Here is a 144,179-nt window from a genome sequence, read left to right as displayed (position 1 = left end):
CCACATGACCTTGCCCATGCCACCCACAATACCAGTTCCGTCCATCACAATGGTGTGCACTGTACATGCCTGGACCATCCAGCATAGTTCCACACTTTGCCCACTTGCTTAGACCTCCCTCCAATCACAGGTACTTCCCTGGCAAAGTGACAGGCCCTCCATCCTGTACAGCCCAAGAAGTAAAAGCCATCAGACATTGGTGACCTTCATGCAAATGCCCACATATAACTGTAAGATCCTTTGTGATCCATCTGCTTGCAATCCTGAAAACCATCCGTGGAAGCATAGGTCCTAAGACGTTGATGTCCCTAGACCAAGAACCCAGAGCTTTTTGCAGCACACTGAGCCAGGTTCCACATCCTGGGTCCAAATCCAGACCGATCAGCAAGTTCATTATCTAAAAATAACCCAACTTCTCTTTGCTTCATCAAAAGATGGGATTATAGTGTGTGCCACCTTACTGCCAGAATAAATGTTTTCATTCCCAGACAGCTGAAGACAATGGATTCATTACATAATCTGTCACGTACTGTGTAGCCAGGAGTATTGTTTCCTTGCCCTGAGAGTTTTCCAGAACTTTCTCCATTGTGAAGGTTCAGCAGACTTTGCAGCATGGAACAAAACCAGAATACAGTGTGAGGTTTTCTGCAGGCCTTTGTGTTGCTCAGCCAGAAGCACGAGGCTGCATTCAGAGCAGAGTCCCCAGGCCTCTGCCATTGGCACAGTCATCCCTGTCCTTCTCAGGCCCACCCTCCCAGGACTCGCAAGAGCATGTGTACTAGGGATCACCAAGTTCTTGTTGGGGCTTCACTGCTTTGCTCCACTGATGGAGCCATGGCCCATGGGGCACAATGCCACCTCAGCTCTGCCCTTCCCCTGAGGTCAAGAGCACAGTGTGGTTTCATGTTCCCCACACTCAGGTCCCCTGTATGCTCTTCTGGTTTGGCCAATGCCATCTATTAGCTCAGTTGTCCAGGGTCACCTAAAACACTCCTGTCATACGGGAAACTTTGGGAGTTTAGATGTCACTTCCTAGGAGCTGGGTCAGAGGCCAGGTCTTTCTGTGGCCTGGAGCCATGTTCTTTCTGGGCAATTAAAAGGAATTAAAATACAATTCCTATAGCATAAAAGTATCCTTAACACAGGGTTCTTACATTCAGTATGTTGTGCCTCTGTCAACACTGATTTCAAAGCATTCCACAGAGAGAAACACTGTACCTATTCGCAGTCTGTTTTGAGGCTAAGTTCTTTATTTTGCAGCAAAATGTAAACATCCACTGTCCAACGGGCTCAAATACCCCAAGGAAGAAGTCCCATCTGTGGCTGCAATGGTTTACATGCCCCCCTCAGAGCCTCATGGCCAAGACCTGGGGGGATGACTGGGCAGGTAGAACGCTTGATGTGCAAGCAGGAAGGCCTGAGTGTGGATTCCCAGAGGCCACACAAAAATCCAGGCATAGTAGCACGTGCTTGTAATCCCTCACTGGGGAGGCAGACCCCAGTGGATCCCTGGCCCTTTCCGGCCAGCCGTATTAGTAAGCCCAGAGTCAGTGAGAGACTCTGTCTCCAAAACTAAGGTGGAATGCAATCGGAGAAGACGCCCAGAGTTGATGTCTGACTTCCACGTGCATGTGCACACACGTGCACACACACAGGAACACATACCACACGTCTATGCAAAACAAACTAATAACCATGGAGAGAGCACTGATCAAGCTGTGGGGCCTCCTTTCACGGAGGGGTCAGTGCCAGGCCCACAGGGCAGCGGTTATACAAGTGTTCTGTCTTCGTTACCTTTTGCTGTCCGTTTGGCACAACCTACAGTCATCTGAGGACGTCTCCGTCGAGAGACTGCCCAGACCAGAGTGGCCTGAAGCTCTGTCTGTGAGGGACTGTCTTGACTGACTGTTGATGCAGGACAGCCCAGCTCACTGCACTTGACAACATTGCTAGGTGCGTGGGCGCGGTCTGTGTAAGAAAGCTAGCAGAGTGTGAGCCTGTAAGCCAGTCAGTGAGTGAGTCAGTGAGAGGCGTTCCTCCACGGTTTCTGCTTCAGTTCCTACCCTGTCTCCCCTTAAGGATGGACTGTGGCCTGGAAGTATAAGCCAAATACCCCCCAGCCCAAGTTACCCTTGGTCAAGGTGTTTATCACAGCAACAGACAAGTAATGGGGACATGTGCTCTCCTCTGGACACCCCTTCACCAGATACTGGAAGCCCTAGCCTCCAGAACTGCAAGAAATAAATATTTTATTGCATGTGCATGGGTGTTTTGTATATCACATACATGGTTGGTATGTGCCGAGGCCAGAAGAGGGCATCAGATTCCCTGGAGCTAGACTTACAGATGGTTGTGAGCCACCATGTGGGTGCTGGGAAGTGAACTCAGATAATCTGGAAGAGCAGCCAGTGCTTTTAACCATTGTGCCATATCTACAGCCCAAGAAACAAATTTCTTCACAAATCACTGATTATAATTTTTATAATTATAATTTTTCTAGTACAGAACACAGACACAGGTCACCAGGATTACAGGAAGATGAACAGTTAATTTTTATGATACTGTTTTCTGGAGTCTCTCTGTATTTCCTATATATATATATATATATTAGGAATATATATATTCTGTCTGATGGAATAGATACTTAAGAAACCATGTAGCTCTTTAACAAGCATATTTTACCCAATTTTGATGTTGAGGCTTCCCCCCAACAAAGATGAGTTCAAATTATCCTTTCCACAAGGGTAGGAGAAATAAATGTGAGAGTATGCTCCCCACACAGAAGGGCCATGAACAACGCCCACCCCCAGGTACCACCTGAGAAAGTCACCTCATCGGCCTAAGCACTGTGAGCAGGGCAGGATTCACACCTGCCCTTCAGATGATGAGACGTGGCTAGTCTGAGCTGAGAAGGTCCCCAGTGTAAAACACACACTGAGATCCCAGAAAGAACGGCATAGCATGCCGTTAGTCAGCAGTGGAGCTGACCTCACATTTGGCTGATGATATTTAGAAATAGTGGGCTAAACAGGATACACACAGTCTCCCCTGGTTTGTCTTAGGGTGTGGCCACTAGGCCACCGTTGCCGGCTCACAAGTATGCCCCACCCCCGGGTTCTCTTGCCTGTTACCAGAGTGGCAGACCCATACAAGGCCCCTCCTCTGGGCAGAGCCCCTCGGTTTCCTTGCCTGAGTTTAACCCCTGGCTGAGAGGACCCAAAAACTGCTCATCAGCTCTGCCCAGGAAGCCTGGAGAGCAGGTACTTGTGGGAAGGACCAAGGGGACTCTCAGTGGGACCCAGCAAAGCAGTTACTCACGGGGCTTGCCCATCCTGGTGAACCTGGACACGGGACTCTAAGGTGCCACCCTTGCAAGGACAGGGAAGGGATGTGTCCTCAAGGCCCTCCCACCCCATACACAGTAGCCGCACAACATGGCACCCTCTCGGGCATGTTCTATTGGTAAATTGTCGTGTGCTGTTTGGATTCACTGAAAAGACACAGCTCTGGAAGCAGGGTTGCAATCCTTCACCCCCCCCCCCATTTCAAATCCAAGCGTGTTTGTTTCAGTGTCTTCCAAGGCCCTGGGTCCAAGGATGCTCCAGCCCCAGACTCTGACAGGGAAGGGAGAGAACAGTAAACCAGCCCAAGTGAAAACACTGTGTCCTTGAAAAGAGCTAGAAGGTGAACCACCGCCAACCAAGGTTATCATGTTCATCTTACACGTGTCTACAGCGGGAAAGGGGAAGAAGAAATGCAGCCAGGGAGAGAAAGGTCAGTCGGGAGCTCAGCTAGCCATCTTATCATCCCTGCTGGTTTCTGCTCCGTGCTGAGAGTGTCCAATCTGACGGCATCAGCTCCGTCTGTTGCTATTTGTTCTTCTACCTGGAAGTGTCACTCAAGGAGACCTCTGCTCTGCCCAGGATGGCCCGGAACCCCAGCTGGTTGTCTCAACAGTCTCCCCCAGTTGATTTCAAGCACCTGATTTGATGGTGTTTGCTGTTTGTCTGTCTGTCTGTCCATCGCTATCTTTATTTTGGCTTGCCAAAACGCACTTATTCAAAACCAAAAGAACAGCTATTGTAGATCAGTCTCTGGACTGTACAGAACACACCCAGAGCACACATATATGGCACACAACCCACAACCTGTACCCGTGCTTGCCAGTGCCCATGGACAGGCACTCTAGTTTATTGCACAGTGATTATGAACACGGCAGAAACAGTTCAATGTCAGCCTGGCCCGCTTGTGGGGCAGGGCTAACAGTACCTGTAAAATTCCTAAATCTTTACAAGGGGTTCCCCATGGGTCCGCTTATTTTCAGGGATCTGAGTTCCCTGGAAATCATTTTGGAAACAGGTCAAATAAGGAACTACTGGGCTCATTAGCAAATGTCCCTAAAGATGAAGAGGAATGACTTCACTGGGGATCCAGCCGAGAGGAAAAGTCATGTGGTGTGGTATGCACGTGGTAGGCATGTTGGGAGGCAGGGGGTGAGGGTGGGGTGGGCATGGAGTCGGGCATGGGGTTGGATATGGAGTGGGGATGAGGTGGGAAGTGAGATATGTATAGGGTAGGAAAGAGGTCCAAAGCATCCCAGAGTCTGTCACTTGAATCATAAACCTGATGAAAGCAGCTCAACCCAGTAGGGACCCAAGTGTTGAGCCATCAGCACGGAGACAAGGCAGAAGGAAGTAAAGTGAGGTTGGAAAAGGAGATAAGATTCTGCAGCCCCTAGGGAAGCTTTGGATGCCTTCTGCATTCATGAGCACACAGAGGAGAAAGGCCACAGCACAAAGGAGTTTTGCATGGGAGGCCTCTAGTCTTTGATACAAGACTTAAATTTTTCTATTTTTATCAGCTTCATCAATATGAAAAGATAGCATGAATGTAATTGGTGCAATAGTTGTAAATGTGCAAAGCTCTTTTTGTTCAAAATTGGATCACCCTGAAAAGAAAACACAAAAGGAAAGATGCAGGCTAATTAAGGAGCCTGAACTACTGAGGAGCCCAGTGTCTTCCTGAAGATCTCAGTGTTGATTAAAGAAAATAAAGGGTCATGTGGGCAGATCAAAAACACACCACCACTCCGGGAACACAAAAGGCATGTGCCAGTTGTCGTGTGTGTCTGTAAGACTTCCCAGGACAGAACTGAAGGACAACCCACACTGGTCACAGCAGAACAGAGCACAACAGTGTGCCTCAGACTGTCCACATAGGAACCTGTGCTTTTTGCCTGCTCTGGACTGATAACACACACACACACACACACACACACACACACACACACACACACACCCCTTTGTGAGCTCTAAATCTAGGCTTGGCCTGCTTTTTAGAGAGGCATATATATATTATATATATATATATATATATAATATATATATATATATTATATATATATACACACACATATATATATACATATATATCAGAAGCCTTCTTTTGGGAGTGTTGGAGAGATTGCTCAGTAGGTAAAGCACTTACCCTGGAAGCATTAGTTCAGATGCCTGAAACTCACATTAAAAAGCTGGGCACGGTGGCATGTAGCACGAATTTTAAAGAGTCTTAATAACAAAATCAAACCTGGAGCCAGGTATTGGGGTGAACGCTGGAAGATCAGAGAAACAGAACAAGCCACAGCTACCTCACCTTGCCAGTTCCTCAGCTGATCCTGTTTCCTCAGACTGAATGTCTCTCAGCTGAACTGTGCTGCTGCAAAGTCTAAAAGCTTAACCAGCTCTAGTTCCTGGTCCTCACGCCTTATATACCTTTCTACTTTCTGCCATCGCTTCCTGGGATTAAAGGCATGAGTCACCATGCTTGGCTGTTTCCAGTGTGGCCTTGAACTCACAGAGATTCAGAGGATTTCTGCCTCTGGAATGCTAGGATTAAAGGCATGAGTGCCACCATTTTCTAGCCTCTGTATCTAGTGGCTGTTCTGTTTTCTGACCCCAGATAAGTTTATTAGGGTGCACAATATTTTGGGGAACACAATATCACCACAGTGGCACATGCCTAAGAGTCCCAGTGGCAAGACAGAAGAAAACATGGATTCTTGGGCTCTCTGTGGTCAGTGAACACCCAAGCCAATAAGAGATCATGTTTCAAACAAAAGGTGCAAGGCCCTAAGATTGTTGTCCTCTCTCTCTCTTTATCCCTGTGTGTGTGTGTGTGTGTGTGTGTGTGTGTGTGTGTGTGTGTGTGTGTATCTCTCTCTCTCACACACACACACACACTCATACACACACAGGCACACACACACTCATACACATACACACATACATGGCCATGGGCATGTACACATGCACACACATGACAGCCCACAGGAAACTTCAGAGAAGGGCAGAAAGTCCCTGTTCCTTCACCTCACCTGACTCTAGAAGTTGACCTTGTCTGTTTGGGAAGTTCTAGGCCTGCCATAGTCATGTGACCTACACTGAGCTACACCATCCTAGGTCTGCCCTGAGTGTGTGCCCCTTGGAGGTCACAATGCTCTGCCTCCCCACACCAGCACTGAGGTATAAATCTTGGTCTTGGTGGCCCAAAGGAAGTCAGAAGAGGGTAGCTGAGTGCTGCAGGCCATTTGGCACCATTACAGTGAACTGTAGGGACACATATAGAGGACTTGTGTGGTGATGTTTTATTTGTGCTCTAACAAATAAAACTTATCTGGGGATCAGAGGGCAGAGCCAGCCACTAGATTAGACACAGAGGCCAGACAATTCTATCACTCTGGAGGCAGAGATCCATCTGAATCTCTGTGAGTTCAAGGCCACACTGGGAACAGAACCAGGTGTGGTGGCACACACCTTTAATCCCAGCACTTGAGATCTCATGTCTTTGTTTGGGAAAGACTCACACCTTTAATCCCAGGAAGTGATGGCAGGAAGCAGAAAGGTATATAAGGTGTGAGGACCAGAAACTAGAGGCTTTTAAGCAGTTCGATTTGGATCCACTGAGATCCATTTGGGTTAGGATTCAGAGGCTTTCAGTCTGAGGAAACAAGACCAGCTGAGGAGTTGGTGAGGTGAGTTTGGCTGTGGCTTGTTCTGTCTCTCTGATCTTTCAGCTTTCACCGCAATATCTGGCTCTGGGAGTTTTTTATTAATGAGACCTTTTAAAATTCATGCTACAGACTTGACCTTAAAAGGCTGTAGAGCAGTTGGTTGCAAAATCTTCACAGAGGGATGCCCCTCAGGCTGCTCAGCATGGCTAGGGTGTTCTAGTCTCTCTGCAGGAAGTCTCAGACCACTGTGACAGACACCAGAACATCAAAGCCCCTGACTCCCTACGAGAGGAAATCATTGAACAAAATCATTGAATGGCACAAAATGTGTGCCCCAAACCTTTGTTTTCCCAGAGGCAAATGCCACCAGGTATCAGTGCTCATGCACCAAAGAAAGGACGAGGAATGTGGGTTCTCAGGGTTGCTCAGCCTCAAACACAAGTGTCTTGAAAGTCCACTGTAAGAGTGGAGACTTGCCACGGGCCAGTGACAGTCTCGGGTCTATGTTTATCTCCCACTAGATTACTCATCTCCTGGGTGAGTACTCCCAGCAGTCCTGAACTCATGAGCTGGAGCAGCTGCAGTAGAAAAGGCCACTGAAAGGCTGGCAACAGCCTTGCCCCAGCACCCCGTGCCCTGGAAAGATGCATAGGCCATGGGGACTGCGACATATTCCTTTCCTACTGACCTCCCAGTAAGCCACGGGCACAGGGTCACAGAGGTGGGGAGGGGGGGCAGGCCATCCTGGCACACACTAGGTAGCAGCAGCTGTTGCCAACCAGCATAGTTCCCTGGAGCCCCTTTGGCAGGTCTGATGAGCCATCCTCACAGTACAAGACAAGTCACACCTGCCACCTTGCCTGAGGTCTGCCCTCGAAGAATGGAAGCCATATTGCCCCAAAGGGCCTCTAATGCCCAGTCCCCCATTCCCAGGTGACCTACAACCAATGGCAACATGAGAAAATGCAGAGTCTGGCCCCTCCCCCCAGACAACATTCACAGGTCAGAAAAACAGAACCAGGAGGCTATATCCCATCTGCAGAGCCATGGTGATGGAAGCTAAGCATTCCCTGGGTCAGCTGTGGTCAGATGGGAACTTGGAGTCCTGAAGGTTGAATTCCAATCAAGTCTTAAAGGTCTCATACCCAGGACAGCCTGTTTAGGGTCCAGTAAAACCCAAGTCCAATGCCACAAGCCCAGAGACAAGCAGGTAAGAAATCCTCACCCAGCCTTGCATTCTGCTCAGACTTTTAGCTGCCCGAATGGACCCACTTACCCACATCTGCTTTGCTCCACCTGAAATAGCAAAGATTTGAATCCTTCCTCACCCCAAGGAGGCTGCATCAACCCAGCAGACTCAGGGTGATGGTTACTGCAGAGAAGACCCCTGACCTGGTCCATGGCTGCAGTGTACACCATCTGCCCTCCAAGGGGTCAAACAGTTCCTACGTGGGTTACTGCTTACCTTGTTACTAAGACCAAACACCCTAGAAAAACAGCTTAAGGACAGAAGGGTTGCCTCTGGCTCATGGTGTGAGGGCAGAGGCCAAATTGCTCCTTTCTATTCAGTCATGACTGTCCCCAGCCCATGGAATGATGATGCCCACATTCAGGGTGGGTCTTCTTGCTTTCGTTGACCTCATCTAGAGACTTCTTCACAGATGCACCCAGGGGCTTAACTCTTCAGTGATTCCAGACCCCATCAAATTAACAGTATTAGCTATCACACCCCGAGAGTTGGCAGTGAGAACCGGGTGCCCTGATTCCTGCCCAGGGCCTCAGCCATCTCAGTAGTTCTAATTGACTCTTACTGTGGCCTCCCCCATCTGCCTTGGGTGGAGGCCACACCTGCTACACGCCTTCCAGACACTCTGGAGAAGGTGGAGTTCACCCCTTCCCACTGGCATTCACACGTGCACTCAAGGAAAAGTCATTCATCAGACCACAGCAGGCCATCCTTCACAGGGCCACCTTGACCACCTTCCAACGGGTGCCAAGTTAGGTACTCCCCCTCACCAGGGTCCCCAGAAAGACTGCTCCCTGGACCCTCAGCCCCAACCCTCCATCCTCCGTACACTAGTCCCCAGAGTACTATGGTAGGGGCAGTGGGTCTTCTGGGACCTAACATGGGAAATCTCTTTTCTACATTCAACACATAACAGAGACCCTTCCCAGGTGCTGGGGCCCCAGATGATTGACAGGCGCATCTTTGAACGGTGTCCACTCATTTGTGCAGGTCAGATCCGTGATGACTCCAACTAAGAACTACACAGGTGACATGGGCACAGGTGGTACTCTAGCAGAGAGGGATTACCCCAAAGGGTACTTGTGATTGGTACCTCATGAATATGGGGCAGCCCCTAAAAAAAATTACGTAGGTATACCCTAAGCCAAAGCTTGAGGTTCCAAGTGTCACTTCTGTGGAAACAACACAGAAAGAGTTGGAAACTTCTTCCAAAAAGGACTGTCCCAGGGAGGGTGCCACCCTACTGCCATACTGTTCCTTAGTCAAAGGAGACCTCAGCTTCCCACATCACAAGCCTCCAAATGCATGCTAATATTGAGGCAAGGCCTGCAGCTTCCACTGAAGTCCAACCTGTCACCTACATTCCTGACAGAGTCACTGGATCTTGACACATCCTTGTTCATGCTCATCCTTGTGCCCACAGCAGTCTGGGATGACTGGGACCTTGCAATAGGCAAGGCCTGGAATATGTGTCCCTTTCTAAGAGACAAGACCAACCAGGTACCAGTGAGAACTGGAGGGCCAGCAGAAATCCCTCTGCTTCAGCCCCCACAGAAGCCTCTATGGAAGGGAGTCAGCGTCCACACCCACAGCCAAGAGACACCCGAGGGCCTCCAGGGATTTTTCATCCTGACTTTTCATCAAAGTGACCCTGTGGGAACCTTGAATCTGGGCTGCCAGCCCTGTGTGCATCTCTTCAAAGCCCACAGCCCTAGCTTCACAGATGCTGCTCATTTCCAAAGGGAAGATCCCACTGCCCAAGATGAAGGGCTTCCCAGCCAGGCACCCTATAAAAGCATTCAATGGGTGTGCTGAGCCTCCCATCTGGGCCCCTGCCTGATGAAGCCCGTGGAAGCTCTCACCACAGAGAGTGTGTGCATCAGAGAAGGTTGGGTGCCTTTGGGTGGAATGGTTATAGATGGCTGATGCATCAGTGAGAAGACTGTCTCCTCCCCTGAAGAGATCCTCTGATCCATGGAAAGCTTCACTGGGTGTCACGGACTCCCTGAATCTGCGTGGCCCTACCCTGTCTTCTGCAAAGGGGACCAGGCGGCCCATCTGTGCTAGCACACTGTCCTTGTCCAGTGGTCTCAGTGTTAGTGACAGGAAGAGCTGTGGAAACCAAACTCTAGCTCCTGCCTGTACCCACAGGCATGCTCTTTCTCCTAAGACGAAGCATGGCCAGGAACGGGGCAGCAGAGAGAAAGAAGTAATGTTCAAAATACCTTTATTTTTTTTTTCTCGCAGGTGGTCACTCCGTCACACACACTAAAGGTGTCCACTGAGGCACATCGCTGACGTCCTCACAGCACCGCCTCCTTGGGCATTTTATTCTTCCGTTTCCTCGGCTTCTGAGAGTGTCACTGTGGCTGGATTACAGGGGGTGGGTATCTGAGTGTTTCTTTGATGGGACATTCAGCACCCTTAGGAGATTTTATCAAGGGCTTGGAGTAAACATATGGCAGGCATTTTCCCAGAGGCCAGTGGTGAGTGGCCTGTACTGCCCTTGTTTCCCAAGACATCATGGGGACTGAAGCCTTAGTAGGTCTTCATAGCCCCTGTCTCAACATAGAAGGCACCAAGGAAAAGATGAACCTGTGTCCTGCGGTCAGTCTCAGGTACACAGACTAGCAGCGAGGCCCTCTGGTCCCACCTTCCCTGGGGACTTCCATGAAGCCAAGTCCATGAGGCTGAATGTCAGGCGAGACAGACCTTTCCGTCCCACACCCCCCTATCAAGATGCCGTGTTTTGGACTTCCTTTTCTCTAATCCGGTCCAGGAAAAGCAACAAGAGGTCTGCGCGGCCTCCCGAGAGTCACCAACAAGCACGTGACTCTGCTTCCCATGAACCAGGGCAGGCAGTGAACTGCCTTCCGGCCACTGTCTCACCAGCAGCAGCCACACTCACCGAGCAGTGGCCCCCGGGGAGGACCTTGACACACCTAGGGCACGCACTGACCCGCGCCGACCATGGTGAGGAAGGGAAGAGGGACCCTGGCCCCCCATAGTTGGGTCCATTGGAACCCTGCCCAGCCTCAAACAGTGTTTGCCATTGTTGCTGAGGGCCATCAAAGACACTGAGCATATGCAAACAGAAGACCACAAGGGCAGAGACAGACAGTTCACGGGAGCCTACCATCCACTTGGCTTATAGTCCTTTTAGGGCTATCAGTGGAGGTAGGCTTGGGCGACGAGGAGTCTTGAGTGGTAGCTTTCTCAGGCGCCTCACTGATCTTGGCTGACGACGCGGCCTCCACAGCGATCTCCATCTCTCTCTTAATCTCCTGTATCACCCTGGGGAAGAAAGCCTGGGTCACAGCCTAGCAGCTAGAGCTAGAAGCTCCACCCACCCTGTACCCGGGCTCTGTGATGAGGTCCACACACTTTGCTCCACTGTCTCAGTTCAGTCTCTCTAAGGCAAAACCCGGGAAAGAAAATGCACAATGTGCGGCCAGACAGGCTGTGTTGGCCACACGAAAGGCTGGAGCAGCTGCTAGGTGAGGTATGTAAATCCTCTCCACGGCTTTGTGCCAATCACAGGACAGAGCCTCAATAGCAGCAGGCACACCAGAGGTGGATGCTGAATTGAACACCAGCCCTGTCCTGCAGACAGAAACCAGTTGTGTGGTCAAAAGTGTCACAGTCTCCAGGACGATGGCACACCCAAACACAGACATCCCACACAGTACACAGACTTATCGGCCCAGGATTTAGAGCATTGTGTGGGGCTTGTGGCGGTTAATAATATCAACTTGACTGGATCTAGACTCACTAAGAAGACAGTGACAGGACCTGATAGAACTTCCAGATTCGATTCATCAGGGTGGTAAAAAACCAACTTAACTGTCGGCAGCACCGTCCCTCAAGCTGTAAGCAAAAACAAACCCTCCCTCCTTAGGGCTTAAGGACAATGGAGAGCCTCGTCAGTCCTGAGCCTGAGCCAGGGGACCTCCTGGGTGCTGTCTGAGTATTCCAGCAGAAGATGGTCCCAGGACCCTGTGGCTGCAGAAACCAACAAAGCCTGTGAGCTCAGTACTGCTCAGTCCTGGGGTCTCAAACACCCACTGCAAGTTGGGGAGTCACTTTTCTCCCTAAGAGGAGCTGCACCCAGAGTGGAAGCAGGTGGGTGAGGGGAGCAGGGTGAGAGAGGGAACCAGTGCCCGCCCCAGGCCATGCCTCCCACACAGAAGAACGAAGAGGACCCACCTGAACACCATGGTGATGATGAAGAACCCCATGATGAGCACGATCAGGACGGAGAACACGTGCACATAAACTGTGAGAAAAGCCCCTGGCTTAGTATCCGGACCCGGGGGTCGTCAGGAGGGTCCCACCCAGAGTGTACAACGGCCCCGTGTGGTCACCCCACCAGCCCGTTAGACCGCTGGCTCGGGATGCTGCAGCCGAGAGGACGTAGTCCCTGGGCTCTCCTGCCTGGCGTGTCTCCTCAGGGGGCATCAATGCCATGACGTCTCACAGGCAGGAAGAGCCCCTCTAGCTCCCACACCATACCCCCCCTCTTCGTGGGGTCATGTGAGGGCAAAGTTCTCAGCACGTGTGGGGCGCAGAAGTCCCACTACTGCTGAGGCTTTATTGCATCCTTCTCCCTATTCCATTTCCCATCCACTCGAGGGAAAGAAACAGTCTTGCTGGCCACACCCAAAGCAAGGGATAAGACTTGTTTCAAGCCTCTACCTTTGCCTCCCTCTAAATGACTTTTAGGTGTCCCTAATCAGCCAGAAAGAACTCTGCTAGATGTGATGCCCTTCAAAAGACATACTCACTTCTGCAGGAGGGATCTTAGGCGAGCGAATGTTTCTTGCTACACAGGTCTGGAGTCACACATAAAAATGAAGGCATCACCATGCCTGATCCTCACTAAAGGCTCCGGGAGCCCACAGCCCACTTCATTGTGGCTTCTAATGGTTTCTGGAGAGCTCTGGCCCCTCTGTGTTTCTCTGTCGCCATTCTTGGGAGGACATCGGATGTTGGATTAGGGGTCATCTTGCTCTAATGTGACAGCCTCTTTACTAACCACACCCACAAAGACTCCTGTCCTAGTCAGCAACTTGGCAACTAGCAAGCTATCAACTTGAAACAGCCTAGAACCACCTCAAGAATCTCAACTTAGTAATTGTCTTTATCAAGGTGGTTGGTCTGTGGGCATGTCTGGGAGGGAGTTTCTTGCTTGATGGCATAGGAGGATCCAGGCAACCATGGGTGGTTCTATTTACTGGGCAAGTGGTCCTGGACTGTGTAAGGAAGCTAACTGTGTGTAAGCCTGAGTGAGCCAACAAAGCAGTATTCCCCCACAGTTCCAGCCTCTACATTCCTGCCTCGACTTCCCCCAAATGATGAATTGTGGTGTGGAAGCAGAAGTCAAATTAACCCTCATCTTCTCTCAGTTGCTTCTGAAAAATATGTTTTATCATGTGACCTGAAAGGACACTAGACCAGAAAGTGGTACCAGGACTTAAGTGGTATGTTGCTGTGACGAATCTGACCGTGCAGCTTCTTTATGCCTTTGGACTATTTTTTTTTTTTTTTTTTTGGAGGAATTTGGAAGGTCTTGGAACTTTAGGCGACAAAATCCAATGATTATTCAAAGGTTAATGAGCTGTTGCTGTGGGAGCTTGGAAAATAATGCTGAGAGTAACACGGACTGTGGCGGCCTGGCTTGTGTGGAGGCCTGGCTTGTGTGGAGGCCTGGCTTGTGTGGAGGCCTGGCTTGTGAGGTTTCAAATGCTCTGCAGGCACCACTTGTGTGAAATTCTGAATTGACAATATCTGTGGTGACCAGTCAGGCTAATGATGGAAAATCAGCTGTGATTAATAAGAGGTCAGCATCATTGAGGTGGTATTCCTTGGGGCTGTGGAAAGCATTTCCTCCAAATCGACACAAAGAAATTAATACCTAAGAAGGCCAAGGCTGCATCTCAAGCTGGAAGTGGAACTGGACAACGTGCAAAATTCACCCACCCGGTACTGTTTTGAAGGCATGAAGGATGCAAGATTAAGAGAGTGATAGAACACAGCTGAGGTCTGGTACCATGACAGGGTCAGAGTCCCTGGCGAGAAACCAAGAGAGGCCATTGCGGAAGGTGCCACAGTTGCAGTAGAGATCCCAGGATACTGGAGATGCCAGGACCGTTTGATGTGCACCCAGAACAGTGCGACTGTGGCGTGTAGTTGGCCTAAACACGCACAAGAAGTCGTGTGTTCTGAAGATGGCAGAGCTGGGGAGGTGTGGCTGTCCAAAGCGTTTGGTGCCAAAAGATCATGAGTGATATTTTGGTAGATGCCAAACATTGAACTATAAAATCTTGATCTTGGTTCTGCTTAAGTCTGAGTGTTCCTATGCCATGGTTCTTTTGGGATAAGAAGTATTTAACTTGGTTTTTATTTTACAGGTGGCCATAGTTAAGAGACTTGAGACTTAAGAAATCTTGGATGCTTTTTAGATTTTTTTATATAAGTGCTTTGCCTATATATATATATATATAATATATATATATATATATATATATATATATGAATATATATGAATATATGCCAAGTGCCCACTGAGATCAGAAGAAGGTATTGGGTCCCCTAGAACTGGAGTTACAGATGGTCATGAGCCACCTTGTGGGTGCTGGGTACTGATCCTGGGTCCTCTGCAAGAGTAACAAGTGCTCTTAAACATTGAGCCATCTCTCCAGCCCCAAAGCCTTGTTAAGCCTTGAAATGTTTAAAGACCATGGGACTTTTTAAGTTTGACTGTGTTTAATATTATAACATTAACATAAGATCTTTGGGACATAAAATAAAAGTTATTAAAGTGATATATATGTATGTTGATTGAGAAGAGAAGGGTTGTCCCAGTTAACTGTCAATCTGACAGACTAGAATCACCAAAAAAGTCAACTGAATACTTATCATTATCAATTGGTCTATGAGCATGTCTGTGATTTTCTTGATTGTTAATTGATATAGAGGGCCCAGCCCACTGTGGGTGGTACGATTCCCTAGGCAAGTAGTCCTGGGCTGTATAAAAAAGCTAGCTGAGTATGAGCCTGAGTGATCCAGCAAGCAATATTCTCCCATGATTCCTGCTTCTGGGTTCCTGTCTTGACTTCCCAGGGTGATGGATTATGACCTGGAAGTAGAAGCCAGATAAATATTTTCTTCCCCCAAGTTGCTTTTGGTCAGTATGTTTTATCACAACAACAGAAAGGACTCTAAAGCAGCTCTCTGAACACGACAGACCACATTCACCAACTCCCAAAACCATGTTTTGAGCAGACATATAGTTCAATTCCCAGCACAGCTAGAAAGCAAGTTGCCCCGTAGGCAATGAGCAGGATTCCAACAGGATCCATGAACCCCAGACCGCTCTGAGGTTCCCTAGAAGGGGAAAGAACTACCTGGACCCCACACACACACACGAGGGAAGAAGGGGTTGAAAGCTGAGAGAGGGTTGAGTCGAGCTGCTCACAGTGTCAGTCCAGGTCCCCCCACTCTCTTGCTGATGTGAGCCCTGTAAGCAATGGCTAGCATTTCTCCTGGGAGGAGCTGGAGGGAAGGAATGCGCCCTGCAATCCTGTGGCTGTGGATGACAGGTTTGTGCCAACAGCAAAGTGCTTCCTGAGGATCCCTTCCCCTCCCAGTTGGCTTATTTCTTTAAGATGGCTCTGGACTGAGAACTCACACACCAGGAGGAGGAAATTCTTTCCTTCAAATCCCCAGACTTGCACAGCAACGCTAGGATGTCCTGCTGTGTGGTCGCTTGCTGGTGTCTCCAGCCCAGAGAAGCAGTCCCACGTGAGTATGGCTGACCTGTGACTAAAGGAGGTATGGCAGAGTGGAAACCAGGGCTAGGCCAAAATGACTCTGTGGTGTCTACCCTGTCTTTTCCAGTGCATTGCGAGAATACTCAAGCAGCCCTTGTGACTGGGAGAAGTGGTTTCTCATGGCAGACACCAAAAACTGGCTCTGCCAGTCTTACCAGAAGCCAAGACTCCAAACCGGCCAACCAAGACTATGGCAACATAGTCATGGGTGCTGTGTGGGCTGTATCTACCCGATCCCCGTCCTAGCAAAGTGTGTGAACTACTGTTTGAACCACTCAGCTTTTGGGGGCAACTGGCTACAGCATAACAGAATCACAGTACAAAGCATGTCACGGGCTCCACAGGGAAGTGCCCTCTTCATGATGCTGAGCCCCCAGAACCAAATGGAAGGAAAGGTGTTTATGAGTGAGTTCAGGGCCTTAAGGTAAAACCCCACCAATTCTTGAATCCCAGAGTCTTTGAACGTGATAAATTCAGAACCATGTGTGAGCATGGCACACGTAACGTTTTCTTCGTGTTTTATCATCAGCACCTCCCACGTGCGGGAACAGTCTCCTGTCCGTGCTGTCAAGCGAACACAAGTAAGAGATGGGACTCTGTGCGTCCCTCTGCACAGCAGCTGGCTGTGAGAAGCCACACATGCGGCTTGTCAGGAGCCCGATACCGGGACTGCTCTCCCCAGACAACAGGAGCAGAAGAAAGGGTTATCTGCCCGAGGGAGCCACTTAGTCACGTCCCCCCAGTACAAGTAACAAAAGTTTTGAAATCCTCTCAGCAAGTCCCATGAAGAAACAGAGGTCAACTACTTAGAAGAAATGACACAGTAAATAATGTGCCCTAAATCAAGACTGGAGAGTGACGGCAAGTCTTCCCTCCTCACTCCCTGTTCTTTTTGAAAGATCTAATGCTAATTCCCCAAGTTTATATTCTTAATAATACAGATTCTGCCATAACACAGTGTGCACTTCAAACCAGCCTATTTCAGAAGCTGGTGAAAGGTTTTCATAACATGGAATTATATGCACAAAGAACTCATAATACCCTGTCACCGAATCCTACAACTTACACAGCACAAAGGTTCATTTGCTGCCTCGAATGAGAGAGATGTCAAAGGAACGAAAAATCATTTGAGGGCACAGTGAGAACCGAAATGTCGGGCTCACTGCCCAGAATCTTCCTACAGATGGCCCCACCTCTCAACTTGGAAGATGTCAGAAGTTGAGAAAAAAGCAGCACCCACACACTCCTCTACTAATATGGAAAAGATGGACAGAGGGTCCTTATCTGCTGCCACGAGATAATGTGGTGGCCCCTTGACCAACACAAGCTCCTGAGACCCTGTGCTGTTTTCGGGGTTTCTGAAGGAGACCCACAACTAAGACATTACAGAGACCATGGCTTGTCCTCACGTGAGTGACAGGTGACGGCTCTAGCTTAGCCAATGGGTGGCGCACACAACCTTCACAGAACCGCCAGGATCTTCATAAAAATCTGCTGGGAAACTGTCCAGAGGATACAGCAGGTTGAAAAGCAGCGCTGGTCTGGGTACATCTCTAGAGAGGAGATCTACCTTGGAGGATTGGCCCCACTCTTGGGTCTCCATTTCACTGGGGTATGTAGCAACTGAGATAATTGCTCCAGCTCTTGGCTCGGACTAGAAACTGAGTGTGCCCCACATGTTTGTATGGAAACAACTGAAAGCGTGTCTTAAATGTCAACTAGACGCTCATTTCTCTGGCTTTTGAGGAGCTCTGAATGTAGAATTTTCCAGACACGCTTATTTGCAGAAGTGCTCTCAGGCGCTTTCCTGTTGCTGGGATAACCCTGACCAAAGCAACTTCAGTAGGAAACGATTTATTTCAGCTCACAGCTCAAGGGTACAGTCCGTCACGGTGCCAAGTCAAGAAGGCAGAGGCTGGCCATGCTGCATCCACATCCAGGAAGCAGAAAGTCACAAATGCTTGTGCTCAGCTCACCTTTACCTCTTTACACAATCCAGGATCCCACCCCAGGGAACAGTGCCACCCACAGTGGCCAGGTCTTCCCATCGTCACTAACACAATCAAGATGATCCCCATAGGCATACCCCAATGCCATCTTCCGGATGATTGGAGAGCTCACCTAGTTAGTTGACAGTTGAGACCCATCATCACAATTCCACTTGTTAACTTGATACCCAGACACATCACTTAAATCATAGCCTTCCACTTCCTCTCCCCAAAGTCTCAGGTTCATCTCAGAACGCAAAATACAATCCAACATCAAAAGGCCCCACGGTCTAACAACTGCAACAGCTTGAAGTCAAAAGTCCACATCTTATTTGAGACTCAAGGCATTCTCTTCACTGTGAGCTCCTATAAAATAAAAACCAAGTTACATATTTCCAGCATACAACAGCATAGAATAAATATGTCCATTCCAAAATGGAAGGATCTGGGTACCAAGAGATGACTAGACCCAACTAAGATGAAATTCCAGCAGGGCAAACAGCAAATCCTCCAACTCTGTGTGCAACATCTGGGCCTCACAATGAAATTGTTGGGTTCTAAGGAACACAGCCTTACCCTCCAGCTACGCCACCCAAAACACCATAGCCTCTCTCTCAGGTTGGCTCTACTGCATGCCTGCAGCGTTCCTCGGCCTGTGTCCCACAGCCGTGCATCTCCAATATCCTAGAGTGTCCACTGTAACTTAGGCTTTGCCTTCACAGTCTCGCACAATGGCCTCGCAGGAACTCCTTGCATGGATTCCAACCCTGCCACATGTTGCCTGGCCTCATCTGCTCTCTGAAACCAAGGAGCAAGATTCCATGACCCCCTCAGTCTTTTATTTTCTATGCCTGCAAAACCAATACCACATGGACGATGCTGCCAAGTTCTTGGACAGCTCAAGCTGTAACACAGCCAGCTTGTACCATAGCTGCACTGGCTTGCATGTGCTGACTCTGGGGAAGCACTGCCCTGGACTGTTGCCTTGGAGGAACAACACCACCATCTTACACTTGCTTCCTCCAGATGAATTTGGATCCTCATGCTACGGTGGCTCTGGTGGGTGGTGTTTTAACTCTCCCACTGTCCCAGTGCGGCACAGGTTTCTCTTCAGTGGTGCTAATCTTTTCAACAGGTGGAATGGCTTTCTCAGCACTGAACCCAGTGCCCTCCTATCTTGAAATTTCCTCTGACAAACAAATTAGTCCATTTCTTTAGATGCAACTTTTCTCAGGTTCTTGGAATACAACAAAAAGAAACCAGATTCTTGCCCCAAATATTACCCCAAGAGACCCATCTCAGTTCCTGATTGAATTTTTACTCCTATCTGAAATATCAGCAGCCAGGTTTCCACTGCCTACATCTCTTTCAGCATTCTGGTCTTTCAATATCCCACCAGTGACCCATTAGGATCTGCTTACGGTATTTGGAGGATTTTTCTAGCCCATAATTCCAAATTCTTCCATATTCTTCCCACAAGCCAGTCTAAAGGCTTAACAGGGTCAGGTCTATCACAGCAAGAGCCCCACTCCCGGTACCAGTGTCTGCCCTGGTTATTGTCTGTTGCTGAGATAAAACTCGGGCAAAAGCAACTTGAGGACAAGATGGGTGGTGTGGGCCTCGGTTTAAGTGTACAGTCCGTCAGAGCAGGGAGGTGAATGGGGCAGGAGCTGGTCCCATTAGGTCCACAGTCGGAAGGGAGAGGATGTTGACTGCTTACGCTCAGCTCACAATCTCCTTTTCCGACAATCTGGGATTCCAGCCCAGGGAACGCTGACACTCACAGCAGGCAGGTCTCCCACCTCAATTAACCCGCTCAAGATAGTCCCCTAGAGGCATGCCCAGAGCCCGTCTCACAGTTGAGATTAAGCATCGTAAGTGCCTAAGAGACTGGCATCCTCTGAGAAGGGCACCTCCATGACAGACGTGAAGAGCTGCTGGGTTCTACAAATGTTTCTCCACCTGCTGTGATGTGAGCACGGAGTCGTCAATTCCACAAACAACAGGAACAGCAAGTATGAGCAGCAGCAGATTATGGGTACAGTATCACCAGGCTCCAGGCCAACCCCAGGAGAACTGCTATGTACTGTTACATGTCCTCTTTCCTGAGGAGCTGGTGTGGGGCAGCATACCTGGCAGGTCCCATTGGTCACTATTCCCTGACTTCCCAGGTCTTGTACCCAGGGAAGGGGACACAGTCCTGTCTCAAGGGACTCAGTCTACCTGTAGTAGGAGAAGAAAGAACAGAAGGGGGACCTGACAGTGTGCAGCACTGTGCACAGGGAACGGGCAGGCGGCCAGCACGTCAAGGTTCCCAACAGTTCCTGCTGCATGGCCAGTGTGGTCTTCTGGACTCAGAGATTCCACCCCTCTTCTCTGATAGAAATGAAGAATGGATGCATAGCACACAGCTCCCATGATTACCCTTCTGAAAGCTATCAACAGAGGAAGGAAATACATAAGCCTCCCAGTGGAATTTAATCAAGGTTTGGAGACATTACTTCAGAAAATTCTCCAAGTTCAGAAGGCTAAAGTCCTGACATGTGAGAATCTATCCAAGGGCAGAATGGACACAGCTTTTCTCCATTGCCACCTGGTTCTCTAGGATTCCACTGTTCCTTCCTGCTCCCACTTTAGGAGGGACACACTGAGAAAGAAGCCTGCCCTACAGCACAATGGACAGCCCAAGACTAATCTCAGGACCGTATTATGTTCCAGTGCAGTGTTAATGTGACCTCTGGAGAAACCCAGCCACAGAGCATTTCTCAGATGTCCCCCACAGTCCTTGGCCAGACACCACAGCCTTGCCTGATGAGACTCTCAGCTGGCTGCGGCCAACGTCACCCTTGGTCCCACAGCTGTCTTGGTAGGGACAGTCTCACATGCAGCATTTGCAAGCCCACCCTCTTCCAGGAAAGGGAGTATGAGAAGCCCCCTCACACTCAACACAGAGCAGAGGTACACGGGGTTGTGAGCGGTCAGCGGTCAGTGAATTTCCAGCCCGCTGGATGGTGGCAGATGGGACATGAACACCACTGACAATGACCAGGACCGGGTCAGGTGCGCGGTGGTCTCTGTACTCACTGGGAACAGCTTTCTTATAGCAGACGCCCCTGTAGAAACAGCACCCGAGCTCTTTGCACTGGTCCCTGGTGATGTTGTAGTCACAGATCTCATAGAGAGGGATGTCGCACACTGCAAGACACAGACACAGCACTGACTTGGCAGGAAACGAGGCCGGGTAGGCGGGGGTGAGGTGGGGTGGGAGTCTGACGGACTGGATGGAGATTTTGTTACTCCCCTTGTTCATCATGCAAATCTCGATTTGAAACTAGGATGTGAATTAAATTTCTGAACAAAATAATATAAAGTTAATTACCTCCCCCCCCCCCCCCCCCCCGCGGGCTCCGATGATTGAGCTGGTAAGACACCTCAGCAGAGCCAGGCCAGGCACCAGCTAACACAAGACCCCTGGGGTGGCCAGGCTGCCATGTGCCATATGCACACGGAGCCCCAGCATGAGGACTGCTACTGGATTTAGAGGCTGAATCTAAAGGACCACACGTTGGGGGCTGAAGAGGTCCCTCAGAGGTTAAAGGTGTGTACCACTCTCACTGGGACCCAAGCGAGGTTCCCAACACTCAGGTGGGCCAGCTCATAACCGCCTCTAAGTCCAGTTCCAGAGGATCTGACACCTCTGGCCTCTGTGGAGCCTCCCCTCACAGAGCCACACATATATACAGACACACAAGTAAAACTAAACTAAACCTTAAAGAAAACAACAAAAGACCAAAAGCTGAATATGAATTCCAGCCCCTCTGGCCCTGAAAGGGAAAACAGTACCCCATACTGTAAAGGACAGTAAAGGAGAGGCTAGTCCGTCGCAAACTGATTTTGACTTAGGCAACGTGGTGCCTCCGTGGCGGAGGCAGCTAACTGGACCCGATGGTAAACAAGCCACATGGAGGACTCTGCACAGACCGAGGGCAGGGGGGCCAACCCCACCCTACCCCTGCATCAGGGGGTCCTCCTGACCCGGGGGCCCACGAGCCAGCGAGTCTAGCTGAGCCGGTGAGACCCAGGCACGGGTTGTCTCACAGTGTCTGTGCACACACGTGTCCACGTGGGCATCCGTGAACGCAAACAAAAACGCTATCACCTTGGTATCTCCTTAGTGAGAAGTTACAGACACAGGTGCCAGAGTCTACTTCCTGTATGGGGCTCAGAGGGCCCAGAGCGGAGCCGCAGGGCCTAGCTGAACCCTCAGGGGACTGGGGACATGGAAGGTCATTGTGTCCTGTGTGTGGACACTGAGTCGCTGGGTTCACTCTGGAAGTGACAGCCTACGTCAGTGGGGTCCACTAGACTCGCCATAGAAACACAGATGGCGCAGACACTGTGCTTTGCCATTTACGGAAACAATTCCGTTGTCGTGGAAACACTGAAAGAAGCAACGTTAATTGAATATGCAGATCAACTCCCAGGCAATAGGAGGTTAGCCTTAACAGGTAGACAAAGGCTAACCCTGAGCGAGGATGCACATCCTGCAGCCTTGCCTCTGGCCAGGGCTCAAGGCCTCCTCCTCTCCCCACATGACTAGGAGCGCTGGAGGCAGCCTCTGCCTGGCCTGTCTCAGGGAAGCTGACCTCTGTTCTCCCATTCTCCCTATTTTGGACAACCATGCACAAAGCCTACAGAACCTTGTTGGACAGTATAGGACCCTGCCACCAAAGCGTACAGAGAGCCTGGAGTAGGGGGTAACCACAAGGTTTACGACGTCAGGGGATGGCTGAGAAGGTGCCTGTGGGCTGCCTGTCACCGAGGATAGAATATCTGTGTGCCTGGGGAAGGAAGGGGAGGGACTCACACCCAACAGGGCAGCAGGAAGGTACACAGAGCCCCCAGAGGTGAGGGTGTGTTAATCAATTTCTGGTCTGCTCTAAGTTACTTTATATTGTATAAAACTGTTTTCTCGAACTACCTTGCCCAGAGAGACTCCATTTTACAGGCGACTTCTGACTCCATTTTGAGACTGGAAGATGGCGATGGCCCTGGGCAGAAACATGAACACCGCCATCTGTCTGGCACCACCCATGCGGCACAGCCTGACTGCTAAAGGACTTAGTCCTCAGAATAGAGAGTGCCACTTCAAAAACCCGCCAGGGTGAATTTGAGGCTGTATAGGGGCACGTGGACAGATTAAAATCTTATCATGGAAACTAGGCCCAATAACTTATGGGACACACCAGACCTAGGAAAGGTGTGCCTTCCTCCCCCATAATGAAGTGGACACCCCACTGACCTGTCAACTGACGTCAGTGTGTGAGTTGGGGACTGACAGGCGGAGAAACAGACTCTAGTCACATTTCCATCAGCCACTCCAGAAGCTTCTGGAAACTATGCTACAGCCTCTTTAACCCCTAATGCCCATTAGGTAACCCACATGTATACAATATGGAGAGATACAGTGACGTATTCACTGAGAGATGTGTGGTATGAAGAATATCATAACACAGGTTCACTTAGCCGGTGGCTCAGGGAAGCTGGTATCTGGTAAAGGGCTGCCATTGCAGCTACCACATACCTTGTAGACGTACTGTCAATCAATTAATCTGACATTGTGGAAAGACACCAACATGTGTGTCTGGTTCAGACCTGACACGTGCTGCTCACAGCAGGGTGGTAAAGAGCTGGCCAACCTGAGCACACTTGGCCTAGGAGCCATTTGACATCCCTGGACCCCTCTCAGGAAGCTTTCTGGGAGGCCAGGCAGTGGCGAGGGTCTGAAAGAATGCTAACAAGGCCAGCTGAACTAGCTGGGGACTAGCCCTGCCAGGGGTCCTACCATAGCCTCTCTGCCTTCCCCAGTGTTGAGATCAGGCCCTGTCCTGCTCTGGGTTACTCCATTATGTAAAGCACCGGTTCTTCACGCTTTGCCTTGCCCTGAGAGACTCCATGTTGAGGATGAAGACGGACTCTGCACCTGGATGTACAGATGACCAGCACCATCTGTGGGACAGACTGACCTATCCCTGGGAGTAGAAAGGGCACCATCCTATAAATTTTTCAAAATAAACAACATGAGGCCAGGTGTGTCCAGACTATGGGAAGAAATCAGGATGAAAGGGGCACATGGGTGCATTAAAATCATACCAGGAAATCCACGCATGACCAAGAACCTCTTGGGCACACGAAAGGAAAGGGTACAACTCCCTTACCCGGACCACTCAAGACGACCTCACACTGTGGAGACAACAGAACCCTGGTGTCGTCTGACCACCCAGTGTGTGCATCTGGACAGCAGAGAGTTCCCATCTGCCCCAGGGGCTTCAGCTCCACCGGGCCTGCTGATGTCGCCACCTACTGAATTGTCAGTTCACGGTTCAGTCTTCACTGCTCCAGCCTCCATCATACCTTGGTCCTGCAGCTCAACTCTGACCCTGTAGCTTGACTATACCGCAGCACTAGACACATTCCAACCCCCAAGACTCTCTGTATCTCTGTCAGTATCCCCGATTCTGCGCTCATCCCTCTTTGAAACTCCCTGAACTCTCCCGAGCCCTTTTTAGCCCTTTGTTGTCATTCTGTGATAGACATATGCAGAAATATATTTACTCTGTTATGTGTGATCTGAAAGAATGATACCAGTAATTATGACTGTAAGAAATACAAGAACCACGGCCGGGCAGTGGTGGCGCACGCCTTTAATCCCAGAACTCAGGAGGCAGGGCCAGGCGGATCTCTGTGAGTTCGAGGCCAGCCTGGTCTACAGAGCGAGATCCAGGACAGGCTCCAAAGCTACACAGAGAAACTCTGGCTCAAAAAAACCAAAAAGGAAAAAAGAAGAAGAAGAAATACAAGAACCTGTGTTCAAATGAACAGGAAAGTGATAGTGCTGGTCAAAGTCTACCAACAAAACTGTTGAACTTTGTGAATTTATTATTATTTTAAAAATCCTGATATTGTGGAAACACAACCTAACTTTGTCACTTTATAGTTTCTCAACAAGCCTTTGAGGCAGTCCTGCCCACCACCTGAAAGGGATAATAGGAATCAACATTGTCCTATTCATTTATCATGGTCCAAGCTAGAATACCAGCACTCAGGCAAAGCATAGGCTCACAGCTTGGAAATACCAGGCAAGCAAGACACCAAGTGGAGATCATTTCCTGCCCTCAGAATGCAGCTCAACAGTTTACAGATATACCCGCCCTAAGACAGCCTCCTCGCCAGGACACAGCTTCCCTGTCTCCTGAGATCACCTCTCATCTGACCCAACACACCTGGAGTGGGCTGTCCCAGCCCCGAGCTTATGTATTCAGGACCAACATCCAACAGCTACCAGGAACCCCTTGAAGAAGTGGGTGGGCACTGATGCCCACCCCATTCAGATAGCCCCCGAGGCTCGTGACTATAAGCAAAGACCGAAAGGGGGGCTGCTCACGAGGCTCTGAAGGACAGGTCCTTTGTTCTAGCTACTGTTTTACCCCTGGGAGACTGGGGGGCGGGAGGGGGGGCGGGAGGGGGGCGGGACTCAATCCTGCGGCCCTAGTCTGCCTACATCACCTCATCTTGCTTGTTCTGAATCAGAAATCGCAAACAGTCTTCTTAGGAGGCTTCTGCCTGTGGAGGTGCCTGGCCCCCGCCGTGTGACAGAGTACCTCCCCGACCCCACGGTGGCCGAGCCTCCCCTCACTCCAGGCCTACAAGGTTAGCTTGTAGAAGTTGGCTTCCCTTCGGAGAACCCCACAGAAAAACTCCCTGCCTTCCAAGGGAGGCAAACAAAAGATGATCACTTTTCTTCTCTGCTTCCCTCCATGTCATTTAGCATAATGGCAGTGCATGCTCAATTGAGGAAAAGAGTTTCCAACAGAGACATGGGCAGGGAAGGTGACAGTTCCTTCTCACCTGTCCCCAGTGGTCATCTGATGTTCTTCCTGGGAAGCATGCAATTCTAGAAGCTTCTCCTTCTGATTTAAAGTAAATGAAATTATACCATGTATACTCAGTGTGCCTTCAAGAAAATCACATTTTGCACAGCTTCCATACCCACGGGTCAAGAGTCTAATGCCAGCTTACAGACCTGGTAGGGGGCAAGGTGTGCTTCCTTGTTGAAAAACAGGTTTGATTACATAAAAAGCCACTTCTGAGATAAGAATTTTAAAATAATCGAAGAGTAGAACTGACAGAAAGCCCTCTAATTCCCTGCTGCTCCTTAAACTGGTGTGAGAGACCCCAAGTGAGCTGCTCTGTAATGAAACTGAAGACCTAGAGACTTGGAGGTGACTCCTTGGGTCATTTAGAATTCCCTGTGCCCCTTGAACCAGGCAAGCTAGGTCAAATCCTCCATAAAAACAGCCCCAACAGCCTCTTCCATGTTACCTGCGAACTTCTTCAGGATGTGTGATGGGGACGTCTTGATCTCTGGGGAGTATCTCACAGTATCAGATGACAGGGACGTAGGAATCAACCATGCCTGGAAGACAGCACACCTCAGCACATGGGGGTCCCAAAGCATCCACACCTGGAAGACGGGATACCCCAGAACAGAGGGCCCCAGAGTGTCCACATCTGGAAGACGGGATACCCCAGAACAGAGGGCCCCAGAGCATCCACACCTGGAAGACGGGATACCCCAGAACAGAGGGCCCCAGAGCGTCCACACCTGGAAGACGGGATACCCCAGAACAGAGGGCCCCAGAGCGTCCACACCTGGAAGACGGGATACCCCAGAACAGAGGGCCCCAGAGCGTCCACATCTGGAAGACGGGATACCCCAGAACAGAGGGCCCCAGAGCGTCCACATCTGGAAGACGGGATACCCCAGAACAGAGGGCCCCAGAGCGTCCACACCTGGAAGACGGGATACCCCAGAACAGAGGGCCCCAGAACATCCACACCTGGAAGACGAGACACATCAGCACAGGGGACCCAGAGCGTCCACACCTGAAAGACAGGACACCTCAGCACAAGGAGTACAGGACATGTACAGCTGGAAGACAGGACACCTCACCCCAGGGTGGCTCTGTAGCCGTCTTCTGGGCACATTGTATGGTACCAGAGAATGAACGGGTCAAGCTTTGAGGGCTCTTCCTGGCCTCCCCCAAAAAGCAGGTGTGGCCACCAACCTGTCCATCATTTCCAGAGCTGAGTCCTCCGCACTGCTCCTCTGATACCTTCAAAGTAGGAACAACGTTTCGGTTGAACCAGGAACTGGCTACCTCTCTCTCTCTCTTGCTCGCAGCCAGGTTGGGGGAGGGGTGGACAGAAGAAAGCCAGTACCCTGCCTGTTGTGACATCATCTGGAAGCTTGAGGTCATAAAGTGTCACAGCACTTCATTCTATGGAATGGATGTGTAGAGAGAGGGTCATGCATACGAACAGGATGGGGAAGGATGCGGGGTGCAAGGTACTGCTAGTTCCTCCTTCCTGCAGGCTGCCCATGCAGCATCCTGACCTCGGCTGCGACATCCGACGCCTAAATCTTGCCGTGTGATCCTCTGTGGGAACATCTGTTTGCGTAGACACCGTGAGGGTGCAATGTGAACAAAACCAAGATCCCATCTGTCCGTGGAAGGAGAGGGAACAAGGCGCTGTGAGTCTACACCTGCACCCCCAGAGTGGGTCGCTTCTGCTTGACACCAGCCAAGTGTGTCCTCAGAAGGAACTACAACCGTGGACAGCCTTCCTTCTGCCTCTCTGCTGGAAAGTGCCAGATGCTTCGGTATTTTCCAGGTGTTGTGTGAATTCCAACAGTGTCTGGGCTAGATGCTGGACATGGTCCCCCCTCCGAGTGCAGTGTTCTCCAAGGACCTGCTCTGTAGCACATGATTGGAGGCTAACACAGGGATCTATCTGCCTGTAGAAGCCATGCTGCTCTTATCGCTTGCTAACGTAGATGCAGTATTTAATTAACTTGGTTTTATTTGTAAACAAATGTGGTTGGCATTTAATAACCAAGAGGATGTGTAGCTCTTTCAAATATGGGCAACTTTACAAAATTAAAAGCCGCTGGTGGCACAATATGAGGGAAGTTAATTATCCTGGGAGCTACTGCTCCCTGGGGTGAAGTTGGTGATCAGCTGTCACTTAAGAAGCAAGTGCAGCCAGGTGCCACGGAACTGGCTGGCTGTCTTGAGTGTGGAGGGTGGGGAAGCAGGGATTGCCCGTCAGGGTTCCCTTCTTTCAGTTTCTCAAATTCACCAAGAGCAGAACCCTGCTACAGGCAGAGCTGGGGCTGCAGGAGCATCTGGGCTCTGTAGAGTGGGGACCCAAGTCCAAGACAGCCAGGGCTTATGCCCCTGGCCTGGTGAGCTCAGGGGGGAGGTGTATGCATGTTCCCAGCAGCCCACGGTGCCACCGGCAGAGCAGACACTGGCCCATGGGGCACCTTTGAGTCATTACACAGACCAGGTTTTGTGTGGTCCCCCAATGTCTGCCCCTTCATTGGGTGGTACTCTACCAGTATGAACCAGTCTTCCTGATGTGCTCATCTTCATAGGTTCTAACCCATCCTTGGTCATTTCCATTCCCTCAAAATCTGCAGAACGTTTTCTCTGAGGTGCAGGGCTCTGGAGGCATGGCGCGACACCAGCGAGGCAGGCAGAAGAGCTGCCACCTTTAGAGTGTTGAGTCTCTAAGCCTTTACTACAGGCGTCTGCTTCGAATGCCGACGCCTTGGATAGCCTTTGGTTTTCAGGTTTTTCATCTTTCACTTTACTTCTATTTAATTTTTTTGTTATTAATAAAAATTGAGCCGGGCGGTGGTGGCGCACGCCTTTAATCCCAGCACTCGGGAGGCAGAGGCAGGCGGATCTCTGTGAGTTTGAGGCCAGCCTGGTCTCCAAAGCGAGTTCCAGGAAAGGCGCAAAGCTACACAGAGAAACCCTGTCTCGAAAAACCAAAAAAAAAAAAAAAAAAAAAAAAAATGAATATTTTGTTCCTGACCTATGGGAAAGTGATTTCTAGACAAAGGTTGCATCTTGAAATACGACTTCTAACATAGATACTTTTGCTTTTTTTTTTTTACACAAGCGGTATATCACTGACAGTGGTGGGTGTTTTCTAAGGTCTGTGGATACCCTGTACCTTCACATGCCAAGCAGGTACTATGACAGTGGATGAATGTGGCTTTATTTCTCACCAGAGAAGCTTGCCTTTCCATTGTCACTAATGTGGTGACAGTAAGTCCAAATCCCCAGAAGTCAATCAGTCTCTCTCTCTCTCTCTCTCTCTCTCTCTCTCTCTCTCTCTCTCTCTCTCACACACACACACACACACACACACACACACACACACACACACACACACACACACACACATTACTGAATCTGCAAAGCCAAGGGGCTGATTGGAGCTATGAAGAGTTAGAATGTTACCGATCTACATCCAAACACCCCAGGGCTGTGGTGAGTCCTGGGACAGCCATTCGATGCTCCATTCCTGGATGTTAAGCCTAACATCCTCATGACCAGCAGGTAAAACCTTCTAGCAATGTATCAATGTACCGCCAGCATCCGCACACCCAAAGAGCTAAGGACGTCACTCGGTAGCATCTGAGACCTCTCATAAAGACCCCTGCTTCACTGTTGCCCTCTACACCATGTTTCCATGAGTGTATCACTAACGGCACTGAACTGTGATTGTCTTTTGACTTATGTACGGCTGTGGAAGTTCGTGTAATTGCTCCTGGCCGCTCTTGTTTCTTGAGGTGGGGGCAATGCTGTGCTTTGCATTGACAGGTTTTGTTAAAGCTCTCATTTGCTCCATCTCTGAGACACCAAAGAATAGTGATTTCCACCAGTGGCATTCTCAAAACCCAGTCCAACTGAGTAAGGCTTTGCCTTCTGTAAATCTCATGCCTAACTTTTTTTACCTCAGAGCCAGAGTTGGATCTTGAAATGAACACAGCTGGGTTAGCACACACGGACCCAATACTTCCTTTAGCATTTTCTGGATCTTGTTATTCATGCACTGCACTGTTACTGTCAAGGTCAAGCTGGTGTGGGAACATAAGTGTGCCAAGTGCTGGCTCCTTTCTGTCCTCTGGATTTGTCTTGAACGTCACACTTGCCCTTGCTCATACCCAGGAAGGGCACGTGTGGAGAGATTTGTGGAGAAGAATCCGTGTCTTGCTATCACCCCATCACTGGACCCACGGGCTTCAGAGATGCTGTGGTTGCGCCGGACAGCAGCTCTCCTGTCTCCAGTGATCCACTCACCATCCATGACCTGACAGGAGGCCGAGCACAGGGAAGGACGGACCCTGCAGACCATGGGCACACCAAATGACCCTCACTGGGCTTCCAGTCTGTTCACCTTATGCACAGCCTTCTCCTGGGGCTCTGACTTCGCTACTATGGTCTTTTAACAACAGATTCCTGCAAACCACACCAGAGGCTGGCCCCAGGGCTGGCAGACAGCAGCCTGCCTACCCTCCCTCAAGAAACATCCGTGGGCTGGAGAGGCTGTGCAAGGACCGAGTGCAAGGGACTTTGTCCCCTACAGAGCCAAGAGTGAGGCCACTGGGAGACCAATCTGTGAGAACTGTCTGGGGCTAGGGGACAGCCAGGGACAAAGTACAGCTCCTGGTGTAGCCCATGGCACGGCAGTCCAGGGCACAGCTTCGAGTACTTGGAAAGGAGAAAATACTCCAGATGGCATCTACATCTCTATTCCCGATGACCACAGAGGCTTACATCTGTAATTCCAGCACTCGGGAGGCAGAGGCGGGGGAAATGCCTCAAGCCTGAGGCCAGCCTGGGGTACAGAGGGCAGCACCTGTCTCATAAACAAACCCAAGAGACAAAAGAGCCACACATACTGAGAGGCTCATACTAACCCCAGCCCTTGGGGACAGAAGCCGGACAGCTGTATGTCCAGGGCCAGCTGGGGTGACATAGTTAAGACCGTGCTTCAAAAAAACAACCCTCTGGATGCACACAACCCAAGCAACAGGGCTGTAACACTGCCAAGGGCTTAGCGCAGACACCTAGGAGAGCGGCGAGATCCGGCACTTTCCTCCTCAGTACCTCCGAGAGCCACGGCTAATTGCTGGCACACCCTCACAACAGCCACCGCCCCCACCCTCCCTCAGGGGAGTTGGCGAGCTATCAAGACAATGTCATCTTATTTGGGGAAAGATGGCCCACAGGCACACCCCAGCCTTTGCCCGGTGTGAACGGTCCGTGTTCATCCCACTGTAGACACAGGCACTTGTGACTTGGGTTCCGGCACGCTGCTTACATTTCCTCCACAAGTAGGGATTTCTAGAATCCCTCAAAGAGACAAAGGTTTAATCTGCCTCAACCCAGGCCAGTTCAAACTTATAAGTGTCCAGGGCGCTCAGCCAAATACAACACAAATCTCTAGTCATTTATGCCTGAAATAACTGAAACCCCTGAGATTTTAGATCCTGGGTTTTCTCATCTGAATGGTGGCTAGCCAGGTATTTAACATGGCTACCTTAGTAACTGACAGTACTGTCCATCTGGGTCCTGCAGTGACATACCCTCATCTAGACATATCATCACCATGTCCCACTGGGGTACCCTCACTTGAGGAATTGCATCCCCCCAACCCAGCTACCGCTCCTACTACCGATTGGGCTGGGACTGAAGCCTGTCTCAACCCCACATATGGGGTGGATGTCTGGCCTACATCTGTACCCACTGCCTGCAGGCTTGCCTTCTGGATGACCAATGAGCAGTTTGGTGGAGGATGCTGACAACCATAAAGCACTGAGGAACAAGACAGGAGTCACACCCAGGAAGACCTGCCGCTGTGTCTCTCTGAAACCTGGTACAAAATTCCCAACAGTTAAGTCTCCTGACCAAATCCCTCAGTCCGAGTCCCAGGGATGACCAGGTGTGGTGGTGTGAGTAAGAACCACGCCCCACAGGCTCACAGGTTGGAATATGTAGCTCCCCAGTTGGTGGAAGTGTTTTGGGGGGATTAGGTGGTGTGTCCCTGGAGGAGGTGCCGCTGGGGGTGTGCTTTGAGGTTTCCAAAGACCGGCAGTTTCTAGGCTGCTCTCTGCCTCCTGCCTGTGGTTAGACGTGAGCTCCCAGAAAGGAAGGTGATCCACCGCAACAGCTTGGATCCTGAGCGCCAAAGACCCTGGTGCTGAAGACTCGGTCCCAGAGTGGTAATATTGGGAGACGGGTGAACCATCAAAGTTAGGCCACACACATGTGTCCTTGAAGGGGACTAATGGCCCCTGGCTTCTTTAACATCATAAACCACACAAAGCTACCACAGACACTGTGCCGCCATAGGCCCGGTGCGACAGAGCTAAGCCACCAGGGTAAATAAACACCTCTGAAACCATGAGTCAACAGACCTGCTGTCCCCTTGGCTGTGTACCTCAGGGTCTTGTCACAGAAATATAAAGGCAGCACATCCCAGGTTCACCCATGCTGCGCCTAGCTTTGTAATTCTAACTGGCAGCTCCCCCTCCCCACAGCCCCCACCACCTTTGATGGTATCTCCCTCTGGACTGGAGAGAGAGACACCTTCACCAGGGACACTCTCAGTATCCTCCAGGAGTCAGCCAGGGCTCTGACAGAATGCAACACAGTCATTTCCTTTTGTCCTATGGCAATTCTTGCAGAGGCCCTTCTGCCTTCTGTTCAAATCCACCCAATGGCCCCCATGTTAACACCAGCTGTTTTTCCAGGGTGCATTTCTTGGGTGGAGGGTCGACCACTTCAACTTCGTCTCCTAAAACTGCCTTCTTCCTACTCCTACCATCCTCCAACGCTCCCAACGTGACTTCAGAGGCTCACACGAATTTTCCTGCTTCAAACAAAACACATCAAGATGTTTAAACCTAAAAAGCCAAGACACAGGCACACACAGACATGCACGCACGCAGACACAGAGAACAGCTTAAAGAAGATAAAGTGACACGTTTTATGAGATAAGAAAAATAAGGAGTTTAATAATTCCAAGGGTATAGCACACACACTGCAGTGGTCAACACCGGGTGCTGTCTGCCAACACACCGGGTTCCTGTAGTGTCTGGATGCCCTGGGCATCCCAGGGAAGTAGGGGGATTGGCATGAAGTGCACACGGGCGCGCGGACAGCAGATGGGAGAGTACAATGGAGCTTCAGAGGCTGCTACATGGCAACATGGTTCAGAACGGAAAGTGCTTCACATCTACAGGAGAGGAAATGGCTTAATCCCCCTCATCCCTTGAGAAACGGAGGGGTAACAGTTGGTGAATGGTGCCCTGGGTTGTTGGTACCAAAGCCCCACCCGGAGAGACTCGAGGAGAGAGAAACGGGTGTGTACAACAGGGTCAGTTTTTAAAAAGAACTGCTCTTGGATGCAGATTCTCGCTCTCTGGAGAGCCTGGAAGACGCTGGATCCACAGAAAGAAAAGGCAGCGTGTCTAGACGCAGCCTCCAGCCACCCTGTCAGGGTAGGGATGTTAGGAACATGAATACTCATGGAATACTCCAAGCGAATCATTAAGGCAGGTCTGTAAGAAATTGTCCTGGGGCATGGACGGCGACCTCAGCGGTGGTGAGGCCTGTGGCAAATGTGGTCTTCGCTTACTCTTGGCGGAGGAGCTGCGCAGCAGCCCCAGGCACCTGTCACCAGCAGTGGAGAGATGCAAGGAGTGTTGTTCCTGAGTTAAGATCTCCTGTGACAGCAACACACTGTCGTCTTTTGGGTCAGCAAAGTGCTTGGGAAACGAGGCTTTCCAAAAAGGAGGAGGACCCCTCCTCACCTTTTCTCACCCAGCACAGACTGGTAGAATGCTAACAGGAGTGGGCGGGAGGCTCTGGTGAGAAGTCTAAGTGAGGCTGGGGGTCCTGACAGACGCAAACCACAGGCACTGCACCCCGTCAGTGTGGAGGAAGAAGAGAACACAAAGGGCCTCTTAGGGCCAGAACTGCCACACAGGACGGGGGAGGTCCCGGTCCACACGGGACAGGAGTGCTGGCCTGGGTCACATCCCAGGGAGAGGCAGTGCTGAAGCACTGCAGCCACACCATCACTCAACACCTTTCTACGGAGGCATTCCTCTGGCTTCCAAACAACCTCTCTGGAGGAAGGAAGCAGACAGCTGAGGTCACTGTCACTTATTGCCAAACCAGAGGCAAGCCCTGGCCAAACAGAAAACAGGGCTTCTAGTCCAGGCCACCTGCCTTCCAGGGCCTGCCTGGGCCTAGGGAGGCAGCAGCAGAGCAGGGAGGGCATGGGCACAGTAGGGCACAGTCCTGTGGGGCTTCCACTGTAGCTCAACTGCGGCTATGTATTGCTTTAGTCTTGCTCAGAGGGGCAGGAGGGCTGTCAGTGGCCTGGACAGATCAGAGCTCCTGGCTGACAGCAGCCTGCAGTCCAGCTCTGCCCGGCAGCACCGGCTGGAGAATATGGAATAAATAACACATCTATATACAGGGTCCAGTTCTCTCGGCGCGAGGGCCACGCTGCACAAGGCTGACCCACTTCTCTACACTGTGACACATTCCTGGGACCCAGGGCCCAGCCAGGACAGGGCAGCAGGAGGAGTATCACAGGTAGAGAGCAACATCACCTTCCTAGACTCCATGATTCCCGGGCACAGCCACAGGCCTGAGACTGGAATACTGCAGTTAAGAGGGCGGTGACACACAAGGTCACTGTGCCCAAGCTGGGGCTCCTGACGGCACCACAGAGCCTGCGCCTTGTGGGGCAAGTCGGCCGCCCAGGCATCTGTCTCTTCACCCTTCTGCTCCCAACACTTCGAGAATACAACTTCAAATCCTTGTGGCCAGAAAGGCGGAGAAGGAAATCCTAGCAAGAGGGTTAGCCTGGTCACATCGAGGGTATGCGTTCAGAGGTCAGTATTTACAAGTACACAGATATGCTATTTATAGAGTCAGTTAAGTCCAAAAGCCAGAGGCCTCTGGTCAGTCACTGCATGGAGAAGTCGGCAGACATGCTCAGCCCAGGCCTCAGTGTCTGTAACTCACATGTAGCTTTGTCAGCACCAGCCTGATGAAGACCACCTGCCTTAGTCCTGAATGTCACTGTGCTTGGGCCTTGACTGGGAGCTGGTCTTTGGCTGGTCTTCGGCCTATAGATTGGTCTCATCCCAAGCAGGGTCGTTCATGTTCTTTAGAACCTTCCTCACCAGCTTCTCCAGGTCCTTGCGGGCCCTCTGCTCCTCCTCTAAGGACTTCTTCATCTTCTTGTTATCCTGCGAAGCAAGCATGACAGAGGTCACGCTAAGCATCCTTCCTCTTAGGTAGCCCAGGTTGGGAGCGGCTGGCCAACAGAGCTGAGTCACATACACTGAGGTACACTGGGCAGTCTCCCACTTCCACTCATGAAAAGACAACTTGATAAAACGTGCCAGAAGGAAGGGGCTGGAGACAGTGACAAGGCCAATGTCCACAGACCTACTGTCAGCATTTCTAATTCCCTTGTCCCATCAAATGCAGAAAGGAAGCAGCAGCAACTGAGGGAATGTGTCAGGAAGGAAGGAAAGCGTGCTGCCCCGAACCCAGCGGGGAGGAGACAGGCAGCTGTGTCCAGTCGCCTCACCCTCAGGACACTCCAGCCCTCCCTCCCTCCAAAGTCTCTGCACTGCACGCCAGCCTTCCAACCTGCCCACCAGCTGTTGAGCATGCACACCACACACCAGCTCAGCAGTGCAAGCCGGACAGTGTTGGATTCCCAGAACCTGCACACAGACGGAAGCAGAGAACCAACGGCACGTACAAAGCCGTTCTCTGACCTGCACACAGACGTGACGGCACGTGCCCTACCCAACATGACACCAAATAAAATAATAAAGTACAACTTGAAGGTTTAACAAAACCACACTGTCACACATACAGCTGGCTAGACACCAATGTCCTGCTGTTCTGGGTTTTTGAAGCCAAGTAGCCAGAGGCAACCAGCAGGGTACTCTAACGGGCAGTACCCCAGATTACTCCAGCAAACCCTGAGGTGGCTCACATCTACACAGCAGTGCCAAAGAAACAAGTATTTCCTGGCCTGTCACTCCTGTATTTTTAAATGATGATTTAGAGAATTATTTCAGCTTTTAGATTTGTTTTGCTTTACATGTATGGGTGTTTTTTCCTGCACATATGTGTGTATAATGTGCATGCAGTACCCAAAGAGGCCAGAAGAAGGCATCAGATAACTCAGGACTGGAGTTAATAGATGGTTGTGAGCTGCCTTGTGGATTCTGGAAAATGAACTTGACATACTCATGCTCTGAACTGCTGAGCCATCTCTGGCCCTTGCCTGTCACTCTTAAGTAAGGCTGGTGGCTTTGTGATTTCTTTTTAATCCACAATGAGCTCCATGTTTAAAACAGTGTTTCCCTTTTTCTCCCATTTAAAAAAAAAATGATTAAAACTAAAAACTGGTTGGCGTACCTGTCTTAACTCTTGGACTTCATCCTTTAATGCGTACACCGTGTCCACGAGGCTCCTGGAACAGGAAAGCGTAAGCACGTGAAGGTGGTGGAATACCAAGGATGCAGGCTGGCAGGGCCTCCAGGGCTGCTGACTAAGTCTTCTTATCGAAATTCCTAACTTCAGAGCAGCCGGACTGGCTGCCTCAGGCTAACCTCCAGTCTAGGCCATCACCATCAGCGACACTGCACCCAGCCTCCAGCAGCCTCCAGCAGTTTTAGTTAAGACTACCCCACCAACGGGCAGGGGAGGGGAGCCAGCCCCACAGAAAAGAAAACGCCTTACTTTTCCTCTATCACGGTCTGCCCATTGCTTCTGGTTTCTTCAACTATGATTTTTTCTTCTTCTGGAAGCAGCACTTGTGGAGCAGATTCCTTACGTGAACCTGGTCGTTAAAAAGAAAAGTCCCACGTGAGTGCCGCGGCAGGACCAAGGGAGGTAACTACTGTGCTACACATCCCTTAGACACCCAAGGCCAGTGACTACACATTCAAACCTTTGACCAGGTTTCTCCAGCTGTCTGCTGGTGTGGCCAACCAAAGCATTACAGAGGAAAGAAAACAGCAACAGAAAAAAACGTAAAAATAGCCTCTTTTACATCTTATTAAACTCTTTTAACTACAGAAATCTCTAACAGCAAGTACATTAGAGGTCTGACCACACCGCACTCAATACACAACCAAAATTTAAACCATTAGATCATTCCAGAATTGCTGGAGAGACCAGACCAGGAAAGAACGCATAATTCTTGTGCTTATAATTGAAAAGCTCTTAGAAATTACAAAAAAGTTGAAGGTCTGGAGAGGCAGCTCAGTGTTAAGGGCTAAAATTAACAACGGAAACATCAAGGAAAGACTGTGTTCAGTTACGTCTATAACATTGTAACGCATCATTTTAAAAAGTGAAATTTATAGTCTGATCACTGTGAATTCTCTCACCCCCTTGAACACACACAGCTTTGAATGGGAAGGAAACACACTACCCACAGCATCAGAGGCACATGGTCCTGGCACAGATGCTGACCGGTGACCACCTCATGGGACATGCACTGTGCAACAGACCCTGGCCTTGAAAGGGTAGGTACCAGGAAGGATCACACAATGTGATTATGAGCATTTGCTTCTGAGCACCACCACCAGGTGCAAACAGGAGGAAGGATGGGTTCTGCCGCACAACAGGTTCACCTGCTCACGGCTGTGCTTGTCTGCACACTCTTCTGAGAAAAGCATATGGCATAAGGTGGCTGACTGGGGAAATGGCGCTAATTCGCTTTTGTGTTTCCGGGGTGCCCTTTGTATGATTTCCTGAAAGCACATCAGATTTTAAGGAGCACTTCTTGTGCACCCCTGTTGGCATGGAAACCCTAGAACAGTGTTTGAGAGACGGCACTGTGGAGAGCAGCTTTGCGGGCACTTGAACCCAAGCCTGTGCGTCTCTGAACAAACGGAGGTGAGTCACTGCTGTCTAAGCTGGCAGCATGGGTTTGTGAAATGTCCCTGGCATGCGGAGCTAGCCATCCACCAGGGCAAGCATGGGGCCTGGGGACTAGCCTCAGGTACACCTCCCCAGGCCACCTTCTGTGTATCTGCCAAGTCTGTTGCACTGGAAGGTGCTGGATCAAGCCCATGAGGAGAGGGACTGGAAATACCCTGGGGAGCTCAGAACCGGCCATCCAGCCGTGTCTGTGTCACACGGCACAGTTCTGCCCATGAAAGAAGTAGGCAGAGGGAGGCAGCCCAGCCTTGAATCCCATGTGAGCAGCTGAAACGCTGTCAACACCCCAGTGTGCTCTGAGTACACTCACATGTTACTTTGTGAAAGACTATCTCAAAGATGGCCATCCTACTCTTAGAGGGGGTTTACATCAACAGGCTCTGGTGAGGCCACACCATTTATCTTTCCCTCAGTGCCCCAGTCCTGGAGATGCAGGGCTCTAAGATGCAGTCCTAGAGAGGAATGTGTTTTTAAAAAACACCAGCAGGCCGACGGTGTCAGCCCCACCCCACCCCATGCAGGGTCCAGCAGGCAGACGTCCCTTCTGGACAGCCTCCTTGACACAGCAGGAGCCCACTCAGGCTCTTTCCTGTTGAGCACTGACAGACATCTGGATCACTCGGGGACACAAGAGAAAGCACCGCGCATGAGGGCAGGTGACAAGTGTCTTTTAGAAGAGGTTAGTGCATGCTCACTGTGCCCGGAAAAGTGAGGGTCCAATGAGTCAGCTGTGTGAGCAGCTGGACCCACGCTCCATGGTGAAGAGCGCAGCCAGGAACAGCACTTGGGTTAGCTCCGCAGGTTCCCCACGGGTATCCAGTGGCCAAGGATACTGCTTGGGCCGACAGCTGGGGGCTGAGTTGGCGCCAAATTAAAAAGTCTTGATGACTACTCTGTCAAATTAAACTCAACAGAGGCTTGAAAGGAGCAGCAGGTGAGAACGGAGACTTCAGAACTGCACCCAGCACAGACGACACACTTCCTTTCAGTTCTTTAGTCTTTTCTCACGGGACAATTTGTTTCTAGCATTAAAGTGTCCAGAGTGCGTAAGTGACACGCAGGTGTCTCTGCAAAGCAAGGAGGAACCCTGACACCCACATCAGACTGAGGACACTTCCCTGGGGGTTAACCCTGCAGCTAATCTTCGGGGCTCCATGTACTACTTGGAGTTCTCTACAGAGAGAGCTGTTCTTAGAGGCACACAGTCTCACAGCCAGCTCTGACCAACAAAGTCGGTCGTAAGTACAGCCCTTGAGGTCCACTAAGTGACACAATGGATTTAAGGAACTAAAATTCCATGACCTCAGTCATCAGTTGAAAACACGTGGCAGGGCCTTGGGGTACCAGGCACCCAAGAATTCCAAGTCTAAGGATGGGACCGTGTTCCTGGTAGAAGGGACTAGCCGCTCCAGCTTTGACAGAAGCAGGGGAATAGTCGCTGGAGGTCCTGACAGCAAGTCATGGGCCTGCAATGGAGTCTGTTAATCTGTAGACAGACGTTGCTAGCTCACCATGTAGCCTTTCAACGAAACAAGGGAGCATAGCACAGCCAGGTTCATAAGTTGGTAGACTGTTTTAAGAATTTTAAATTTTCTCAAAGACATTTCTTAACACATTGTATCTGAAATATTCTTAGTGGCATCATAGCACACTTTTCTTGAATACCTAACTCAGAAAAATCATATAACCTCAGAACTTAAAATCCCATCACAGGAACGTAGATCCACTAGCAAACTGAGAGCCGTGTTTTGCAAGCTGTGGTCTCTGGGGAGATGGAGTCAGGATCTGCGGTGGCTGCATGCAGCCTTCCTGGAGGTTCCCAGCACACTGCTAGAACACTGCGGGTTTGGCAAAGGCCAGACTTTGATTCAGTCCACCCAAAGCTGCTCATCTAAGCGACGGACGGACTTCTGTGGGGTTTATGGCTAACAGTGTGAGAAGTGCCAGGTGGTCCCACAGCCCCTTAACAAAACTATCACCCTGCCCTCACTGTTATGATTTCCATGTGCAAGTGGAGTAGAAACAACACAGGGGGACAGAGAACAGGTCACAATCGGCCCCAGCCTAGACTTCTTGGCTGGAAGCTCCCCAACAAACCGGCAGGCAGGTGTGTCTTGCCAACCTCAAGTCCTCTGTCTAACACACTTACAAGGTCATTCTTTGAGAACACGGGCATGCTGGGGATGCCAGCAGGCTCTAGGTCCTATGGAACACACACTCACAGATATGATTCAAGACTGGGAACATGTTCGAAGCAACAGGAACACAAGAGTCAAACACTAGTAGTCTCAGAATCCTGTCCTGCACTGTCAAAGACCACCAGGCTATGGGTCTCAGTTGAGAAACAGATCTAACCAAGGAATCCAATTCAGAGCAGACTGTGCCTAGGCTGCCATAGCCAAGGATCACTCCAGGGCACTCCCTCATGCCAGGGACCATGGGTGGCATACAGCTGTGAGACTCAGCAATAACCACGTCAGTTGTGAACGCATACCCCGTGTGAGGTATGTTAAGTATGTGGGCATGCACATATGTACCTGCACCCAAAGCAATGACTATCTAAGTCTGTCTCCATCTGGCCAGTGCCTGAAACACTTGTGACATGCTCCTACAATTTACTAAACTCAACTGACACTACTTTCAGGATGAAACCAAGCATTACCCTTAGAGATCTCTTCAGCAGCACTCAAATCACACGGCTGCACTGTCTATGGGTCTGAGATCTGGATTAGCTTTTTCCATAGAGGAATGGCTTTCTCTTCTCAACTAGGCATGCACTTCACAGAACAAGAGGGAAACACTGGTCCAAATGAAGGGCTTAAAGGCGGAATTCTTTTCACCTGTGACAGGGGAATGCTGTTTCTGAGGACAAGCTTTGCAAGAACAGGGAAACAGGAAGAAAACAGCTGGGCCTGGAGGGGCATGCCTTGGATCCTCCCTTCTAGGGAGGAAGACGTGGGCAGAGCTCTGTGAGTTCAAGGCCAGCCAGGGCTACATAGGAAGCCCCTGCCTTGTACTATTTAGAATACATCTCACCTAAGAAAGCACCAGTCCTCTCTCACAGCAGCCAGAAGGCATGCCCGTGGAAGATGCCAGCTTGAGAGAACGGCCACGGCACACTCAGCTTCCAACTATGCTATTCCCCTCCCCATGTAACAAATATAAAAGCCAAGGGCTAGCAAATGCAAAATTTATTTCAACTGTACAGAACAGATGTCTTTTTAAATATAAAACAGACACTTCATTGCCATATGCAACCACAGACAGTGAGCATACTGTACAATACAATGCAACATTCAGATATACATCCAAGTGAGTTTTCAAATGGGGGTCTGGTACTAAAATGGCTTTTCCCATTCACAGATAAAGAGCACAATATATAGATTTCCCCAAGATCTTATACCACTATGTACACATTATTGTGTTTTGGCAATTTTATGCCGAACACAGGATTAACGTAGCTTAGTAAAGACTTGTGGCGAGGACCAGTTAGACAGGAACACTGCTGAGCCACCTGCAGACGGCCCGGGATGGCTTGGACCTACCTTCTTGCTCAGTCTGTATTCTTCCGTATCACACTCACTGTACACGGCTTACAGAGCTGCAGAAATGTTAGATACTATCAGCATGACTACAGTTCCACAAATGTAGAAAGGATGGCCCCTCCAGTGCTGTGTTCCCTCTGCCACACAAGGACCATCTCCTGTGCCTGTGGCACTAACACACTTCTAACCAGGTCACAAAACCAATGTCAGACATTCAAAACAAATGCAAAGAAAAGTTTGGGCTGCTGTTCCACAGCATTGGCCTCAGCAAAAAAACAAAAAAAACCCGCCATCCAAGGGCTCTGACTGGTACGAAAGGATCCAGGGCAAACCATGAGGACTGTGCTTCACAATACCGACAGCGACTGTCACTTCTCTTGTGTGAAAACCTAAAGTACAGCTGTGCCTCCCTGTTGTACCACACCACTTAGGACAGGCAACCCGTGCTAAGGTAAGGCAGGGCAAGCAGCCTGGGGCCGTAGAGACAACCGCGGAGTGGGATATGACAGCAGAGCCGTTTCTGTCACTCTATGAAATCAAATCAACACAGACATTGCATGTTTTGTTTTTCAAAACTCCCATTTGCTATTTGGCAGAATCTACACAAACTTCATTTCCACTGGAAATTAATACTGGGTGCCAGTTTGAAAAGCTTGCTCCTTGACTTTCTTATAGAAGTCCAAACTCTTCAGGGGGCACGAGCAGCTCTGCAGCCACGAGGAACAGACAGACCTGGTGTGGGTAGCTGTGCTGCCCAGCGGCCCCAGGCCATGCCGCCCGCCCGCCATGCACACGCCACTCTACTGGCAGCAGCAGGACCCAGCTCCCAGGGGAGGAGCAAAGGGGACACAATACTGGATATGCAGGCTTGGCAAGGAGGGCTGGGGTCAGAGGTCATGGCCACTAGAGCTCATCCCCTGAAGGATGGAAAGAGCACCCTCTCCACTTGCTGTGGCACCATCTCTGAAGCAGATGTCAAGGACCACCCTGTAGACAGCGCTGCCAATCAAGCAACGGCCAGGCGGGGTCTGCTGCTGCAACTGAATCAAGTCACACTCAGCTCTTTCTCAGTGCAGTGGAAACTCCTCACCACAACCCCGGGGGGCTAGGGGCTGTCTCCCAGGCCAGCGCGTGGGGACCTACTCAGCCTTTGAGACTGCATTGGAATGAAGTACCGGGGTGAACTACAGGATTGCTGGAAACAGTTTCACTGCAGCTGGTGTTCAAAGCTACAAGGTGTGCGTGGCTCTCACAGACAGCCAAGTATGGATGTGGGGCAGCCAGGCTGCAGCCAAGCCAAGCACTCAGCCAAGCACCTCTCTGAACGCAGCTGAGCTGCACGGGCAGCGACCAAGGCTGCTGCCTCCGAGTGCAGACTCGACGGTGCCTCACACTAGCCATACTGCAGCTCAGGGAAGTGTGGTGTAATAGTGGATGTCTCAGCCGTGATAGGGAACTCACCTTTAGAAGGGGAGCTCTCACCTCACAGCCATGGCGCACACATGAGAAGGCACAGAGCAGTGGGTGGAGACAGATTCCAGACTCTGCTCTCAACACCCAATGGTACCAGCCCTGGTGTGCATCTGCCAGGCACGGAGTCCATGTAGCATTCTGCACCATCACCAAAGCAGCTGTCAGCCGACTCGGGGCTTCGGTTACAGACACTCCTCTCAGCCTCTCCACAGCTACTTGGTCAAGTGCATTATACATTTAAAAATAAAAAAAAACAAAAAACCTAGATCCCTATGTGTAAGGCTAGAGTCTCCTCCGTTGTGGCACTTGGACGCAAACCTATGCGGTTGCATAAACTAGAAAAGTGTCCATACGGCTGTATCCAAAAGGAAGTGAAACAGTTGCTACATGGAGAATTAAAAAACCGAACCTTCTGGGGCTTGTATAAAACACTCCCTAATGGGAAAAGCCCCTCAGGTACAGACTCATTGGACCCACCACCTCCCTCCAACAGGCAGCAGTTGAATGCGTTCTCAGATTGGCAATTGAGCCTCCACTAGGTACAATGGGAAATATCAAGACACTCTCCAGAGTTGTTAAAATATCACATAAGAGAGACAAGGAACAGCAAGAAACGTCTAAGAAAAGCAGGCTGCGATACAAGCATTGTTAAGAAAGGCTCAGTGCGTTAGTTCTGGTGAGAGATATATGAGCAGCAGCTCTTACGGGATGCAGAACCCATTCTGTAACTATGGGCTGTCCATATACTGTCATACTCAGAGTCTTCCGAGAGGTCTGAGGGCTCCAAACGAGAAAGGCTACTGCGACGACCCAAGGAGTCTAGACTTGATTGGTCGTCATCAGCCAAGACGTGATTATGCATCAGGTCAGTGCCTTGCCATGCTAAGACGGGATGGAGTGACAGGTGCGACAGGCAGAGGGGTGAGGAGGACGGACAGGAAGAGCCACAACCAAACATGGAACAAAAGCAAAAGGTGATGGGAAGAGAAGGGAAAGAGAAAATATTGTTACAAAACGGCAACACGTTTGTTTCTCCTTATTAACTGCTGGGTTTCTACAATGAACTCAGCACAACCCTCAGAACAAACCCAACCAATCACTTCAGTAAGCCCGTCACAGTCCTACTTCGAAGGACTCACTATATCTCAGCTAAAAACTATACAGTGCACTCATGTCCAAAACATGGTTCTGTAACACTTGGCAATTAGCCAATTCTATCAACACTCTTATTTAGGACATAAGTTATAAAACGGTACTAACCGTGTGGTGAACTAAGCATTAGTCCCTATTCTGAAAATGATACACTAAATACAAAATCCCCTCACCAGGTTCTGTCGCTTCCTAGTGATCCCTTGCCAAGGCATCAGGCATCAGCAGTGGGAGCCTGAACTTACCGTGTCAACCTGCCCCAGCACCAGAGTCTGAATGCGGAGCGAAGGACAGAGTGGGTCCCTGTCACCTCCCTGATGTGGTTCTTTACCATCAGGGAGACGAATACAAACTGGCAATGCCACCATGGAAAAGGGAGGTGACAGGAGGCAGTGGCAAGGGAAAGGGGCAGAACTCCATGCACGGTTAGCAGTGTGAGCGTGAGCTGGTCAGCAGCTAGGTGGGCATGCAAGGCTGAATAGGGCTCCTGCAGGGAGAAGCCGCAGGTAAGCCTCGGCAGCCAAAACAGGCTGCGTTCCAAGTCCTGAAGGCCATTCCTTCTGAGACAGAAAACAATGCCAACTGTGCTCGGTTTGCAACATCCCCTTGGCATCCAGACACAGACTGAACAGAGCGGAGCTTTGGGGAACAACAGATCAGCCTTCTCAAAACGTTTGCGAGGCACTTACTGTGGAAGTGTGTTCACTATGAACCCATTTCCAATGCCCTCATCAGCCACATCACCTGTCCAGCACAGACTGTCCCCTGTCCTGTGCCGCAGCATCTGGGTGGCAGCCATGCATGATTGCACCTCTGAGGCTCTGGGATGCAGGCTGGGACGCAGCATGTCAACGAGAGCAAACTCAGCACAGTGGGCAGAGCTTTCCCTGCCTGCAAAGGACAGAAGTACAGAGCAGGCCAGGCGGGAGAGGGGCTCTGCACCAACTACAGGCTGCCCTACTCAGGCCGCCCAGGCAGGAGCCACAGCTCACCTCAGGGCACTGCCTTTTGCCCAGAGGGAATGTGGCCTGTGCCACACTCAGGAGTTCACAGATCTGCCATGTTCATCTGAGATTACAGGCTGGGGAATTCCTGTTTCAGTTTAAGCACTTGAAAGGGGGGTGACTGATCTAAAACCACAAATCCGAATCTATCAAACTGTTGGCTATGGTTACAGCCTATCACAACACAATCATTGTCAATTATGGAGATGGAACACTTTAATTATATTTGTGAGTTAACAGTCAACCATCCCAATACATATCACATGTATACATGTCACATGGCTCGCTGGGGGACCAAGCCTCCCTATGGCTCTCCCACTCTACTCATCAGTTACAACAGGTTCTTGCCCAGAGATGGCAGGGACAAAAAGGGACCTCGCTGACCCCTAACAAGACCTTAACGCCATAAGCAGCCAACAGTGCGGTGCCACAAAAACCCTCCAAGTGGAGGAAGGACCGTCCAGTCACCGGCAGAGGCCCCTGGGGCCTAGCCTGCTGCACGAGCTGGCAGAGCAGCAGGCGACTTGACAAGAGTGGAGGTGGCTGAAGAGGCCCTTCCCCACCTTCTGTCTTTCCAAGGCTGGCCAGACACAGATCTGAGCCACCCTGCAGGTGCTAAAGAAGAGGTGGAAAGGTGTCTCTCCAAAAACTGGCATGGAGAAGGGGCAAGACAGGAGATCCACAGCAAGTGGTTTCTATGCCAAACAGCCAGTTCCAAAACAGCCAGGAAAGAGAACTGCTAGGCTCCACCTGCCCATCAAAGGGCAGTGGCCTCTCAGGCAGGCAGTACTCCTGGATGCTGCCACACTGTAGACCCCACCTGTGGGGAGTTAAGAGCAACAACCACCTGGACTCTGCCAAAGAAATTACCATTGTTTATTTAAAAATATTAAAAACAAAGTAAAAATTTTAAAGACGATAGAAATATGGCTCTAGACTTGAATTTTAGATAATTTTTAAAAGCTTAAAAAAAAGTCCCAGGAACACCATCAAAGAGCAAAAGTAAACAAAGGGACCCCCACTGCCTTCTGCATGCCGCTGGACAATTGAAGCTTCACAGACGATGCAGGCCCCCCCCCCCCCCACAGTGGACGCTATCTAGAACACAGCCCTGGGGCACACTGTCATGCCACTTGCTACGCTCCTGAACCCTCCCTCCAAAGAGCAGCTAGGTCCGGGGAGCAGCTGCTTGTAGACTGCGCCCCCCGCCACGCCCCCCACCCCCCGGGGTGAAGAGGGACACTCACTTGAGTTCAGTGTCTGCCGTGTCTTTGCACTGGTGCAGTAAGCCTCGATGACCTTCAGGATCTGCGCATCTTCTTCCAGAGCAGCTGTGCCTGTTCGGAGACATGGGAGCCCATCACCACTCCAAACACATCCCAGAACTATGCCGGCAGTTAGGATGCCAGCCTTCGCTTTCCCATTGGCTAATTTTTAAAGAAGTTATAAATAGGAATATTAAAGAGCTTTTAAGGTTTTGAAACTAACACACTACAAAGGGTTAGCAGCATGACTCTGTAGAGTTCTAAACCCCTCAGAAAAGAAGGTCCCCCACGACACACCAGAAACAGCAGGAGACTGGAATACGCAGCCCACGGAGACACGTAATCCATGGAGACACGTAACCCACGGAGACAAGAGCAGCAAAAAGACACCAAGTCTCGTGAAGAGAGGAAGTAAGACTCAGCCAAGCAGCCCGGTTTCACAGACTGGGCCTCCACACAGTGTGGACAGGAAAGCTGTGCAGAGTACAGACAGGAAACTTCTAGAAAGACAGATCATAGGCCTTCAAAGAGACATTCCCTCTGACCTAGGAATTCCCACTCAGACACTAATGTAGGAAATTTACCATGCCAACCAAGCACAGAGGCGCCTCAAAGCCCTGCCTTCAGTGTGCCCCTGGGTGCCAGCTTCCTGTCCAGGCAGAGGCCAGAAGAACATGTGAGGCAGTGGGACCAGACACAGCCCCTCAGCATCACTGTGCTCAGAGAGGGGTGACCCGTGGAAGAAAACCACTTGTCTTCTGTATTCTTCTCTTCCGGTTCTCTCCCAGGTTACTTGGCTATGTTGTTTTTTTTAGGTTCACCTATTCTAATAAAAACACAGAAGACTACAAGGCTGATATTCTCATAGCTGTAAATAATTGTGCCTCAGTAACTTTTATGTATGTATTTCTTTGAGACAAGGTCTCACTATGTAGCCTTGACCAGTCTAGAACTTGCTACGTAAGCCAAGCTGACCTCTGAACTTACAGAGATGTGTCCGCCTCAGTGTCTTGAGTGCTGGGATTAGAGGTGTGCACCACCACGTCCAGTTCTCAGCAACGTTTTAAGGAAGTAAATTGTATATAAGGCAAACCGAATCTTTACTTCAAGACAGTGGACTGCAGTCCCAAAAGCTGAAAGTCCTAAACCTGGAACATGTCATTAGGCAGGTTCCCACAGTGGCTACCTCAGAGAACCCGGGAGGCTGCAGCAAAGGCTTCCGTTCCCTCTGGGCAGCAGGAACCACCTTCAGTCAGGTGTGCTCTAGCTGGCTGCTGTAACCAGCTGCTCTTTCCACACTTGGGTGAGCACATGAACACCGCACCAGGGCAGAGAGAGCCATCAAAGGCAGAAGCAGAGGGCAGGCTCGCTGTGTCCACAGCCATGCCAGTCAGTCTCCCCCCGCAGCAGAGGTTCTGCTGCTGCCATTCCTTCAGTGTGGACTACCGCACAGACTGTGTATCCTCCTGGCCTTCAAGTTAACACAACTCAGCCAGTCAACAGAAGCTGTAGGGGAGTAAGGTTTGCTGGGCACCAGTCAGGCCCAGGTCCTTGGTCTGGCACACCATCCCTAACCTGATGGGACTTCTGGGTAAGGACACAGGCACTAAACTGCCTCTCCTCCAACCTCCGAGCACATCCAGCTTTCAGCTAGCCCAGACCTCTCTCATCATCAGAACCACAGGCCCACTAGCCACTCAGTCCTGCCTCCAGGCTTGTGTCTCCCCAACGTAAGTCCACCCTGCCAACTGTCCTCTACCTATGCACCCGTCAGCCGGCTGTGGCCCCTCAGGCTCCCCACCCCCACCAGGAGGAGTGTTGCATCTAGAAGCTGGGCACCGCTATCTGTGTCAACTCTTGAGCAGGCTGCAGGCTGCTCCACAGCTGCCTCCGTCTCCACCAACAGAGCCAACAACACAGGCAGCTGGCTGTGACAAGTGAACTGTTTTTAGCACTGATCCACATCTCCTGGGGCAAATCTACCCACCTGAGGACCAGTGCTGTGGACTTGGCCTTCACAGCCTGTCTCACAGCTGGATACAAAGCAGCATTCAATGTCTGCTAGTGACTGCAAGTCTGACCAACATCCCTGTCCCAGCACCCCACGGTGCCAGTCACATGGAAGACACACGGCAGATACTTGTTCAGTAAGGGCCACCAGGCCCACCTGAGCCCAGCCACACCTTCCTGACAGACAAGGCACAGGTGTGTGAACAGATTACAGGTCTGCGGGGTGGAGAAAAGGTGGCAGGGAACCACAGCCCCTCAGAGATGGGGACTGGACACTGCCTGGGCCTGGAGTGGGGCTGCAAGAGCCGGTGGCGCGGCGGAACCAGAATGAAGGGTGTGAACACAACAGTCTTACAAAGGAGAGGGAGGCCGGTGAGGCCTGCTGCACCCTGCCACCTACTTGTCAAGGTGCAGCCCAGCTCGCCCCCGTCCTGTACTATCACTAGGGAAGGTCATCTCTTCCACGGCATGGCCGAGACCCACGAGGTGGCCACGCTCCCACAGGTGGATACTCACTCTTGCGCACAGCAAACTCCTCGTCTGAAGGCTTCCGCTCGGGCTTGCGCTTTGGCAGCAGCTTTTTCATGGTCTTGGGGCTCTTACTAAGATCCTGGGGAAACACCAACGACAAAACATGCTGACAGACGGTAGGAAACCGGCCGGACACCACCAAGCACTTCCCACCCCCATCACCAGCTCTTCTGTTTATCTCTGCCAGTGCCAACACGGACCCAAACCCAGAGCCAAGGCGACGACGTTTCGCCACCCCTCTGTAACACTCCTCAGCTCTGACGAAAACCCTGTTAACAGGACTGGACCCCACGTATCCCACAAGAGTAAGGCCTCTGCTGAGAAAGAGAAAGGACAGGTGGCCCACACGCACACTCCCCACAGCCAGGGCAGGGCTGTCCACTCTGGGGTGTAAGTGAAGGAAAATAGGTTATTTAAAAAGAACAGAAAGCAAAGATACCTTCAGGAAAATATACAAAATCCCAAAGTTAAAGGCAAAGGAAGCAGGCAGGGAACCAATGGCTAAGCACGGACTAGTGGAGACAGGACTCGCTGGCCTCTCTGAGGTTGCCTGTGTCTCAGCTCTGAACAAAGTAGAGAGAATGTCCAACAGCATCTTAGCATCTTTCCTTTAAGGTAAAGGGGAGTGTGCGCACAGCACGCTGGATGAGGGTTCGACAGGGGCACATGAGGTGGCACAGACCTCCGCCTCCACGGCGGCCACTCCAGTGCAGGTGACCCACTCCCAGGGCAGAGCAGACTTTTACAGCTACCTCCTCCGTCTTCCTTTGTGGTCGCTGCTGCTTTGAGACGGACGGTCTACGGAGTCCTAGCTGGCCTGGAACTCACTACAGAAACCAGGCTGGCCTCCAACTCAGAGACCCTCCTGTCTGCATCTGGGGTGCTGGAATTAAAGGCATGTGCGATCACACCCTGCTTGACTTCGTCTTTGAAACCTCTCTCCTTGTGGCCCATGCTGGCCTCAAACTTCCTACGTAATAGAGAATGACCTTAGACAGAAATCAGTTCCGAAAGAACCCTACTGTGGACTCAAGAGAGCACCCCTTGAAATACAGGAGCACCTACCAAAAAGACCCTGTGCACGCTCCATTCCCTCGTTCTCGTACAAGCCACCATGTCTAGGCTCGCACCGACTCACACTCACCAGAGCTGAGCCTCTCGGGTGGAAGCAGGGTTAGGTGGAGCGCATGAAACTGCAGACACTTAGTGAAGACGCAAGTGTGCTGGGGCTACACTCGGCATGCGGGAGAGCGCGGGCGTGGGCTGAGGAGGGCGCTGCAACCCCTCCCAGGCCAGGGAGGCACTGCCTCAGGGCTGCACCATTTTCACCTCCTCTTGACCTCCAACAGCCTCAGGACTCTAGAACGGCATGCAGCAGGGGGAGGCCCTAGCAGCCTCCATGTTCACGAGCACCTCCGGCTCGGTGCCTCCGGGGCACCACCCCTCAAGTACAGGCCCAGGATATCCCAGTCTGAGGGTGGTGCTGCCCATCCTATCACATGTAAAGGTGCCGCCTTCTGGCCCTCGCAGCAGAAGGGGATGACAGAGAGCAAGGCAAACCCTCTTCTCAGTTCTGAAGGACTCACTGGGGTCCTCATGCCATAAACGGAAACACAAGACTTTCCTTTCTGAACTCACTGAAGTGACAAATGGAGCTGAGTGCGACCCTCCCACACCCAGATGTCAAGAACGCTCACTGCAGCTGGCAGTCTGAGTGGCTGCAGGACCTCACCTCCTTGTAGCAGAGAGCAGCGGAGGGCCGGAGGGGAGGTGCAGGCCGCAGGCAGCTCAGGCTCCAAGGCTTGGGGGTCTTCGGAGGCTCCAGGGGTCCCCAGCTGATGGTGGTGTGTGGGGTGCCATGGTGAGAGGGGTGGGGGAGTGTGTGGTACGCAGGCGTCAGTGCCACAGGCTTGCTGTCCGCGTGCTTGCTGGATGGAGTGATAGGATGGGAGGGAAGCTGCCAGGCACAAAAGCAAGAGCAGAGAGAGCATGAGATGGGTGAGGCCACTGGAGAAGCCCTAACCACACGGCTCTAACCCCTCGCTCTACCATGCTGCCGAGGGTTCTGGGCAGGACACGGAGCTGAGAGATCCACACTCTACACAGGTTACAGCTGTGATGTCAGTGTGTAAGAAAACTAGTGTGAGCATCACAACTTCCAAACGAATGAATGGAGCATGATGGCTGACAGTGGGGTGTCCTCCCGGAAATACACTATCACCTGCTAACACAGGAAGAGGGCAAAACCAAGGGGGCGGGGGGAGAAGGAGAGAGCAATTTTCTTAGGTACAGCAGTCAGGCCCATCCTATCTACGGCTCTTTCCTGTTTGGGCAAACCCAATTGCCACAGAACTGTGTGAAGACAGAAATACAGACCATTTGGCCTACACAGAAGGATGTTAATCTCTAAAATAAAGGTATTTTTCTCTTAAAAATCCCAGCTTGTTTGAATAAAAACAGTAATATGAAATCTGACCCTTCAGTGGGGTATGTTAATAAGGTTTATAGTCTTAGAAAACCCCAAAACCAACCACACTGACAATGAAATGAAAATGTTAATAAAATAAGTGTGACTCAAATGCGCCCCTGGATCTCACGCAGCTGATGCAGTTAATGCACAACCACCAGGATCTGGCTGCATAACTCTGGGAATTGAATGCTGGTGAGATACAATCCTAAGCCTGTGAAGGTTGTGGCACCCAAAGCACCAGGTCACCCACTAGTTGCTGGCTCATGGCACATTACAGACACTAGACCCCTTCAAAACAAGCTTTCTCAAAACAAGCAACCCACAGAGGAGAAAGCTGTATCCCATGCCCCTTGTAGCAGTAAAGTGGTAGTAATTAAACACTGGCTTGGTTCTCCTTACTTGGAAAAGAAGAGTGACGCCTGATGCTAGAAGGAGAGAATAATTGATGCTGGACAGAACTGGATCCCAGGCAGAAAACACATAGGCCACCAACTGCAGGGGAACATCAGTGCTTCTACACTAGCACATGAGGCAGGCACCTTGTCCTAGCAGGACTCCACAGCTGCCCATGGCAGGCTATTTTCTGGCTTCCACTACATGCCATCAAATGCTGGGACACCAAGTGCCCGGACACGGCAGTCTATGTGACAGGTGTGAGGAGCCTGACTTCACCCTGCTGCTCTGTACACACTCATTCAGGCAACCCATGTCCCTGGGATAAACTTACCACTCAAAAGCTAAGTGGTTTTTACTTTTTTATTATTTTGATGGCACTGGGAATTGATTCCAGCACCTTGCAATGTCAGGCAAATGCTCTACCACTGAGCTACACCCCCAATTTCCAGCCTTCTCTTCAGGACCTTTTATTTTGTTTAGTTTTTTGCTTTTTTAAGACAGGGTTTCTCTGTGTAGCCTTGGCTGTCCTGGAACTCCAGGCTGGCCTCGAACTCATGGAAATCCTTCTGCGTCTGCTTCCTGAATGCTGGGATCAAAGGTGTGCACCACCACCGGGCTCTATAGGACCTTTTGAAGTAAGGAGAAATTATGGAGTGCAGCCCAACAGACTCAAGTCCTAGCTAAGACAGTAAGGCACTGAAGCTCCAACTACTGAGACAAGACAGCGGATCCGAACACTGGAGCCTGGTGTGAGACCAGGAGTGGAAAGAGAACCACATGGTAGAGCTGTGCTCTTAGGTGCCATGATGACCCGCTGCATGAAGGTGTTGATGGGAAAAAAAATGAACTACACAGCAGAAACTATCACAAGAGGCACACAAAGAAGGGAGAAAAATCTATAATCATACACTGTGTCAGCAAAGGTCATTTTTGAAAGCCTTGCTCAATTTTTCAACAAAAACAGTTAAGTGCTGTGGGATGGTCTGTTTGTCAAGTGTGTTGCTAATTAGTCAATAAATAAAACACTGATTGGCCATTGGCTAGGCAGGAAGTGTAGGCGGGACAAGGAGGAGAATAAAGCTGGGAAGTGGAAGGCTGAGTCAGAGAGACACTGCCAGCTGCCACAATGACAAACAGCATGTGAAGATGCCGGTAAGCCACGAGCCATGTGGCAAGGTATAGATTAATGGAAATGGATTAATTTAAGCTGTAAGAACAGTTAGCAAGAAGCCTGCCACGGCCATACAGTTTGTAACCAATATAAGTCTCTGTGTTTACTTGGTCGGGTCTGAGTGGCTGTGGGACTGGCAGGTGAGAGAGATTTGTCCTGACTGTGGGCCAGGCAGGAAAACTCTAGCTACAGTTAAGTTTTAAGATAACGCCAACTTCTCAAACAAAAATGTTCACACCAAAGTTTAAACACCAATGTTGATGTGTTTTGAAATCTGTATCTCTAAAAAACCCTAACTGCTACTGAGTTTTCATTAAGTGAAAAATAAATGATTTGGGGGGGAGTTGTTGTTTTTAGTTTTGTTTTGTCTCTGTTTGGAGTCAGGGTCTCAAGTAACCCAGGATGGCCTTAACATACAGTCAAGGACAACCCTGAACTTCAGATCCTCCTGCCCCGACCTCCCAAGTGCTGGGAAGACAGTCATGTGCCACCAAACCCAGCTTATGCAGCAGGCACCAGGAATCCAACTTTGCGCTAAGGAAGAGCTCCACCACCTGAGCCCAGGTCCAACGCTATCATTCTTAAAGTCAGTCAGGAGCTCTGTCTGATGCCTTTGTAACACCACTATTACTTCTCTTTGGGTTTTTTGTTTTTGAATACCATATATAAAGTTTTAAATTCTCAGAAAAATCCCCTACCGGCCAGTGGCTCCCAGGGTGCAGTGAGAGCCCTCTGAGGTAGCTCTGAGCATCACTGAGCTAGAGAGCATACCCGGAAGTGTCTGTGAGGCGGTCTGCTCTGTGATGACAGCCCAGCCTGGGACACCACTGTGAGGGCCGAGAAAGGAAGGTGGTGGCTCTTACTGTGTGTGACGGCACCGAGTGGGGCTTGACGGTGGGGTTGCTGACAGACGTAACCTTCGTCTGCTTCTGTAGGTGGTCCACCCACTCATGCAGGTCCTGCTGGTTGTTGCAAGACACCAGAATCCGCTCGATCATGCTCCCTAGAGGAGAAAGGTGGAATGACAAGTGAACACACACAAGCACATACAGACACCCAGAAGCTGAGGCCACCGTAACACTCGAGGACCGGCTGCCCTCCTCACTCAGACACAGCGTCTGCACAAGCCTGGGCACATTACCTGATATCTCAAACGCATTCCTGTGGTTCTCACTGTCCTCAAGTTTTGTGATTGTCATTCCTGTCGTTGGCAGCTTTCCCTAAAAGAGATCCCCCAAACAATGAATGCTTTTCTAATAAAGAAGGTGACATGAAACATTAAATGACTTTACACATGGCAGCAGAACCATGTGTACGAAAGAGCTACCACCTTAAATAATGATCAAACCACGGTGAAGAACCCAAACCGGCAAAATGGCAGAGTATGACTCAAAGCAGGACTTTCATCCAGTTGGCCAGTCAGTGGGCAGAAGACAGAAGCCAGTCCTGCTTCAAGGGCCACACTGCAGCAGAGCGCACACCGCCTCACAAGAAAGAGGAGTTCTGAGTTTGAGGCCCAACTGACGAGACAGAGACAAGAACACACACTGACAGACTGCGCTCTCCTCTGTCCAACAGAAAACACAGGAGCTCCCACAGGGGCCATAGGGTGCACAAGCGGCAGTCAAGCTGTCTGCAAAAATGGGACTGGGGCTCACAACAAAGCAGGAAATGTCAGCTGCAAACCGGAAGGGAACAAAGCTCAGCACCCAACAGCTTTCTTCAAACCACACGAACTGTGACACCTGGTGGCCAAAGACCACATCTTGACACAGTCTATGGGTTCGGGGCCCAGGAAACTGTTAGCCAAGACAGGACTTTACCAGCAGGCAGGACAGTACTCATGCTAATAGGTTTTTGTCAACTAGCTACAAGCTAGGGACACCTGGGAAGCAGAAACCCCAGGAGAAACTGCCAACCTCCCAGTAGTCCATAGGCAAGCCTGTGAGGCATCTTCCTTGATTGGTGACTGATGCAGCAGGCCCAGCCCACGATGGGAAGAACTACCCTTGGGCAGCAAGCCGCACTGCTCCGTAGTCCCCACCTCTGCCCCCGCTTTCCGGCCTTGACTTTCTCGAGTGACAGACTATGATCTGGACAGGTAAGCCAAACACCCCTTAACTCTCAGGTTTCTTTTGGTTACGGTGTAAACAGCAGTCCAAAGTAAGCTAGGACATCTGCTGACCTGGGCTCAGGGAACATGGAGCAGTGTCAGAACCTGACAGGAACCCCTGCTATGTGGCAGTGGAGGCTGGAGAGGCTGCCAATGTCCAGCACTGCACAGGACAATTTCCCCACCTTGTGCCCTACTCCAGGTTAAAACACAACACCCACTCCAAACAGCCAAGGGCGAGCCCGGTAGACGGCTGCACTTTGCCTCCAGGTACTGGGGTTGCATGCATGCCCGTGGGCAAGCAGTCAGTGCTCCACCTGCAAAGATGAGCACTGGAGGTGATGACCATCACCAGGGCTGATTAGCACAAACTCAGGAACTGTCTGGAGTACAAAGACAGCATCCTGCTGCTGAGGTACCATCTCCAAGGCATGCCACAGCAACAGATGATCCCGGCACAAGTACCAGCTGAGGCTGAGGCTCTGGGGCATGAACGGGAACCAGGAAGAGGCACCTCTCAAGGGGACTTGCCACTCTGGCACCTCAGCCACCCGGCCTCTCCTCAGGGGGCCTTCCATTCTGAGTCTTCTCACACCTATCTGCTCTGCCATCTAGGAAGGCTCCTTGGGAACAGCAGTAGTGACAACCCTCCGGGACAGACCATGCCACACCTTCCCCTCAGGACTCTACACTCCTTGCCACTTGAAGGCGAAGCAGTGACTGGCATTAGAGCCGTATGCGAGGTTGGACTCTAGGAGCACCTCCTGGACCTACCTAACGGCCCCACCACCAGTTCCTGTGGCAACAAAAAGAGCCCCGCAAGCTTTCTCCTACAATCAGCTCTCAAAATTTTCTCCAGGAAATGATTAAAAGCTAATACATTAAATGATGAGTTACAAAAGGTTAGATGACCAGGTGACACACCCAGTGTATTCGTCTGGCGTGTTCTATCCCTTACAACAAACAGTCTTTCTGAGCCCGCAGCACCTAGCTGAACCTGGGCTGTGCACAACAGAACATGAAAGCCCAGAGAAGCAACGTGCTTTGCAGGGACAACGCAGTCGGTGAGAGAGACCGGCACGGACTGCTCACAAATGTACACTTCTCTCCAGACACACGGAAAGACGCAACAGAAGTGAACTCACAGCCAAGAACACAGTCGTGACGTTATAGTGCCACATACTGTGCATTTACAGGCACGTCCAGTATGAATCCACAAATTCAAAAGCATCCTGAAAACAATTCTGACATCCACCACAAACAACGAAGCATCAATGTAAGTGTCCTCACCTGGTAGATGAAACCACTCATCCTGGGACTGGCAGACAACATGAGCAGAAGGCTTGGGAAGAGCAGGAGGTAGCGCTCATTCTTCTCCTGCATCAGAAAGAGCTATTCACAATGTGTCTGGAGCTTCAGCCCAGACCCGTGGACCATACACTGTATTTCCTAACTGAGATTTCTACCAAATTATATGAGCAGTGTTAAATGCTGACAAAGTATAAGCAAGTCTACATTACCCTTCGCACAGCCAGAGAACTATAGTCAGTACAGAATAAGCACACACCATGACATTTTCAAAGCAGGAAGTGACTGACTATGTGACTCAAGAACCCTGAGCTTGCAAGCTCCTGTGAGATGCCTTTGTCCTCTTTTTCTTTTTTTAAGGTTTATTTAGTCAGGTGTGGTGGCCCACGCCTTTAATCCCAGCACTCCTGAGGCAGAGGCAGGCGGATCTCTGTGTTCCAAGTCAGTCGGTTCTATATACTGAGTTCTAGGACAGTCAGAGCTATGTAACTAAGAGATCTTGTCTAAAAAAAAAAAAATTAAAGGCTTACTTATTTGTATTGTTTATGTGTATGAATGTCTTTCTGCATTGCATGTATGTCTGTGTACCACATGAGTACAGCACCCAAAGAGGCCACAAGAAGGTGTTGGATCCCCTGGAACTAGAGTTACAGATAGTTGTGAGCTGCCATGTGTGTGCTGGGAATCAAACCCAGGTCCTTGGGAAGAGCATCGAGTGTTCTTAACCACTGAGCCATCTCTCCAGCCCTGTGTGGAGTACCTTTGAATAACTTGGTAACTTCCTGTTCATGTCACAAAGAAAAAGAACTTAGAAAATTTTAAGGAGAGATGGGGACAGGTGGATTCTTCAGGCTAAACGAGAACTAGGACAAAATGTGAAGTAAACGTTGCTCTCATCCGTTTGATTTCTGGTTTACATGGAAAACTTAAAACACTCCTATGCATTAAATATCATTTGCTCCAAGGTAACAAAAGTCATAGAGAACACACATATCTAAGAGACAAAAGTCCTGAGAATCTGAAAGTCAAAGAAATAGGCATGAGTCCTCCAGCATTTGAGCCACTGCCTTTCAATGTGGGTAAGTACAGTAAACAGCTTTCCCAAGCACGTTCTTCACAATGTCACACCCATTCAAAGGGTGGCAGGAATGGGGGGGGGGGGGGTCTGTACCCTAAAGAAGTTGCTGAAACGACCTGTTGACCTGTTATGTTCTCTTGGAGGCGCACAGGCTGGGGAGTACCAGCAGAAGACCTCTTGCCTAGAGGGCACGACGGCTCTGACTCTTTTTCAAGTAATACCCACCACTGTTAGGGAGACTTAGCACTTTGGGAAATGTTGCATAGTTACCTAAAACAAACCTTAAAAATCACATAGTTAAGGGGCTGGAGATGGCTCTGTGGTTTAAGAAGACTGGATGCTCTTTCAGTGGACCGAGGTTTAATTCCCAGCACCCACAAGGCAGCTCACAACTGTCTGTAACTCCAGTTCCCGGGGATTAGACACCCTCTTCTGGCCTACACTGCACAACCCTGTACAAAAACATGCATGTGGGCAAAACACCCACACACATAAAATCATTTGATTAAGGAACAAATTTTTGAAAGATCTAAGTGTTTCAGGCCAGTGTGGTAAAAGAAGAAAGTGACAATTTCTTACAGTATCTACACTGGAATGTGGTGGCAACACTCAGGGAAAGTTCTGCTTCTTCTCTGTCCAAGTGGCTGTGTATGTGGACGGTGAAGCTCGAGTTTGCCCCACCATCAAATGGACTACCTCCCCCAATGACCACCCATTCACACCAACTGCCACTGGGGAGGGATGTCACTTAACACGCCAGCATCAAAGCTAGGACTCCCATAAGTAGACACTTGAGTACACACAAGCCAGTGCCATAAAACACCAGGCTCCCGAAAGTGTGCTCTACCAAGAAGGCTGAGCCAGGCCACGCAAATGTCTCTAGAGGACACCTGTACAGATGAGACACATGCTGGTCTCTTCCAGTCTTGGGTGGACGCCCTCTCAGCTCACAGGGCTCTGGACCAAGCTGATCCCAGGTGGATATATGAACCGGCAACAAGCCCATCTGCTGTGAGCTTTCCACACACATCGAAGCTCTCCACGTCAGGGATAAAAAGTGGGCCACAAGTGTGAGTCTCCATGTACATCAGCAGCACCTGCCATTACTCTAGACCCGAAATACAGAACCTTAGGAGTGGGACAGGCATGGTGGTAGAGGTGGACCCCGGTACCTCGCTTCCTGCGCACTGAATCGTGACTTGGGACATGTACGTAACACTGCCCAGCGTCTTTATGTCATCCCCCTCCCAGCTCCGGATGGGCTCCGTCAGAATCTGCAGCTCCAGCTCTTTCCTTTTTCGTACTTCTTGACACTGGGCCTGTGGGACACAGCACACAACCGTTTACAGACAGAAGCTTCCAGAACCTTGTTCCCATCACACTGCTTTTGCTTTTACAGTGACTGTTCTGTACCAGCCGAATGACGATTGGCGTGACTGTAAGGAGTGGTGGAATCAAGCCAAGGAAACAAAACACACACGTGCTCTGGCCTTAGACTTTACAGGCAGTTCTGTCCGTTTCAGGAAGCCATGTACAGTGGACCAGAAGAACATTTCCTTCTGGCTTCATCAGCGTCTGCCAGCAGACAAGCCCAAGAGGAGGAAGTAACATGTGCTATACACGGGAACATGTCTCTAAGTCACAGCTGGACAATATGACAAGTGAGGACCTGTGTCCTGAATGTCACTGAAGAGCCCTGGATTTGAAGGCGGAGGAGTTAAAGGACTTCAGCATGTACAGCAAACGCTATGCTGTGTCCTCTTTGAACTTCGATCATGCCAGTTCTGGCTGTGGTGTCTCAGTGCACTCAAGAAGGAGACCTGACTGGCCATGGACGGTTGCTATGTGCATCCTTTACCTCATCCCAATAAACACTGCATTCAACTCACAAATCACTTGTTTACTGTGTGTCTTTTCCAGTGGGTGTTAATTCAACATGCACTTGTCCTGATACTGTCTGAGAGAAAGTATAGTAACTGTAATCACTTACTGAAAGGTTTTTGAAGGCAGTCATGGACTTCTGAATATCTTGTCTATCAGGATGATAATCCTGTGGGGGGGAAAAAAAAGACATGATTAACTTTCACACTGAAAGCATCCTGGAGACTAGCCTAAAACCTTTTGATACTGTTCAGCCCTTAGCCTCTCAGTGTTTTAGGGCTGCTTATCTTTTAAGGGATCATGGTGCCAACAAACCCGAGGAAAATTAATTTGGAACAAAACTGTCAAGAGGGGTCAGTAAGCAATGCTGTTCGGTAAACAAAGCTTCATGAGAGCATGGCCACACGCCTGTTTATAGCCATCTCTGACTATCCTGCCATCTAAGGGCAGAGCTGAGCCGAACAGCTATGAAGAAGGTCCACAGACACACCCAAGCCTAGGAATAAGCAGGACAGGATCCCTGTCAGCTCTCCAAGCTGCTATCCCAGACTATAATAAACATTCCCATTATCACCTTGCAACTCAGGCTCCTACTGCTTGTAGCTAAATGCTGACAGGACACTCAACACTACTTGACAACCATGCTTTGCAGCTTTGGTGCACCTGGTGGGCAGACGGGGGCATGAGAAGTAAGAAGATGCTACTTTCTTCTAGGGCTGGATGAGGAGGAGACCTCTGAAAAGCACTAAGTTACAAACTCTGGACAAGCTCTGGGGTAGTCTCACAGACAGGAGGTCTGACGAGGCTCAGGGCCTCAAGCCAGGGAGCAGAGGCACCTCCATGTGTCTCTCCAGCTCCTTCAGCAGCGTTGGGTACTTGTCCAGGCGCATGAAGGGCTTGCTGAGGCCAGTGGTCAGCACCAGGATCCCAGGACTGCTGGCACCTTTCGATTCCATGAACTCACCCAGGTCCTCACTGAGCAGCAGGGGCAAGGGAGGGAGAGAGAAGAGGCTCCAGTTAGCGACATGGGGCCAGAGCTCTGTGTCATAGTTGGTTTCTTCTAAGACAAAATGGCCTACGTTGGTGGTTACCGTGCAATGTGGTAAGTACCCGAAAGCACTCTCTCCTCAAGTGCACAGATCTTACCCAGTCCCATTGACAAAGGGGCCCTAGACATGTTGGCTTCATGGGACCCTTTACAAGCTCTCAGAGGTCTCCAGAGAGTAAACTGGTAAGAGCTTCCACAGCCGTCTCTGTACCTCAGAGACTTACATGAAGGGCCACACCCTAACGTGAGGTGTGCACCCAAGTCCTGGTGAAAGACCACATTCTCTAGAAGCAGCACAGACGGACAGGGCCAGGTACAGGTTCTGGCACGAGGGAGATGTCACAGCATCACCCCCTCTCATGCCCACAGAATATGCAGAAAGCAGGTGGAGGCAAACGGCACTCCCACAATTCCGAGAGCACGAAAACAAGTCTTAAACACTCTGCTCCCTCCCACAGCCATCTCACCACTCAGCATGTTTCCTACAACAAATTTCAAACGTCAGCACTGCCAGGGGCTTCGGTTTCTGCTGGGCCCTCAGCTGAGGACAGCTTTCTCACAGCTCACCTGGTGGGTTTGTTCTAGGCTCAAAGTCCTGCCAAGCATACTGTCTCCATCCTCACTCGCTCTCCCTAAAGCACGATGGTGAGCAGCTTTCTCTGAAAGAAGCAGCTGATGAAGCAGAGCCCCATCAAACTGCCTTTCTAATTCAGAGCCTCCCGCTTTCAAGGGAACCACAGCCTTTTCCACCAAGGGAGACAGCCCAGTCATTAAGGTAGTCAGTCCAGGGTTTAGTAAGACGTCATCACAGTCACAGTTGGAATCACAGCACCACTGCCCAGAATTCCTAAGAACAAAGTCAATTTAAACAAGCCACAGTAACTGCATGGGATCTGCATTCAGCATTCTGCTGCTGCCAGGAAAGATATCCACAGCAAAGAAAGGAAACAGAACGGCACAAAACCTCCTAGGCAGTTTCATTCATCCTGGAGCTTCGCGTTAGCATAGTAATTAAAGGAAACGATTCATTACAGCTCCTTTGACAGAACGATGTAACAAACTGGTGGAAAATGTGTTCTGACAGAACAACTTCTAAAACCCATTTAGGACATGTGGCCCCAGGACCGTGTGTCTACTATCAGCACAACAAAGGAAAGGTACCCATGGGTGGAAACCGACCGAGCTGAAGATGGCATTCACATCAGGAGATCCACACACAGGGCTAGGGCTAGGCTACAACGCTTGCTGAGGACCAAGTCCCACACCTAAGAATGCAGAACAAACCTAAACCCAGGGTATGCATGTTCTGGGCAAGCCTTCCCACCAGTGAACTACGCCCCAGCTCACAAAAGCAAAGCTTTCAGACTTGAGTAACGACCTTACTTAGACACTCGAAGACTAGGCTCAGGCATCAAAACAATCGAGAGGCCAGTGTGGCAGCGGGAGGGCCACCAGAGCTACGAGAAAGCAGAAGCTAGCCCAGCAACTCAGCAGACAGCCGTGCTGAAAGAAGCGATCGGACGGGACAGCGTATGGCTCAAAGCACTGACTTACGCCTCAGGAGCGTGCTGGGGTCTGTGGCAGCCTGCGGGGGAGCCCTCACAGCTCAAGAACCTCAGAAGAGCACACAAACACCACATCCTGCTCTGTCTGCTGGCTCAGGATTCTCCTCCTTACGGCTCAGGACTCACACCCAGTTGGTTGTTCCAGGCTGTTCAGAGCAGACCCGAAGGTCCCCACTCCACATTCAGCATGCCACGTTGAACAGGCAGCAGGGACACTCCCCAGGCAACACCCCGTCTGTGTCCTTCCCCTGTTATTTTGAGATGTCATGCTTGCCTTACAGACAGGACCCGAAGAGTCACCGGGGTAATAGCAGAGTGAGGTGAGCAGACTGCCCCCCCCCCCCCCCCACACACACACACACCTCCTCACTCCACTGCTTTGACCACCTCCCTCCCACAAGTCAGTCAGTCAGACTCTGCCCAGGGCTGTCCACCGCCATTTCTGTTCTCACACCCCACCCTGACTCTCTCCAGAACGTGTCAGGGAGTGGGACAATAACATCTCACTTGCTCCCTACCTCCTGTTTCACTACATCAAGAATTCCTACAGAGTATTTAGAGACACAAACTTAAAACCTGGGCTTTGTTGTTGTGAAATTTCATAACTTCTAAGCTCAAGGAGTCAATGTAACCTGTAACTGAACATAAGCTTTATGCTAAAGAGAACAAGAGGCTGACCCAGCCCCATCCCAGAGCAGAAGGAGGAGAACACAGGGGGCCAATGTGCAGGCTTCTGCTTTCCCTCTGACTGTGCAGCACTCCAGCCCTTCCCTTCCACTCAGAACTGCAGGTGTTAAACAGACAGGAGTCAGCTACACTGTGTTCCTTGCACACCTGAGCACACCAAGGAGCAGAAAAGGTCCGGGTCACTCACTTTTCTTACACAGGTCAGACAACAAAATTGAGCCCTTACTGCATGTGCTCCGCCATGAGTGGACCATGCATGGTCCACTAACGCTCATCTCACCCTAGGAACAAGGGCTCCGCCACTCTGGCCTCTGCTGCATCTCTAGGGAGGCAGGTGAGGCCAGTTCACCCAAGGTATTTACTTGTTGTGCTTCTTAATTTTAAATCAAAATGTCCCATTAAGAAATAAAAAGCACATGTAACTGGATGCTGATGAATACTTTTCCATTAGTATCCTTGAATATACAGAACTCTATTTATGAAAGAAACCACCAATAACAATAAAGTTGCTGTGATAACAGAATAGAAATGCTGTGCCTCTTTTAGCATCAGAAGACGATCCTGAGCTCACTAGACATTTGCTCTGTCACCTGGCATGATACCAGCACTCACCACAACAAGACTACCCCAAAACACCTCCAACACCCAGCAATCTCTCCTCCCAACTCAAAGGAGACGGCTGGTACCACAGAAAGCAAGTGAGATCCTGCACATCAATTTTCTATCAGACTGAACAGCTCAAGCAAGAGGTCTGCAGCTGAGTGACTTGCCTACAAAAGTCCTCACCTGAAACAGCTGCTCCTCTCACAACTGCCCCAACCCAACCCAGTCTCCAGCTCTCCCACTGCCCCGAGAAAGCTGATTTCTGAAGCCTCAACATGGCTTGCAGCAACTTCCTAAGCACTTACCAGCTCCCCTCCAGGATCTCCTCCAAAGAAAAGGTCTCAGACTAAAGGAGACTTCAGAAGGACCCTCTTGTTTTCCTGTTGGTTGCTTGGCTGGGGGAGGGGTGTACATACATATGTCTACAGGTGTGCACATCTGCAGGCACACACGAGCAGGCCAGGAAGGACGCTGGGTGTCCTGCTCTCTTACTCTCCACCATAATCCTGCGACACTACCTGTCTCCTTTAACCTAAAGCCAGTCTAGCAGCCAGCAAACTCTACCAATCCTCCTGTCTCTGCCACCCACAGCAATGGGGTTCCAGGAGCTACACATGTGGCCCTGTTCAACATTTGTAACATGGGTGCTGGAGCCCACATCCAAGCCCTCATGAAAAGGTCCATAGACACAGAGGGAGTGGCATTATTGGAGGTATATTCTTGTTGGGGTAGGAGTGGTCTTGTTGGAAGAAGTGTGCACGTGTGCGTGCGTGCGTGTGCGTGTGTGTGTGTGTGTGTTGAGGGGGGTGTTGGGCTCATTTAGTATGAACATCGTTGTATTCAGTATCTAGAGGTTCAGAGCTGCCCACCTCCCTTCTGGCCCAGATGTCTCAGTCAACAAACCTATGTTCTGTGAGGACGCTCACAGCAGATGGGTGGTTGGCACAGTAAGTGAGGTACAGGGTCCTCATCTGCGGCATCAGGCTCAGGAAACAACCACCAACTCTCTGTTGGGCCTCAGGAGACCTGTGGTGTGATACAGAGAGAGATACCATCAGACAGGAAGAAACTGGCAAGCGGCAGATGCACCAGGCTCTTCTCCTCTGCCCAGTCCCACTCTTACAGACTGAGGGGCTAACCTCCCAGTGTCCAGAAGGCCAGGTCTGACATGCCACATGACTGACCAACCTTGCCAAATCTATGTTCTCTGTGTGGTGAGAAAAATGTATGTTCTGAAGCTTCAAAGACTGTACACAAAGAAGTTTCCAAACACGGCTGCCTAACTGCAAGTTTCTGACCCATGTAGTAATGCAGGTGGCACAAGAATAAGTCCTAAAGACACCTCCACTGCAGGCCACAGGGCTAGAGAATAAGTCCTAAAGACACCTCCACTGCAGGCCACAGGGCTAGAGATGAGTCACTTCCACCCACCTCTAGGCAACGGTAATGGGTCAAGAACAAAAGGAACAGCCGGCTGGAACCCACTGTGGGGATGGAGAGTGGAGTGCTTTGCCTGTCTCCCCAGAATGTAGGCCTAGGACAGGACATCAGCCACAAACAGGGAGCCTGAGAGGACACCCCCAGTAGTCCACATCCACCAGATTCTTAGCACACTGATAGGAAAGAGGACTTCCTGCTCCCGGGGGACTATGACCCAGAGGAAATAGGACCAAAGCTAATTAATACCAGAACTCCTCAACAAAGCTAAATCAGTGAGTCGTGACCCACAGTCAGTGCTGCCAAAGCATTTTTTTGTGTGCTGGTCTCAAGTGTAAGCAGCTGTGCTGGCCAGCTTCATGTCAACTTAACCCAAGCTGGAAACATGTGAGAGAAGAGAACTCCTCCGTGGCCGCCGCATCAGCTCCTCCTCCAGGTTCCTGCTCAGTTTGAGTTCCTGCCCTGGCTTCCCTCGGCGGACCGTGATTCAGGACATGTAAGGCAAATAAACTCTTTCTTCCCCAACATGCTTCTGGGCAACGTTTCATCACAGCGATGGAAACCCTAACTAAGACAGCAGGCAAAGAGGACAAAGACTTCTGCCAAAGCAAAGAAACAAAACAAGAGATAAAAAGCTAACAAGACGACAGGCCTAATAGGAGGCAGAATGAACCATGTTCAGCAAGCAGAAGCACAGAAACGTCTGACCTGGGGTCTAATTGCTCTTGAGGAAAGCTGTGTCCACAGCTACCGCATCTAAGAAGACAGACAAGGGACAACCCCCATCCATCGACGTTTGTAGACGGGGCTGGGTACATGCCGGCCATGGGCAGAGCACGCATTCGGCACACTTAAGGCTCTGACCCCAAGCCCCTGCAGTGCAGATCAACAAAAAACAACACAAAGCAATGACAGGAAAAATGAAGAAGCTAGCAAGAGAAGGAAGTTCTAAAACCCCCAGAACAGAAAGCAGTTTAAACGACCGAGGTATACTGCCCGGCACCAGCTCAAAGTTCCAAAATGGAAGAGACAAGTGCAGGCAAATCAAAGAAACTACCATAAAACTGGGCAGAATGCCGGAGCAAGACGCCAGTGTCCACACAGAAAGCGGCTCCCATGTTTCAGGGGTAAGCACTAACCCAGACAGACAGCACAGCATCTCAAGTCAGATCCTAGCAAGAGCCACCGGGAGCTGAAACCAGCTTCCCAGAGGACTGAGCAGTTCCGAGCTCTCTCAGCAACAGGACAGCAGGCACAACTCCATCCCCTGCAGCCCAAACCCGTGCTGACTCCCCGTGCAGAGAACACACGCCTTTAGAAACAGAATCAAACAAACCAAGAGAAAACAACAGGCTCCCAAAGGAGGCATGTGGCCCTAGGACGGAGGCTGGGGCTGCACCAGTGACGGTGTCCTCTCTGCTCCACCTTCCCTCATGAACCAAACCCCAGGCCCTATAAGAGCAACAAGTGCTCTCAGCTGCTGAGCCGTTTCTCCAGCCCCAGGTTTTATTTTTTGGTGTGGATATCTTGACTATCTTTCCTGTAAACAGCAGGAGGGGACAGTGTATTTGTGACCACCCTTCTGCTCTCAGACCACCCGTGGCTCTATCTGGATGGTGGAAAGCAGCAGGCACATTTTTAATCTTACTTTCGTTAGATAGCTTCTATCTTCAGAAATATTAATTCTAAAATTATGTTAAGCTTGATGATTTCGATAGCAACTAAACCCATATAAACTCATAAGCTTTTGGCAGTTCACTTACTTGGTACATTCTTCTAAGGACTGTACGAGCACTTGCTGGAAGGAAGAGATTTCCTCTAGATTTCCCATTAAATAGGAAGTGTTTGCTGAACTCAACCTAAGGCCAAGAAAAACAAAGGCAGAAGTCTGTCAGTGGTCTAACTTGCATCCTGATTTCCTACCATGAAGCCTTACTGGGGGCTGTAACCTAATGAACACAATGTTGTGCCCAAGGCAAGCTGGCACTCTGACCTCCACCCTCTCTCCTCTGCAAACACAAGCACAGATTGAGAAGACTAGCTGGCACTCAAGAGCACTCTCTAGCCAACTTACTTCTCGCTGGTCTGCAGTGGCCGCAGATAGGTTGAAAGCATAGACTGCAGCTCCTTAGAATATTCATGCTCTGTTTCTAGGATATTCTGTAGCACCTGCAATAAATAATAAACCACCATCATTCATACTGCAAGAGTTACTTGCCATAATTTATAAATTTTAGCAAGTTCATCACCATTGTTCAAGTCACATTTTGTTGCCTGCATATAATACTAATGCATTTACTCCTTTGTGGTTATTAAGTACTAATCCTATGTACTGAATTATTAAGGCCAGAGGTCTGACTTCATCGTACTGACAAGAGGTATGCCTAGGCAGAGTGAGAGTACATTCCATCCCTGGACAAGGAAGGCAAGGTCTACTCAAATGACAAAGGACAGACTGTCGATGGGCTGATGTGTTTCTAAAATGCTGTGACAGGACTCGGGCTGTGGGGACGACCAGGAGATAAGTGTGCTGGTGACAGACCAGCTCTGTATTCCAACTTGGGTGTGCGGTTACACAGGTCAACACACTTGTCGAAGCTCACTGAACTAGATAAAACCTGTTCTTTCGTGTATGCAGCTGAGCATCCCTAAGCAAAGCAGCCCAAATCCAAAGTGATCAGGAATCTTAAGCTTTCTGAGTTCTATTCGGAGACTCCGAGTTTTAGGCTTTGGACCATTTCAGAGTTTGGGTTTAAGAATGTTCAACCAGTAAAGTCTATGTAAATATTCCCAAACCCCCAAACTCCAAAATTCCGGTTCCAAGCACTTAGGCAATGGACACAACCTGTGTGTAAAACAATCTTAAATACATGGACTTTACTAATGGTTCTCAACCTGTAGGTTGTGACCCACTGGGGTCAAACTACCCTTTCATGGGGGTTGCATATCAGAAATCCTATATCAGATATTTATATTACGAGTCATAACAGTAGCAAAATTACAGTTAGGAAGTAGCAACGAAAATAATTTTATGGTTCAGGGTCACCTTAACATGAGGAACTGTAAAGGGTCACAGTGTTAGGAAGGTTGAGAACCACTGCTTTAGACTGAGTCTAAATAAACTTGTGGGAAATAGGGACTTTCGTTAGACAATGGGGTGTCTTAGATCACCCTACACACAACATATATTGAAGATGAAAGGCCTATCAAAGTAAAGAATCTTTAAATAGACATTTCCTAAAGATAGCAGAGTAATTATAAACTAAAGATAAAATAAAATCTTTCCAAATAGCTATACTAAATAACAAATTTAGTTATACTAAATAACAAATTTAGTTATACTAAATAACAAATTTAGCAAAAACTAGTGAACTCCTAAAACTTCCAGACGAACACAAAATACCAAACAGACAAACTTAAACAAATGCTTCCCAGCGGCAGCCACCAACACCACAGCCACGTGACCAAGCAAGATAGGTGTGGACTTCCCAAGGCCAGGGCCAGAAGTACCAACACTAACACACACCTGTCACCTGTCCTTGCACCTAGCAGCTACTCAGGGTTGTAATCCCTGCAAAGACAAGTCCTTTATCTAAGCCTCATGTGCAGACCTGTCACTCAGCCACTCAGGAGGCCAAGGCCGGATAATCACAAATTCAAGATCTGCTTGGCCTATGGGGCAAGTTCAAGGACAGCATGAGCAACATGCACAGACTGTTTCCACATAAGAAAGGAGGAGGGAATGGCCTGAGAACATAGTCCCTGGCAGCTCAAGTCCCTGGGGTCAAGACCTAGGACACCTCCCTGCCCCCATACATACACATAAAGTTTCCTTTGCAGAGCAGTTAGCTTCTTCCATATTGGGCACCTGGTAAACTGCAGAACCAAACAGTAACAGTGGGCCCTTTTGTCACCAGCCGCATAGGGCAGCTCCAGGTCCAAAGGGAGAAATCAGAGCTCCACAGGGCCCCCATGAGAGAGGGAAGTCCTTCCCAGCCCTTTCTATCCCACCCTTTAGACAGCCGGGGCTGTTTTAAGTAGGTCACACAGTGTGGGCTTTCTGAGCACTTCCTGAATGCTATGTCCTACCTGCCTCACAAAGCCCACACCCGCCTACTAACTCATCACACAGACTGAAAGAGGAGGGAGGCCCAGACAGCAGCACTTTTGGGTTTCTGACCATGATTTCTGATCATCTAAACACAAGTTAAAACACTTCAGCCTTCACATGCACCATCTGACTGCTCTTCAGTTCAGCACCGGCTCTGTGAGCTCAAAGGAGCCCCAAGTAGATGGAGTGTCATGAGCAGCTCACACACTCAACCCCAAGAAGAAACACCACAGGCTCTGTCTCCGCTGATGCCCAACTCTGGCTTCATCATGAACGGACTTATTCATGGGGACAGCTGGGAGACAGCCAGGAAGGGGAGGGGCCATGCAGGGAGTTCATTCCTTTGTGGGGAAATCTGGATGCTGCACCCACAGTGACAATGTCCTCCTAACACACTCAGTGAACCCAAGTGTCAAAGGCCTGGTGACAGAGCACACTGTGACTCCAGAGACTGCCCCAGAGACAGGCATTTAAACCAGACACCGTCCTCAAAAAGCAGCAGCAGAAGAGGGCGGTCACCACCACCCTTGGGTCCAAGGAGAAAAGGATGGTTCCGGGGTAAGAGGCGGAGCTCTAAGGTAACGCTGCAGCACAGCGAGAAGAGACAGCACCTCGGAAACCTAGCACACTCCTACGGTGATGGGCGAAGAAGGAAAAGTGCGCTCAGCGTGTCCGTCATGGTGCAGAGACCTAGGACACACCAGCCTTCCTCAGCCACAGCCCTGAGAACAGACAGACACATGCCAAGGCTTCCCAAAACAATGCCACAAAGCGCCCCACAGAAGCCACGTTCACTAAACTGCTCCACTCCATCTACTGACTAGTACACATACTGCTTTCAGACCATTCTGCAATGCTCTCCAGAAAACCAAGTAAGATCCATCGGTGTCTGCAGAAGCACATACCCAGCACACACTTACACCTGTTTACACTAGGACCACCAACCCCTCCTGGCCTGAGTCTGCCAGTCATCAGCCTCACCTCTCCTCCTCTTTGTGCCTCAAGCACACGGTGGCTGCTGCAGGACCCCATGGATCTCACCCCAGCTGCCACAGCTCCATCACACCATGACTGGGAACCCAGAATATAGCAGTGTTCAGGGAGAGGCAGACTTTGTGACCCACAGTGCTAAAGAAGGCCAAAGGGAAAAATCCAGGCAGCATGGCTGGCTCTGAGTCACAAGACATAGAACTGTCCAGTCAGACAACAGTGCCACACAGGGGGGCGGGCACCCTCCGCAGCCACACAGATGTTCCTAAGACTTTCTGCCTTGAAACAAACCAATTCAAGAAGGACTAACTCCCATACTGTGCATCACACTCACGCTCAGCCTCTCTGATTTGAGCTGTCCTGTGTATTCCTTAAAAATAACTAATCTACAGGGCTAGAGGTGGTACTCAATGGCTGAGTGCCTGCCCAGCATGTGTGGGGGCCTGGGCTCCACCCTAAGCACTGCAAAGGTCAAACGTCTATAAAAGACTTACATATAAGAACCATAAAATAGTACATCTTTTTTTTCAGATTCCTCCAAAGCTCACCATAAACTAAACCCTAATATCTGCAATACAATCCTAGTTTATGCACACAGGAAAAGTGACCTGGCATAACTCCTCAAGTCTTCCACTCGGCCAACCACGCCTACCAGATACCACCATGAAGTTTAGTCTTTTTGTTTGTATGGGTACGCATGTGTGTATGTGTGTATGAGACAGATGTGCATGTATGCATTGGTGTGCACAGGTGTGCATGTGTATACAGGTGTGCATGTGTGTCCATGTGGACTCAGGAAGTCAACACTTGGAAGTCTTCCTCAACTCCTCCCCATTTTAGGATTTTGAGATGGGGAACCTGGAACTTGCTAATTCACTTAGTGAGCTCTAGGGATCGGATCGCCTGTCTCCACTTCACGGGCACTCGCCTGGCTTCTATGTGGATGCTGGGGATTCAAACCCAGTCCTCACGCTTCCACGCAGGCACTTGGACTGAGACATGTCCCACTCTAGTCCAGTCTATCTACATTTCCAGAATGTGAACTGTGAAGTTGGACTCCAATCATAGCGCAGCATCTGTCAAGCAGCCCGAGTGTTCTGTGAGCACAAGAGTGGCGGTGAAGAAGTGTAACTCTCCCACTGGTCCCACAACTCTGCAGGTCACAAGGACACAGCAGGACCCACCCGTTATCACTGACTCAACAGTGTGATGGCTAATCTCAACTGTCATCTTGACCGAATCTGGAGTCACTTTGGAGATAAGCTTCTGGGCATGCCTATGGGAATTATCTTGGTTGGGTTAAGAAGGGGGAAGACCTGCCCACTGTGGGTGGCACCATCCCTTGAGCTAGGATACTGGGCTGTGAGTGAGGACACACGACTAGCTGCTTCTACCTCCTGCCTTCTGACTTCCCGCCACAGTGGACTGTGACCCGACAATGAGCGCCAAAAGAAGCCCTTCTGAAGTTGCTCTGTGGGTCTTTTACCACAGGAACAGGAAAAGAAACTAAAGACAGTGTCTTGGTTTACACTTGCCTTTAATAACCTCTTGACATCTAGAACCTACTGAACTGGCAGACAAGTGTGCTTATTATCTACCTTTTAAAACAAATAGTTTTACTATAGAATATTCCTAACTCGATATATTCTTACTAGGTTTGAGAGAGACATTTCTTCTAAACGTTAAAGATTTACCAGATAAGGGGCTGGAGAGATGGCTCAGAGGTTAAGAGCACTGGCTGCTCTTCCAGATGACCTGGGTTCAATTCCCAGCACCTACATGGCAGATCATAATTGTCTGTAGTTCTAGTTCCAGGGGATCCAACACCGTCACACAGACATACATGCAGGCAAAACACCATGCACACAAAATAAAAATAAATTATTGAGGAATATTCCTTTACATGGTGTGAATATATGTGGCTATGATTGAATTAATAAACCAGCTGACTGGCCAATAGTGGAACAGGATAAGGTTAGGCAGGAGAGCCAAATTGAGAATGCTGGGAGGAAGAAGGGTGGAGTTAGGGGTCTCGAACAGGCATAGAAAGAAGCAAGATGGGCATGTTGTACTGTGAAAAGGTACGAAGCCACATGGCAAAGCACAGAAAATACAGGTTAACTGAAAATGTAAGAGTTAGCTAGTAACAAGCCTGAGCTATTGGCCGAGCATTTATAATTAATATTAAGATTCTGAGTGGTTATTCAAGAGCGGCTGCCAGCACAGGAAAACTCCGCCTACAAATTATTTTTAAAAAGGAAAATAACGTTTTAAAAAATTTACCAGACAAAAGTGGGCGCAAACAATTCACGTCAAAACAGCAGTCTGTAGGGACTCACACACCCACACCCCTCTGCACTGTGCAGACTCACTAGGTATGTAGACCCAGGCACACCTGAAACCCAGCCATCCACTTCCACCTTTTATAAAAAGGAATCTTCCTGAGTTATGACAATTCTGACTTAGGAAGCAAGAAATGCTACCTACCCACCTAACACTGTCCCCAGCCTACCAGGACTGCCACGCAGAGCCTCTCTCTGAGGGACCTTCTAGGTCAGGAGGTCTTCAGAATCCCCAGGGGTTAGGTAACTCACCACTCACTCACCAGGCACTCAGTTCCTCACTGTCCTGAGCTCCAGCTGTCACCTCACACTACAGCCTGTGTCATCTTGGCCCACATAAAACAAGCAGTTCCATAAGAACAAAAGGGAGGAAATCCGTTGAGGAGCTGGCCGGTGCCCCACTTCCACAGAAACTGTGGATAGGACACAGGAAGTGGGGCCCTCCCAGGAGAGCCAGGGACTCATACTGGAGGTCTCCCCAAGCTCACTTGTCAGACTCTCAAGGTCACAGGATGAGAATGCCCTTCATTGGCTTATGTTTGAATGCTTAGTCCCCAGTGGGTGGAACTGTTTGGGAAGGATTAAGGGGTGTGGCCTTGTTGGAGGAGGTATCACTAGGGGTTGGGTTCTGAGGTTTCAAAAGCCTATGCCATCCTCAGTCTGTCTCTCTCCTCTCTCACCCCCCACCCCCCTGCTCTGGGATCAGATATAAGCTCTGAGCTTTTGCTCTAGTACCACACCTGCCTGGCTGCCTGCCACCATGCTCCCTACCATGAAAATCAGTCTCTAGCCCTCTGCAACTGTGAGCCCCAGTAAATGTTTTCTTTCATAAATCATTTTGGTCATAGTGTCTCTTCACAGAAATAGAAAACTATCTAAGACATGGGATATAAAAGAAATCTTGATCAAAGTAAAAGACCAAAGATTGGATGAAGCAAATCCTGGGCTCACAGTGCCTGCCACTCTCTCTTCTTTGGCCCAACACCAAAGAGGCTGCAGGGAGCAGAGGACAAGCCCAGTGCCACACAGGAGCAGAGGAGAAAGCACAGGGGTGTCTAGCAGCTTCCCAAGATGCATGTCTGCTGTGGACACGTGTAGATTATAACTTGTGACTGTTACCTATCACTCACAGTTTGTGTAAGCATGTCAAGGAAAAAGCTACCCTGCATTCCTGTGATACTAAGCATGAGCAGAGTTACTTTCTTTAACAACACAATGTGCTGAGAAGAAGGGAAAGCCTGTTAAGTGAGCAGCCCTTCAGGGATGAATGAAGACATACACAAGACTGTTAGTGCCTCAGAGTAGGGCATCCAAGTCCTTACTGGACCCTGGTGGGAAAGATGTCTGCCATCATGCTGTGAGTGGAAGCAGCAGCTTCACCGTCAGGATCCATCCAGTTCAGACAGTCATTCCTGTCACAGGTATGTCTCTTATACCTTCATAATCAGGTCACTGGACTAACATCTCATGGGCATCCTCTAAAGCAACCAGGAGACCTGCTTGCAAACAGAATGGCACGGTGGCCTCAGCCATGCATTTTGTTTCCAAAATTTCTAAGTGTGCTTCCCAGTGCCCTTGAAACCTCTATGGCACTTTACCAGCACCCAAAGGCTAATCGCAAATTCTCTTCACATTACAAGGCCAATGCTAGCAATACCAACCTCATATTGCAGGTCAAGTCACTACTCAGGCAGCCAGCAGCTCATCTCAAAACCACTCCATGGCTAAGCAGCAAGGACAGTTAGAGCTGGGACATGTACCCCTTCCCTGCACCACACCATCAGAATCTCAGCAAGGCTGCCGACATCGGGGACCCAGTGGAGAGCTGAATGCACACCAAGGAGGCCAACCTCAGGTGCAGGCCACAAAGTGCCTCCTCCACAGGGGCACTCCAACAGCACTATCACAAGTCAGAGTCCACCACGCAGCTGAAGCCGGGCAGAGAGAACGGGGGAGTCAAGGGTGCCACACTGTAACACCTGTCTTACTGTTTGGAGTCTAGGCCAGCAGTTCTCAACCTGTGGGTCACAACCCCTTTACGAGCTGAACAGCCCTTTCACAGGGGTCACCTAAGACCATCGGAAAACACAGATACTTACATTACGAGTCTAACAGTAGCAAAATGACAGTCATGAAGTAGCAACAAAAATAATTTTATGGTTGGTGTCACCACAACAACATGAGGAACTGTATTGAAGGGTCACAGCATTAAGAAGTCCAAGAACCACTGACCAAGGCCCTGCCTCTAACTCTCAAGAAAGAAAGAGCAATAGACAAAATAAACCAGAACCTATAAAGCTAGAGGACCTCTAATGCACTCCAACCAGTCCTACTGGCACCTGAAGCATGGAAGGATTCTAAGTCATACATTCACAGTCACAGCACCTTCACAGTGACAAGGAGTGGGCAGTCCCCACACACCAGATCTCCCTCTAGGACACCAGTAGAGCATCCACGACGGCTGCCTTCAGAGTCTGCAGACCCTTGAGGGGCTGTCCTGCGGTTACTCACCACATTGTAATAGCTCTTGTTGATGGCAGTCGTATCGAACCCTTTGGGGGGGCTCTTCAAGGTTCCTGATTTGGGTGACACGGGCTTCTCTGGAATAAAAAAAAAAACAGAAGGAAGCTTTATTGCTGAAAGCCATGTGACAGAAGGCACAGCCCTCTCACAGCAGACCTCCACCCCAAAGCCTCCCCTGCACTAGCCGAGAAGGTCTCAGGGACGAGCTGTGGTAGAGGGTCTGCCTATTGTTGGCTGTGGGGGACTAGGTGGTAGGTGTCATCTAACATTGGCTTTAATGGTTCTCTGGGGCAGGATGTCAATTAAGGCTCATGGGAATAAACAGAGAGAGACACATTTCCATATTTTCACCCCATACACTCTGATGAGCGCTTTCCAGGGAGTTCAGGTCACACATCCTCCATATCCCTTGCCTCCCCATAATAATCCTGCTGTATGACTTCTGGTCCCTGAGTGGGGGCTCTCTCCCCCTGTGTGTGAGGTGACACCTGCCCAGTCTCTATGGCTCTGCTCTTCTCTGTCTGCACTCCCTCCAACCACCATGGCACAGCACCAGGGCTCTGTCCCAGGCTACAGGTCCCCAAACCCACTGCCTGTCTGGCACCCCTAGTATCTTCTCAACCACCACAGGAGTCCAAAACGCCCGAACAGACCTTGGGTCCCCCACCAGGGGTTGCTTGCCTAAATCTTCATGTACTGCCTCCCTGTCTAATTTTCCATGTTAAAGAACAGGAGGTGTTCCTTCTTGTTGAAAGAACTCTGCCTGCAGGATGGAAAACAGCCCCACAGAAAACAAGCCATTTCCTAAGCATAAGTAAACAAATAGCGAGCCTAATGCTTCTGGCTGAGACCAGTTCCTTCCACATTCAGACCTAGACTGAGAATCCGGCTGCAGAAGAGTCAACTGTGAGACACTCTGTATCAGTGGAAGCAGTGATTTACACCTAGAGAACCTGAAAGCTGGGTGAAGATACAAAATTGTAAAGTGTGATCACTGAAAGTCATCAGATGCTGAACCACCTGTGAAAAAAGTGCACACATGTGAGCTCATGGACCAGCATAGGACTGTCCCCAAAATAGCACCAAAGCAATGCATTTATAAATTCTCCTCTTGTATTTACACCTCCAAGTCATCGCCTAGTCAATAAAACTCGGTATTTACTATGAGAACTAGAAAAGGTTTTCATAAAGCAGTTTCAAGCTGTAGTTTCACAAACAAGAGGCAGAAAGAAGAAACAGCAAGCAGAGTAAGTCCATATTCTCTTCTCCTCTGTGAACTGCTACAGAGCGCAGGGTGCACCCTGCAAGTCTGTGACCACGTGTCTGTCCCAGCACATCTTACTGTCAGCTCTCAACAGAGGCCTGAGCTCTCACGGCCGGTGAGACTGCAGTCAACCTCACAGGACCTCTGCTAAGAGCACCCATATCAAGAGAGCCCAAGGGCAGCTGCTCGCTGCAAACACAGAATCAACACAGATGTACGTGTGAAAGGAGGAGGAGGGAGCGTCCCAAAGGGTACAGAGCTCACAGCACCCCAGGGGATGAGAAGCAGACTCACCTTGGCCCAGCACAATAACCAAAACAGGACCTTTTAGTGAGAAGTGATGCTGAAAAGCAGCCTTGATGCTCCTACCCACTGGCCCAGAAACTGCAAGAAGGCCACTGAGCACACACAGCAGCATGGGGAGGTTCCACTTCAAAGCAACGTGGCAAGCATGCGACTCTAAGAAAACTGGACGTGGAAGCAGTCCAACAGCGACTTCTGTTAGAGCAGTCCAGGTCAGCCCCGGGGACGGTCATCTGTGGCCACTAGCAGTCATGTTGACCACACATGGCTGGGGCCTCCACAGTCATTCAGTAACAGTAAACTCAGCCCCACTAGCCCCAGCACCTCCTGCTGACCTGAAGGAGTTCCCCGTTAGGTGTCTGTGCGTGTTCAATCACACATATGGTGCACAGGAAATAAACGCCCCGTAACACCTCTGCACCTTCTGCAGCATAGCATACATACCAGGAACTGCAGACAATATGGTATGCACGCAAATAAAATACCTATTAAAGATTCTTCCACAGACTCCTGGAAGGTATTTCTGTTAGTCAGGTGTTTTTTGTTTTTGTTGTTTTGTCAACTTGACACAAGCTAAGGTCATCTGGGAAGAAGGAATCTTGTTAAAGAAACTGCCTCCCCATCAACAGGACAAAACGACAGCCTACAGAATGGGAAAAGATCTTCACCAACCCCACATCTGACAGAGGGCTGATCTCCAAAGTATATAAAGAACTCAAGAAACTAGACATCAACAAACCAAATAATTCAATTAAAAAATAGGGTACAGATCTAAACAGAGAATTCTCAACAGAAGAATCTCAAATCGCCAAAAAAAAAAAAAAAAAAAAAAAAAAAAAAACACTTAAAGAATTGTTCAACTTCCTTAGCCATCAGGGAAATGCAAATCAAAACAACTCTGAGATTCCATCTTACACCTGCCAGAATGGCTAGGATCAAAAACACAAGGAACAGCTCATGCTGGAGAGGATGTGGAGCAAGGGGAACACTTCTTCATTGTTGGTGGGAGTGCAAACTTGTACTTTGGAAGTCAGTGTGGTGGTTTCTCAGAAAACTGGGAATCAACCTACCACAAGACCCAGCTATACCACTCTTGGACATATACCCAAGGGATGCTCAATCATACCACAAGGACACATGCTCAACTATGTTCATAGCAGCTTTATTTGTAATAGTCAGAAACTGGACACAACATAGACATTCCTCAACCAAAAAATAGATAAAGAAAATGTGGTATATTTTCTCAGCTGTTAAAACAAGGACACCAGGAAATTTGAAGGAAAATGGATGGAATTAGGAAAAAAACATCCTGAGTGAGGTAATCCAGACTGATAAAGACAAACATGGTATGTACTCACTCATAAGTGGATTTAGCTGTAAAATAAAGAGTAACTATGCTACAATCCACAGACCCAAAGACTAGTTAACAAGAGAGTTCATGGGGGGACACTCAGGTCTCCCTGGGAAGAGGAACTAGAAGAGATTTCCTGAGTGGACTGAGGGCAGGTAGGGACAGGAACATGAGCGATTGGGGGGGGGTCCCCATAAAGAGGGAGAGTGCTGAGAGAGACTGCTAGGAGGTGGGCATTTAGGGGTCAGGGAGAAGCCAGGTGCAGGGGAATCTCCCAGGAGTCTATGAGGAGGACCCCAGCTTAGACTCCTAGCAATAGTGGATAAGTAGCCTGAACTGGCTGTCTCCTGTGACCAGATTGGTGCCTGGCCCAATTGTCATGAGAGGCGCCATCCAGCCAATGATGGAGGCAGATGCAGAGACCCACAGCCGAACTTCAGGTGGAGTTCAGGAATCCTGTGGAGGAGGAAGAGGAGGAGGAGGAGGAGGAGGAGAAGAGTGTAGAGCCAGAGGGGTCAAGGACACACAGGAAGGCTCACACAATCAACAACCTGAGCTCATAGGAGCTCGCAGAGACTGAGCTGACAACCAGGGAGCCTGCCTGGGGCTGACCTAGGCCCTGTAAATGTAGGTGACGGTTGTGTAGCCTGGTCCTCCTGTGGGACTCCTAACAGCAGGAACAGGGGCTGAATCTGACTCTCTTACTGGCCTTTGGGACTCTACTTCTCACACTGGGTCGTCTTGCCCAGTCTTAATACATGGGGAGGTGCTTAGTCTTACTGCAACTTGAAATGCCATGTTCTGTTGAGACCTCATGGTCTCATGGGAGACCTGTACTTTCCCGGATGCAGACGGAAAAGGAGGGAATGGGAGGGGGAGAAGGACTGGGAGGGGAAGATGAGAGGGGAGGCTGCAGTCGGGATGTAAAATAGATGAATTAAAAAAAATAAATGAAACTGCCTCCCACCCAGTGAGTAAGGAGCATCCTCCATGGTCGCTGTTCAGTTCCTGTCTCCAGGTCCCTGTCCTGTTTGAAATCCTTGGAGTTTCCTCGATGATGGACTGTGATTGGGACAGTCACAACTGTATGAGCTCAAGAGCCCTCTACCTCCTTTTGGTCTTGGTCTTTATCACAGCAACAGAAGGCAAACTAGGCCAGGGTCTGTCTTCAGTGAGGAGCTGTTCAAAACAAGCTGTACCGAGGCCAAAAGCATCAACACCAAATGTGCAAGAACATCTCCAAGTCACACCACAAGAGGGAGACAGTCAGTGGCTACTATCCCTTCCCAGAGACTCAAAAGGGGTGAAGGAGAGAAACTTCTTCTCAGAAGCAGTCTTTGGCTTTTTTGTTTGCACATAAGCTGTAAATCAAACCAGAATGGAATGCAGAAGAAGGTTCAGCCAAGGGGATGGACTCCAGCTTTTGTTCAGTGAGGATGGCCCTCATGGGATTCCAGTCAGAGGAGCTTTCAAACAGACAGTTTTGTTCTCAGAAAACTAAGCACCAACTATGCTATAAATTACAAAAAGGAATCCCACCCCACATTTAGAATACCACATAAACTACTAGAAAATACAGTGCCAAAATCTAACTGTCATCCTAGTACTTTATCCTGCATTGCTGGCTACAAAGAAGCTGGGTTTCTTTCTAAATGTTTCCACACATTACGCCCGACCAACATTTAGAATTAGACTGGCTCCCTTTTCTCACAGTCAGCTCATATTAAGAAAATATTGTAGGGAGGCACTATTCCCAGGAGGCTACTCCCGTCTCACTGCCAAAGAGAGGACATTCAGCCTAACACCAATGTGCACAACTGTGGTATTTCTTATATTTAAAAAAATTTGAAAATTTTCCAAACAAAGCAAGTTAGGTCTCAATTTGGCACAAACACTATGAATTCAACTTGTCGCCTTGCAAAAACTGCTCTTGAAGAGGGTGTGCTGTGGAGTCAACTCAGGGCTCACACATGTTTGGTAAATGCTCCAGCACTGAGCCATGTCCCCATCCCAAATACACATCTGATGCCGATGAAGCCTGGTACAACTTTAAACTGGCAGAGACACATACTCAGAAATCAAACGCAAACCTAGGAACTGAGGGTGGAGGGGCAGTTGGCACTGACACCAACAATGCTGGCCCTTCCTTATGAGAGCTTCCTCTGCCTAGCTCACACTCCACGCCCAAGGTGCAACAGCAACCCCACATGCAAGGCATACTCTAGACAGCATGCTGTCAAGAGACAACATTAAGAACACTTGCATCTATTTGAAAGTATATGCCAGAGGACGCGTCAGGAGGGCTCTGAGACACCCCCCCAAGCCCCCTAGTGGTACTTCTTATGCTGGGTGAACCGAAAACTACCTGAGAAGTAAAAACGTCATGGGCACTCCTCCTCCATCTGTTCAAAGTAGAGGAGAGATAGCTATGGGACTCAAAAACCAGGCCTAACAACTACCTCTCCCAGAGCCAGTCTACCCCCAAGGGACCTTGCTTACAGCATGAGGCACCCTCCCCCAACAGCCCTGCCTATGACATCGTTTTACTTCTTTTACATTTCACAAGAACATCTTAACCAAGTTCAACAGGAAAGCAAGATCAAACCCACACACACGCACAAAACCTGCTCTAAGTCCCTTGAAAATGAGCAGCACTCTTGGTGAAGCCGCTTCCTGACACAAGCGGTGACATGCTGCAGGAGCATGACCAAGCAGTGCCTGTGTCAGGAAGGACAGCACTGAGCCCATCAGCAAAGAGCACCTCTGCTGAGTCCCACGTCCCTGACTACAGGACTTCCACAGCCTTGACCTGCATGGCTCAAACCATTCCAAGACACAAACCACGGCAAAGCACCATGAAATGGGCTGAAGGCTGCTGCGTGTTAATCACAGGAAACACAGGAAAATCAACACATTTTCATAGAACACATGGCAGAAATTGCCTGCCTGTGCCTAACTGGTAATAAATAAATAAGTCCACAGTAGTTAAAAAAAAAAATACAACCTAGCCCAGGCCATAAAAAAACATAAATTAAAATACCAAGTGAACAGATGGCTACGGGGCGCAGACCTGCAGACCTGGCTACTCAGAAGGGTGAGGCAGGGGGATTACTGGAGCTCAGGGGTCCCAAGATTGCCTGGGCAACATGTCCAGACTTTGTCTCAAAAAGCAAGAGGTAACAATCAACAGACCTTAGAAGTTCTTCTGAGGGGCTGGAGAGATGGCTCAGAGGTTAAGAGCACTGGCAGCTCTTCCAGAGGTCCTGAGTTCAATTCCCAGCAACCACATGGTGGCTCACAACCATCTGTTATGAGATCTGGTGCCCTCTTCTGGGGTATAGTAATATATGCAGGCAGAACATTGTACACATAATAAATAAATAAATCTTTAAAAAAAAAAAAAAAAAAAAAAAAAAAAGAAGTTTTCCTCAGGAAAATATCTGGAAATATCATGGTGTAATGCAAAGCCAGTTTATAATGATAGGGGCCTTTACCCAGCATCCCAATGTGCAGGAAAGAATAAAAGTTCATTCCACTGGCCTAAAGATGCCATCCAAGACCAGGATCTTCCCTGCGCTCAGTGGAGAGCAGGCACTCAGCACCCTAGAACACGCACACCTCTGGTTCCTCCCCCCACGGTCCAGTTTGGCACTCACCACTGGGCTTAACCTCGCGCACGTAGTTGCTGGGGAACCAGCCGGTCCTGCCGCTGTGCGTGCCCTCCCACCAGCCCCCTTCCTCCACGCGCGTGACATGGATGACGTCGCCCTTCGTGAAAGAGAGCTCATCTTCGTTGGTCTGCTGGAAATTAAACTTGGCTCGTACTACCAGTTGGCTGTTGCTGTTATCAGTCATGTCCTAGAAGACAGGTGGGGAGGAGTGGGTTATCAGTCATGTCCTAGAAGACAGGTGGGGAGGAGTGGGTTATCAGTCATGTCCTAGAAGACAGGTGGGGAGGAGTGGGAGAGATTGCCATGAAGTTCAGTCTACTTTCTTATAAGACAGTTACACTTCACTGTCACAACAACAGCCAAAACAGTATTATAAATGCTCCAAACATTCAAACAGCAGCAAAGCACCAGGCATGGTGGCACAAGCCTTTCATCCCAGCACAGAGGCAGAGGCAAGGGAGCAGAGGCAGGTGGACCTCTGCTGGTCTACACAGTGAATTCCAGGCCAGCCAATGCTACGAAGACAGACCCTGTCTCAAAAATAAACAAACACAGCAGTGAAGTGTCATAAATATAGAAACCTAAAGCTTCCCATCTCCCTGTGCACCTTGACCACTGTCGGATCACAGCCCAGGAAGGCACTCTCTATACTACCTCTCCTACAGGGGCGCTCCGTTCACGCTCTCTCTCTCCCTCTCTCCCTCTCTCCCTCTCTCCCTCTCTCCCTCTCTCCCTCTCTTCCTCCCTCCCTCCCTCCCTCCCTCCCCTCTCTCCTTCTTTCTCTCTCTCCCCCTCCCTCCCCCTCTCACACTCGCGCGCACACACTCACACACACACAAACACACTCACACACACACAAACACACTCACACATCTGGATAAAATCAGTGTACCTGTCTCTACCTTGAAAACTAATCTCTATACTGTGGACATGTTTCCAACCACATAATGACACACTGTGCACTTGTGCCGCTAATTTTTAGGTTATTCCCAATGTTCGTCTATGTGTTGCATGCAATGTTTCTCTTATCTTGCAAAGGCTCCACTGAAAAAATGGTCCCGAGATATGTGTAACACATTTAAACTTTAATAGATATTTCTAAACTGATCTCCAAAAAAGCTCGACACACTTACACCAAGCAACATGTCCATCAGTATTTAAGAACCCTTATTTGTGAGTAAGCTGTAGTGTGAGTAAGCTGTGGCATAATTTCCAACAGCACAGTCTGTCAACTCGGGGACTGGTACCAAAGCAGTATCAGGAGAGCACCAGAGAAGTCTGGGGTCCCTGGCTCCAAGAAAGGAGGAAATGTCCTAACAATCTAGTCATTCCTCGCAGAGATGAGGGATGCCAGGAGCAATGCTTACACTAACTCTGACCCCAACCCTGAGAGCCACACTGAGAACTAGAGCCATACTTAACTATCAGTGGATGGACACTCAGACCCAGACATTCTAAAGGCATCAGTAGAGCTCAAAAGACAGAATGTGACAGCACATCTCACACCCAAAGCCCACAGCACATGCGCATCCCCACATTCCTGATTTAACTTGCTGCTGCTCCTCTGCTGAGAGGTGCCTCACAAAGCAGTATTTAAATGAGCTTTTTAAAACATGAGAGGGCCAGGTGATGGTGGCACACACCTTTAATCCCAGCACTCTGTAGGCAAAGGCAGGTGGATATCTGTGAGTTTGAGGACAGCCTAGTTTACAGACTGAGTTCCAGGACAGCCAGGGCTACACAGAGAAACTCTGTCTTGAAATATCTGATCGATAGATAGGTAGATGATAGATAGGTAGATGATAGATAGATAGGTAGATGAGAGAGAGAGAGAGAGAGAGAGAGAGAGAGAGAGAGAAAGAAAGAGAGAGAGAGACAGACAGACAGACAGACAAGAGGAATGTGTTAGAAATCCACACTTAAGACTTCGAGTAAAGAAATGCCTGCTGTCCCCTTCCATATAGCAATTTTGGTTTTTCTGAGAAGTTCTACATCTCCTCTAGGGGAATCAGGACTGCCACCCCCCACCAGCAGGGACACTGGGGCAGAAGGGCAGCAGCTACCCAGACAGCCCGCTGTCACCCTCTCCTGATGTCCTGTTCCTTCTCATTACCCCACTCCAGCCTTTATTCACAGGTGGTGGTTTTCCGAGGAAGGCTGTCCTACCCTCAGGTCCTGGGCTGCCAGAGTCAAGGTTCCAGCTCTGTGAAGCACCTGACTGAGGAGGGCTTGGAAAGCAGGCTTCAGGCAGGGAAGAGCTGCCGTTGGTCTTCCACTCTAAGGGAGCTGCACCTGCGCACATGTGCCCACCACCCCCTCTCCCAAGCTGGTGGGATGGCAGTAGACCCCCAGGAGAGGCGAGGATGGACGTGCTCCTGAGTGAGTCAAATGAGCAGGTCCTTACGGAGATGGACAGGAAGGAACACGGTTTCCACGTGCTCTAATTCAACAAGGAAGCTGGAAGGTTTGCTAAAGTGAGTCTCAAGAAGGAGCTGATTGGATTGAGTTGTGTTTCATCAAGAGAACTAAGTTTGAGTAGCTTCACAGAAATGCTAAAAGCAGAAAGACATGGAAGGATACAGCTGACCACACTCATGAGCACTTCTGAGTGATGTGTACCCTCAGTGCGTTGCCTGTTCCACCACTTGGGTCCCACTCTGCAGCTCCTGGCAGCAGGCTCCTGCACCATCCCCGTCTAGCAGCTAGGTTTATGCACATATGTACTGTTTATTCTCATACTCATGTACACAACGAGCAATTACCCTAGGATGTGTCAAAGCATGTGCTTCTTTCTCTAGATGAGCAGTTGCAGCCTTCAACATAAACCCGAATAAAACAAGCTTCCAAAAGCACTCATCTCGGTATCTGGGAGAATCTAGTGAGAAGCAAATGCCACCACACACAGCAGGAACCACCCAGGAAGGCCAGGAGCCCACAATGGTCCACATTCCATCTGCATGGGCACACGCATCCCCCAGGGGACATCTGCAGCCTCTCATGTCCAAAATGCCTTTGAATCAAACTAAAACATCTTACTTACCAAGCTTCGGTACTGGCTCTGAAGCAATTTTGAAGTCCTACTGTGTGAAGACTGGGATCCCAGAGAATCAAAAGACTTTATCCGATGTGAAGAGGGCCGCGCACACACAGAGTCACTTCCGAGTCCGATGTCTGAAAAGGTTGTGTACACAGAAAGAAGTGCTGCAGACGCCTGACACCATGGACCCTCAACACACACTGGCTCTGAAACTGGGCCAGCATGGAGGGACACACCAAAAGCCCACAACAAAGCAGGCCATTTACACAGTAACAAAGGGCAGACTCTCTGCCCCATAAGTGGTGCATTCATTCCCCAATCACCTCTCCAGGAACGATCTGGGGAGGACTAACTCAGCAGCTCTTCTCTAGTGCAAGTCTCAAGTTTGCAAACCATTTTACAGGTGTTTGTAAAACGCTCCCTTCAACTAGAAGAACAGTGTTAACTGCTCAGCAAGGCACTGCTTGGCACGTAAGTCTCCAACACAGCACATGTGCCCTTCTCTGAGGCCACATGCCATACATCAGCAAGGATGCAGAGTGACATTCATGACCAGCTAGCACTTTCTGAAGACGGTACTAAGAATGTGTCAGGTGCAACGTCTCACACACACAACGACTGGCAGAGCCTTTACTGTTCAGCTGGACTACACAGTGCATGCCATCACAGCACAGCCCACTAGTGACCAAACATCATCTGCAAGGCCTTACTACACAAGGGGCGTGGACACCAACATTGTGAGTCTATCACACCCTCTCAACCTTCACCACGCACCAGTGAAGACACACCCCTGTGCTCTGAAGCAGCAGACCCACCCCTGCTGTAAAGCCAGGGCTCAGGGAAGGGCAGGCTGCACACCACAACCACAGCACGTATGTGGTTGTATGGGGAGGGGCTCGGGACAGCCCCGTGCTGAAGGCTCCCAGCCTCCCAGAACACCCGCAGCAGAAGGACCAACTAGATGTTCAAAGACGCTTCTTTCCCAGCACAGGATGGTCACTTTACTTGCTGACAGGAACAGACATGAGCCTGTACTCTCACCCTGAAGACACTCAATCAGTCTTACCTGCTGTCACTTTATTCAGTGTCACCAAGGAGCTGAGGACCTTGTTAAAGTTCTGCCCCTGATATAAATCATTTGCATCAAAAGTCTGAAAGAAGAAAATGAAACAAACCATTAGTGCCATGTTATATGCTGGCACAGGATAAATGAAACTCTGCCAATGACATGTGGCCGCACACAGTCAGCACACTTGATTGAAACACTCGAGAGGCAGCACAACTTCCGAGTGGGTCCCTGGGAAAGGAGTCCATTGGAATTCCCTCGTGAGGCATTTCCACACAGGCAGCAAGCCCTGGGAGGGGGACCAGACCCAGCTCTGTGCCCTTCTCCATCCAGGTCAGGCAGAAGCCAGGGTGTGAGCCGGGTCCACCAGTAAAGGTACTCAGTAATGGCTCATGGTGGGCTGTAATCCTCTCTCCTTAGATTGTGCAGAGTCCGCAGGACAAGACATGCCAAAGATGTTCTCTTCTGGTACATAAGGGAGGTAAACGAAAGGCACCCCATCCAAGGCAACAGCATACAAGGTACATGAGACACAGGAAAGCACAGATGACAGGGAACAGATGGAAGATAAAGCAGATCCCAGGAGAGAGACAGGGTAGGGGCCTCTGGGCAGAGAGCTCTGAAGAACCTGGACTGTAGGCAACCCACTCTGATCCAGGGCCACCTACCCACTCTGACTCTGACTCAAGTCACACCCCAAGACTGAGCCAGGAGAGAAGACATATGAGCTGGCCTGGGTTCAGACAGCTGGGCTCCAAATGCGTGTATGTGTACCTGTGAGTGTGCATTTGTGTGTTGTACGATGTACCGCCCACCTACATCTAGGAGAGAATGTGCAGAAAATCACCTGGTTAAACACATCTGGCTTTTGTTTGGAGGAGTGTGTGCACACATGTACCTACTTACAGATATGCTAAAACATGCACAACTCTTTCCAAATAATCTCTAAAGACTATGTGTCACGTTTGATCACTAAATAACCTCTTCTACAAATAATTTTGATAATCCAATCATCCAGTATTATATTCTAGAAAAAGTGAGACAAATCTAATTGGTACAAATTATAGAAAGAAAAGCTTAATGCCAAATGCCAAAAGCTAGATGCCAAAATGCACACAAAATTAGCATCCTTTCTCTCCTTAAAGCAAAACAGAACAATCTTGATCCTCTGCCCTGGATAAGCACCTGAGGGCTGGCCACCCTCCTCCTCCTGCTGCAGCCTCTCAGCCAGTGCCAGGAACTCCCCCCTCCACCCTTCCTGCCTTCCCACACCCCACCTCCTTCCTGCTGAGTCTCACTCATCTTACTTCCTGAAGCCCTGCCTGAGCCTTGCTGAGCTCCCAGAAATCCCAAGTACATTTATCCTCAGAAAAAACTCATGGCCGGCGGCGTAGATGTGTGTACTCCATCCTAGGGCCTAAAGTCTGAAGAGGCCGATTACACATCTCCCACTGCCCAGCCAATGTACACTGGACCAGGACTGAGTGGATTTGTGGGTCACCCATCCAGAGAGTCAGATGTACCTTAAGAAAGAGGCCGAGGGTCCAAACAGTTCAAAGAGGACATTGCTGAAAGCTCCTAAGCACCAAGCCAAAGCACATAACCCCAAAAGCCAAAAGTGACTGTCAATCAAAACTCCACTGGTCTTGGTGGGCCAGTCTTTCTCCAACCCCTTCCGGCAGAGCCCTCAGAACTTTCATGGGGTGCAATCCGATTCCTGTAACTTACAGAAAGCCAGCCCAAACAGGAGCTCTTTCTAGGCTCACATCCCTGTTGAGATTTTTAAGGATCACAATAGGTTAGGTTGCACCTTTTTAAAGAATAAAAGGTACTGTCCTGCCTAAGCCTTAGCTTCCTCGTGCAAACTGTGAAGTTCCCTTGATTATAAAATGTTGTAAGGGTGATCTGACCTTCAGCTCTAAGGTCTGGAAAATTCAAGCTAAGGTATTTCACAAGAAACACACAGACAAATGTCCACTAACCTTCATTATGGAGAAGCAGCAAGTCATAAACCCCAGAACAACAGGATGTGAAATATGGGAAGCTTCCTGTTATTCCAAGACTATATAGCGTTCCTACCCAGACACCACGGAGCATCTGACTGGCTGCAGCGGCTGCCTGCCAATGAGCTTCGGCGTGAACTCAGAACTTACTCAGAGCTTACTGCTGCCTTCCTCCACAGGAAACCCAACAATGAGCAGGACAGATGCTTCCCCAAACCGCAATCTAGCCAGCAAAAAGCCTTAATTCAGAGACCATTCGCACTAAAGGAACCAGAGAAGAGGTCTGGAACCTTCCCTGGAACACCTCCCAGCTAAGGCCATCAGTGACACACAGGATTGCTCCCCAGAACCACAAGGAATCTAGGACAGACCGCACAGCCTGGCCTCACCGGGCTTTGCCAAGCAGGTAACACTACAGGCTGGCAGGGAGGCAGGCTTTCACAGCACACAGGAATAAGAGGTCACCGCCACATAGACCAGAGGTACACGTGTGCTTCAGAAGGTCTGCCTGCCCCTCTCCTGCCCTGACGTTCATCTATGCAGGCACAGAAGCCTGTGACCCTGCTGACCACATTCCCAGATAGGCTAATTCTGATCTTCCAAGACTGCAATCTGGTCTAGATGCCATCTTCTGCCATACTTCCTCCACACCTCTAAAAGTGCTCTACTTGCACATAGTCCCTATTTTATGGCAATTGGTAATAGCCAAATGCAAGGTCAGGCTTAGCTCTTGTATGAACGCCTGAAACAGGAAGAACATGGTACTCAACTGTCCACAGTGTCTGCCTGGCAAGCTGACATCATCACAGTGATCCTGTGAGCAGGCATGGACACGCCTGGTCACCAGTGTCCCCAAATATAGTACTTCTGACCAAACTGTAACACAGTCTCAATCAAAAGGCCAGCAGCAGGACAAACAGAAGCCTACAGAGCACAGCTGCTGGAAGCTGATCGACCCAGAACTTTCCTATCAGGACACAACTTTCTGACCTCCTTTATTTCTCTAACCTAGGCGTACTGCAGCGAGACTTTCCTCACTGCAGTTCCCTGGAGAAGTCTGCATCCTGCAGGCATATATAACTGGTGGCCCTACTGTCGGGCTGTGGCCCATCACATGGAGCTTAAGTTCCAGGAACCTTAGGGAGTGTCAACAAGCCTCTGACCAGTTTCTTCAAATGGGAAGGGCCAGGCCCAAGTGGAGCTACTGTCAAGAGTGACACCTGCCTGCAGCTGGCAGAACTGGTCAGGGAAGCCTCTGGTTGAGGCACAGGGGTGGGGAAGTGATACATAAACAAGGTCCCTCAGCAAGGTGCCATCTTCCACCTCCAAACACAAACAAGACTTCAGGAGCCCAGGCCACCCAGATCAAGAGCTTTAACACCGCAGCTCCTCCTCTGAGAACACTGTGACTCAAACTAAAGGTGATGCTGAGCAAGCACTGTCACACTTCCTAGCAAACAAGGATCCCCGTGCACCCCAAATCCAAAACTCGGTAAGTATAAACTGCTGGAAGCAGGCTTCCCAGAAACCTCAAGAGAAAGGAAAGAAGACACCTAAATGTACGCAAACTGGTGGTGAGAGAGCATGCGTATCCCTTCCCAGAGGGCCCCACTGTGCCCTCAGGAGGTGACAGAATCAGGCAGAAGAGGACAATCAACACCCCAGGTGACTGACTCTTCTACTCAGCCTGGACGCCTCTACACTGTGTCGTCTCCGGACACCTGAGCAAGCACACATTTCTATACTATTCTCTAAACTCAGGAACTTGAACAGCAAACATCTGCAGTGTTCTATCTATGTTCAGAAGCAGCTTGCTGCATGGATGTGGTTCCCAGCTGCTAGGTGGGAAGCCCTCAAGATGCTGGCTGGAGTTGCAGGCATTTGGCAGCCTGAAGGCCTCAATGGGCTGGAAATCCTGATAACAAGAAAACACCACTGTAAGGCTGTTGGGAGGAGACCTGGATTCCCTGTGTCCTCACTCCAAAGACAAAGTCCCTAATGCAAGCAAAAGGAAGCCATGGCCTACAATTTCAGAAATTGTACTCTTGCAAGCCATGTGTACTACGTATTTATTAGGAGTTATCAGTGTAGCTCACAGCAGCAGGCAGTAGAGCACCTCTCCTTGTTCAAGGAGAAAAGTGTGTTAAGACTCCCAAGACACAAGCCCAGCCAGTGGCCACTGAGACAGAGGAAGGAGAGCCATGCCAGGAGCCAATCACCTGGACAGCATGTAATTTAGAACTCAGGAGATTCAGCACCAGCACTAAACACAAACAGAGCCCACCCAGACATTTCACTTGCTGATACCCAGTTCCACCAACTGCTCCCACACCCAGTGCCCAACTGTCTCCTCAGACCGAAGCAGCCTGGCCGCACAAGCAGAAGCTCACTGGCTACCATAACTGACATGATCCACCTTGCAATACTGACCTAGAAGCAAAGCAGAGTGACTCACACGCACATGACATGCCTAGGCGGCTACACCCACAAAGTGCCTGGGAAAGGTGTCCCCCTCCCCATCTCACCTCCATCTCACCAGGAATGAAACACTGGTGCCGGACGGAGACTGACCCCAGGCTTCAACTCCCCAACACCTTGACATCACTTCCACTACAAAGGGTTTCTGAGGAAGCTATATTTCACAAACACACAGGCACGCACAAAATCATGACTCTTGGCAGATATTTCTGAAGTGTTGCTTGCAAAGTTTAAAAATATATTTTTGTCTTATCATACTGTCAAATGGAATCTGTGATTTCAGAACAAGAATGACAATGAATCTTAAGTAAGTGGTGCTATTTAAGTTTAGTGCAAATGGTCTATACTGTTAAGACAGTAAAATCCAGCCCTGGCTCCTCATCGTCTTGGCTTCTACAGATTTTGAACTTGATTCCACCTCCTCCTGCTCCCAGGAATAGAGACAGAGCTCCATAACAGGTTCTAGCAGTTACAGCACTTTCACCTGACACAACCCCAAACAAGCTACTTCCCTCTCAGATCAGAACCAAATCTTACTGGGGTTGTGGATCTCTTCTATCAACAACATGCAAACACTATGGCAGGGAACACATATCCATAGAGACATAATCAATTGTTGTTGGTAATTTCCAGGAGGGCCTACAGAGAGCAGAAGAGACGGTTGAGAACACAGTAACAGGGACAGAAGGACAGGCATTTACACACTGCTGTAAATACATACTTCCCTAGCCTAGCAGAAACCTTCATAAAGCACAGTGGGACAGGCAGCTCCAGCCAGGGCAGAGTGGAAATAAACTTGCTGAGGATAAATGTCACACCCATGTGTGCAGAGCCCGGACCTCCCAGTTTAAACCATGTGTCCATTTTATTTTCCACACAGGGAAAGGAAGCCTTGATGAGCAGAAATAAGCTGACTCAGACCATGTGGACTTTGCCCTTAACAGCACACTGCCAGCCAGAGGAGGAAAGCAGGGTGCAGTTCCATACAGGCATCCCACACAGCCTGCCCCCCCCCCCCCCGCCCCCTGTCCTTAACCCCACTTGGCCAAGCACTGCTGCCTATCTAGAACATGAACCCAACCACAGCAGGCCCTGGACAGAGGCCGGCACCTGACTGGGCTAAACTTAGGGAAGGGACAGCAGTCGCAACTCTAGAAGGCAATGAGAACATTAACATCCAAAGAGCAGTTACAAACCCCAGGCTTGGAGAAGTGTTTCAAGACACACTGCGAAGGCCCCTCTCCTTCCTCCCACAGCACACTCAAGTGAGAAGTGAAAAGCTTTAAATGGGTGGGAGGAAGGGGAGAGGCCATGAGCAGCCGGCATCAAACGTTAGAGGACCACTGGGGAGGCAGATGGGCCCTGAATATCCTCAGAGGTGGGAACAGCCCCATGAAGCCGCCATGTGACATCAAGCAGCGTGAGCAACTGTACCCACAACCCTTCTCCTTGGACAGAAGGGGCTGAGCAGCACCCCAACCCTCTCTCAGGAGAAGCAGGCACTACACTGGATCCTAACAGCAGATCCACATGAGATGTCCTGGACTCACAGGACAGACACCAAGAGGAGGAGGAGGAGGAGGAGGAGGAGGAGGAGGAGGAGGAGGAGGAGGAGGAGGAGGAGGAGGAGCTAGTAATCCCGCCCACAAGGCAATCCCCAGAGCTCAGCTACACTGGTCCAGGAGGACTAGAAGCATGAGGCTCTAGCCAAGGCTCTGCTCCTGGAGAGTACTTCAGACTCCCTCCAGCTCTCCCTGCCTGCTACTCAGCAAACTGCCACAGTAAAGCCCCTCCCACCCACATGACTGCTCTCCATGCTGGCTGCAGTCACAGGATTGAACCACAGAGGGCTGAGGATGTGGCTCAGTGGTGGAGTACTAGACCCTGAGCTGTGGGCTGGATCACCAGTACCACATGAAAAATGAGGTCTGAGCAAGGCACATCTGAGAGAGCAATAGAAAAAAATGGAGCTGTACCTAAGTACAGCTAAAAGCCCTGGACACAACACAGAAAGCTGCCCAGGCCTGGAAGGCAGAGAAGAGGCCAATTGGCTAAGGGCTTGACCTGGAAACACCCTACCTGCACTGGTATTTATACTTTAAACGATTTGGGTGCTAAAGCAGCCACCAGTCCAGAAACCACACCATAAAGCCACTCTCCTGTCAGCGCCCAGGAAAGGGGCAGCCCCGTAAGCAGAATCCAAGGGGACAGTGTGGTCCTGCTCCTACAGCAAGCCAACAGGGAGCCTTGACCCTCAGCCCGCAGCAACTCCCAGGCCCAACATCTGTACCCTTAAGTCAAGCCCAGTTTCTGGCCTGACACAGCGGCACACAACCATAACTCCAGCTACTCAGAAGGCTGGCACAGGATGGCTCTACTGCAGAACAAAACTCTATCCCAAAAAGGAAATAAAATGACAATAAAACAAGGCTGGAGAGGTAGCTCGGTGGGAGAGCACTTGCCTATCAATGTGTGAAGAGGTTCCAAGTTCAATCCTCAGAACTGAAAAACACACACACACACACACACACACACACACACACACATACACTAAGGGAGGAAGCACAAGTACATCAAGCCCCTTCTCTTCTGAGCTAAACGAAGGAGGCTATGGTAAGCAAGGGGTTTGCAGGTACAGATCACAGGCCTCCTGACAACTGGACACCACAGCCATAAATACTTGCAATTTCACTTTCACCAGACTACACGCAAACTCCAAGGGAAGCCTGTGAGCTGGGAAAAGATAGGGCAGCCAGAGAGGCTTGAGATGGGCTTCTGGGTGGCGCCATCAAACAGCCAAGTAGAAATGAAGCAATGCCCACTTCAGAATAATGCTTAAGTTAACGAGGGCACGTCTGTGGCAGCACTCCGTAAGTACATGCATTGCACAAGGCTGATCTTTCCTTACTTGCCTACTGCAATCCCACTAGCACTAAAACCCATCCTGGAGTTCTGTTCTTAATGCTGCCAAGGTCACTGGTTGGCACAATGGTTACAGCCCCTTCCTTTTCTTCCTAACATCTTCATGATTAAACTCACCAAGGTAAGAAATAAACAACATTCTGCCTAATTTTTAACAAGACTGTATCGCTGACACATCAGTCCCTCCCCTAACTCTACTGATGCTCTTGGCTCCACTCACAGGGCAGGCACTGGGAGATAATGATCCAGGTGCCATTCTGGAAAGCAGGCTACAGACACTCCAGTCCACAGCTGTCCCTCTCTGGTCCTCTCTCCTTTTAGCAATACCAAGCTCCTTCCAACAACCACTGATTCAGGGCTACTTGCACTGGGACCTTCCCAACACACACAGATGCCACTTTCACAGCCCAGGGCAGGGTCCGAGTGCTGTGCAAAGACAGCAACCAAGCAGCAGCAAGCTGTCCCACACAGCTGTGCCCCTTCTACCTTTTGAAAACCTTTGAACCCCCTGCCAGACACTTTCTTCCATATTCACACTGTGTCTCTTCCTCTCTCTTAAACCCAAGCCTCACCCATAGAACACCCTGGCCACCCCGCCCCATGCTGTTCTCCATCATCCACCTACCCCTCTGTGGCCAAGGAACCCAGCTCAAGAAGTTTCTTCATAACTGGGTGCCAGCTGACCACTGCCACCTGGAAAACACCAATTTCTCAGCACACAGTGACCCAGCTGCACTCAGGTCAGCGAACCCTGCAACCTCCTACACCTCTTCCTAGGACCCTTCCTGCTCCCTGGCCAACTCCAAGCTAAAAGGACTACTAGATGCTGAGTGGGAGGAAGGTATGATTCCAGGTCTCTGCTTCACAGAGAGAAACTGAGACAATTCCAAATTTTTCCTACAGATCCCCCAGTCCAAAGCTGCCTTGCCCTGGTCCTTCGAACACCTTCATCTGACATGAGGCACGCACGGTTATACAGCCTTAGTTCTTCGTAACTGCATAGTCAGCAGGGGACAGCAGTGAGCAAAGCTAGCCAGGTCAAACTGTCCTCATACCTGAAGCTGCCAGGGTGCACCCTGCTCCAGTTTCTCATCTAGAAAGCAAACCCGCACACACTGGCCAAGCTGTACCTCTGGTTGGTGCTTCGTTGGTCGCACAGCAAAGTGACAGGGCAAACTGGAAACTAGCACAGCCTAAGTGCCTTAGTAAATTTCCTTCCAAAACTGTGCACGGTGTTTAAATCATTTATAACTCGCTTACTGAGAATTACAATGAAGCATTGGTGGTGCACACCTGTAATGTAGCTCTCAGAAGATTGAGTCTGAGGCAGCCTGGTCACAGAGCAGCCCCACCTCAAAGAAAGTTAAAATGCACAACTACACTATACGATTTATCTTAGCTACTTTTTTATTACTTTGAAGAGACATCGCAACCAAGGCAACTTTATAAAAGAAAGCATTTAGCTGGAGACCTGCTTACAGTTTCAAAGAATGAGTCCATAACAATCGTGGTAGGGAAACATGGCAGCAGGCAGGCAGGCATGGCCCTGGAGCAGCAACTGAGAACTTACATCGCCCACCCCCAGTGACATGCCTCCTCCAACAAGGCCACACCTCCTAATCCTTTTCAAAGGGTTCCTCCAACTGTGGACCAAACACTCAACTGTAAGAGCCTACGATAGGAGGAGGAGGAGGAGATTCTCATCCAAACAACCACACAGCTGAATGAACCCCACAAGTCAACTGTGGGAGCAGGTAAATAACTCCAAACACAGCAGCTCTGGAAATGCACTCATATGTCAATCTACCACTGGGTATACACCAGACACAGGCACAAGATCACACCTCTGCCCATCAGCGCCGCTGAAGTGGCAGAGTAACAGCATCTGCACACAAGTGACACGGTGGTTCAGGTCCTGAGAAGCAAGCAGGAAGCAGCAGTGGCCTGCACTCAGCTGCCAGTGTGCTTCAGGACAGGTGCCTATTGCTGCTTCTGAACTTCCAAATCCCTTCCTCACACGTAAGTAGATGTCTGCCCTGTATCGGTTCCTTCTCGCTGGGGAACATTTTTCCTTTAACACCTCAAGTCCTTGTGTATAATACTGAGCTCAGAGCTTCAGTCTAGGTCAGACTGACTGTCCTCTGATAATAAAAAATTTGCATGAGAGAAAAAGTAATACAAAGGTCAGAAGTGGATGAGTGTGTACACAAATAACTGGTTCTGGAAGCTGGGGTGGGGGAGGTGTATTTTCTCCTCTCCCACACAACCTCCTAGCCTAGATGTCACCAGCTCCACTCACTAATGTCTGACCAGGACTTAATATCCCAAGGGCAGCTTCACACCCAAGGTCCCATACCAAATAGCAACTACCGAATGGAAAACGACTCAAGCAAAGGTGGCCAGTGGGGTCAGACGTACCACCTGGAAGGTGTGGAGGCAGGAACGGCACAGCTCTGAAAGTGTTAACAGGATGACTTGCATGGTAGCAGGGAAGGCTTCTGCACAACAGAAACCCTGAGAGCTAACTCGGCACCCAGCGACAGAGGCAGACACTAAGTGCCCTCTCACAAATGTAGAGGAAGTTAGGAACACCTTCATGCAGAATTCTTGCCAAAATTATTTTATTAGAATCGAACCACAACCAGGTACATGTCTAACCAGACATAATGACACACAACTGTAATCTGAACACCTGCAGGGGGCGGGGAGAAACAAGGCAGGAGCATCTCAAGTGGAGGCTGCTGTGGACTATCCAGTTAGACTGTGTCAAAAAATAAATAAATAAATCACAGAGAAATCAAGCTGGAACTATGCCAGAAGTGTCCCTCCTCCTGACTAGCTTCCACACAAGATGACATCCAGTCTGTGACAGAAAAGGATCAACAGTCTCACTCAGGTGTAGAACCTGCAAGTCAGAATACCAACCTGACAGACGACACAGTAGTAACCAACTGTTTTCTGCCTGGATTCGAGGCCTTTTCCACAGGGGAAAATGTGCCTGGTACTGTAGATCTGGTCCAAAGCAGTGGCTGAGACGTCACAGCTCAAGAGAGGGAGAGGGAAGACACACGACCTACTTCTGTTGTCTTGTTACGGACATGGCACCCAACTGCCTTCTAAATATTTCTTTGTGCCTATTACAGAAGCCTCCATTTACAGCAGTGACCACTAATATGGAGACTCACAGCCAGTGCTAAGAACAAATGATGGCGAGTGCTCAACCCTGAACAGAACAGCTACAGTATCGCCTCCAGGGTTCAGGGACCACTGCAGACGAGGGAGAGGAAAGCACGGAAGAGCCGAGGATGGGAAGGAGTGCTGCGAGACGCTGTCTTCTGGACATGCCATGGCTGTCTACATCTATGCATTCACAGCAAGCCGCTATGTGTACAAGACTGGGCCCATCAACACCCCCTCATGGATGAGAGACACAGTGCATAAGGGCCCAGCTCTCCAGAGGAGGTAGAGGCAGCAGTGGTTGCTAGGAGAGGGCAAGTTATAGTCCTCTATGGTCTGTTCAGTGAAGTCACCCTCGCTCATGTAACTCCTCACCTACACTCTCACAGTGGGCCACAGGGGGAAATCATCAAAGGACAGGGACGTGCTGGGAAGAAGGGTTCAGTGGGAGGGAAAAGAGGTAAGAGAGGATAATGGGGAACACAATCAAAGTATATCTGTGAATAAAATTGAAAAGAATAAATGCAAGCTAAGGATTCCAAGTCATAAATGATACAGGTGAGGGAACAGTTCTTTGTGAAAAGAAACTGAAGAGGCACGACAAAGTAAAAGATACACGACCTCTACTCAGATCCTTCAAAAAAGGAAGGCTGCATGTCACTTTGAGAACACGGTGCACATCTGAACATGTACTAAACATGAAATAACAGATTATCACGTTAAGTGTCTTGGGAAGCTGTGAAGGCTGGCATCCATATTTTAACACATGCACTCAAGTATTCAGAAGAATCACCAGGTCTATAATGTAGTTAAAAGCTTAGCAAAACAAAATGTAAGCTGACGTGCAGAAATTTAGAGAGAAAACAAAACACAGAGCATCAGCACTGGACAGGCACAAAGGCCAGGGGTGATGAGTATGGCACCTTCCAGCCAGCTGCCTACGTTTCTAACGTCAGCAACACTCCAGGGACAACAAGCCAGGAAGCTCTCCAGCATCCACTCACCACCTCTAACCTCTCGAGGAGGGAAAAACCAAAGATCCATTCTCCAGCCAGTTGGCGGTGAGCAATAATAGGAGGCCCGGCAGCCCTTCTGAGACTGCACCAGTACAGTTCACTCCCTACATTTCACACAATGGGCAGCCTGGGCCTAATTCTGTGGAACCACAGCTGGAGAGAGGCTGCTCTTGGCCACTAAGACTTCCCACTCTTCTGTAAAGCTCCTCCACAGTGAAGCCCGGGAGGATATGGGCCTCCCTCACCTGTAAGCCTCTACAAAAGAAGAGTGAGCCTACTATTCCCTAGGGGAGTAAAGTAGTACAGGCCACGGGAATCAGTGCCACACCGTGGAAGAAGGAGCAGTTAGGGTCCAGAACTTCGAGAGAAAATATCAATACAGACTAATACAAATTTGGGCAGAAATACATGTTCTGGGCAAAGTTATTTTTCACACATACTCAGTCTAGACATCACATCCAAACACAGTATGAGGGTTTGGCTTTTGTCTCACTCAGTGGGAACCTGCCCTCAGAACACAAGGGACACTCAGAGACAGAAAGATGCAGGACAAGCAGCTGTCAAGTAAAGAGAGGTTTGCTCCATCCAACCAGACAACAGCCTGGGGTTTGCAGGGCTTGTTTTCAACGGAGATCAGAAAGATGGTGATGAAAGGATGAGAGAAACCTGTTCTCCTAGACCCAGAAGAGGTAGGAGGAGCGAGGACCTACCTCTGTGAAACAGCATCTACCTAGCCTGTGCAAAGTTCTGGGTTCCGGGGGGGGGGCCGGGGAGAGAGAGATGTGATCTGATATGGGATAGGAAGTAAACAGAGGGAAGGAGGTGGAAGGTCACTGTTAACTGCAGGAGTCCCACACGTAGAAACAGCAGTCACTCTATCTCAGGGCTCTCAGCCACACCTGTACATCTCAAGCTTCATTCCACAGCCACCCACCTGTCATGGTTGTCACTGGCTGATGTTCCACAAGGACTGAGGAGCAAAAACGCACAATTCTCAGTGAAGCATTTTCCTACTGTTTAGCCAACCCTGAACATCCCTGAAAAACATCCATGTGACCTAATGTAGCAGGATAAAACACACTTCACATACGAATGTCTGGTTCACCCATGTGACCTAACGCAGCAGGATGAAACACACTTCACAGACGGCGAACGCCTGGTCCTTTACCTACTCTGGTGCAGTGACATTGTCTGGAGACTAAGAGAGGCTTTCCCAGGAAGGTTCACAGACCCACCTGGTCAAATGAGCCAGTCCAGAAAAGCCACCCAGCACAGCAGCAGCGTTACCTAGGGTGACAGCCACAGCCTGGCCTGAAACCTGTACTCCCACCTGGAGGCTCAGAGGTACAACCTTGCCCTGTCTCCTCAGCAGGCACAGATCTTCCCACAGAACCCACCCCAAGCCACTAACTGCCCACATGCCCATCCAATGGACACCAAACTGAGCTCCGCTGGGCTCCTCGCAGGATGGAGACACGGGATGGCAATGGCTCCTTGTGGACTTCTCCATTTCACACGCCACCCTTCCCAGGATTCCCCAAGCCTCCCACGGTGAGCACAGGACCTGAAACAGCTCTAGGCATTTATCACCCCAAAGCAGAAGCACACAGGCCAGAGGAAAAGGCTGCACAATGTGTGGCCCTCCATCCTGCCTGGGACCACCTCAGCTTCTCTTCCCCTGAACTGAAGAAATGTGTGTGTGGCCCTCCATCCTGCCTGGGACCACCCCAGTTTCTCTTCCCCTGAACTGAAGAAATATGCCAGGTACAGCTCCTAACTAATTCCGGGGACCTCCAACTCTGAAACTTCTACCATGTCTAAGTCTGCAGGGCCTCAAGGTCTCTAGGACCTGGGCATCCTTCCACTGAGCTCCACAAGGAAGTCAGTACCAAAGCCAGGAGTCAGTACCAGCCAGCAAGTGGCACAGAGCCATCTACCAGCCATCTGTCCTCTCAAACTGATCCCGTATGTCAGGGCTGACAGCACCCACTGGAGACAAGTCATAGTTCACAGAAACCATCTGACGCTGATACAAAGGCTGCTCATCCCATTGCACTTGATCTGTAACCATTTACGCAGCAAGGCTCTGAAAGAATGAAACAAAGATTCTGTAGTTCTAAGGATGAAATAAAGGTGTGTATGGGGAGGGAAGAGGGGAGAAACTGAGGTGAACATAGACACCATGCAACTGAGCCCCCCACTACCATTTGTCTCAGACAGCACCCTAATATCCCTAGAGGGGTCCCATGGTTCCTGAAGAATGTCCAAGGTCTCTGACAAGAATCCCAAGTCCCTTGGTTGGACACCCATGGTCCCAAAGGGTTCCACAAGACCCCTGGATGGACACTTAGTGGAGTTTTTGCCAGTTCAACAAATGTCTACTTAGTGATCCACAAACAATGGTACATGTTCAAGGAGCCACAGACAGGCAGACAGCCCAAGCAAACAGAAAGAAGGGAGGCGTGGCATGGAAACAGTCTGCGCTTGCCCAGACGACAGCTCTGCAGACGGGACAGAAGACAGGTTCTCCACGCACAGCAACAAGAAGGCAGAGTAAGTACTGGCCGGTGACCACAGCTCTGTTCCCGACCTCTCTACCTCAGTTTCTAGGCACTAAGGCCACTTGCTAAGAGTTGACAGCTGCGAAGCTACAACTCCTAGAACAGGTTACAAGTCACTCATGGAAATAAGTCATTTATCATTATGGACGTCTCCAACAGGTGGACACTACTAGAACTCAAAGTCCAAGAGTACAGAAGTCAAGAAGCGATGCTCTTTACAGAGACCAGTCCACGAAGACGGGGAGGAAGGGTTTATTTGGCTTACGTGTTACAATCACCACTGAGGGGAAGTCAAGGCAGGATCTCAAGCAGCTAGCCACGTCACATTCACAAGCGAGAGAAACAAATGGAACTTCACTCACTTGCTGCTTATGCTCAGCAAGCTTTCTTCAGTCTTATAGTTCAGGGTCCACATGCAGGATGGTTCTCCCAATTAGTAATCAATATAATCCCCCACAGACACATTCCAGGCCAGCCTAATCTAGGTAATTCCTCACTTGGCACTGTACACAGCCACAGTCTAGTGACATTCAAAGCTCACACTGAGAGGATACACACAGAAAGACAGGTAAGGAGGAGATGCCTGGACTCTAGAAACGCGCACACACACACACACACACACACACACACATACACACACACACACAACTTTTAAATCCCACCAAGAATGCAGACATGCACACTAAGGAAAACGACCTCAGTACCTGTCACTAATCTAACACCGCCTCAGCTCTCCTCAGATCCCCAGACACAGTTAACCAGAAGCTGGCTGAGGTTATAACGCTGACTAGGTTGGACAACAAAATAGAAATAAAAATTACTTTTCAAGAAAATATTTTAACTATGTGCATTTAACTTTGAAACTTCTTAGTAGGCATGATTAGTGTCTTCGTTACTTTTAAACTGCTGTAACAAAACACCGTAACCTTGCTGTGGGATGGTCTGTATGTCAAATGTGTTGCTGATTGGTCAATAAATAAATCACTGATTGGCCAGTGGCCAGGCAGGAAGTATAGGCGGGACTAAGAGAGAGGAAAATTGAGAGAACAAGAAGCTGGGTGAGAGAGACACTGCCAGCCACCATGATGAGAAACAGCATGTGAAGATGCCGGTAAGCCACGAACCACGTGGCAAGGTATACATTAATGGAAATGGATTAATTTAAGCTGTAAGAACAGTTAGCAAGAAGCCTGCCACGGCCATACAGTTTGTAACCAATATAAGTCTCTGTGTGTACTTGGTCGGGTCTGAGTGGCTGTGGGACTGGCGGGTGAGAGAGATTTGTCCTGACTGTGGGCCAGGCAGGAAAACTCTAGCTACATAACCTAACTTATAAAAGAAAAAATTAAGTGGACTTAAGATTTCAGAGGGTTAGAGTCCACGATGCTGGAGCTGAGGCATGACGGAAAACAGATGAGAGCTCCTATCTTGATCCACAAGTAGGAGAGAAAGGGGGAAACACTGGAATGCTGCAAGGTTTTTGTTTTGTTGTTGTTTGGGGATTATTTTTTGTTTGTTTGTTTCAAGAGTTTCTCTGTGTAGCCCTGGTTGTCCTGGAACTCTCTCTGTAGCCCAGGCTGGCCTCAAACTCAGAGCTCTACCTACCTCTGCCTCCGAAGTGCTGGGATTAAAGGTGTGAGCTACCACACCTTGCAAGTTTTTTGAAACCTCAAAGCCCACCCCCAGTGACACACTTCCTCCAACAAGGTCATGCCTCATTATCCTTCCCAAACAGTACCACCAACTGGGGACCATGTATTCAAATATACATGCTTATGGGGGATATTCTCATTCAAACCACCACAATTAGTGTTGGGAATTCACAGAAACAGAACTGTTGTCTGCTCTGTCCAACATCCCAACCACCCTCCCTATCCCTACAGCTGGAAGTTACTTAACTCCTCTCGGTTAGCTCCACTACCAAATGCTCACAGGCATCTCAAGTTCTCTACGTCCACAGACTTACACAGGCCACTGAGGAGAAGTCCAGAGATGAGCAATTTCTTTCTAGAGCCTCACTTTAACTCCCTAAGTCAGCCTGGCCCATTACAACGCTGGAGCCTGAGGTTCACTCAAAGGAGCCCACCTCCTCTCCTTTGCAAACAGCCGCGAGTCTGCTGTCATCTGGAGCCTGAGCTCGCCTGTACAGAGCGCCCCACGCTGGCTGGATACACCAGGCTGGAAGGAGCACTGCAGATTCCCAACTGCCAACAGGTACTTCCCAGGGCTGCTCTTCTTTCACATCCTCAATCTCAAGTCCAACCACAGGGAACTGAGAGTGCCTCACTCTTGCCTTGGTTTACCACATCCAAGCAAGACATACAAGAGGAAGCTGCTGTGGGATGGTCTGTATGTCAAATGTGTTACTGATTGGTCAATAAATAAATCACGGCCAGGCCTAACATCAACTGAAGTCTCCAGGAAGAAATTGGGGCCCCACAACAACAACAATTCCACGTGGACAATAATAATATCACCAAGCTGACTTTGGAGATGTGTAAAGGTTAAAACCTTCCTTTTTAAGAAAAGAAAAGGGGAAGTGCTGTGGGATGGTCTGTATGTCAAATGTGTTACTGATTGGTCAATAAATAAATCACTGATTGGCAGTGGCCAGGCAGGAAATATAGGCGGGACTAACAGAGAGGAGAATTGAGAGAACAGGAAGCTGGGTGAGGGAGACACTGCCAGCCGCCATCAGGACAAGGAAGATGTAAAGTACCGGTAAGCCACAAGCCATGTGGCAAGGTATAGATTAATAGAAATGGATTAATTTAAGCTGTAAGAACAGTTAGCAAGAAGCCTGCCACGGCCATACAGTTTGTAACCAATATAAGTCTCTGTGTTTATTTGGTTGGGTCTGAATGGCTGTGGGACTGGCGGGTGTCAGAGATTTGTCCTGACTGTGGGCCAGGCAGGAAAACTCTAGCAACAGGAAGCACACTGTGTATCATGGAGGTCTACTTCTCTGGAGGGAAAGAGAGCCTCCAGCAGGCACAAGCAACTGCAGGGCAGCCTGGGAAGGCACTCTCATACGCTGCTACTGACAGGCTGGTGCCATGGTGGCAGCTGTTCAAAGCTTGTATGAATTCCCACCTTCAGCCTTGCTGTGACCTAGCAGGAGCTGTACCCTGCAGTGACAGTCAAGGCTAATGGAACTAGCACAGAGAAAAAATAGCTTTTCATGTGGGTCACTGTTTACAGCAGTGAAAACGGAAAAGCACGTCCATATCCGACAGGGATGACTGGCCTCCAAGAAGCAGTCACTGCAATCAAGAGACGAACACTGAGCATGAGGAGATGCTCACAGTGCCACCATATCAAGCTAAAGTGTATTACAGGACATATATGCTACCGTGTCACATCTCTAAAGCTACTTGCATGTGTGCAATGGGGAAATTACTAAAGCAGCTAACACTGACAACTCTAGATGGCAGTATCATGCATTTTTTCGGCATTTCTCCATATCCTGAGCTTTATGTAACAGACTACCAGGCAACTTAAAAGCATAATATACACACGGTTTATAGCACAGAAAATGCTGCTGGTTGTAACAGTGCCCACTCACAGTCCCTCAGCTCTTCAGGCCTGCCTGCTGGCACTCTCCTTGGTACTTACTGCTAACCCCTGTGTTTCTAACAGCACACGCAAAGGCAAGCATCATCACCCCCACTTCCAAAGTGACGAAGTGAGAGAAAGGGTTGTACGCCATGCCTATGGAAAGGAGCTGGTGTCCAAACACACCAGCAAGTGAACCACCCCCAAAACCATTTTTCTATCGACATTTCTCCAAAAAAGCTATTTCCTTATAAAGTCCCACATCACTAACATCAAGGAGATGTGAAGTAAAACCACAATGAACTTCTCAGAACGTCTGTCAGAAACACAAAAGCTAACTGCTGGTAAAATGCGAGGAGACGGACTCCTTCAACACTGGCTGGTGGGAATGTAAGCGAGTCGATGCATTTCTGAAATTGATACAGACATTCTCCAGAAAACTAAAAATCACCCTGTGGACCAGCAGTCCCACTACTAGGTGTATTAAGAAACTGAGGAAATGTTGGAGAAACACAAGTGTTCCTTCAAGAGTGTTCAAAACAGCCACAAAACGGAAACCACCTGAGATGGACGGATGTAAAAAGAACACAGGATACAAACATACAATGGAACAGCACTAGTGTAAAAAGAAGAAATGAAATCGTACCATAGTGACAGCGTGGGTGGACCCGGAGAACCACTAGGTAAAGTAAGCCAGCCACCAAAAGATCCATAATGCATGGCCTCGCTCACATACGAAGCTGACAACTGTTGAACTAATAGAAGTCCAAGATGGCAGTCACCAGAGGCTGGGAGGAAGGACAGAGCAATGGGAGGAGGCTGGTCAGAGGGACAAAGTCTAGGTAAGCCAGAGAGGAAGTTTCGGTGGGCACTGCACAGTACGGCAGCTACTGTTGACAACATACATGTGAAAGTTATGAAAGAATTTAAAATGTTCTCATCACAAAGAAGTCTATGGTGGTAACAAATGGAGATTAGCTTGATTTAATCATCCCAAGATGTATTCACATATCCAAAACACCACAGTCCACTGCATACATACACACCTTAAGAAACCAGCTTGTGAAGCAAGTTCGTCTATGCCAACAGTTCATCTACATTTTAATGTCTACTGATCTGAAAGGCCAAAAATGTCCAAGAGTAAGGAAAGAAGCCATTCTGCTCTGAATCACCTGGACCTTTGAATGACTGATACACTAATATTTTAATTAGTGTTTCTATCTAAAACCAGAAAGGAATGTCGATATTACCTGGTGTGTGAAATAAGTAGGAAGGCTAATGGCAGTGGGTCATCATCCCTCCAGGTCCCACGCAGCAGAACTGGCTGGAGAAAAACTGGCAGGCCTCATCTGACAGGCTGCCTGACATCCTTCCTGGCGAGCATGAGAAACCGCATCTGAACATCTGTCTCTTCCTCTCCAGAGCAGAGACACTGTACCGGAGGCAGTGTCGGTGCTCCTGCAGGAGAGCCTTGGTGACACCGCTCCGTCAAATCCCCGTCTATAACCCTTGGAAAGGCCAGTGCCATCGGGGCAGAGGGCTCTGCCAGGGACGCTCACAAGCTAAGCATGGCTCCCACTTCATTCAACTTGGGCTTTAAAAAATAACCTTAAATACACTCATTTATAATAATGCTAAATTCCAACTTTTCAAATTCATAATAAAAAGTAATGCACATTATAACAACACCAAGTATGTAAAATATAACTAGACACTGAGAACACTAGACAGTTCTCTGATGAACAACTAAATCAAAGTTCACTCATAACTTTGCTGCTAACATCCCTGACAATGTATATCATGGCATGGACTAAGCTTTATAAGACACCATTAGAACTGGGTTCGTACGGCCTTAATTTTGGGGTTTTTTAAAATTACTATTTCATGTTTATGTTTTGTCTGCATGTATGTCTGTGCACCATGTAAGTGTGCCGGCAGAGGCCAGAAGAGGCATCAGGATCTCCTGAACCAGAGTTACAGATATGGTGCTGGGACTTGAACCTGGATCCTCTGAAGACCAGCCAGTACTCTTAACCCCTGAGCCATCTCTCCAACATCTATTTTAGATACTGAATAAAAGGCTAGTACAAGCATCATGGGTGACAGGGAAAGCCACTTTTCCCAAGGAAGGCAGCCTCTGCTCTGAATAGTTGAAGGTTACCTGTTTCAATACATTTCAGGTGCTTAATTAAGTAACATTACTGAGTAAGAAAATCTTGACAGCTAATACGCTGTGACCATCAACAAATACGTCTAACACATTTGGGATCAAAATGTGAGAACAGAACAAATAGAAAAATGAGAAAACAAATTCTTTAGCTCTGCAGCCATTTCACCTGAGGAACTGCAGTCAAACACCCACGATGTCATGACTTGTCTCTCAATTCACTAGGCTGTGTCTTACTCGCAAAACTCAAGCACATCATCGTCATCGTCATCATCATCATCATCATCACTTTCATCACCATTTTGGCTATTTTGTTTTTTGGGTGTTTTGTTTTGTGTTTTGGAGATACAAACGGAAGGAAACTGGCATTGCTGTGTCCAGTTTTCTGCACAAATCAGAAAATAAAAATGCATGTGTATATGAGTATTGTAGTGAAAACATGTTGACATATGCAAGTTCAAACACGCATGTACACGTGCAGGCACATGTGTGAAGGTCAGAAATAAACACTGGCTGTCTTCTGTCAGTCAGTCTCAACCTTATTTTTTGAGACAAGGTCTCTACCTGAACCTGGAACTTGCCAAACTGGCTGGACTATCTACACAGCAAACCCCAGGGCCAGGAATCCCACTGTCTCAGAACCGCATAAGGAGGATTCCATGCACACCACCACACCTGGCTTGCTCTCAGGTCCTCACGATTGTACACCAAGCACTTTACTGAATAAACCATCTTCCTGGCAACTACCCCAAAATGTTTAAGGCACATGGTTGGTGAAAAAATAAATTGTAAAAAAATAAAGAGGCCAGCAAGATGGTAAAGACACGACCACTAAGCCTGAAATAGTCCATCCCTGGATCTCAGATGCTGGAAGGAGAGAACCAACTCTCACTTGCTGTCCTCTGACCTCTGACAAGCACCGTGGCATTCTGGAACCCACACACATGCATACACATAGACAAACATAAATAAATACATGCAACTGAGGCTTAAAATAACCAATCTGGTAACAAAACATTAAGTTTCTTTTCCTTAAAGAAATCACTAGGAGCTTCAACTGGAGAGAGCTAGACAGTCTTTCTTATTATCACAATTCAGCCTGAAACAACCTCTTGGGGGAAAAAAACTTTGGTATTAAGTACTAAGAACAAAAGCTAACTTGGAATTTAAGCTCTTTTGTTTCCTGTTCGTAATTTTAAAATGTTTTCTGTCTCCTATCTTTGAGAATTTGGTGGAAATTAAATGTATAAGTCTAGAATTGCTCAAAGGTACAAGGTCTTTCCCTCGAGGGCTCTTACACACTTTTGTCTGTGGAACACTAGGTCTTTCCCTGTATAGGCCTCTCCCCTCACACAGTCACAAACTGGTGGCTGAGTTAAAGCCATTCCTTTCTCCAGGAACTTCCTAAAACATAATGGCTGAATAAATTAGGGTTTTGCCTAATTTATTGCCTAATTTATTTTTGTGTTGTTTGGTTTTTATTGTCTCCTGGGATAATTATGAGTTTTTAAGTGTGATATATTGACCCTGAAAGCATACTATATTTTCCTCTACTATATTTTGAAGTAACTGGAAGAGATTTTACTCTTTAAAATCAGCACAAAATAAGACATGATTGATTTTTTCCCCCTTCAAGGGTTAACCTATTTGTTATCACACATGCAACTTCAGACTCATCCTCTCAGTAACCAATACTCGACCTGCTTTGTGTCAAGAGACTGTTCTAGGTGCCTGGGTCAGGCCCAGGTGCCTAGGTCAGGGGCTCTGAGAGCATCTCTGGGGCAAGCTCAGAACCATAAGTCATAACAGCAACCAACCTTTGGAAAGCTGCAAACAAGGATGTAATGCTCAATTTCCTTTAAAGCAATTTCTTACAGTTTACACCCTGGTTATCTTAATGCAGAGCATGAGTCTGAAAAATACTGTAACATAAACGAAACCCAGGAGTGTGGAGAGAATGAAATCCTTTGACAAAGGTCAAGAAAAAGTAAAAACTGCTCTCCCACCCAATAAGGAAATTAAGTCATTAAAATGACAAGGCTGACACCACCAAGGAAGCCAATATCCCCATCTTTAAAGAGCTGTGAGGCTTTCTAAAATCGCCCCAGCCACCATCCAATTACCTGCAGCAATTTCGAGGACATCAAAGATAAATTATTAACCAAAACGGTAACGCTTTCATCACCATAAATCACTGTATGTCCAATTTAAATTAAATACACTTTCCAAACATGATTGGATAACTTCTGCAATTTCTCCCAAGAAACATACAGTAAAAGACTGTCCTTCCAGAAAAAAAAAGCTATACGGAGTCATCACAGGGCTGGAGCGCATGGGGTACTACCAACCTTTCACTCGGTGAGGTTACAAACATAAATAACAAGATTTACACACAGAAGTAGCTACAAGCTCATCTACCTGAGCATTCCTAGCAAAACGCTCTAAAACAGTTTTCTAGATTTACAGCACTGCCCAGGAATTAAAAAAAAAAAAAAAAAAAAAAAAAGGAAAGAGACATCCCGGGAGAGCTGCCACTCAAGGACCACAAAGAGTGTTCAGCACGAAACATCAGGCAGCAAGGAAAAGACAACCCCGAGGCGTTATCCCCAGAAAGCTGGCTTTACAAGCCCCAGTCTCAAGCCTTATGAGTTTTCTAACGCAAGCATTAAGGGTGGAGAATCCAGTCACACCGCCGAATTTCGGGCCTGCAGAGCAGCAGATGAGGACGTGAGATCAGGAGGGGTTTGGCCCTCGCCGGTTTGAGCCTGGACCTTGCCTGACCACCTACTGAGGGCCGAGTCCGACCTGGAAACGATGCTGGGGAATTCCGAGGGCCAGCGTTCAGAACTGGACAGGTGTCCCCGGCCAACGGGGATTACCAACGCGCCACCTGCACACGAACCAGAAAAACCACTGGTTCTCGTGGAAACCATCACCAGGTGTGGGATCCACCCGCCGGCCACGAGGAGACATCGAGAGGCAGCTTCCCCGGACAAGGAGCCGCGCTCCACAACGGGCAGGCAGGGAGGCGGCGGTGAGGAGCGCTCGCCCTAGACAGCGACAGCTACCGAGACCCCGACCCCGGCCCCCGGCTGCCCCCGACCCCGGCCTCCTCCACCCCGACCCGGCCTCCCCCACCCCGGCCCGGCCCCGCGCTCACCCACCTCCAGGCGCAGGGACGCCCCGCAGGCGCGCAGGAACTCGCGGATGTTGCTCAGGCACTCGCTCTCGTTCCGCGGCTCCGGGTAGACCTGTAACACACAGCGTCGCTGAGCGGCCCGGACGCCTCATCCGCTCCCTTCCTCGGGCTGCACCAATCTCCGCCCCTGCCCGCACCCGGAAGTGCGCCCGGGGCCGGAAGTGACGTCGTCAAACCGCGCCCCCGCGGGTGCTGAATCTCCAGCCGCCGCTCCTTTTCTCTCCCCAGCCCTGCTCCAGCCCCACGCGCGCCCTCCCTCTTCCTTTCCCGCCCGCCTCCCCCTCTCCACGCGCGCGCCTTCTCCTCCAGACCCCGCTTCCGCCTCACGCGCGCCCTCCTCCTCCCCCTTCTCCCTGGCCCGGTTTCCCCGACCACGCGCGCCACCTCCTGGCCCTGCTCCGGCCCTGCCTCCTCCAGACCTCCGCTCCCTCCCTAAGCCATCTCTTGCAGGCCCTGCTCCGACGGGCCACCTCCTCTCTGGTGGGCTCCCCCACCCTAGGCGTACTGCCTCCCGACCTGCAGCAGTCTAGTAGCCGCACCTCGTCCTCAGTGCACAGAACTCTTCCTCTGCTGCTCGAGCAGCCCCAAGGAGGTTTGAGAGAACATCCGCTCTTTCTCACCTAGGCTCCAGGAAGGTGTCGTTTTCATTCTAAAGCCATAGCTTAAAATAATGAGCAGGTCGGCATGAAAGTGCCATGATTTCTTTTCCTAAACACAGGCCATGTGCTTTATGAATGATTAACCAGAATAGCCGGCTAGTGTGGGGAAGGCATCAGAGAAAGCTGGTGTTGCTAGCCTGCATCGTGAGCAGCAAGGAATCCGAGAGGCATCCTGCAACGTTTACCACATGTGTTATGTTATGCACCCAACCGTGCCAGCCATTAAGGAAAACAGGGGCAGAATCCGTGACTAGAACAATCTAAGGCTCCAACAGAAAAGTGTTTAATTCTTAAAAGATTTTAAATCTAAGAATTTATAAAGAAAAAAATTTCTGAAGTGGATTAGAAGAATTAAATGTCGGTGTTTAAATCATCATCTAGAATTTTAACACTGAAAATATTCAAGATGATTCCTTATAAGGAGAAATCACAGCATCCATCCATTTCGCTCAGGAATACAGTGGTCACTTTGCAAAGTGCTTGGGTCTCTAAAAAAAAATTGCAAGTGTTCAGAAACACTGAGAATAATGAGCCCCGACCCTCAGCTGAAATGTTCTTAGGAATAAAAGGCCCTCCGCATTGTCTTCGTTTGTTTTTCTTTTGAAAGACACCCATCCATAAAGTCATCACAGACTTATTTGTGAACTTTTACACTTAACCCCAGGATAAATACAGCACATTCTCGTGGACAAGTTGCTTTCCGTGTCATTCCCTGCTCCAAGTGAGCAAAGCTGTGCTCGCTTGCTTTAGTTCTCCAACTGTGAGCAGGTGCCGTTTTCTCACGGTCAGTGCCACGTCTGTCTGCTTATGTACTTTCAGCTGGCAATGGCACTCTTTTAATGGCCTCCGAACATGCTAAAGTGCTATTAGAGTTCATAAGGTCAAGGAGATAGTGATGTATTTGTGGAAGAAAAATCTGTTAGATAAGCTTCATCTGGGCCTGAGTACAATGCTGTTAGCTGTGAGTGAAAAACAGTCCGAAGAAAAGGAGATGTTGGGGGACCAGGCTGCTCCAGAAAGTGCCTGATGAAGCTATGGAGAAGATGGAAAAGCAGCAAAAATGTGGATTCTTGAGGTGATGACCAAAAAAAATGAATAGACATCATTGGGAGTCTGGAAGCTAAACAGATTTACAGTTACATTACCCAGGGTCAGAAACACAACGTCTTCTCAGCCATCTGGCTGGCCAGCGTGTTTCAAAACTTTCTGAGTGTTATTAATTTAGATAATTCCCCTGTTCATTTCTGTAAAGAACTTTTGACTCCCTCAGTCGGCATAATACAAGCTTTTAAGACACACTACCTGAGCAAGCTGCTACTAAGCTTGCAACTCCAGAGGCCAATGAGGAAACTACCATGTGAGACTACTGGAAATCCATCACCATGTAGCAGGAATCTTAAAAAGTTCTTATTAATAAAATCAAATCCAGAGCCAGGTATTGGGGTGAACTGGAAGATCAGAGAACCAGAACAAGCCACAGCTAACCTCACCTGGCCAACTTCTCAGCTAATCTTGTTTCCTCAGACTGGAAGCCTCTGTGTCTTCATATCCGAATGGTTCTCAGCTGAACTGTGCTGCTCAAAACCTAAAAGCTTAACCAGCCAAATGCTTAACCAGCCAAATGCTTCTAGTTTCTGGTCCTCACGCCTTATATACCTTTCTGCTTTCTACCATCACTCCCTGGGATTAAAGGCTCGCTTTCTGGGATTAAAGGCGTGAGTCACCATGCTTGGCTGTATCCTTAAACAGATGGATTTCTGCCTCTGGAATGCTAGGATTAAAGGCATGTGCTACCACTGCCTATCCTCTATGTTTAATATTGTGGCTGTTCTGTCTCTGACCCCAGATAAGTTTATTAGGGTGAACAATATTTCGGGGAACACAATACCACCTCATCACCATATGCATATTAGTTATGTTGGCCCAGCCTGGGACAGCACCAATCTGGCTGTCATAGTAACTATTAGGAAACGTTTGGCCAAGTTGCCTTAACGATTTTGAAAGTATGAGAGAAAATATAAGTAATAGCATCAAAGTCATAATGAATAGTGCACAGCAAATGAGTGGAGAGTATTTGGCAACAGGAGGGAAAAAGAAATAGGAGATTTGGGCAGGAAAGGCACTAGAACCCACCAGCCAAGTCCTGGAAATGATAATCCAACATGGCATCGGAGCAAGCACTGTCAGCCAAGATAACACAAATTGTCCTTCTCACTGAAGCCAAAATAGCAGGGTGGAACTCAGCCTTGGGAAAAATATTCTGTGACGTGAGGCGATGTGAGCCCGTGCTTGAATGAAGCCTCACCTCCGCTGCGTTTGTCCCCTCATTCAAAGATGTGAGGTGACAAGCCAAATGGACAAGCCTGAGCAGGGTCTCAAGCCTTCAGCCAGTCTGATAGGGACTGTAACAAATGCCAGACTCCTAGGGAAGAGCCATCTTTGTCCACATCTCCCCTTTCTGCTGAACCAATTGCAGTCTCCCCATGTGGACTTACAGGCAAGCCAAGGTCAAAGGTCAAAGCACACTCATCTTGCAGCTACAGTGCAATTTTAGTCAACATTTTCACAAAGCCAACTGCATGATATTTGCAAAGTACTTTTCTCAAGAGTTTATTTCCTTTCCTACTGCATAGTGCCCAGCATATGGGCACGGTGCTGTGTTTACTGTCTGATCATGAGCGTTCTGTGTTTGTGTGTACATATGACAAACTCTCCCGCCATGGTCCGGTAGAGTACCTAGTGCTGCTCTTGAGATGATGTTTTATTACAAGTAAATGCATCCCATTTATAGCATATATCCTCAAAAAATGCACATGTATTCATTGGTTGACAGAATACTGTGACCAGCCGTGTTCACACATGCTCACACCCACAAGTACATACAAATTAAGAACAAAAGATCTGTATTCTGACCAGTCTCCTGGGTTCCTAATTCTGTATGTCCCCCAAGAACAATGTTACAGTCACCGGCAGTTCAATGTTTGAGATAACTTTATAAACTGTAACTACCACAAATAATGAGAACCATCTCTTTTCTACATTTGACTTTTTATGATGAATATATAAAATAATGGAAACAACGTTCTTGAATGTTGGTAATTATTAACTATAAAAACAAAAATTACTTGGAGATCTATATATCTTAATGAGAAACGTGAGGACTTTTAATTACACTCACCTGTGTGTGGGGGGGCATGTGTGTCTCGTGTGTGTATGTGGAAGCGAAGGACAAGCTGTGGCCATCAGTTCTCGGCTTCCACCATGGAAGTCTCAGGAATCGAACTCAGGTGATCAGTCTTGGTGGCAGCTGCCTTTACCCACTGAGGTCTCTCACCAGCCCAGGTTTTTTTATTCAGCCATGGATCACACCACTTTGCTAGAATGACAGCCCATTCTTTCCCAGCTTGTTCTCTCCATGCAGGTACTGAGAAGCCATTCATAGCGAGGAGCACATAGACATGGGAGTTCTGTGATGGAACTTCATTCTTGGACACTGCGTGAGTGACAGCCAAACTCCAAACAGGGCCTATTACACATTCAGAGACTTCAGTGTTAAAGCTTCATTAGAGGCTCCTACCATCTCTGTGCAAGCGAGGGATTAAAAAACCTGGGTCACAGAATTCCTGTCGTTGGGGGTTACTGAAGTCTTAACATCCTGGGTGTTCCACTTTGTTTTTTTTTTCTTTTATATTTACATGTTTCTGATTGTCTCTTAGGTGACAGGAAAGATTTTCATCTTTTAGCAGTATGTCCGAGGAAGGCAGACAATGAGTGAAGGTCTGCCTTTTTGTGTGAGGTCAGAGAAGGAATCTTATGAAAGGAGAGGGGGACAGCCAAACTGGCTGTGTGTCTTCATAGTCACAGGCTCCTTTTTGTGGACACACAAGCTGAGGCTCTGTCCATGGGTTGCCTTAAAGCTTCCTTCCCCGCGTAACTCTTTAAAAAGTCTGGTTCATGCACATGGGTGCATGTCCCTAGAACACCAGGGAACATATAGATGTTTGGAAAACTAAGAATCAACATTACAAGTCAGCAGCCCTAACTCCTCTGTAACAAACATGTCACCGAGGGTAAGTCACTTGACCCCCGTAGGCCTACTTCCTTATCTCCAATTCAAGGCTAATAGCCTAGTTGAGTTCTTGGATCAAGTAGATAATAAATTAATCCAGCAATATTTACTGTGCCTCAACTTCACAGCAGATCACATAATTTTGAAAATAAAGCATAGTTCCGGCTGCTTGAGAGAGTGGCAGGCATATGTTACTTGAGCTGATGAGTTTGAGTCCAGGCCAGACAGCAAGACACCGTCTCCAGATTGGGGGAGGGGGCAGTTATGTCATCTCGGAAGTCTGTGGTGTTTTCCAAAATGTACGTAGTCAAGGGCAACGGAGATTATAGTGGAAAAAATTCTAGGATTATTACAAGACAGAGCAGCATGGAACAGTACCTCATGCTTCTCTACGGACACTTTGCACACTGTCAGTGAACAAATGAGAAACCGACTCAGCCATCAGGGAGAGGCACATTAAACCCTAGCTAACACTGCACGCCAGCAAAGGGAGCGCGTCAACAAGGCTGACCACGTCAAGGCTGCAAAGCCACCGATTCTCATGCCTGACTCGTTGGAGTGGGACTGGAGGGCACAGCTTCCTCCAAAGCTAAACTTGTTTCCACCCTAGGACCCAGCAGTTGCTCACCCAGGAGAAAGCGTTCACCAAAAGCCCATGTAAGAATGCTCACTAGCCGGGCGGTGGTGGCGCACGCCTTTAATCCCAGCACTCGGGAGGCAGAGCCAGGCGGATCTCTGTGAGTTCGAGGCCAGCCTGGTCTCCAAAGCGAGTTCCAGAGGCGCAAAGCTACACAGAGAAACCCTGTCTCGAAAAACCAAAAAAAAAAAAAAAAAAAGAATGCTCACAGCCAGCCGGGCAGTGGTGGTGCACACCTTTAATCCCAGCACTCGGGAGGCAGAGCCAGGCGGATCTCTGTGAGTTCGAGGCCAGCCTGGTCTACAGAGTGAGATCCAGGAAAGGCACAAAGCTACACAGAGAAACCCTCTCTCGAAAACCCCCCCAAAAAAAAAAAAATGTTCATAGTCATTTGCTTCCTAATTAGCAAGGCCACCAAGCAAAGGACTTTGCATGCACTCCAGAACAACAGAGACCTGACCGCTTGCTCTGCCCGGGTCACATCCCAGATTCTCCACAATAAGAACTTGCAAGCTTTTCACCAGGACCCAATCAGAAATCGTCTCAAAACCTTCTGGTTTCCAAAGAAATAGTTTTCATGCTCGATATTTGGTCCAAGTGTGTCTGCTATGAAAACTGGCCACCAAGTAACGCTGAAACCACAGTCCAGAACCTCCGCAGCTGTCCAGCTTCTCCTCCACTCTTCACCAGCTGCTTCTGGCAGTGAGCCCCCTCCCCCACAGCCTCAACAAAGTGCCAGCGAGGGCAGCTGCCTCAGACAGACAGTTGGACAGTGTCTAAGGAGTTTGTGGGCAAGCCGTAGGAGAAGGCAGGACAAGCAGGTCAGCAGGGCTGTGAGCAGGCCGGGCACTTGCTGCCGGAGCAACCAAGATCAAAGGAAAAAGTTGTTCGTGCCGCCGCCGCCACCGCCACCGCTGCAGCAACAACCCATTACCCAGCATTCCTGATCTCGGGGTTCTCACTGCACAAGGCCATTGTGTGTATGTGACACCTGACTCTGATGCCCAGCCAGGCTTGGACGTAAGAACTGTCAAAGGACTGAGGTTCCCGGGAGGTGCTCAAGATACCAGGAGAGCGAGTAAATTAAATTGTGAATTAAGCTGTTGGAGAAGGAATATTCCAGTTTTCTCCAACATGGAGAGTCACTGAAGCTCCCAACTCCAGAACAAAGGTCCTACTCTGTCATCAATAATCTTTCCACCCAGTGGGGAAGATCACTATGTGCTCTGAACCCTGTGCCTCTCTGTGCCATCCACCACATGGCAGGACCCACTTGAGCACACCTCAGCTCTGTTAGACATCCAGCCCTAATGCCAACCTGCTGGCACCTCACAGTAAATAGCCAAGATCAGCACCTGTGCACCTAATAAACTTAATTGTGTGGGTTGAAGTAAGTGCAAAACCCTTCCTGTGGAAAAACTAGAGCAAACAGCGGGGGGGGGGGGGGGGGGGGGGCGCTCTTATTTTACTCAAGGAGGTGGCATCACCTGCCTCCAACTATCTGCTGCAGGCTTCATCAGCCCGCTCTGTGTCTGTGAAGGGATGGCCTCTCAGGCCCTGCTCTCTGTCCTCGTGGGGGTTCAGCCAGCAGGAGGTTCTGGCAGGAAATGGGAAGACGCATCTGTCTGTCTAGACACTGGTGGTACTGGCTACATGATGTGCTGGTGTTAGCTCACAGAGCTGTGAGCATCTCGTCCCAGTTCTGCGCTTAGTGACATCACACTGGTACCCAGGAATCAACAAACATAATTCAGGGTCCCCACCACTGAAAGCCGGTTGTTAAGCATTCACACCACACCCGGGTGTTTTGAAGCCCAGCTCTGGAGTCTATTCTACACTCGGTCCAGAAACCCTGCTCCACACTGGCCCCTACAGGCCTACGGGGTGTAAAGGCCTCTTAGGTACTCTCTTCACAAATGGCCTTTTCCACCCTCATCTGTTTAATGCCATCTGTTTTCTACAGAGACCCTGACCTAGAGAGCTTCCTGATGGCGGTATGATGCTTCCACAAGATGGACCACCACCACACAGCACCCAAGAGATAGCGCCATGATGGTGCAAGCCTGTACCAGCAGCACACAGGAGGTAGAGGCAGAAGGAGATTAAGTTTGTTAGACTGGGGTACACAGCAAGGCCCTCCCCCCTGCCAGAAAAAAAACAAAACAAAACTAGCTTTCTTTATATAACCAACAAGAAACATGAAATACAGTGTGGACACTACTCACTTTTATGATAAAATCGTGTGTAAGTGCCCAGGAAAACATGCAGTTTCCACAAACGGTGCCAACAGCAGATGCCCTCCAGAGGAACAAGGCAGAAGGCTTCTTCTAACTGTGCACTTACTGTACTCATTAGTAAATAAACTAAACAGAGAAAGGACCGTGACAACCCCGAACCTGCCACTCTTTCCCTCCGGTCAACATGCCTTCCCTGTCATAAACTGTCCTCAAGTACAAAGCCACCTCTTGTAGGGATGGATCCCTGTGGAGCAGGTCTCTGTCACTCCAGGCTGAGAGGGAAACCCTACGTTTACCTCTGGAGTCCGTTTCACATTCTCCAGCTCGCCAGTCCATCATCACAGCGGCCCCTGTTAACCCAGCTAGGCTGCAGCAGGGTCTCACTCCTCCCAAGCACTCTAGGCTTACTCTCCAACCTGGCATGGAGCGAACAACGTGTGGGCAGAGCTCCCAGGCCGTCTATGGACAATTCTCCCAAATCCACTGTGGAGCAGCGAGCAGAAATCTCCAAGATTTTCTTGCTAACTACCAAATAAAGTCCTTCTTAAAACTATGTACCTTAGCAAGAAAGTTTATTGGAAACGATGTCTTTAATAATGCATATTTTTCTTCTGCTTTTTGTTCCCAATATATTCCAAATCCCAGCTCCCAGATGAAATGCCACAGCCACCAGGAGGAAGACTAAATGTTTTCCAACTGGATAAAACTGGCCACACTAAAACGAGTGGTAGCGGACAGGAGAAACACACAGCCTCCAGTCCCACCCTAATTCACAAATGCCAGAGATGTGACACACTGGGAGTTGACCCAGACTACGCTGCTTGAGTTAACCACATTCCCAGGGACCTGGTTCCCACCAACTCTCCAAGCATGCCCAGTCCCACAGGGAGGTGGCTGCCATCAGGCATGGCAATGACAAAAATGGATAAGAAAATATTTAAAGATAAAACATTGATCACATGACCCACAAGAGAATTTTCCCAGAAACGCCACACGAACAGGCCACAGAGTGTGAACTGTCAAGTGAAAGAAACCTGGAAAGGACTGGTACCCAACGGTGGTACCCAACTTTAATACCCAACGGTATGGCCAGAATAAGCCACTGTGAGGGTTCACTCCACTCCTCCATGGACGCCACTCTTGTCCACTCAGGGATCTTTAGACAGAAAAGCTGAGGAGAGTCATGGATCAAATCGAGTCAGTGGTCAGAGGCTCCCCTTGAAGTTTTAGCTGCTCACGCTGAGTAGCCATACTGTCATCTGTCCTCGTGGGTTTGGCTTAGTGAATGCCCAAGAACGGCGGGATGGCGTCGGGAACCTAAGTGGCTGATTGCTTCCTCTTTTCAGGGGATGTATTTGTTTTTATTTATGTGTATGAGGGTGTTCCTGCATAAACTGATATGTAGCCCGTGTGCACAGTGCCCTCAGAGGACAGAGGGTGTCAGATCCCTTGGAACTGGAGTTACAGGCGGTTGTGAGCTGCCTGGTGTGGGTGCTGGGAACCAAACCTGGGTCCTCTGCAAGAACAGTAAGCGCTCTTAGCCTCTGAACCATCTCTCCAGCCCCTGCTTCCTTCCTCCACGTCTGTGCTATTTGGAATCCTTTCATGTCTATTTCTTCTCTTGCTCATTGTATCTTAAAGTGGCGCTGACAACATTTCTAACTCTCCGTTTGACATATAGTGCAGAAACAAGCCATAGCCGCTCCTAAAGATGTTGTGATAATTAATCCTCTTTGTCAACCTGACGGCATTTAGAATCACTCACTAGTCAAACCTCTGAACACATACAGAGAGGTGTTTCCACCAAGGCTACCCTGAGGTGAGAAGTCCTTAAACACATGTAGCACCAGTCTGGGATGCCAGACTGAATGAAAAAGGGTGGGGAAGAAAAACTGCATCCATCTCCCTACTTCCTGACTGCAGACACAGTGTGGCCAGCCGCCTTCTGCTCCGGCCGCCACAGCTGAGGGGCTCCTGATCTCATGCCCTCCCCACCACGATGGACCGGACCCTTGAACTGCAGACCAAAACAAACCCCTCATTCCTTGGGCAACTGCCTTCCAAGAAAGAGAAGGGAGGCGCATCCTGCGCATGTGCTCAGTCTGCTCCAACCAGGCGTGCGTGCACATCTGCTGCTGTCTCACCAGCGACCCAATGTCCCAGCTTGGTCAGGCACACCAGGGTGGGCACACACCTCCTCCTCAGCAGTGTTTTATGTGCCATTTGGTTTGCCTTGGCTCCTCATATTTACAAGTCAACATCAGAAAGCCACATCTGAAAGGATCGACATCAGAAAGCCACATCTGAAAGATCGCTATTGGTTCAGGACCCCCAAGACCAAGTTTTCAGCACGAAGGAGATTTACTTGCTCCAGAGGCACAGGGGGAAAAGAATGATAGACAAAGACAGGAGATAAAGGACGAGGGAGAAGGGGAAGGGAACAAGGGAGAGGGGGCAGGGCTCTTTGTCCCAGAGGATAAAGGACTGTCTGGATAGAGAGGAGACAGACGTGACCCATAGGCAAATAGTTTATAAAGGTACAAGGGGAAACCCCGTGTTAGGATGAGGTTTTAACTTTAATTGGGCATGTTAATTAGGTGAGCCAAAGGGTGCTTTTGACTGCTGAACTTCAATATTTTGATAGCTGGACCTTGGTAGTCAGCCTCTGGAGGAGGAAGTGGCCAAATAAGGGAATGGATCTTGATGGCTAGCTTTAGGAATGCAATCTAATGGTGTTTTAGCAAATCAGAGGGAATCGGGAAGAAGGGCAAGGCCTGCCAGAGCCATGTTTGCCACGCTTGGGCTGGCTAGAGTCCCTTCAACATCCAAGGAGGCAACCTCGTTGTGCCTTTCCTCGTAGGGACTTGGAAGGAACAGCACACAGGCAGAGCAGGCATGCAGTGGACAAGAGACAGCGAGACCCACAGAGCCCCTCAGGAAGATGGTTGACCGTGAGCTGGGAACAGCTGAGGATGTGTAGAGCAAAGCACAGCTCTAGAATAGCAAGTGGGCCCTGCCCTGGAGGAAGGCCAGGATGAGAAGGGTGGGAAGTGACACCGGCCTAGAATGCTTGCAAACTAACCCCCACCCCTTGCAGGACAGAACTCAAGGCCAGCTGGGACTTTACTACTATCAGGAGTGACCATGGAGGGATAAAAGGCCACTGACCCCCGGACCTCGAGTGTCAGCACCATGTGTCTGAAGAAGGGCACGGCTGTGAGAGCGCACAGTGTGCAGCATCCTAAGAAACTAGACTTTTCTAGAAACACACTCAGAAAAATTGATCTTCGCTGGTTAAAGATAAGGTTGATGCCAGGAGGTGGTGACCCACGCCTTTAATCAAAGCAACTGGGAGGCAGAAGCAGGAGGATCTCTTTAAGGCCAGCCTGGTCTATAAAGTGAGTTCCAGGAAAGCCAAGGCTGTTACACAGAGAAACCCTGCCTTGAAAAACCAAAAAAAAAAAAAAATGAATTTAATTTAAAAAATAAGGTTGCTAGTGAACATGGGATATTTCTTCTGTCCATGTTTCCATGACTGAGACATCCCACTGCTTATAACTTGACTGTCACCCTCGATCCTCTGCCCAAAATTCTTTAAACTGCCCCCACAGGATTTAAAGAAAAAGCCAAAATCCTTAGAGAGAATGAAAGACAAGCCACAGACCGGAGAAAAATATTTGCAAAACAGGCATCCAACCAAAGACCTCTATCTTGAAGTTGGAGAGATGTCTCAGCAGTTAAGAGCACTGGCTGATCTGGAAGAGGACCCAGGTTTGATTGCCAGCAGACACAATGGCAGCTCACAACCATCTGTAACTCCAGTTCCAAGGGTTCGAAACCCTCTCTGTCCTCTGAGGGCACTGTACACAGTGATGCACAGACACACATGCAGGCAAAACACTCATACACATAAAATAAAACAACAACAAAAGATCTACATCTGAAATATAGGAAGAACTCTTAAAAACCCAACAACTAGAAAACAGATAGCTCCAGTTAGACAAGCACCACTTGTGGAAGATGCTTTCTCTTTTCCATTGTACATTTCTGGCTGCTTTGTAAAAAACAATTAGGTGTCTATAGGTGTGTGATCTACATTTGGTGTTCAATTTGATCCCATTGACCAACATGTCTGTTTTCATGCCAGTACTATGTGGTTTTTATTACTGTAGTTCTATAGTTCAGCTTGAAATCAGGGATGATGATACCGCCTAACGTTCTTTTATTATTCAATACTGTTTCTTTCAGCCATCCCGGATTTTTTGCTTTTCCATATAAAGTTGAGCATTGTTCTTTCAAGGTCTCTAAAGAACTGCACTGGGATTTTAATGGGGACTGCATTGAATCTGTAGATTGCTTTAGTGAGATGGCCATTTTTACTATGTTAATCCTATTGATCCATGAGCGTGGGAGATCTTTCCTTCTTCTGATATCTTCTCCAATGTCTTTCTTCAAAGACTTGAAGTTATTGTCATGCAATTCTTTCACTTCCTTGGCTAGTTACCCTAAGATACTTTATGCTATTTGTGGCTGTTGTGAAGGGTGTTGTTTCCCTAATTTCTTTCTCAGCCCATTTATATATAGAAGAGCTACTAATTTTTTTTCAGTTAATTTTGTATCCAGTCACTTTACTGAAGGTGTTTATCAGCTGTAGGAGTTCCCTGATAGAGTTTTTGGGGTCACTTATATATTCTATCATATCACCTGCAAATAGTGATTCTTTGACTTCTTCCTTTCCAATTTGTATCCCCTTAATCTCCTTTTGTTGTCTTATTGCTCTAGCTAGAACTTCAATTGAATAGAAATGGAGAGTGGACAGCCTTGTCTTGTTCCTGAAGGTGGAATTGCTTTGAGTTTCTCTCCATTTAATTTGATGTTGGCTATAGGCTTGCTGTAACTTGCCTTTATTTTGTTTATGTATGTCCCTTGTATCCCTGATCTTGCCAACACTTTTATCATGAAGAGGTGTCAGCACACAGAAGAATGCAAATAGATTCATATCTTTCATCCTGCACAAAACTCAAATCCAAGTAGATCAACATAAAACCAGACACACTGAACCTGGTAGAAGAGAAAGTGGGGAATAGCCTTGAACGAATTGGCACAGGAGACAACTTCCTGAATAGAACACCAATAGCACAGGCACTAAGATTGACAATTAATAAATGGGAGCTCATGAAACCAAAATGCTTCTGTAAGGCAAAGGACACCATCAACAGGACAAAACGACAGCCTACAGAATGAGAAAAGATCTTCACCAATTCCACATCTGACAGAGGACTACTATCCAAAATATATAAAGAACTCAAGAAACTAGACATCAACAAACCAAATAATTCAATTAAAAAAGAGGGGGCAGATCTAAACAGAGAATTCTCAACAGAAGAATCTCAAATGACTGAGAAACACTTAAAGAACTGTTCAACTTCCTTAGCTACCAGGGAAATGCAAATCAAAACAACTTTGAGATTCCATCTTATACTTATCAGAATGGCTAGGATCAAAAACACAAGAGACAGCTCATGCTGGAGAGGATGTGGAGGAAGGGGAACACTCCTCTATTGCTGGTGGAAGTGCAAACTTGTACAGCTACTTTGGAAGTCAGTGTGGAGGTTTTTCAGAAAACTGGGAATCAATCTACCACAAGACCCAGCTATACTACTCCTGGGCATATACCCAAGGGATGCTCAATCATACCACAAGGACATTTGCTCAACTATGTTCATAGCAGCATTATTCATAATAGCCAGAAACTGAAAACAACCTCAATCAAAGAATGGATAAAATGTGGTACATTTACACAATGGAGTATTGCTCAGCTGTTTTAAAAAATGACATCATGAAATTTACTGGTAAATGGATGGAACTAGAAAAAAAATCATTCTGAATGAGTTAACCCAGACCAAGAAAGGAAAATATGGTACGCACTCACTTATAAGCGGATATGAGCTGTAAAGTGAAGGATAGACATGCTACAATCCACAGACCAAGAAAGACTAAGTAACAAGGAGAAATGCATTGATTTCCCTGGAAAGAGGAAATAGAAGAGATTTTGTGGGTGGATTGGGGGGTGGGTGGGGATAGGAACAAGAGGGATGGGGGTGGAGAGAGAGAGTACTGGGAGAGACAACCAGAATTAGGAGACATTTGAAGGGTAAGGTAGAAACCTAGTGCAATGGAAACTCCCTGGAATCTACCAGGATGACCCTAGCAAAGACTCCTAGTAATGGGGGATAAGGAGCCTGAACAGGCCATCTTCTGTAACCAGGCAAGACCTCCAGTGGAGGGACTGGGACACCAACCCAGCCACAAAACCTTTGACATACCATTTGTCCTGTCTGCAAGATGTGCTGGGGTAAAGGTGGCACAGAACTTATGGGAGTGGACAACTAATGACTGGTCCAGCTTGAGACCCATGCCAAGAGAGGGGGCCCAGGCCTGACACTGACTGGAGGTCTAGGAACCAGTGGCTGGACGGCCCAGAGACGCAGGTTAGAGCCAAATACGACTGGCCATAAATAAATAAATAAACAAAAAATAAATAGATGAAGTGATTCCTAATGATGTTCTGCCATACTCATAGACCAGAGCCTAGCATAATCATCATAGAGAGGTTTCATTCAACTGATGGGAGCAGATGCAGAGACCCACAGTCAAACATTAGTTGCAGCTCAGGGAATCCTGAGGAAGAGGGGGAGGAAAGACTGTAGGAGCCAGAGAGGTTGAAGACACCACAAGAACACAGCCCACAGAATCAACCAAGCAGGGCTCTTTGGGGCTCACAGAGACTGAACTGACAACCAGGGAGCCTGCATGGGTCTGTGCTAGGTCCTCTACATATATGTTATGATTGTGTTCATATGGTTAACATATATGTTAAGTTTGGTGTTCCTGTGGGACTCCTAACAGTGGGAGCAGGGGCTGTCTCTGACTCTTTTGCCCACTTTTGGGACCCTTTTCCTCCTCCTGGGTTGTCTCGTCCAGCTCTGGTATGAGGATATGTACCTAGTCTTATAGTAACTTGATATGCCACGTTTGGTTGATATCCCTGGGAGACCTGCTTTTTCCTGAAGGGAAATAGAGGAAGAGCGGATCTTGGGAAAGGGGCTGTGGGGGAGGGGCTGGGGAGACAGGAGAAAGGGGAAACTGCAGTTGGGATGTAATATATGAGAGAATTAATTAATTAATTTTAACAAAGAAAATAAATAGCTCAATTTAAAAGATGGGCTTAAAGGGGCGAGAGACACGGCTCGGCTGTTAAGAGCACTGTCTGCTGCTGCAGAGGACCCAAGTTCAAGTCTCAGCACCTACGTCTCAGTGGTCTTAACTACAGTTCCAGGGACTCCAGTGCCCTCTTCTGGCCTCTACATGCACTGCATGCGCATGGCACAAAGGCATATGTTCAGGCCAAACACTCACTCACACACATACAATCTGATTTAAAAAAAAAGACAAGTGGAAGACCTGGACAGACAGCTCACCAAAGGCGGCTCGTTGGCACCAAGTGTGTCTGTCAGCTTCCCACGACTGTGACAAGTACCCGAGATACACCACACGTCCTGAAGAGGGAAGGTTTGCTGCACTCAGAGTTCCAGTGTTTCGTTCTTGGGTCCCATCGTTTGCGGTCTTGTGTGAACACGGCCCATGACAACAGGCAGAGGAAGCTATGCGGTCACGGCAGCCGAAAAGCAGGGAGAGGAAGAGCAAAGGACTAAGGACTTGCCTCCCCTTCGGGTGCACGCCTCCAACGGTCAGGCCCCACCTCTTAAAGGTCCCACCACCTTCCAGGGCCACTGGTGACCGAGCTTCAGGCCCTGAGGGACAGCTTTAAGCAAGCATATGGAAAGTGCTCCCCAGCACATCTTCAGGCAATGCAAACTCAGACCTGGAAGCCCTGCTGCACACCTACGGGGTGATGAAACCCAGAGCAGACACCACCGAGTGCAGACGAGGCCGGGGCAATCTGCATTGCGGGCACACCACCAAGTGGCAGGCCACGCTGGAAGGCTAGTTGGTTGATTCTTACACACTACACAGTCTTACTGCAAGATCCAGAATGTGTGCACGTTGCCCGTCTGTGTCTGTCCACACAGGAGCCTGCAGTGACGTCTGGCTGGAAGCAGCCCGGGGGCGCTGCAGGAGGCGAGTCGGGAAACAGTGGTGATTCCCACAAAACATCGCTCAGCAACCAGCTCCTAAGAAACTACACCATTGAGCCAGGAAAGGAGGGAGGAAGCTTTGACTGGTTGTTTTGTTTCTTGTTGTTGGTCGGTTGGTTTTTGTCAGCTTGACAAAAGCTAGGGTCATCAGCTAAGAGGGAAGTTGAGAAAATGCCCTATCAGATGGGCCTGTAGGCATATCTGTGGTGGCATTTTTTTGATTAATGATTGCTTGGGAGGGCCCAGCCCACTGTAGGTGATAGTACCGGGTGCTGTAAGAAAGCAGACTGAGCCGGGCCGGGCGGTGGTGGTGCATGCCTTTAATCCCAGCACTCGGGAGGATCTCTGTGAGTTCGAGGCCAGCCTGGGCTACAGAGTGAGTTCCAGGAAAGGCGCAAAGCTACACAGAGAAACCTTGTCTCGAAAAAACCAAAAAGAAATCAGACTGAGCATGCCATGAAACGCAAGCCAGGAAACAGTGTTCCTCCATCGCCTCTGCTTCAGTTCCTGCCTGTGTGTTCCTGCCCTGACCTCCCCACAGTGATGGGGGGTGACCTGGGAGTCGTATATAAACCCTTTCCTCCCCAAGTCGTTTATCACGGCAACAGAATCACACTGAGACAGGCCTCAGTGCATATCAGAAGATGATACCTGGAAAAACCACTGTGCATCCACCTTGGCCAGGTCCAGAAGAGAGATGCGGGAGACATTTGAAGATCAGCAGCTGCCTGTGGCCGTAAGGAGACAAGAAAAGGCAAAGATCTGGGGGCGGTGGAACTGTGCCCTGTGATGCCATAAAGTGGACGTGTACCATTATAGACTTGTCAAGACAGGGCACAGAGTGCCACCTAAGGAAACTGTGGCCTTCGGTTACTAATTGCTATCATCTGAATGTCTCTGCAGCTCACGCGGCCATCTGCCCCCCTGAAGGGCTGACAGCCACAGTCGGAGTGGGTGTCTAATGAAAGGGGGGTCTGGCCCGCCTCTCTCTGCCCTTCTGTCACACTGTGGCGTGCCACAAAAGCTCCTGCCCAGGGCGGCCCTGGGATCTTGAACTTGGCAGCCTCTAGCCTCGGGTTCGGCGAGCTTTGACTACTGATCTCTGCTGCCACGGAGGAAAACCAAGACACTAGTCAAGGATCAATATTTGCCATTAATTGGATCAGGTGCATCACGCCTACAGGAGATGCTGAGATGGGGAAGGCGGCGGGGGACGAGGGGAGGCGACATGGGAGCTCTTGGTACTTCCTGCTCCACGATTCTGGAAACCTCAAGGCGCTCTGAAAAGGTCTGGTCACAGCCAGCCCCTCCAGCTCCCACCTCGATGACATCAGTCCGCCGCTGTGTCACTCCCGGGGCCTGCTCTTCCTGGGCCTGGCCAAGCCCCTCCTACCCTAAGACCTTCATGCTTACTATCCTGTGTGCCAGATCACTCTCCTCCAGGGCATCCAGGCAAGTTTCTGCTCAAATGACTCATCTCAGGAACAGCTCCCCTGACTTCCTGATGCAAACTGCCCTGTGATCCATCCTCTCCCCTGACCCCATTCTGTTTTCCTCCTTGACACTAGTCACTGGCAAACACTGACTTCACAAGAGTATCTCTCTGCACTCAGCTACAGTATAAGCTCCATCAGCAAAAACAAATGGTCTGGGGGGGGCTCTTAGTTACTCTTCTGCCGATGTGAAGAGACACCATGACCACGGCAGTCTGTAAGAGGCATTTAATTGCGGGCTTGCGTGCGGTTTCAAAGGGTTAGGGTCCACGACCATCACGGTGGGGAGCGTGGTGCCGGAGCAGCAGCTGAGAGCCAACATCTTATCCACGGGTCAGAGGCAGAGAGAGATATACTGAGCCTGGGGTAGGCATCTGAAACCTCCAAGCCCACCCCCCACCCCCAGTGACAACACCCCTCTAATAAGGACACACCCCCTAACTCTCCCTAAACAGCCCACCAACTGGGAACCAAGCATTCCAATATATGAGACTATGGGGGCCATTCTCACTCAAACCACCACAGGGACCAATATAACTGAATGTGGTATGTATAGGCACTTTATGTATTTTTTCAGTGAATTAGTAAATTAAGGACCCGTGTCTCTTAAAAGCCTCTAAATACCACAATCCTCTGGACCGCCTGGAAGACCTTTAGACTAACTGAACTAGCTGGAAAGGACATGCTCCCACCCGCCAAGCTGCCTGCAGGCTGTGCAGTGAGCTCCGGGTTCCAGCTTCTGGGAGCTGTCACCCATGCCGGGGTGGGCTTTGGGGATGTCGCTGTCTCTGAGTCATTTCTGCTCCTGTAAGTGACCTCTCACCCACAGTCCTGTAAGCAATCACAATAAACTCACTGGTCCACCAAATCAGACTTCGGTAGTATCCTTTGGTCTGTCGTGGGCTTCTTATCTTCGGGGTGTAGACGTGTGTTGTGTGTCTCCCCAGGAAAAGTTTTGTCACACAGCACATACCCACACTAGGTCTGGGGCTCCATTTCCTGCAGGAGCATCAAGGTATCGGTGCAGCCTGAGATGCCAAGGGAGCTTCAGTTTCAGCGCATCCCTCTATCACTGAGGAGAATCGCTGGCTCCCCACGGGGTCCCCTGCCAGCTGGCCTCATCACCTGGCCTTGTCCAGCTCCTGTCGCCGGCACTTTATACGGCCACCCCTGAGATCTGCATATTTCATTGGGCTGAGTTTCAGGTGGGGGACTCTATGTAGACCTCCGCCACTCAGATATTTCAGAGATGAGAAAGAGAGTGCGAGACGGTGGGAGAGAGATGCGGATTTAGAGCAGCCGTGAAGAGCCACAGAGCCAGGTTGGACCAGAGGCAGACTTAGACAGAGAAGAAGGGTGAGCAGAGCATCTGCCCATGCTCACAAGTGTCCACTCAGCTCACGGCAGCTCCAGGAGAGGGCAACAGCCTGGCTGCTCTCTCATCTTCCCTCATGTTTACTCAGGTCACATTCTCTGTCGGGCTGAGCCTATTAGCAGACGTGGCCCTCTGTTTAGCAATTCGGTCTTTGGTCATCTCGGCTCCACTTCTGAGCCCACACTGGGAGATTTGCTTTGGTGGCTTCTTTGGATCTGTAATCTTCGCAGGTGGTTTCTTGTTCTGAAGCCTGGTTTTTCTGCTGAGATGGTCTTTCTCGTCTGTCATTTCTCAAAGTCTCCTCACGATGGCCCTCTTGGAATTCCCCAGACACAGCTCTAGAATCCTCTCAATAGACAAAAGCTGACCACAGGATCTCAAGGACCCCGTGAGAGCATCCACACTGACCTGAGCTAAGGCTCGGTGGCACCTGATCTTCCTATGCACAGGAGTGTTCTCCTGCGGTTAGACGGGACGCGTACTGTCAAGTGTCTCCGTTCACGGAGTCTCAACAGAGGCCAAACTGTAGCAGATGGGGTGACCTCCAGAGAGCCCTAGGCTTGATGGGAACCACAAGTCCAGCTTGAGCCAAGCCCCACACTGGCTGCCTGAGACCTGCAGAAAACCAGGACAGCCCAGAGCAAGGACAACCAGCCCCATGTCCCTGGAGGCAGTGTGTGCACAAAGCCTGACTACGCATCACAGAGGGAAATGTGTCAAAAGGAGCTGAGCTGACTGGTCCAGTGGGACAAACCACAGTCAGGCCCTTCGCAGGGTTTGTTCACGTGCCCCACAACACCCCACTAGAAGAACCTACCTAGACAGCTCCTGCTGCTTCTTTGGGGAGCTTCTCGGGGGCCCTGTCTTTCTTGTTCCCTGTTCCTGCGGACTAAGGGGCCCACAATAGATCCTGGACCAGCATCCTGAGTGTGGTCTCTTAGAAGAGGGTGCACCTCCCATTCCAGAGGACATTTTCTGATGCACAGACATAGAGGGGACCCCTCTTCTTAGACAAATTCAAAACCCCTTCCAACCCAACCTGCTTCCTGCTTCCACATTCCAATGCTACAGAAGTCAACCCAAGCAGACCCTGGGACTCCACTGTCTATACGGAGAAGACACTGGTGAGGAACCACCAGGTGTGAGGAGACCCACCAGGGTGAGCAGGCAGCCTAGCCACCTGGACAAGCATCCCTGAGGCACATCTAGTCCTGGTGCGGTGTGATCTGTTCAGTAGGCTGGTCATGGCTCTCAACAAGGCCCCAGGGCATCAGCTTCCCCTCTGGCCCAAGCCTGTGACATCAGAACTCTGTAGATGAAGACCAAGAGTCTAAGATTTCATGAGCCCATATGGTGACTTTCACCCACAAACCAAAGGTACAGACAACAGAAGGAGCCAGCGTGACTGAAGGGATCTAAACCCAGTGCCTTCCTAAGTGATCCTGGTGACATTGTTAGCATTTTAATATGCTATGCCGCCTCTGTCGAGAAGAGAGGGTGAGCCAGCCAACCCAGACATTTTCAGCCCAGAACTCAGTAACGAGACACCTTCTCCACACCCACTGCGACTCCCCAAAACTCTCCTCAAGGCCTCTCAAGAGAAGGGGGTGAGGAGGGAAACTCAATGTGTTTGTTTCCCTTAGCCATGAAGATGGAGCTGAATCGTGTTGAATCATGCTGGTTTCGATGCTTTCAATTGGAAAAATAATCCCTGAGAAAATTGCTTACATTGATTGCACGGCATTCAGCAGTGCTGATTCAACAAACAACCCTTGGCTCATTTCTCTCCCCGTTTGTCATGACATGTGACACGCCACGAGCCGGTGCTACACGGAAAGAGAGACAGAGCCTGCGCATCCATGGGGAGACAAAATGGTAACAAATGACCCTCAGCTTGAACCTCAACTTGGCAGAAACTCTACACCAGCACCCCTGAAGTGCCTACCCTCTCCTAGATCTGGACTTCCAGGTATCAGCTGCAAGGCACACACTGCAGAGTCACGGTGTTCCCTTAAAAGCCATTGCCTCGTGAGTGAAGACCCAACACTGGTGTGTGTATGAGCTGAAGGGGGCAATCTCGGAAGTCCTCAGGATCGAACTGTTTATGTTTAATGCAGCATAGACTGGAGTTAAACCAAGGACTCATTCACTGTGAAGAAAAGAAACAGACTTTAAAAGCTGAGAATTGGCCGGGCAGTGGTGGCGCACGCCTTTAATCCCAGCAGTTGGGAGGCAGAGTCAGGCGGATCTCTGTGAGTTCGAGGCCAGCCTGGTCTACAGAGTGAGATCGAGGACGGGCACCAAAACTTCACAGAGAAACCCTGTATCGAAAAACCAAACCAAAACAAACAAACAAAAAACGAGAAAAGCTGAGACTTGAAAGAACCACATCCTAGATGAGTACTGTTTGCTAGAGCTCTTACATGGAGAAAAACATACCCAAAGGTCCACTCCTGCTGACAAATTACCAATAAAGTTTATAACAACAGGACCTCCAGCTGGGTCCCCAGAACTGCTGTAGATTCCTGCACCCCACATCCAGTCTTTCCATAGGCATCCAGCTCTTTGAAGTCTTGCTCAGTGAGGCCATCACACTCTGCAACTCCACTTCCATTCCTCACGCCCAGCGGGCTCCTCTCTCCCCTTCAGCACCGGGCCTTGGCTAAGGTCACCAAGATAAGGGGACAACCTTTAATCTGGATGGCCATAGTCAGTCCTACTGACATTGAGTGGTCACAAGTGGGGCATCCTCCCCTCATGGTGATGCGTCTTTGGGGGTCAAACCCCAACATCCCAGCAGCACCGGCCTCCATCAACCTTCCTGTCATTTTGCCTCTGCGTAAGTGCCTTGGCCACACTCCTTGGTCTCCTGTCTCCTAGGCGCTGGCTAGTGGTCATTCATCTCCACACTGCCATCTTGATCTTATAGGGCTTCCCACACCGGCATTACAATGCCCCTGTGAAATCTCACCTGCCTACAGCTGCAAGCCTTGTCTCTAAATTGCAATTCCCTGATTTATAACTAGTCACTGTCCCCCAGACCTCCACAGCTCCACAGACACCATGCTCCAAACCACACTCATGACCTCCACAGACCAGCCAGGACTCACAGCCAGGCTTCTTCAGAGACAACACCCCTTCCTGAGCTTCCAGAGAGCAGGAGGGACTGGAAAGGCCTTTCCCAGGTATCCCGCATCAAACCCACTACCACCCTCCCTTGGCACCCTCTCCGCCCCACTCCGTCCTCATCTCTTTGGCAGCCCCCCACCCCAGCTCTAACGGCTCTCCTGTGTTTTCTACTATAACTGAAGTAGTGTTTTCTAAACACTTAGCCAATCACGGCCCAAAGCCTTGAGCACAACAGGACCACCAGGCCCTCTACTGTCTTCCTTCTCTAGCCCTCTGAGAACACTTTGCTTCAGCCCTGAACCGTCCATGCACAGTCTAGGGAACCAGGTCACTCCCGCCCCAGGCCAAGCAGAGTCTCTGTCTAGCGCATGTATCCCTCCTCCCTCTAGCCGCCATCTGCCAGAGCTCAACTCAAATATCATTGTGAGGCTATAGCCTTCCCTAAGCCATCCTGGGGCCCATCTGCCAAGGGTCAGCCAGGTCCCGGGGCCGCACGTATTTGGAAACCTGTCTCCTGCTGTCAGAGCACGTAGCTCCTTTGTATTGCAGCCAAATCACATCTTTTCTTCAGTGTTATTCTCCTCCCCGGTTCTTGGAACGTAGTAAACCCTCAGACAGGATTTGGTGAGAAACAACAAACACACACACACACACACACACACACACACACACACACACGAACAGGGAGGTTCTCTGCAGCAACTGTTCCCCTCCCATAAATGTAAGGATGTCAGTCATCCTCGGACTTTAAAATTCTATGCATGTCTTCCACATTCCACACAAGGAGGCTCAAAGGTAGGAAACAGCCAGTGTGATGAGTTCAAGCCCCATCCCCCCACAGAAGCAGGTGACAGACTGTCCTGTGCCACTAGCTGAGGCATCCACGGGCAATGTCAGTGAGAACACAGGTCTTCCTTTCTCAGATTTATCAGTAAGGTTTGCTTTCTTTTCTTTTTTTCCTTTTGTTCCAGCAACTGGTAGTTGTTATTTCAGATTCCAGCCACTTCGCCAATACGTAGAAATACAAGAGTTTTATACATAAATCTTGCCGAGGTCACTTGTTAGTTGGCTGCTCTGTGGCACACATTCGGTTCTCCGCTTAGACAACTGTGTGCTGTGGTGACCGTGTAGGAAGGAAATCCTTCCTTCCTTTGCAAACGGATACCTCAGTTTCTTTTCTTCTCAGACATCCAGGGCAAGGCTGAGCAGAGGTGGGGGCAGCTGCATCCTAGTCTGGCTCCTGATCTTGAGAAAGTTCCATCTCACTCCCGTGCACACCTGTGGCTGTGGATTCCACAGCGGCCACTTCGGCAGGCTGGGTGACCTTTCCTCCTCACTGGGTTGGTGACAGGAAGTCTCGGGGATGGATGCTAGATGGTCTTAGGCGCTTTTCTGCATCTCCTGAGACAATCCCGTGGGTTTTCTTTTGTAGTTTGCTAACATAATAATTATATTGACTGGTTTCCGACTGAGAAGCCAACATGATTCTTGAGATTGGTCCTCCTTGGTAAAGAATGGTACCATTTTCACATCACGCTGATAGACTAATTTTTTTATGTGCATACAGTGCCTGCAGAGGCTAGAAGTGCGCCACATCCCCTGGGACTTTGGTTACAGACAGTTTCGAGCTACTACGTAGATGCTGGGAATGAAACCTGGGGCCCTGGAAGGGCAGCCAGTGCTCTTAACCACTGAGCCATCTCTTCAGCTCCCAACAGAGTAATTTTTGAAGCTTTACCCCTAAGTTCATGAAGGTCATGGGTTGATTATGTCTCTTCTTACAATGTGTCCGTCAAGTTTGTCCTTGGGATAAGGTTGACTGCTTGGGATAATGTGGGAAACAGTCTTTAGTTCTAAATTTTAGAAGACTCCGTGCAGAGTTGACATTATTTTTCCCCCTAAACATTTGGTAAGTTCTCTTAGGAAATTATCTGACCTGGAATTTTCTTTATGGGAGGGTGTTTTCCCTTCCAACCCTAATTTCTACACCAGATAAAGGACTATTTAGGTTATTGGCTTCCTCTTGAGTAAGCTTTGGAAGTCTGTGCTTTCCAAGGGACTTGGCCACTTCCTCTAAGTGGTAGAACTTATTGTATCCATCGGGGAAGCCTCCCTCCCGTCAGCTCACTGCTGACACGTCCCCACCTGCGCACTCTGCTGTGACTCCCACAGTGGTGGCTGCATCTTCTCTCCTCTGTTCTCCATCAGTCTGGAAACGTCTCTCACGGGTGCAGCATCTGGCTTTACTGTGGGACTTTTGTGTTTCACGGATTCCCGTTCTGCTCTTCCTCACTCTTGCCCCTTCCTTCGGGGTGAGTGGAGACCCGCTCTAGTCTCTTCAAGCAGAAGCGCCATCACAGATCCCCGGAGACTGTCCTGTGTGTTGGGGAGCTCTGCGACCTCGATGTCCCAAGCATCACCTCACAGTCAAGAGCCCATAAGGAAGCCCTGCTCGCTCCTTGGAGAGCTGACTTAGCATGACCTAGTCCATGGACATAACAAATATGAGCTCTCACCCTCTTCCAGTTACCATATGTGGATGGTGCCTGGAAGACACTAATCCCATTCTCCTGTCCACGTAGATGTGGCCTCTGCGGCACAGTCTGGAAGTGTCTCTTGGACCGCACACTATGGATAAAGCCTGTTTTCAAATGAAAGCCTATTCTGAGTAGGAAAATCCTGTGACCAGCACTGGTGTGCTTGAGATTAATTATACATCACAGATCTTAAGTAAAGCAAGCTCTTCAACACCACAGGGAGATGGCTCGGGAGAAATCAGGGCGGCTGGGAGGAAGCCTCTCCCTCCTCTTGTGTGCCTCCAGCACAGGCAGTGAGACCTGAAACATCCTTCCCAAGCTCCTCCCTTTCTGTCACCTTTATTGTGACATTCTTACTCAAAGTGACTGACAAAGTCACTCTTTTGTCATGTGTTCAAAAAGCAATCCGTGTTTTCTGAAAATCTGTACTCCTAAGCAGAGGTTTTTCTTTTTTCTTTCTTTCCTTTTTTTTTTTTTTTAAGACAGGGGCTCCTGTAGCTTAGGCTAGCATCCCTCCCGCTATTGTAGCTGAGGACGACCCTGAATTTCTGAACATCCTGTCTCCACCTCCCTCCTGCTGAAACTACAAGTGTGCATTACCACATCCAGTCTCACGTGGTGCCGAGGATGGACTCAGGCCCACTAGGAGAACACTCTGCCAGCTGAGCCGCATCTCCAGCCTACGGCTTGCAGGTAGTCTTGACAGCCTCGGTCACATACCGGTGTCCGCTCTGGCTGAGCCTGGCATCTCGCTGCTCCTAGACGGGTGCGCTCCAGCGCTGGCTGGCGGGTCTGGGGTGGCCTCGGTAAGAACTTAAGAGTTCTTCTCCATGTGACACCCCAGCCCCCAGCCCTGTCTTCATAGTGGGTCAGAGTCTGCAAAGACTGGATGAGCACAGGCCTACCGATAACCAGGCTAGGCACCAGCACCAGATATTACTGCCATCTCACTGGCCACACATCAAGACCAGGTTCAAATGGCCTAAGCAAAGTCATCTTGATGTAGAAAGTGTGGTTGCAGAGAGGGCTGGAGAACTGCTGGGTCAGCCACACCCTTGTGTCCTGAGAAGCTGCTCTCCCTCTTACACGAGAGCCCCTCCCAGCACAGTCCTGTGGGCACCATTTACTTAGACTCTAGTGTGAGCCGTTCTCCTGAGACTGACGTTCACAATGTACCCAACCCTCTATGACTACCCTCGGTTAACCTGACTGTGTAAGAAGACGTCTGGGCTGAATGACATCTGCACCCTTCAGGCTCCAACACTCTACACCTAAGACCGGAGCAGGTCTACTATGATGTCCCTGAAATGTGGTCCAGAATGCACAGAGGGATGTGTGTGTGTGTGTGTGTGTGTGTGTGTGTGTGTGTGTGTGTGTGTGTGTGTTGTTGTTGTTGTTGTTGTTGTTAGCATACCTGCAGTAGGAGCCTGACAAACACATTAGGCTTGAATGACTGTGTGTGTGTGTGTGTCTGTCTGTCTGTCTATCTACATGTGCATGTGTGGAGGCCAGTCAGGTCAACACTGGCTGTCCTCCTCAATCATGATCTTTTATGACAGGGTCTCTCATTGACCGTGGAGCTCGCTGATTCAGCTAGGACCCCTCCACAGATCCTCCCGTCTCCACCCTCGACTCGGACCCGGGATCAGAGACAAATGCCACCATGTCCCGTTCTTACTGTAGCGCTACAGACCCGAACTCAGGTCATCCTGTGTGCACAGCAGACACTCTGCCCACTGAGCCACCTCCCAAGCCCCTGGGTTAATTTAAACAAGTACACTTGGGAGGGACTTTGTCCATGTTCTGTACGAACGTCCCACTGCTCTGGCTGCAGGACCAAAGTGGGCGAGCAGCATCAGCCTGGCTGAGGACGCCACAGAACCTCAGCGCAAAGGCTGGAAACATCACGTCTCTTAACCTGACCGATGGTGAGGGAGGAAAGGGTTAGGTGTGGACAGCAGGAGGCCACAGCAGCCCTGGGGCCCTCTCTCCTTGTGGCACAGCCAGAGCTGCCTGCCTCCCCCCGCATCTGTGACTTTTGGCCTTTAGCCTGCATGAAACTGGACCAGGGAAGCCTGAGGTGCGGCGGCTCAGCCCTCACACGGCCTGCAGCTGTGCACCCAGCAGCTGACAGGGCCCTGGAGCTGAGCCTCGTGCACAAGGCTCAACCCCAAGATGACAGTGGTCTGTCCAGAAAGGGAGGGAGGCAACCCCACCCCACCCCCAAAAAATAAAAGGTTACCAGAGCCAATCCTACACGAGAAAAAAACATTGTTTCTGGATTTGGGCGGCTCTGTGGTCACACCCCAGCTTCTAGCTTCAGGGACAGAACAATGGCTCCACGGAGCCCGGCATGTCGTCTCACTAACCCTGGGGACACCCTGCTGCCCCATTAGGCCACTCCTGCCAGTGGGGGCTGCACAAACTGAGACTCAGAGAAGGTGAGCAGGTGACCCACAGTCACCCAGCAAAGGACTGCAGCGTGAAGCCAGAGTCTCCCTGACCCTGGAAGACCTACCAGAACCATGTCTTACAGATCTCCAGGCAGTGACAAGAGATCTAGAGACCAGCAGCCTTTGGCTTTCATGTGTCGGAGTCGCACACACAGAGGAACGGCGAGCCCTGACCTCCAGGTCCAGTGACAAATCAGGGACAAGCCCCATTTTACATGGAATTCCAGTTTAAAGGCTAAAAAATGTCATAAATGAGGACACACAGCTCTGCCGGGTCCCACACTGTGTTTCACAGGCACCAGTTGTGTCTGAGGAAATAAACTGCTCACTCTCACACTGCTCTAGCTTTCAGTCTGTTGCTCACACCTGTGTGCATGCCACATGTCTTGGTGCAAAAAAACTCGGGAGCTGCCAACACAGTGTGCAAGTCCCAAGATCCACAGCGAGGCAGAGCAGAGACTGGTTTCTGCCCTGCCGCAATGTCCATCCTCCTGATGTCCATGGCAAGGGGAGCCTGGGAGGACTGGCACAGGCTAGCCCAGAGGAGGTGCCTCCAGAGGATGGCACCCAGACAGGGTACTGCCACAGCCAGGGTAGGGCTGCATGCATGCAAACTGCAGGAGCAGCCATGCTGCTAGCCACGGCTGCCGCAGCCCTTCTGTGGGCTTGCATACTGTCCTTCCCTTCCCTGACCCCTAGCCGAATGGGGGGCTGTGTCACATGACCTAATCCTTAGGCCATGCCCAGGCCACTCTACGGTGTTCCAATCCGGGTTGAGAGTTCCCAGAGGCTGTGACTTTTGATCTCCCCTCAGACCCAGGGTAGATTCTTCCATCTCCCCTGCCGCCACCAGGTGACCTGGGGGAAGGTGCCAGCCATGCCCCAGTGGCCTGTTCTACCAAGTGAGCCTCTTGTGAGCTGTGTTGAGGAAGTAAGCAAGGCACTGTGACTCTGGGCAGGCATTTCCTTAGTGTGTATTTAAAGCTGGGCAGTTCTTGCAGGCAGAGCAGGGAGGCTCCAGTTATTTCTAATGATGGAGGAGAGGATCCTGCCAGGACAGCACATGCTGGGCCCAGGCTCAAAGCTCTCACAGTGCTACCCTGGGGAGACTAATGGCTATGCTCCCTCCTCCCCTGTCCCAAGATGGCTGTGTATGCACATGTGTACATAAGTGTGTGTAAGAGTGTATACAAACCCAGTGAGTGTGCATGCACCTTTATGTATATGCACATGTGTGTGCTGCTGTGTGTCCACACACACATCCAGTGAGCATGTACACACTTTTATGCATATACATGCACATGGACTGCTGTGTGCACCAAGTGTGCACATGTGTGTATTGTATGCATCTATGTGAGTGTGCGTGCACGCTCATGAGCATTCATACACCTTTATGCAAATAAACATGTAATCTGTATGCTCCTGTGTGTACCTGTATATGAACATCTGTGTGTGCACCTGAGGATGTACACATGCACATCAACAAGCATACACACACCTTTGCACATATGCACAAGTGTATGTTTCACTTCATGTTCACCTGTGGGTGGGTGTGCATGTGTACATGTGCAAAGCCAACAAAAACACAAATGTGTTTTCAGTCTGGCCCTTGGGAGCTCTCTTCAGAGTTCCTGAGTTACACTGAATTTCAGTATTTCTTGGTTTTGTTTTGTTCCGTTCTGCAGAGTTTTGCTTTTTGAGCGAGCCAAAGGGGCAGATTCAGTTCACTCTTCTTCAGTCCCGAAACCCAAAACCACTTGCTGCACTTGCTGGTTCTGGTTGGGGTAGCACCCTGAAGTCCCACGCTTCTAAAGGACACAAAGTGAACTGTGGCAAGGTTCAGCACTCAGGATTCTCCTCGGGGTCTAACTTGTCGTTCATGTTGCTCTGAAGAAAGTCTATCTTCTAACTGTCTCCAGATGAACTGTCAGTCAGCTGACATGCCTTCATGTGACCTGCTCTGAGTGATCATGCATGTCATTAATGCCATGTTCTGCTCGGTGCCCAGGGCCAGAGAAGTGCCACTCCTAAATGGGCCCTTCTGTTTTCTGCCCAGGTGCCATGGAGACTCTTTTTCTGTTCCCATCCCAACACTGGCTACCCAACCGGAACCAAAAGTGAGTCTTGCGTCCGATGAGAGAGCAGGCCTTTGGAAGCTTTCCCGTGGCCGAGGAACAGAAAGCACAGCCCGAGTCACATGTCAGGAAGGTCAGTCCAGACCACTCACCTCCAATGCTGGGTCTCCTCTCCATCTCACCCAAGATGAGATGCACTGTCTTTCTGCCTCATACTGTTCTGGCATTTAGAGTTGTGTTTCCTCATGTTCTAACTCCCTAAGAAGAACTCACTATTTAAGATGTTAAACTGGTGCCTACACAGAGCCTTCACCCCTACGTTCCAGCGTCTTTGGTATAGGAAGGTATTCAACATACCATCAAAGAGAAATATAAACAACAAGCCAGCCACACTGTTTGGTCTACAATGGTGTCCTGCCTACAAGAAATGCTAAGGCAATGGTGGCACAGAGCTTGTGGGAGTAACCAACCAATGTCTGATTTGACTTAAGGCCCACTCCATAGGATGGAACCCATATCCAACTTTGCTTGGGTGACCAAGAACCTGAGACTAGAGAGCTCAGGGACCTAGAGTAAAACCAAATAACACTGGTCTAAAATAGAGGGGGAAATGTAGTGATAAAATAACTCCTAATGACACTCTGCTACACTCACAGATCCGGGCCTTATGCAGCCATCATCAGAGAAGCCTCCTCCTGCAGCAGATGGGAACAAATACAGAGACCCACAGGCCTCTGTTACTATGCAAAGAGATATTATGCAAAGAGAGAAAGACCTTGGAACACTCAGCCCTAAATGGGATGTTGTCTCCATCAAATCCCTCCCTTGGGGCCAAGGGAACCCTGCTGAAGAGGGACAGAAAAAGCGTAAGACCAGAGGGAACAGAGGATTCCAAAAGACGTGACCCTCATTATCAACATGAGCTGAGCTCCTGTGAGTGAACAGAGACTGTCCAGCACGCACGGTGCCTGCCGGGGTCTGCACCAGGTCCTCTGCGTACGCATTATAGCCTTCCGTTTCATTTTTATGGGATTCCTGCATATACGAATGAGTGGGTCTCTGTCGCGTGCCTTCTCTTGGGCTCTTTTCCTTCTGTGGGTTTGTCTTGCCCACAGAAGTGATGTGACAGTTTTTTGTTTTATCTTGTTATATTTTATTTTGTTATGTTTTTTTAAATGAATGAATGAGAGAATGAAAACCTAGCCACTAGGGTAAAGGTTAACGACGAACTGTCATTTATACCTGCCGGGAGAGGGAAGATCAGTTTTCTCCAACGGAGTGACCCGGGGTATGTCAACCACTCCAGGGTAGGCCTCATGTTCAGGAGTGGTCGGCTAACAAATAATGGACTCCACAGTTTCATTGTGTGTGCTTTATTTGGTTTCAACTTAGTAGGTTTTTTTTTTTCCTTTGGGGGTGTTGTTTTATTTTATTTTCTTGGTTTTGGGGGGTTGTTGTATTGGGTTTTTGTTTTTGTTTTGAGAAAGAACTTAAAGTTGGTTGCGGGGAGAGGCTCTGGAAGGACTTGTGGGAGGGGCAGAATATGATCTAAATAGATTCAATTTTAAAAATTGTTTGAAATAATAAAAAATATAATTAAAAAAGAAATACCAGAAGTTAGCTCCCACAGTGTCAAGTGGGTAATAAAGTTCTTTGTAAGTTGATTTAGCTCAACTTCTGTAGGTTGAACTGTGTTCCACAAAATTCACACGTGGGGGTCCCAGCCCCCAGGACCACAGAATGTGGCTTTGTCTGGTGATGAGGTCACTTTGGATGCAATGAGGGGTGCCATCATACCAGGTAGGGTGCCTATAGTGGATCTGGACAGAATGGAGGCCACAGTGAGAATGTCATAGAAGTTGTGTTTCCACAAACTTAGGGATCCCTGGCCGTGTGAGAAAGGCCTGAACAAGCACCCTAGCACATGCAGGAAGCACACACCATACCTTGATCGTGAACTTCTGGCCTCCAGACCATGAGACAAATGCATATCCCAGGGGGAACCTCTAATTCAGCTACACACCTCAATCCCTGGCAGTCCCAGATCTCCTACAGAGAATGCCATGTGGACTGCACACAGCTTCCCTGTCCCACTCTGGGACACACAGAAGAGACAAAGTTCCTGGAGATCTTCATGGTGACTAACAACTTTGTACCCTGCATTCACAAGTAAAATTAAAACAGCATTTTAGCATAGGTTATTCTTGGCACTTTTCTATCCTCTAAAATTCCTGCGTCTAGGGTGTGCCTCCTTTAACAAAATAACCTGGAAAATATCTGAAGGGGGAACTTGCCAGGATGATGCTTCCAGGGCTTGGAGACATGATGGTTATGGAAGGTTTGGGATCAGAAGAGAGAAGGGACAGGATGGAGGCCCAGCTCAGGGCTGGCTCTCCCTAGGACAATCAAAGGGCAAGACCTTCATTCCCAGGGCTGGGGAAACTTGCCAATCCCAATTGCCCTCTTCACTACAGGAGAAAGTCTGTGGCCAGTAGCAGAGAATAGCACCTCTCACTGCCAGCCTGTAGCTCCCTCCTCTCACCTCCCAAGAGCAAATACAGACGCTCCAGGAGAGGGACCCCAGCCCGCCATTTTCTTTGCCTGAGCTGGAGCCCAAGGAATGTCCCTTCCCCGCCAGCCAAGCCCATTCTGAAACAGAACAGGACGTGTTCTTAATAAAAGACACATGGGAAGCCTTCCCTCTGCGCTCTTTCCCAGACCTGAGCTTCACTTTAACTTATGAACTTGCAGAAGGGACGTCCCATGCTGCTCACAATTCACCGGTGTCAGCACGCCCACGTGGCAGTGGGCCCGGCTGAGACCCTTCCCATGCCACGCAAATGTTCAGCTCCATTTCCAAGCATTTCCTTTTGAAGGAGAAACGGCTTCACTCTTGCATTCCTCCATTTAAGCAAAAGCTTCTCCACACATGTGCTTTGAGACAAATGTGATTACATGCAGGCACCGCCGAGTGGCGGCGACTTCATGGCAGACACAAACTCAGGGAACCCAGTATTTCAGGCCGTGGCTAATGCTCTCCTCCCCACACCCACCTTTGACCCAAAGAGCCAGGGACTATCTGTATGGTGTCATCAGTCTGCCCAGTCAGTTTAAAACAAACCAGTCCCGGCTCAGAGAGCCAAAACAACATCAACCCAAGACATTTCCACTTGACTGTAGTTTCCGAATGTTTAGGGCCAATCTGGCTGCCAGAAGCTAAACATTTTATTCATGCCTCTCTTTGTTGTTTCAGAGATGAAAGGGCCACTGCGGTTTCCCAAGAAAATCTTTCTAGCAGTTAAAACAGAATATGATTATTGAAGGGTACCCATCCATATTAATGCAGCAAACATGTCACATAACGTGTGTGTCGATGGGGACATGTTCCTGTTGTCACAGCACAGGAATCTTTTGAAGGCTTACCCTCAGAAATGGAACAGGGTTTTCTTTAAAGCCTATTTTGGAAAACTTTGCATGTCTCATTGGGACATCTGTCCTTTGTATTCACTGGCACCGGTGTCCAGATGACAACCCAGTTTTCTCAGTGTCTTGGAAGTCAGACCCTGTTCTTAAGTCTGTCCCATCTTAAACTGTAACTTGATTGATCTGCCTCATTTATAAGCATCGTTTTCCACATCAGGGAGGCAGTTATTCGTCCTAAAATGCATGTTGTTTTTCATAAATAATATTCAGGAAAATACCAAAAACCTAGTGTGCCTGCAGAACTCATGTGAAATGTTTTCTGATTAACACTGTAACATGCCAACTTATAAACAAAATTAGAAGGTTTGCTTTTTCAGGTCACTTAATCCGAATTTTGTTAGTAACAAATTGTCCTACCTGGAACCCGTGTGTACGTGTGTGTGTGCGCGCGCGCGCATGTACACTCCATTAGGAAGTGCTACTCCTTCCTAATTATGGGGCAGTTTGACTTCTGTATTTAACACTTTTTAAGTAACTAAGGATCTTAATTTTTTTTTTTTTTGAAACTGTGTATTGGCCAAAATCTTGAACAGAGGACTTTAGCATTTTTTAACGTGCAAGAGCTGACTGTTCTTAGAAGCGCACTCGACCCCTGGCGCTGCTCTGTGAGCTTGCAGATGAAAACAAACTTTGGTCACCCCCAGCCACGGTCAAGGTTCACACTGCAGCGCCACCCGGGGAGCCAGCAGCCAGCAGCAGGAAGCAGACTGCTCCGAAGCCAGCAGGCAGTGAAGATGAAAATTCGGAACCAGCCCCCAAAAGTCGGGGTTTCAACACCGTGTGTGCGGAGTTCTGCAGGCTTCGTTGAGTGAGGAGTCCCTCGGTAGGGAAAGCAGTAAGTCATTTCACAGCTCAGCCCTCCCTCAGCTTTGATGGATGCATCCTTTAAACATGCCCAGCCACCGGCCCATTCAACGCCAGGGTGAGACCGCAAAGCCAGAGATGAAAACGGTTCAGACAAAGCCATCGCAGAAAGCTGCGCGGCGCAGGGACGAGGTTTTTCTGATCGGTCGCGGCGAGGGGCGAAGCCGACCTCCCAACTTCACGTTAGGGTGGAGCAGAACCCCACCGGCGCCGGCACAGCCAACTCTCCTTGCCGTGACCCCGACCCCGCCCCGCGCGTCGATGCGGCCCCCTCCGCGGCCCCTGCCTTCAGGGCGGGTCCCCTACCCAGTGCCCCGCACACAATGGCGCCCCGAACTCCCGCCGCCGGTCCCCGCGCCCGGCGCGCCGCCGGGTCCGCGCACAAAGGAGGGCGCGCGGGCCCCGAGCCGGCGCGCGCCAGGTGCTCCCGCGCGCCCCGCCGCCCGCCTCCCGCCCGGGCCAGGGACCCACCCGGAGACCGCGCCAGGGCCACTTACTTTCTCAATGGTCCCGGGCAGCAGACGCTCCAGCAGCCGGCACAGGACCACCCCGTCCTTGAGCGACGCCTGCAAGAAGACCTCGGGGTCCGAAATGGTTTTCTTAGGCGACTCCAGCACGCCCAGGGTGATGAGCCACGTAACGGTCTGCTCGGCAGAATTCATCGCTGCGGCGGCTCGGGCTGCGCGCACGGAGGGGGCGCCGCGCGCGATCACCTCGGAGCGGCCCGGGCCGCGGCCACCCGCGCCCCCGCCGCCTCCGCGCCCATGGGCGGCCGCGCGCCGGCGATTGGCCCGGCCGGCCCAGCAGGTCCCGCTAGGCTCCGCGGGCTCGCGCGCGCCCTGGCCCGCTGTCAAGTGCCTTTTCATTAGCGGCGCAGGAACCTGCGGGCGCCCGGCACCGCCCCCGCCGCCGCCCCCCGGCCGCGGCCGCCGTCGCCCGATGACATCACCGGAGAAGAAAGACGCGGCGGCCGCCCGCGCGCGCCCCGCGCCAGCCCGGGCGCACGACAGCTGGCGCGCCCCCCGCTCACCTGCGCCGCCCGCGCGCCCCGGGGCTGCGCGCCTTTGTGGGTAGGGCGGCGCGCGATTAGTAAGCGCTTCCCAGAATGCTCTCTTGAGCCTGCCCGCCGACTGCGGGGCGCGGGCGTCTCTCCGCCACCTCGCCAGCCGGCGGTGACGGCACGCACATGCTCGTTAAATCTGGGACCAGATGGGTCTCGCTCGGGCAGGAGCGAGCCTCGGGGACGCGGGCGCGGTGCGGAGCGGCTGGCTGCAAGGCCATCGGCGGGGGGGTGGGGGCGCGGAGGGGGGGTGGGGGGGCGACCTCAGCAGCCAGAAGCCTTGCGTGACTCCGCGCGAAATTGATGGTGACGTGTCCAGCGGTCAAAAGCACAGCGCAGCCTCGGGTGGGTCTGCGAGGAAAGGGGGGAGCAGCGTCCGCTGGAGAGTGTGTTGGCCACGCTCAGGCCCGGACCAGTGCGAAGGACGTGACAGGAGCCTGGGGGGCGGGGGGGGGGGGTGCTCACCGTCAACACACTTGGATTTCCTTACTCCAGCCCCCGGCCCTATGCTTTCCCTCCTGGCTAGCACTCCGCGACAGTTTAAAATAGAGCTTGCAATGTCCCAGGAGACCTTCCCCTGGGTCAGGCGCGCACATTCATCCTGTAACTGCTCAAGGCTAGAAGCCTTGCGATGCTGTCAGAAAACGATTAGAGGTTCTACCCTCACCCCTACATTCTCCCAGGAGCTTCCATCACCACCATCGATTGCATTTAATAGCATCTTCTGGCTAAATGGCTACATTTCTGTTCCAGACACAAACAAAGCATTAGAATAGTGTGAAGTCTGTTGAGGGCAAGCTCCTCTGTGATGGAGCTCGGTAGCCACCCACCGCTGCAATTCCTGTGTCTTTATCACCGACAGACACAAGCCTCGCTTTTTGTCCGTTTTTCTGGTTACACACAGAGAGGTAGGTAGCCTTAGCTACCCAGAAGCAGCAGCCCTACCAGTTTCACGTCCTGCTGTCCCATGCCTGTTCAGAAAGGGGCAATGCAACTGACCAACTACACCTAAGAGTCTACCAACCACGCTGCTCAAGCCGGAAGTTACTGCTTTCCTTAGTGCTGAATTTGAAAACGAATGGAGAACATACTCGTTTAGATTTTTAAATCCTTTTAGACTAGGTCTGAGCTTATCAGTAGGGCAAAAGATAGCTACATAGATTGACTGTCAGTGGTCTAAGAAATCCAGGCCTAGGCAGACCCAGGAGACTGCAGACGTTGGGAGCCAATAGTCAGAATGGAGAATCACAGGCCATTGACTACACCCGGTCATTTTAGCAAAAGCCCCTAAGCTGCTAAATGCTCGCCTTACATATTGCATTCTTTTTAACCTGAGTACATGTTAACTTCAAACGATTATTGGGAAGAGACCCTAGAAAGCAGCGTCGCTCACAACTGAGTATTTTCAGGTGCTTCACGGAGCACTTCTGGGGTCCAAGGTGAGTGAGCACTTGGTCAGATTTCCTTGACGTTTTGTAAGTCCCT

The 144,179-nt window shown here is 49.7% G+C and overlaps 1 protein-coding gene across 3 annotated transcripts; it reads right to left on the bottom strand.

The window, feature by feature from the left end:
* Nucleotides 1-32,986: 32,986 nt before the first annotated feature.
* On the bottom strand, nucleotides 32,987-142,390 carry Arhgef7 (Rho guanine nucleotide exchange factor 7). 3 transcript variants are annotated; one of them, XM_052751652.1, is made up of 22 exons: nucleotides 142,132-142,390; nucleotides 108,430-108,516; nucleotides 85,387-85,471; nucleotides 84,324-84,454; nucleotides 81,269-81,470; nucleotides 74,683-74,771; nucleotides 66,803-66,897; nucleotides 66,492-66,587; nucleotides 64,195-64,317; nucleotides 60,225-60,363; nucleotides 59,498-59,557; nucleotides 58,680-58,826; nucleotides 56,412-56,498; nucleotides 54,150-54,228; nucleotides 53,872-54,011; nucleotides 50,704-50,928; nucleotides 48,957-49,050; nucleotides 46,413-46,502; nucleotides 43,718-43,894; nucleotides 36,786-36,885; nucleotides 36,462-36,516; nucleotides 32,987-35,269 (listed from the first exon to the last, which is right to left on the bottom strand). In XM_052751652.1, exons 1-22 carry the CDS (start codon nucleotides 142,294-142,296, stop codon nucleotides 35,147-35,149), a joined length of 2,589 nt encoding a protein of 862 aa, XP_052607612.1. In that variant the 5' UTR covers nucleotides 142,297-142,390; the 3' UTR covers nucleotides 32,987-35,146. The 3 variants fall into 3 exon arrangements, with proteins under 3 accessions (XP_052607612.1, XP_052607613.1, XP_052607614.1); XM_052751653.1 differs by lacking the exon at nucleotides 108,430-108,516; XM_052751654.1 differs by lacking the exon at nucleotides 43,718-43,894 and having other exon boundaries at nucleotides 142,132-142,389.
* Between the last annotated feature and the right edge of the window lie 1,789 nt (nucleotides 142,391-144,179).

Source organism: Peromyscus californicus, unplaced genomic scaffold, assembly GCF_007827085.1.
Source record: "Peromyscus californicus insignis strain IS unplaced genomic scaffold, ASM782708v3 Scaffold_23__1_contigs__length_62951481, whole genome shotgun sequence".
In the NCBI taxonomy this organism is placed as follows: domain Eukaryota; kingdom Metazoa; phylum Chordata; class Mammalia; order Rodentia; family Cricetidae; genus Peromyscus; species Peromyscus californicus.
This window is presented reverse-complemented; position numbering and strand designations above follow the sequence as displayed.

What these genes read in the sequence shown, in the direction of transcription:
- Arhgef7 (XM_052751652.1), bottom strand. Translation starts at nt 142,296, where the DNA reads ATGAATTCTGCCGAGCAGACCGTTACGTGGCTCATCACCCTGGGCGTG. An exon ending in CTGCCTTCAAAAACCTTTCA is followed by an intron (nt 58,827 to 59,497) that starts GTAAGTGATTAC and finishes TGTGTCCCACAG; the next exon opens with GCCCAGTGTCAAGAAGTACG. An exon ending in GGAGTTTGCTGTGCGCAAGA is followed by an intron (nt 46,503 to 48,956) that starts GTGAGTATCCAC and finishes GTCTCCGAACAG; the next exon opens with GCACAGCTGCTCTGGAAGAA.